This window comes from Tachyglossus aculeatus, chromosome 21, assembly GCF_015852505.1.
Source record: "Tachyglossus aculeatus isolate mTacAcu1 chromosome 21, mTacAcu1.pri, whole genome shotgun sequence".
Taxonomy (NCBI): Eukaryota; Metazoa; Chordata; class Mammalia; order Monotremata; family Tachyglossidae; genus Tachyglossus; species Tachyglossus aculeatus.
Genome location: NC_052086.1, coordinates 44,886,240 through 45,008,135, shown reverse-complemented (window position 1 = coordinate 45,008,135; position 121,896 = coordinate 44,886,240). Strand labels below are relative to the sequence as shown.

Sequence of the window (121,896 nt, the reverse complement as noted above, 5' to 3'; positions counted from 1 at the left end):
CCTGATCACCTTGTAACCTCCCTAGTGCTTAGAACAGTGCTCGGCACATAGTAAGCGCTTAATAAATGCCATTGTTATTATTATTATTACAATGTAGCAACAAACAGACATTCCTGCCCACAACAAACTCACAGTCTAGAGGGGGAAACAGACGGTAAAATAAATAAATGAATAGATAAATAAATTACGGATATGTTCATATGTGCTGTGGGGATGGAAGGGAAGATGAATGAAGGAGCAAGTAAGAGCGGCACAAAAGGTAGTGGGAGGAGAGGAGAGGAGGGCTTCGTCAGGGAAGACTTCTTGGAGATGTGAGCCTGTTGTTGGGTAGGGACCGTCTCTATATGTTGCCGACTTGTACTTCCCAAGCGCTTAGTACAGTGCTCTGCACACAGTAAGCGCTCAATAAATACGATTGAAGGAATGAATGTGCTTTCAGTAAGGCACAGCGAGTAGGCATCCAATCCCTATTAGACGAGAGCAGCAGCGTGCTTAGTGGAAAGAGCCCGGGCTTGGGAGTCAGAGGTCGTGGGTTCGAATCTCAGCTCCACCACGTGTCCCTTGTGTGACTTTGGGCATGCCACTTAGCTTCTCTGTGCCTCAGTTACCTCATCTGTCAAATGGGGATTCAGGCTGTGGGCCTCACGTGGGATAACCTGATAGCTTTGCATTTACCCCAGCGCTTAGAACGGCGCTCGGCACATCGTAAGCGCTTAGCAAATACCATCATTATTATATAGAGGAGGAAAGCTGAGGCCTGGAGAAGTTGAGTGATTGAGGCCGGAAATTGGCAAATATGTTGCCAATTTGTACTTCCCAAGCGCTTAGTACAGTGCTCTGCACATAGTAAGCGCTCAATAAATACGATTGATGATTGATGAGGATGAAGGGAGAGTCCGTGGTCACTGCGGCCCTTCAACCCGTGATTGCCGCCTGCTGCCTTCACGTGATCCGGCCTTGGGAGGGAGGAAGGAGGGCAGATTTGTGGGGCCGAGGGTAAGGCTAGGATGGGGTGGGCGGGACTTGGCTGGACGGCCCTGGAGGAGACTGGACTGGGCAGAGGTGGGCTTAGTACAGTGCCTGGCACACAGTAAGTGCTTAACAAATACCACAATTAATAATAATAATAATTATTATTATTATTATTATTTTGGTATTTGTTAAGCACTTACTATGTGCAAAGCACTGTTCTAAGCGCTGGGGAGGATACAAGGTGATCAGGTTGTCCCATGTGGGGCTCTTATCTTACTCCCCATTTTACAGATGAGGTCACTGAGGCCCAGAGAAGTTAAGTGACTTGCCCAAAGTCACACAGCTGATAAGTGGCGGAGCTGGGATTTGAACCCATGACCTCTGACTCCAAAGCCCAGGCTCTTCCCACCGAGCCACGCTGCTTCCCCCAATATAATATTATAATATTATTATATAATATTATAATGATTATATAATATATTATATTACATATAATATAATATACAATATACCATATATTATATCATTATATAAATTATATAATATATAGTATTATATAATATTATAATCTAATATTATATATTAGATTATATATTATTATATATATACTATATATTATAATATAGTATTATAATCTAGTCTTTTAGACTGTGAGCCCACTGTTGGGTAGGGACTGTCTCTATATGTTGCCAATTTGTACTTCCCAAACGCTTAGTACAGTGCTCTGCACATAGTAAGCTCTCAATACATACGACTGATGATATATTATATCATTATATAATATTATATAATGTATAATATTATATAATATTATAATATTACATTAGGTATAATATTATAATAATTATGTATACTATATTGTATATTATATATTATATTATATTATTATATAATATTATATAATGTATAATATTATTATTATACAACTTCACGTTGGACACAGTCCCTGTCCCACAAGGGATTCACACTCTTAGTCCCCATTTTACCGATGACCTGAGGCGAAGAGAAATTAAGCGACTTACCCGAGGTCACACAGCAGACAAGTGGCAGAGTCAGAATTAGAACCCAGGTCCTCGGGACTCCCAAGCCTGGGCTCTATCCACTAAGCCACACTGCTTCTCAGTGTGAAGTCACTTGGGTTTTTAGGGGCGTTTTGAAGGAGGAAGGGTGAAGCTGAGCCGGACGGACCTCCAGGCGAGGCAAAGTTGGAGCATAGGGTGGAGGCACGAGAGGTGGAAGCGAGGAATAATAATAATAATAATAATAATAATAATAATAATAATAATAATAATGGCATTTATTAAGCGCTTACTATGTGCAAAGCACTGTTCTAAGCACTGGGGAGGTTACAAGGTGATCAGGTTGTCCCACGGGGGGTTTACAGTCTTAATCCCCATTTTACAGATGAGGTAACTGAGGCCCAGAGAAGTTGTGACTGGCCCAAAGTCACCCAGCTGACAAGTGGCGGAGCCGGGATTTGAACCCATGACCTCTGACTCCAAAACCCGGGCTCTTTCTACTGAGCCACGCTGCTTTGGCAAAGTTGGAATCAGCATACCTAAACCCAATCCTTCCTTAGGCTTTTCCCTTTGGGACACTAAAAAGAAGAACTTTTCTGTCCTTTGAAGAGGCAGTTCCAGCCTAGGGAGATAATAATAGTCATAATAATGATGGTATTTGGGGTTTTTTTTGGCATTTATTAAGCGCTTACTATGTGCAAAGCACTGTTCTAAGCGCCGGGGAGGTTACAAGGTGATCAGATTGTCCCACGTAGGGCTCACAGTCTTCATCCCCATTTTACAGATGAGGTAACTGAGGCACAGAGAAGTGAAGTGACTTGCCCAAAGTCACACAGCTGACAATTGGCAGAGCCGGGATTTGAACCCATGACCTCTGACTCCAAAGCCCGCGCTCTTTCCACTGAGCCACGCTACTTCTTATTATGTGCCAAGAACTGTTCTAAGCACTGGGGTTGTCCCACAGTCTTAATCCCCATTTTACAGGTGAGGTAACTGAGGCCCAGAGAATGATAATAATAATAATAATGGCATTTGTTAAGCGCTTACTATGTGCAAAGCACTGTTCTAAGCGCTGGGGTGGATACAAGGTGACCAGGTTGTCCCACGTGGGGCTCACAGTCTTCATCCCCATTTTACAGATGAGGTATCGGAGGCACAGAGAAGTTAAGTGACTTTCCCAAAGTCACACAGCTGACAAGTGGCAGAGAGGGGATTAGAACCCATGAGGTGACTTGCCCAAAGTCACACAGCTGATAAGTGGCGGAGCTGCGATTAGAACCCACGACTTCTGATTCCCAAGACCGGGCTCTTTCTTGTAAACCGCACTGCTTCTCGAATGATAATATAATAACGGCATTTGTTAAGCGCTTACTATGTGCCAGGAACTGTTCTAAGCGCCGGGGTAGATACAAGGTAATCGGGTTGGACACAGTCCACGTCCCACGTGGGGCTCAAGGTCTTAAGCCACATTTTAACAGACGAGGGAACTGAGGCCCAGAGAAGTGAAATAACTTGCCCAGAGTCACACAGCCGACGAGTGACGGAGGTAGGATTCGAACCCACAGCCTCTGACTCCCAAGCATGTCTCTTGCCATTAGGCCATGCTGCTTCCCATGGGGCATCACATGAGATGAGGCGTACCATGCTGCTTCACATGAGATGAGGTATCATATCAGACTGTGGGAGAGGAAGGAGAGGGAGGGGGAAACTGAGGTAGCATTCATTTTGAATCCCAGACTAAGCCCCTCCTTTTCCTCTGCTCCCCCTCTACTTCCCATCTCTCTGACTCTCTCCCTTTGCTCTATCCCCCACCCCGCCCCACAGCACTTCATCATCATCATCAATCGTATTTATTGAGCGCTTACTATGTGCAGAGCACTGTACTAAGCGCTTGGGAAGTACAAATTGGCAACATATAGAGACAGTCCCTACACTTGCGTATATATGTACGTATTTATAATTCTATGTATTTATATTACTGATATGTACATATCTAAAATTCTATTTATTTATATTGATGCCTTTAGAGAAGCAGCGTGGCTCAGTGGAAAGAGCCGGGCTTTGGAGTTAGAAGTCGTGGGTTCGAATCCTGGCTCCACCACGTCTGCTATGTGACCTTAGGCAAGTCACTTAACTTCTTGGAGCCTCAGTTACCTCATCTGTACAATGGGGATGATGACTGTGAGCCCCACGCGGGACAACCTGATCACCTTGTATCCCCCCCAGCGTTTAGAACAGTGCTTTGCACATAGTAAGCGCTTAACAAATGTTATTATTATTATTATTATTATTATTATTATTATTATTATTATTATTATTGGGAGTGGGTTCTAATCCTGGCTCTGCCACTTGTCAGCTGTGTGACTTTGGGCAAGTCACTTTACTTCTCTGGGCCTCTGTTCTCTCATCTGTAAAATGGGGATGAAGACAGTGACCCCCAAGTGGGACAACCTGATTACCTTGCATCCCCCCAGCGCTTAGAACAGTGCTTGGAACATAGTAAGCGCTTAACAGATGTCATTATTATTATTATTATTATTGTTATGCCTGTTACTTGTTTTGATGCCTGCCCCCTCTCCCCCCCGCCCCACTTCTAGACTGTGAGCCCGTTGTGGACAGGGATTGTTTCTGTTGCTGAATTGTACTTTCCAAGCGCTTAGTACAGTACTCTGCACACAGTAAACGCTCAAAAAATTCGATTGAATGAATAATGAATGAATCAATGAATCACTGAGGAGCATTAATGGAGCCTGGCCCTTTAAATCGGTCCGCCCCGCCCGCTCCATGCCCTGTCTCCCTCTTCGCCCTGCCCACTACATACACCGCCTCATTCATTCATTCATTCATTCATTCATTCACTCATTCACTCACTCATCCATCCATCCATCCATCCATCCATTCATCCATCCATCCATCCATCCATCCATCCATCCATTAATTCATTCAATCGTATTTATTGAGCGCTTACTGTGTGCAGAGCACTGTACCAAGCGCTTGGAAAGTACAATTCAACAACCAAGACAATCCCTACCCAACAATGGGCTCACAGACTAGAATGGGGAGGCAGACAGCAAAACAAAACAAGTAGACAGGTGTCAAAATTGTCAGAACAAATAGAATTAAAGCTATATGAATATATATATTCATTCATTCATTCAATCGTATTTATTGAGCACTTACTGTGTGTAGAGCACTGTACTAAGCACTTGGGAAGTACAAGTTAGCAACATATAGAGACGGTCCCTACCCAACAACGGGCTCACAGTCTAGAAGGGGAGACAGACAACAAAACAAACCATGTGGACAGGTGTCAAGTTGTCAGAACAAACAGAATTAAAGCTATATGAATATATATATATTATATATATATATTCATTCATTCATTCATTCATTCAATCGTATTGAGCACTTACTGTGCGCAGAGCACTGTACTAAGCACTTGGGAAGTACAAGTCGGCAACATATAGAGACGGTCCCTACCCAACAACGGGTTCACAGTCTAGAAGGGGGAGACAGACAACAAAACAAAACATGTGGACAGGTGTCAAGTCGTCAGAACAAATAGAATTAAAGCTAAATGCACATCATTAACAAAATAAATAGAATAGTAAATAGGTACAAGTAAAATAAATAGAGTAATAAATCTGTACAAACATATATACAGGTGCTGTGGGGAGGGGAAGGAGGTAGGGTGGGGGGGAAGGGGAGGGGGAGAGGAAGGAGGGGGCTCAGTCTGGGAAGGCCTCTTGGAGGAGGTGAGCTCTCAGTAGGGCTTTGAAGGGAGGAAGAGAGCGAGCTTGGCGGATGTGTGGAGGGAGGGCATTCCGGGCCAGGGGGAGGACGTGGGCCGGGGGTCGACAGCGGGACAGGCGAGAACGAGGCCCAGTGAGGAGGTGAGCGGTGGCAGAGGAGCGGAGGGTGCGGGCTGGGATGGAGAAGGAGAGAAGGGAGGTGAGGTAGGAGGGGGTGAGGTGATGGACAGCCTTGAAGCCCAGGGTGAGGAGTTTTTGCTTGATGCGTAGGTTGACAGGCAGCCACTGGAGATTTTTGAGGGGGGGAGTAACATGCCCAGAGCGTTTCTGCACAAAGATGATCCGGGCAGCAGCGTGAAGTATAGACTGAAGTGGGGAGAGACAGGAGGATGGGAGATCGGAGAGGAGGCTGATGCAGTAATCCAGTTGGGATAGGATGAGAGAATGAACCAGCAAGGTGGAGGTTTGGATGGAGAGGAAAGGGCAGATCTTGGCGATGTTGTGGAGGTGAGACCGGCAGGTTTTGGTGATGGATTGGATGTGAGGGGTGAACAAGAGAGTGGGGTCGAGGATGACACCAAGGTTGCGGGCTTGTGAAATGGAAAGGTTGGTAGTGCCATCTACAGTGACGGGAAAGTCAGGGAGAGGGCAGGGTTTGGGAGGGTTCAGTCTTGGACGTATTGAGTTTTAGATGGCGGGCAGACATCCAGATGGAGATGTCCTGGAGGCAGGAGGAGACACAAGCCTGGAGGGAGGAAGAGAGAGCAGGGGTAGAGATGTAGATTTGGGTGTATATTGGGAGGCATTAGCGTAGAGGTGATAGTTGAAGCCATTGAAGCAAATGAGTTCACCAAGGGAGTTAACAAAATAAATAGAGTAATAAATCTGTACAAATATACATAAGTGCTGTGGAGAGGGGAAGGGGGTAGAGCAGAGGGAGGGGGTGGAGCGCTTAGTACAGTGCTCTGCCCACAGTAAGTGCTCAATAAATATGAATGAATCAATCAATCAAAAACAGATAAATTGAATTATAGCTATGTACACATCATTAACAAAATAGAGTAATAAATATGTACAAATATACACAAGTGCTGTGGGGAGGGGAAAAGGGTAAGGCAGAGGGAGGGGGAGGAGTGCTTAGTACAGTGCTCTGCACAAAGTAAGTGCTCAATAAATATGAATGAATGAATGAATCAATCAATCAAAAACAGATAAATTCAATCATTCAATCATATTTATTGAGGGCTTACTGCGTGCAGAGCATTGTACTAAGCACTTGGGAAGTACAAATTGGCAACATATAGAGACGGTCCCCACCCAACAATGGGCTCACAGTCTAGAAGGGGGAGACAGACAACAAAACATAACGTGTAGAAAGGTGTCAATGCCATCAGAATAAATAGAATTATAGCTATATACACATCATTAATAAAATATAGTACAAATAAAATAAATAGAGTAATAAAAATGTACAGGTATACACAAGTTTTGTGGGGAGGGGAAGGTGGATGGGCAGAGGGAGGGAGGGGAGGAGAAGGAGAGAAAAAAGAGAGGGCTCAGTCTGGGAAGGCCACCTGGGAGAGGTGAGCTCTCAGTAGGGCTTTGAAGGGGGGAAGAGAGCAGCTTGGTGGATGTGCGGAGGGAGGGCATTTCAGGCCAGGGGGAGGACGAGGGCCGGGGGTCGACGGCGGGACAGGCGAGAACGAGGCCTAACGGTGAGGAGATTAGTGGCAGAGGAGCAGAGGGTGCGGGCTGGGCTGGAGAAGGAGAGAAGGGAGGTGAGATAGGAGGGGGCAAAGTGATGGAGAGCTCTGAAGCCAATAGTGAGGAGTTTTTGCTTCATGCGAAGGTTGATAGGCAACCACTGGAGATTTTTGAGGAGCGGGGTGACATGCCCAGAGCGTTTCTGGGCAGCAGAGTGAAGTATAGACTGAAACAGGGAGACACAGGAGGATGGGAGATCAGAGAGGAGCCCTTTGCAGTAATCCAGTCGGGATAGGATGAGAGATTGAACCAGCAAGGTGGCGGTTTGGGTGGAGACGAAAGGGCGGATCTTGGCGATGTTGCGGAGGTGAGACCGGCAGGTTTTGGTGACTGACTGGATGTGTGGGGTGAACAAGAGAGCAGAGTAGAGGATGACACCAAGGTTGTGGGCTTGTGAGACGGGAAGGATGGTAGTGCCGTCTACAGTGACGGGAAAGTCAGGGAGAGGACAGGGTTTGGGAGGGAAGATAAAGAGCTCAGTCTTGGACATGTTGAGTTTTAGATGGCGGGCAGACATCCAGATGGAGATGTCCTGAAGGCAGGAGGAGATACGAGCCTGGACCGACTAAGCCCTCATTTCCTCTTCTCCCTCTCCCTTCTGCATCATTCTTGCGTTTGGATTTCATCAATCGTATTTATTGAGCGCTTACTATGTGCAGAGCACTGTACTAAGCGCTTGGGAAGTACAAATTGGCAACATATAGAGACAGTCCCTACCCAACAGTGGGCTCACAGTCTAAAAGGGGAGATAGAGAACAAAACCAAACATACGAACAATTTGCTCCCTTTATTCACCCCAACAGCCTTTATGTACTAAAAACATAAAACTATGTTTTCTAGAAACTGAAACTAAACAAATAAAACTATGGCTAGGTTTATTTACATTAATGTCTGACTCCCCCCTCTAGACTGTGAGCTCATTTTTTTTCTTTTAAAGGTATTTCTTAAGCACTTACTATGTTTGGAACACTGTTCTAAGCGCTGTAGTAGGGAAGAGTTAATTAGGTGGGACACCGTGCCCATCCCATGTGGGGTTTAGAGTGTAAATAGGTGGGAGAACAGGTCCCCAACCTGTTCATCCCTGTTTTACTGTCGAGGAAACGGACACGGAGGAAGTGAGGTGACTTGCCCAAGGTCGCACGGAAAGCGATGGGCAGAGCCAGGATCAATCAATCAATCAATCATATTTATTGAGCGCTTACTGTGTGCAGAGCACTGTACTAAGCACTTGGGAAGTACAAGTCGGCAACACATAGAGACAGTCCCTACCCAACAGCGGGCTCACGGTCTAGAAGGGGGAGACAGAGAACAAAACCAAACATACTAACAAAATAAAATAAATAGATAAGAACTGAAGTCCTTTGACTCACCAAGCTCACGCCCTTTCCACTAGGCCAGAGAAGCATTATATATATATAATTATATATATTATATATAATAGCTGTGTACACATCATTAATAAAATAAATAGAGTGATAAATATGTACAAATTTACACAAGTGCTGTGGGGCAGGGAAGGGGGTAGGGCAGAGTGATGGGGGGGTGATGGGGGGAGGAGGAGAGGTAAAGGGGGGATCAGTCTGGGAAGGCCTCCTGGAGGAGGTGGGCACTCAGCAGGGCTTTTCAGGGGGGAAGAGAGATAGTTAAGAAGAGGGGAAGAGAAGCCTCCTTCTTCATCCCGCCCACTAGTATGTATGGTTTTGTTCTCTGTCTCCCCCTTTTAGACCGTGAGCCCACTGTTGGGTAGGGACTGTCTCTATACATTGCCAATTTGTACTTCCCAAGCGCTTAGTACAGTGCTCTGCACTGCACGTAAGCGCTCAATAAATACGATTGATGATGATGATGATACACGCCCCGGTTTCTTCATGGCCATGCCCACTACACATCCCGCCCCTCCTAGCCCCTCATGGCCCCGCCCAGACCGAGGAGCCCCCCTTTTCCTCTCCTCCTCCCCATAATAACGATGGCATTTGTTAAGCGCTTACTATGTGCAGAGCACTGTTCTAAGCGTCCCCCCACGCCCTACCTCCTTCCCCTCCCCACAGCACCTGTATATATGTTTGTACAGATTTATTACTCTATTTATTTTACTTGTCCATATTTACTATTTATTTATTTATTGATGGCATTTATTAAGCGCTTACTACGATGTGCATCTAGCTTTATTTCTATTTATTCTGACGATTTGACACCCGTCCACATGTTTTGTTTTGTTGTCTGTCTCCCCCTTCTAGACTGTGAGCCCGTTGTTGGGTAGGGACCGCCTCTATACGTTGCCGATTTGTACTCCCCAAGCGCTTAGTAGGGAAGCAGCATGGCTTTAGTGGCCAGAGTACGGGCTTGGGAGTCAGAGGTCGTGGGTTCAAATTCCGGCTCCGCCGCTTGTCAGCTGTGTGACTTTGGGCAAGTCACTTCACTTCTCCGGGCCTCAATTCCCTCATCTGGAAAATGGGGATGGAGACTGGGAGCCCCACGTGGGAAAACCTAATCACCTTGTGTCCCCCTCAGCGCTTAGAACAGTGCTTTGCACATAGTAAGCACTTAACAAATGTCATCATTATTATTAGTAGTACAGTGCTCTGCACACAGTAAGCGCTCAGTAAATACGATTGAATGAATTAATAGCCCCGGCATCCTCTTGGCCTCACCCACTCCATACCCCGCCTTCATCTTCGCCCCGTCCATCACATCCTCCCCCCCTACCTACAGCCAGCGTGGCTCAGTGGAAAGAGCCCGGGCTTTAGAGTCAAAGGTCATGGGTTCAAATCCCGGAATCTAAGCAGGGAGTCATTCCAAAATTCACATAGAAAGAGTAGGAGGAAGAACAAGGATAGAGCAGGAAGTAATAGAGCTACAAGAAGATGAAGCAGATCTATCACACTCTTCTAGACTGTGAGCCCGTGGTTGGGTAGGGGCCGTCTCTATATGTTGCCAACTTGGACTTCCCAAGCGCTTAGTACAGTGCTGTGCACACAGTAAGCACGATTGAATAAATGAATGAATGACTCCACCAATTGTCAGCTGTGTGACCTTGGGCAAGTCACCCAACTTCTCTGAGCCTCAGTTCCCCCATCTGTAAAATGGGGATGAAGACTGTGAACCCCCTGTGGGAGACAACCCGGTCACCTTGTAACCGCCCCAGCGCTTAGAACAGTGCTTTGCTCATAGTGAGCGCCTAATAAATGCCATCATTATTATTATTATTACAGCCCCGCCTCCCTCTTGGCCCCAGCCACTCCATGACCCGCCTCCACCTTTTTTTTTAATGGCATTTATTAAGCGCTTACTGTGTGCCAAGCACTGTTCTAAGCGCTGGGGAGGTGACAAGGTGATCAGGTTGTCCCACGGGGGGCTCACAGTCTTCATCCCCATTTTCCAGATGAGGTCACTGAGGCGCAGAGAAGTGAAGTGACTTGCCCAAAGTCACACAGCTGACAATTGGCGGAGCGGAATTTGAACCCATGACCTCTGACTCCAAAGCCCGGGCTCTTTTCCACTGGGCCACGCTGCTTCTCCACCTTCGCCCCGACCACTCCGTGTCCCACTTTCCTCTTGGCCCCGCCCACTCCATGACCCGCCCCCACCTTTTTTAATGGCATTTATTAATCAATCAATCAATCAATCGTATTTATTGAGCGCTTACTGTGTGCAGAGCACTGTACTAAGCGCTTGAGAAGTACAAGTTGGCAACATATAGAGACAGTCCCTACCCAACAGTGGGCTCACAGTCTAGAAAGCGATTACTATGTGCAAAGCTCTGGTCTAAGCGCTGGGGAGATGACAAGGGGTACTCAGGTTGTTCATTCATTCATCCATTCAATCGTATTTATTGAGCGCTTACTGCGTGCAGAGCTTAATAAATGCTATTATTATACGAGCAGATCAGGTTTTCATTCATTCATTCATTCATTCATTCCATCGTATTTATTGAGCGCTTACTGTGTGCAGAGCACTGGACTAAGTGGTGGGGAAGTACAAGTCGGCAACATATAGAGACGGTCCCTACCTAACATTCATTCATTCATTCATTCAACCGTATTTATTGATCGTTTACTGTGTGCAATCAATCAATCAATCGTATTTATTGAGCGCTTACTGTGTGCAGAGCACTGGACTAAGCGCTTGGGAAGTACTAGTTGGCAACATAGAGAGACGGTCCCTACCCAACAGTGGGCTCACAGTCTAGAAGGGGGAGACAGAAAACAAAACCAAACATACTAACAAAATAAAATAAATAGAATACATATGTACAAGTAAAATAAATATATAGAGTAATAAATATGTACAAACATATATGCATATATACAGGTGGTCCCACGGGGGGGCTCACAGTCTTAATCCCCATTTTACAGATAAGGTAACTGAGGCACAGAGAAGTTAAAGCTCCTCCCACTCCACGCCCCGCCTCCATCTTGACCCCGCCCACCTCCTGGCTCCGCCCACCACATACGTCACCCCTAATAGCCCCGCCCATTGCCCGCCTCACCGTCGTAGCCACGCCCACTCCGTGTCCCGCCCACCACGCGCACCACCCCTAAAAGCCCCGCCCACCACCCTCCTCGCCCTTCGCAGCCCCGCCCACTCCTCGCCCCGCTTCCCTGTTGGCCCCGCCCACCACACACGCAACCCCACAGCCCCGCCCACTCCCCCCTCGCCCGTATGTAGCCCCGCCCACTCCCTGCCCCACTTTCCTATTGGCCCCGCCCACTCCATGCCTCACCTCCCTCCTGGCTCCGCCCACTGCACCCACCGCCCCTAACAGCCCCGCCCACTGCCCCCTCGCCCTTCGTAGCCCCGCCCACTCCATGTCCGCCCACTCCATGACCACCCACTCCATGACCCGCCTCCCTATTGATCCCGCCCACCATACGGCACCCCAATAGCCCCGCCCACTGCCCGCCCCGTCCTTCGTAGCCCCGCCCACTCCACGCCTCGCTTTCCCATTGGCCCCGCCCACCCACGCCCCGCCTCCCGCTAGGCCCCGCCCACTCAACATCTAGCTTTGCTGTTGGCCCCGCCCACCCACGCCCGCCCTTCGTAGCCCCGCCCACTCCACGCCTCTCTTTCCTATTGGCCCCGCCCACCCACACCCCGCCTCCCGGGCGGCCCCGCCCACCCCACGCGTCACCCTAGCAGCCCCGCCCACCCCAGGCCTCACTTTCCTATCCACCCCGCCCACCCCACGCCCCGCCCCCACCTCGGCCCCTCCCACCCACGCATCACCCCTTGTAGCCCCGCCCACCCCACGCTTCGCCCTTCATAGTCCCGCCCACTCCACGCCCGCTTTCCTATTGGCCCCGCCCACTACACGCCCCGCCTCCCGCTCGGCCCCGCCCACCCCACACGTCGCCCTAGCAGCCCCGCCCACTGCCCTCTTCGCCCTTCGTAGCCCCGCCCACTCCACGCCTCACCTTCCTATTGGCCCCGCCCATCCAAGCCCCGTCTCCCGCTCGGCCCCGCCCACTCCTTGTAGCCCCGCCCACTCTACGCCTCGACTTCCTGTTGGCCCCGCCCACTGCACGCCCCGCCCACCACCCACGCCACCCCTAACAGCCCCGCCCACTGCACGCCCCCGCCTTCCTATTGGTCCCGCTCCCCTATTGGCCCCGCCCCCTCTCCGCCCCGCCCCGCCCCCCCCGGGTCGGGCGCCGTGAGGGGGCGTCGAGCGGTGGCGGCGAGGAGGGAAGATGGCGGCCCGGGCCGTGGTCCTGAGGCGGCCGCCGTGCTGCCGGGCCGGACCCTGGGCGGGCCTGGCGGCCCTGCTGTGGGCCGGGACCCTGCTCGCCGGGACCCCCCCCCCGGGGGCCCCCCCAAAGGGAGCCCCCCCAAAGGGAGCCCCCCCAAAGCCGCTCGGTGCTGCTGGACCCCGCCTCCGGGCGGCTGAGCGTACTGGACGGTTGGCACCCCGACGCCGTCGCCTGGGCCAACTTCACCGACGCCATCGCCCGGACCGGGTGAGGAGGGCCCCGAGGGCGGGAGACCATCCTTACAATAATAATGATAATAATAATAACCGCATTTATTATATTGAGCGCTTACTAGGTGCAAAGCACTGTTCTGATAATAATAATGATGATGGTATTTGTTAAGCGCTTACTATGTGCAAAGCACTGTCCTAATAATAATGATGGCATTTGTTAAGCGCTTACTATGTGCAAAGCACTGGTCTAATAATAATGATGATGGTATTTGTTAAGCGCTTACTAGGTGCAAAGCACTGTTCTAATAATAATAATGATGATGGTATTTGTTAAGCGCTTACTATGTGCAAAGCACTGTTCTAATGATAATGATGGCGTTTGTTAAGCGCTTACTAGGTGCAAAGCACTGTTCTAATAATAATAATGATGATGGTATTTGTGAAGCGCTTACTAGGTGCAAAGCACTGTTCTAATAATAATAATGATGATGGTATTTGTGAAGCGCTTACTAGGTGCAAAGCACTGTTCTAATAATAATAATGATGATGGTATTTGTTAAGCGCTTACTAGGTGCAAAGCACTGTTCTAATAATAATAATGATGATGGTATTTGTTAAGCGCTTACTAGGTGCAAAGCACTGTTCTAATAATAATAATGATGATGGTATTTGTTAAGCGCTTACTATGTGTAAAGCACTGTTCTAATGATAATGATGGCATTTGTTAAGCGCTTACTAGGTGCAAAGCACTGTTCTAATAATAATAATGATGATGGTATTTGTTAAGCGCTTACTATGTGCAAAGCACTGTCCTAATAATAATGACTGTCCTAATAATAGTGACGGCATTTGTTAAGCGCTTACTATGTGTAAAGCACTGTTCTAATGATAATGATGGCATTTGTTAAGCGCTTACTAGGTGCAAAGCACTGTTCTAATGATAATGATGGCATTTGTTAAGCGCTTACTAGGTGCAAAGCACTGTTCTAATAATAATGATGATGACGGCGTTTGTTAAGCGCTTACTATGTGCAAAGCACTGTTCTAATAATAATAATGATGGCATTTGTTAAGCGCTTACTATGTGCAAAGCAGTGGTCTAATAATAATAATGATGGTATTTGTTAAGCGCTTACTATGTGCAAAGCACTGTTCTAATAATAATAATGATGATGGTATTTGTTAAGCGCTTACTATGTGTAAAGCACTGTTCTAATGATAATGATGGCATTTGTTAAGCGCTTACTAGGTGCAAAGCACTGTTCTAATAATAATAATGATGGTATTTGTTAAGCGCTTACTATGTGCAAAGCACTGTTCTAATAATAATAATGATGATGGTATTTGTTAAGCGCTTACTAGGTGCAAAGCACTGTCCTAATAATAATGACTGTCCTAATAATAGTGACGGCATTTGTTAATCAATCAATCGTATTTATTGAGCGCTTACTATGTGCAGAGCACTGTACTAAGCGCTTGGGAAGTACAAATTGGCATCACATAGAGACAGTCCCTACCCAACAGTGGGCTCACAGTCTAAAAGGGGGAGACAGAGAACTGAACCAAACATACCAACAAAATAAAATAAGTAGGATAGAAATGTTAAGCGCTTATTATGTGCAAAGCACTGTTCTAATAATAATAATAATGATGGCATTTGTTAAGCGCTTACTATGTGCAAAGCACTGTTCTAATGATAATGATGGCATTTGTTAAGCGCTTACTATGTGCAAAGCACTGTTCTGATCATAATAATGATGATGGTATTTGTTAAGGGCTTACTATGTGCAAAGCACTGTTCTAATAATAATAATGATGGTATTTGTTAAGCGCTTACTAGGTGCAAAGCACTGTTCTAATAATAATAATGATGATGGTATTTGTTAAGCGCTTACTATGTGCAAAGCACTGTCCTAATGATAATGATGGCATTTGTTAAGCGCTTACTATGTGCAAAGCACTGTTCTAATAATAATAATGATGATGGTATTTGTTAAGCGCTTACTATGTGCAAAGCACTGTCCTAATAATAATGACGGCATTTGTTAAGCGCTTGCTATGTGCAAAGCACTGTTCTAATAATAATAATAATGATGGTATTTGTTAAGCGCTTATTGTGTGCAAAGCACTGTCCTAATAATAATGATGGTATTTGTTAAGCGCTTATTGTGTGCAAAGCACTGTCCTAATAATAATGATGGCATTTGTTAAGCGCTTACTAGGTGAAAATCACTGTCCTAATAATAATGACGGCATTTGTTAAGCGCTCACTATGTGCAAAGCACTGTTCTAATAATAATAATGATGATGGCATTTGTTAAGCGCTTACTATGTGCAAAGCACTGTCCTAATAATAATGACGGCGTTTGTTAAGCGCTTACTATGTGCAAAGCACTGTTCTAATAATAATGATGGCGTTTGTTAAGCGCTTACTATGTGCAAAGCACTGTCCTAATAATAATGATGGCATTTGTTAAGCGCTTACTAGGTGCAAAGCACTGTTCTAATAATAATAATGATGGTATTTGTTAAGCGCTTACTATGTGCAAAGCACTGTCCTAATAATAATGATGGCGTTTGTTAAGTGCTTACTATGTGCAAAGCACTGTTCTAATAATAATAATAATAATGATGGCATTTGTTAAGCACTTACTATGTGCAAAGCACTGTTTTAATGATAATGATGGCATTTGTTAAGTGCTTACTATGTGCAAAGCACTGTTCTAATAATAATGATGATGGTATTTGTTAATCGCTTACTATGTGCAAAGCACACTATTCGAAGCGCCGGGGCGGGTACAAGGTGATCAGTTTGTCCCACGTGGGGCTCACAGTCTTCATCCCCATTTTACAGATGAGGGAACCGAGTCTCGGAGAAGTGAAGGGACTCGCCCAAGGTCACACAGCAGACATTTGGTGGAGTCGGGATTCGAACCCATGGCCTCCGACTCCAAAGCCCGGGCTTTTTCCACTGAGCCACGCTGCTTCTCCTTAGCGCCAGGGGGGTTACAAGGAGATCAGGTTGTCCCGGTGGGGGGCCTCACAGTCTTCATCCCCATTTTATAGATGAGAGAATTGAGGCCCAGTGAAGTGACTTGCCCAAAGTCACACAGCTGACAATTGGCAGAGTCGGGATTCGAACCCATGACCCCCGACTCCAAAGCCCGTGCTCTTTCCACTGAGCCACGCTGCTGGCTTTATTTCTATTTATCCTGATGACACCTGTCCACATGTTTTGTTTTGTTGTCTGCCTCCCCCTTCTAGACTGTGAGCCCGTTAATAATAATAATAATGATGATGGCATTTGTTAAGCGCTTGCTATGTGCAAAGCACTGTTCTAAGCGCTGGGGTGGTTACAAGGAGATCAGGTTGTCCCAGGGGGGGCCTCACAGTCTTCATCCCCATTTTATAGATGAGGGAATTGAGGCCCAGAGAAGTGAAGTGACTTGCCCAAAGTCACACAGCTGACAGTTGGCAGAGTCGGGATTCGAACCCATGACCCCTGACTCCAAAGCCCGTGCTCTTTCCACTGAGCCACGCTGCTGGCTTTATTTCTATTTATCCTGATGACACCTGTCCACATGTTTTGTTTTGTTGTCTGCCTCCCCCTTCTAGGCTGTGAGCCCGTTAATAATAATAATAATAATAATGATGGCATTTGCTAAGCGCTTACTATGTGCAAAGCACTGTTCTAAGCCCTGGGGGGGATCCAAGGTGATCAGGTTGTCCCACATGGGGCTCACAGTCTTCTTCCCCATTTTACAGACGAGGTAACAGGCTCAGAGAAGTTAAGTGACTTGCCAAGGGTCACACAGCAGACGTGGCGGTGGCAGGATTCGAACCCATGACCTCCGACTCCAAAGCCCTTGCTCTTTCCACTGAGCCATGCTGCTTCCCGTTGTTGGGTATATGTTGCCAACTTGCACTTCCCAAGCGCTTAGTACAGTGCTCTGCACACAGTAAGTGCTCAATAAATTTGACTGACTGAATGAATAATAATAATAATTATTATTATTATCAGGCTTGGGAGTCAGAGGTCATGGGTTCCAATGCCAGCTCTGCCACTTGTCAACTGTGTGAGTTTGGGCAAGTCATTTCACTTCTCTGGGCCTCAGTTACCTTATCTGTAAAATGGGGATTGACTGTGAGCCCCCCATGGGACAATCTGATCACTTTGTAGCCTCTCCAGTGCTTAGAACAGTGCATTGCACATAGTAAGCGCTTAACAAATGCCATTATTATTATTAATAATTATCATATTAAGGGCTTACTACGTGCTGGGCACTGTACTAAGCGCTGGAATCATTCATTCATTGTCGTATTTATTGAGCGCTTACTGTGTGCAAAGCACCGGACTAAGCGCTTGGGAAGTACAAGTCGGCAGCACATAGAGACAGTCCCTAACCAACGGGCTCACAGTCTAGGAGGTAATAGCATAGATAATAATAATGTTGGTATTTGTTAAGTGCTTACTTTGTGCCGAGCACTGTTCCAAGCGCTGGGGAAGATACAGGGTAAACAGGTTGTCCCACATAATAATAATAATGATAGCATTTATTATATTAATATATTAATGGCATTTTATTTTGTTAATATGTTTGGTTTTGTGCTCTGTCTCCCCCTTCTAGACTGTGAGCCCACTGTTGGGTAGGGACCGTCTCTATCTGTTGCCAACTTGTACTTCCCAAGCGCTTAGTACAGTGCTGTGCACACAGTAAGCGCTCAATAAATACGATTGATTGATTGGTTAATTAATGCCACTGTTCTAAGCGCTGGAGAGGATACAAGGCAATCAGCTTGTCCCACTGGGGTCTCTCAGTCTTCATCCCCATTTTACAGATGAGGGAACTGAGGGCACAGAGAAGTTGTGATTTGCCTAAAGTCCCACAGCTGACAAGTGGCGGGATTAGAACCCACGACTTGTGACACCTAAACCCAGGCTCTATCTACTAAGCTACGCTGCTTTTCTACATGGAAGCAAGATGGATTCAAGAAGGCCTCCGAGCCTTTTCCCCCTCACCACCTCCGCCCCGGGGCAGGGAGGGGAGAAGCTTCCTGGGTCCCGCCCCAGCCTGAGCCTTATCATCATCATTACTGGTATTTATTGCCTGCCTATTATAATATTATTTGTTAAGCACTCACTATGTGTCAAGCGCTGGTGTAGATACAACCTAATGACACTGTCTCGGCCCACTATGGGGCTCACAGTCTTAATTTCCCTCATCTTAAATTCCCTCATCTGTAAAATGGGGGTTAAGACTGTAAGCCCCACATGGGACAACCTCATCTCCTTGTATTCCCCCCAGCGCTTAGAACAGTGCTTTGCATGTAGTAAGCGCTTAACAAATACCAACATTATTATTATTATTATTAATTGCTCACTGGGCTAAGTGCTTGGGAGAGTACAGTGCCACAGAGTTAGCAGACACGATCCCAGCTATCTATAGAGAAGCAGTGTGACGTAGTGGAAATAACCCGGCCTTGGGAGTCAGAGGTTGTGGGTTCTAATCCTGGTTCCGCCACAATCCTTGTTGTGTGACTTTGGGCATTTCACTTAACTTCTCTGTGCCTGTTACCTCATCTGTAAAATAGGGATCAAGACTGTGAGCCCCATGGGGGATAACTTGATTACTTTGTATCTACCACAGTGCTTAGCACATAGTAAGCACTTAACAAGTGCCATCATCATCATCTCCCTCTGGCCCCCTAGGAGAGCCCCTCACCTTCCTGTGCCCATTCCCTTCTCTGGTGTGATGCTTATCCCCGCTTTTGCCCCCTCTCCTCCTCCCCTAGCCCCCTTGGTTGCGAGGGTAAGTGATGGCCAACCTTCTTAATAATTATGATTTTTAGTCAGTGCTTGTGCCGTGCCTAGAAGCAGCGTTGCCTAGCGGGTAGAGCACGGGTTTGGGAGTCAGAAGGACCTGGGTTCTAATTCCGACTCCGCCACTTGTCTGCTGTGTGACCTTGTGCAATTCACTTCTCTGGGCCTCAGTTACCTTATCTGTAAAACGGGTATGGAGATTGTGAGCCTTCCCAGACTGAGCCCCTTCCTTCCTCTCCCCCTCGTCCCCCTCTCCATCCCCCCCATCTTACCTCCTTCCCTTCCCCACAGCACCTGTATATATGTATATATGTTTGTACATATTTATTACTCTATTTATTTATTTTACTTGTACATATCTATTCTATTTATTTTATTTTGTTAGTATGTTTGGTTTTGTTCTCTGTCTCCCCCTTTTAGACTGTGAGCCCACTGTTGGGTAGGGACTGTCTCTGTATGTTGCCAATTTGTACTTCCCAAGCGCTTAGTCCAGTGCTCTGCACATAGTAAGCGCTCAATAAATACGATTGATGATGATGATGATGATGATGATGATGATTACCTTGAATCTACCCCGTCGGTTAGAATAGTGCCCGCCACATAGTAAGCACTTAACAGATACTGTCTTTTTTTTTAAAAAAAAAAAAGGCACTGTGCTAAGCCCCGGCATGGCTTAATGAAGGCACAAACCTGGGAGTCAGAGGACCTGGGTTCTAATCCTGGCCCTGCCACTGAGGCCTAGAGAAGTTAAGTGACTTGTCCAAGGTCATGCCACTGATGGATTGGTTGACCAGGAGGTGGATGGTTGTGTAAGTTTGTGTTGTCACGGGGACAGGCAGGAGCTTGGAGTCAGGATACCCTGGTTGCCACTCCGGAAAGAACTCAGGCCCCCACCAGATCACCTCTGGGGGGGTCTGTCTGCAAGAAGGAGCGAGGGGGGGGGTCCTCATTATTCGAGTGAAAGGTGGTTGGTGTCTGTCTGCAAGAAGGAGCGAGAGAGGCTCCTCATTATTTATTTATGAGGATGTATATATATATATATATATATATATATACATGTATATATGTACATATTTATTGCTCTATTTATTTATTTATTTGTTTTGCTTGTACATATCTATCCTATTTATTTTCTTTTGTTAGTATGTTTGGTTTTGTTCTCTGTCTCCCCCTTTTAGACTGAGCCCACTGTGGGGTAGGGACTGTCTCTATACGTTGCCAATTTGTACTTCCCAAGCGCTTAGTCCAGTGCTCTGCACATAGTAAGCGCTCAATAAATACGGTTGATGATGATGATGATTATTTGAGTGAAAGGGGGGTTGGCCCTGTTGCCTTCAGGAAGAATCCAGGCGCTTTCACAGGTCAATCGGTTGTATTTATTGAGCACTTACTACAAGTGGAGCATTGTAGTAAGCACTTAGGAGAGTACAACATAATAATAATGATAGCATTTATTAAGCGCTTACTATGTGCAAAGCCGTGTTCTAAGCGCTGGGGAGGTTACGAGGTGATCAGGTTGTCCCACGAGGGGCCCACAGTCTTCATCCCCATTTTACACATGAGGGAACTGAGGCCCAGAGAAGTGAAGTGACTGCCCAAAGTCACACAGCTGACAAGTGGCGGAGGCAGGATTTGAACCCACGGCCTCTGACTCCAAAGCCTGGGCTCTTTCCACTGAGCCATGCTGCTTCTCTAACAGCACGCTTCTCATAACAGAGTTATTTTATATTTTATTTTATTTTATTTATTTTATTTTGTTGGTATGTTTGGTTTTGTTCTCTGTCTCCCCCCTTTTAGACTGTGAGCCCACTGTTGGGTAGGGACCGTCTCTGTATGTTGCCAATTTGTACTTCCCAAGCGCTTAGTACAGTGCTCTGCACATAGTAAGCGCTCAATAAATACGATTGATGATGATGATGATGAGTTAAACCGGTCACTGCCTGACTCTGAGCCAGTGCCCTGTCTGGGACTCCGACAGAGAAAGGGTATGGCCCCGTGGATATAGGGGATTAAGACCGTGAGCCCCACGTGGGACAACCTGATCACCTTGTATCCCCCAAGCGCTTAGAACAGTGCTTTGCGCATAGTAAGCATTTAACAAATATTTTCTCCCCCTTCTAGACTGTGAGCCCACTGTTGGGTAGGGACCGTCTCTCTATGTTGCCAACTTGTACTTCCCAAGCGCTTAGTACAGTGCTCTGCACACAGTAAGCGCTCAATAAATATGATTGAATGAATGAATCGTAGTTAGAAGGTCATAGATTCTAATTCCGGCTCCACCCCTTGTCTGCCGCGTGTCCTTGGGCAAGTCACTTCACTTCTCTGCGCCTCAGTTGCCTCATCTGTAAACTGGGGATTAAGACTGTGAGCCCCATGCGGGACGGGACTGTTTCCACCCTGATTTGCTTGTCCCCACTCTAGCGTTTAGTACAGTGCCTGGCACGTAGTAAGAGCTTAACAAATACCACAGTCATCATCAGTCATCATCAGTCGTATTTATTGAGCGCTTACTGTGTGCAGAGCACTGTGCTAAGCGCTTGGGAAGTACAAGTTGGCAACATATGGAGACAGTCCCTACCCAACAGTGGGCTCACAGTCTAGAAGGGGGAGACAGAGAACAAAACCAAGCATACTAACAGAATAAAATAAATAGGATAGATATGTACAAGTAAAATAAATAAATAGAGTAACAAATATGTACAAACATATATACAGGTACAATTACTATTATTAGTAGTACTAGTAGAAGCTCCAGGATGCTTCGAGGAAGTTGGTGTTGGTCACCGTCCTGGACCCCCTGCCCTCATGACTCTCCAGCCCCTGACTCTCCCCTTTCCATCCCTGGCTTTCCATGACCTAATCAATCAATCAATCAATCAATCGATCGTATTTATTGAGCGCTTACTATGTGCAGAGCACTGTACTAAGCGCTTGGGAAGTACAAATTGGCAACACATAGAGACAGTCCCTACCCAACAGTGGGCTTACAGTCTAAAAGGGGGAGACAGAGAACAGAACCAAACATACCAACAAAATAAAATAAATAGGATAGAAATGTACAAGTAAAATAAATAAATAAATAAATAAATAGAGTAATAAATATGTACAACCATATATACATATATACAGGTGCTGTGGGGAAGGGAAGGAGGTAAGATGGGGGGATGGAGAGGGGGACGAGGGGGAGAGGAAGGAAGGGGCTCAGTCTGGGAAGGCCTCCTGGAGGAGGTGAGCTCTCAGCAGGGCCTTGTGGAACTTGTACTTCAACTTGTACAACTCTCCAACTTGTACTTCCCAAGCACTTAGTACAGTGCTCTGCACACAGTAAACGCTCAATAAATACGACTGAATGAATGAATGAATGAAAGAGCAGGGGGCTGGGAGTCAGAAGACATGAGTTCTAGTCGTGGCTGTGCCCCGGCCTGCTCAGTTGCCCTGGGCAAATCACTTAATCTCTTGGTGCCCCAGTTTCTTCCTATGTAAAATGGGGATTGGATCCCAGCCAGCCTTCCCTCCCTCTTAGCCTGTCATCAGAAAGAGCACCAGACTGGTAGTCGTGAGATCTGGGTTCTAATCCTGGATCTTCCACTTGTTTTGATGTGACTTTGGGCAAGTCAGCCATTTTCTCTGGGCCTCAGTTTCCTCATTTGTAAAATGGGGATGAAATACCTGTTCTCCCTCCCCTTTAGACTGTGAGTCCCATGTGGGACAGGATATGTGTCTCACTTGATTATCTTGTATCCACCTCAGTGCTTAGTACAGTGCTTTTGCACGCAGTGCTTAACAAATATAGTTATTCATAGTATAATTATTATCTGTGGGACAGGGACTTTGTCCGATCTGATTATCCCATATCTACCTCAGCATGTGGCATGTCGGAAGCGCTTCATAAATACCCTGGTTATTATTGCAGCTATTTCCCTCAGGAGGCCCAATGTGTCCCCGGATCTGTCCCGCACAACTCCTGACATCTGCCCAACGTCCGGTGCTCGGGACCCCGAGGGCCGATCCCGGGGGGGGAGGAGGTGACCATGTTGGTCCCGAGCCGGTCTCCGGCTCCAGAAAAGGGACGGCCTCTGTCCACCTTGGGGTTCCAGGCAGGAGGCAGGGTGAGGGCGGTGCCTGGGGGGGCTGAAGTCGTCTCTCCGGAGTCTGTCTCTGGCCGGTCCGGCCTGGGTTGTCGTGGCTGTGAAATCCTTCCGAGGTCCTGACCACGCTCCCTCTCTCACCTCCGCGCGGGACCCAGGTGGGCCTTCCTGGAGCTGGGCACCAGCGACCAGTACAACGACAGCCTCCAGGCCTACGCTGCGGGTGTAGCGGAGGCCGCGGTGACGCAGGAGGTAAGGGTGGCCGACGGGGAGTGACTGGCAGGGAGGCGGGGGCTGGGCCGCAGTGGCAGCAGGGCAGGGGCACCCGGTCTCCCTTCTGAATGACGATCCCTCCTCCCCCGCTTTCCTCCCCTTCCCAGCTCATCTACATGCACTGGATGAACACCGCGGTGGATTACTGTGGTCCCTTCAAGTACGAGACCGAATACTGCGAGAAACTCAAGGGCTACGTGGAGGCCAACCTGGCCTGGATGCAGGAACAGATGGAGTCGGGCGAAGATCCCGAATACTGGCACCAGGTGAGCAGGCTCCTGCTGGCCGCCGGCCGGTCCGACTTGAACCCGGGGGCGTGGGCCTGCCTAGCCTGGCCACGGGGCACATTGAGGCGACTCGTCCTTCCTCCATTCATTCTTTCTATTATATTTATTAAGCTCTTATGGTGGCAGACCACTGTACTAAGTGTTTGGGAGAGTACAATATAGCAATAAACAGATACATTCCCCGCCCACAACGAGCTTATAATCCCTTGCTGCGAATGTCCCCGTGCCAAGCTCCTCCCCAGAGCCAACCGCAGGCCCGAGGGAGGAAGGAAGGGTGGATACAAGCAACGTGATTTGCCTGTATCCACCCCAGGGCTTAGTATAGTGCCTGGCACATAGTAAGCACTTAACAAATACCATTACTATTATTATTATTGTATTAATGAGGACTGGGTGGTGGGGAGGTAGCCCCTCCTTTGGATCATCTGGTTGTGGTAATGGGTTAGGGGTGGTCTCCTGACCAGCGTGGGGATGGAGTTGGGTGTGTCCATCGTGGAGGGCGAGGGGGCGGGAATAGTCTCCCGACCAGCCGAGGGTCAGCCCTTCCTGACTCCCCCAGGTCCACCTCACCCTGCTGCAGCTGAAGGGATTGGAGGACAGCTACGAGGGACGAGTATCTTTTCCCACCGGGAGATTGGCCATCAACCCCTTCGGGTTCCTGTAAGTCAGCGACCTCCCCGTGGCCTGGCCCTGCCTAGGAGAGAGCCTTGGCTGGGGGGCGGTCACGTGGGAGGGGGGCCGGCTCTCTCCCCGCAGGCTCCAACCAGCGGGATGGGCTTGGGAGTTGTGACCCGAGGAGGACAGCCCACACCGTTGGGGTTCAGGGCGGAGGGTAGCCCATCTTGCCCATGTTGGGGCCTCAGGGTCGTGTGCCGGCCAGAGACATTGGTGTGGCCAGAGGGGAGTCGAGAGCCTCCCGCCTTCCTCCCCAGGCCCAGCGCAGGAGAGAGCCTGTGTCCTGCCGGTTCAGTCAGGACAGTGGGTCAGGGAGGGTAACGGTGCCCGATCCTCCGCCCTCTCCAGTCTGCCGTTGGCTTACGTTTTCTCCCTCATGTCCGGCTGCTCGGCGGCCGAGGGGGGTCCGGAGGAGCGAGGTGGTGGACGCGGCCCAAGGCAGGGTTTTTCCCCTGTCTCCTCCCTGGCGGTGGCCACGTCACCAAGGGGGGGATCCCAGATCCCTTTCCATCTGATCCCCTCTCTCCTCGCCCCACCAAAGCCTGTTCCAGCTGTCAGGAGACCTGGAAGACCTGGAGCCAGCGCTGAACCGGAGCACGGGCAGCCGGAAGCGGGACCTGGGCACGGGCTCCTGCTCGGCGCTGGTCAAACTGCTGCCCGGCAACCAGGAGCTGCTGGTGGCCCACGACACGTGGAGCTCCTACCAGAACATGCTGCGTATCCTCAAGAAGTATTCGCTGCGCTTCCGGACCGGGCCCCGAGGTGGGACCCGCCAGAGGGAGGGGATGGGGATGGGCCCGGGAGAGCGGAGGAAGTGGGAGGTGAGCATGAGGGGATGGGGGGTGGGGAAGGGGTATTCCTGGTCTGGAAGGAAGCTTCCAGGTTGGAAGGAGACAGCTATGTGAGTGTGTCCACTCCCCCGATGGTGGGCAGGTTCGGCGGGGTGGGAGGCATGGTTGACCCGGTCTGTCTGCCCTCCCTAGAGGGGTCCCCGCTGGTCCCTGGCCACGAGCAGGCCTTCTCCTCTTACCCTGGAACCATCTTTTCCTCCGATGACTTCTACATCCTGAGCAGTGGCTTGGTGAGTCTAGATTCGCCCCTCTCTCGGCTCCTCGCTTGACGTCATCGTTTTCTCCTCCTGTCATTCTGTTCACTTACATTAATGCCTGTTTACTTGCTTTGATGTGTGTGTATATATATATATATATATATATATATATATATATATGGGTAGGGACCGCCTCTATATGTCACCAACTTGTACTTCCCAAGGGCTTAGTACAGTGCCCTGCACACAGTAAGCGCTCAATAAATACGATTGAATGAACAAATCCTTTTCTCCTCTCCCTCAACTCCCAGCCCTGGGGAGACCCAACGGTTTGGGCCCAAGTCCTGGGACCATTTTAGCTAAAATTCCCCTCAGCCTATGGACGCTGAGTTGAGGCAAAGCTGCCACCACCTGCAGTGGGAGAGCAGCAGAAGTAGTGCTTACTGAGTGCCCTCTGCGGACAGTACACTGTACTAAATGCTCTGGAAATACAAAATAAGCAAGCGACAGATTCTCTGTCCACAAAGAGCTTCCACTTAAACGGGGAGCCAGGCTTAAAAATATTTCCCAACAGGGGCAGTAAGCTAAATAATCGATCTTCTATAGAATAAACATAGCTGACTTCCGGGCTTTGGAGTCAGAGGTTGTGGGTTCTAATCCCGGCTCTGCCACTTGTCAGCTGTGTGACTTTGGGCAAGTCACGTCACTTCTCTGGGCCTCAATTACCTCATCTGTAAAATGGGGATTAAAACTGTGAGCCCCACGAGGGACAACCTGATTACCTTGTATCTACCCCAGTGCTTGGCACATAGTAAGTGCTTAACAAATACCATTATTATTATTATACCTCCAAGTACTGAGAGTGAGTAGATACATAAGAGCTGGAGTCGGTTGTGGGGATGATCGGGTTTAGGATCAACTGATCAATTTTATATATTGAGCAAATAATAATAATATTAGGTGCAGAGCACTGACCTAAACGCATGGGAGAGTACAATATAACAGAGTTGGTAGACACGTTCCCTGTCCACTAGGATACTAGGAGATGCATTGAGGAAGGCTGTAGAGTCTAAGCTCTTTGTGGGCAGGGGAATTGCTAACCAACTCGGTTGTAATGTACTCTCCCAAGCACTTAGTCCAGTGCTTTGCACAGAGCTAATAATGATGGTATTTGTTAAGCACTTACTGTGTGCCAAGCACTGCTCTAAGTGCTGGGGTAGAAACAGGTAATCAGGTTGTCCCACGTGGGGCTCACAGTCTCAATCCCCATTTTACAGATGGGGTAACTGAGACACGGAGAAGCTGAGTGACTTGTCCAAAGTCACGCAGCTGATATGTGGCGGAACTGGGATTAGAACCCACAGCCTCTGACTACGAAGCCCAAACTCCACTGAACCACGCTAAATGCCATTGAGAGTTTGGAGACTGATGGGATGAGGTGGGCTTTCGGGAGGGATTTGGTGGTAGGGAGAGTTGGGGGTCTCTCTAATGGGAAAGGAGGGAGTTCCAGGCTAAAAATAGAGTGTTAGCGAGATGACAGAGGTAGGAGAAGGGAGATGAAGGGACGGCTGGAAAGTCAGCTTGGGAGGATCGAAGACTGGGTTGGATAGAGCGGGAGAAGAGAGCAGGTGGGGCCAGATGGTGGAGAACCTGGGACATGATGGGGAGGCGTTTTAGTTTGATCTTGAGGGGCCCAGGGAGCTGACGGAGTGTCTTGAGGAGAAAGAAGAGAAGCATTCATTCAATCGTATTTATTGAGCACTTACTGTGTGCAGAGCACTGTACTAAGCGCTTGGGAAGTACAAGTCGGGAACATAGAGAGACGGTCCCTAAGCAGTGTGGCCTGGTAGAGAGAGAGCATCAGCCTGGGAGTCAGAAGTACCTGGGCTGTAATTCCCGCTCTGCCACTTGTCTTCTCTGACCATGGGGATGTCACTTCTCTGGGCCTCAGTTACCTCATCTGTAAAATGTGAGTTCTTAATAATAATAATGATAATGGCACTTGTCAAGCACTTACTGTGTGCCAGACACTGTACTAAGCACTGGGGTGGACACAAGCAGATCGGGTTGGACACAGTCCCTGTCCCATTTGGGGCCCAGAGTCTCAATCCCCATTTTAAAGAGGGACGTGCATGCAACTGCAATTTTACAGGATAGTCATCATCATCATCAATCGTATTTATTGAGCGCTTACTATATGCAGAGCACTGTACTAGGCGCTTGGGAAGTACAAATTGGCAACATAGAGAGACAGTCCCTACCCCTGATTATTCCAGATGGGAATGGTTCTGGACTGGAGTCTCCACCGGGTCTGCACCCATGTACAAATTAGGGCAGCATTTTGGGAAAATTCTTCTGCTCCTGAATTCTAAGCTGCTTTCTTAACACGAGACTTGAGGCTTAGTGGGTAGAACACGGGCTTGGGAGTCAGAAGGACTTGGGTTCTAATCCTGGCTCCGCTGCTGCTTCTTCCTCTCCCCCTCGTCCCCCTCTCCACCCCCCCGTTTTACGTCCTTCCCTTCCCCACAGCACCTGTATATATGTATATATGTTTGTACATATTTATTACTCTATTTATTTATTTTACTTGTACATATCTATTCTATTTATTTTATTTTGTTAATATGTTTGGATTTGGTCTCTGTCTCCCCCTTCTAGACTGTGAGCCCACTGTTGGGTAGGGACTGTCTCTGGATGTTGCCAACTTGTACTTCCCAAGCGCTTAGTCCAGTGCTCTGCACACAGTAAGCGCTCAATAAATACGATTGATTGATTGGTTTTACAGATGAGGCAGCTGAGGCCCAGAGAAGTGAAGTGACTTGCCAAAGGTCACAAGGCAGACACACAGCCGGTTAGGACTGTGACCCCCATGTGGGACAGGGACTGTGTCCAACCTGATTAGCTTGTATCTACCCCAGTGCTTAGTACAGTGTCTGGCGCATAGTAAGCGCTTAACAAATGCCATATGAAAAAAAAGAGGGAGGGGGAAGCGGGGGAACTGAGCTAGTCTTCAGGGAGATGATCATTGTCAATCGTATTTATTGAGCGCTTACTGTGTGCAGAGCACTGTACTAAGCGCTTGGGAAGTACAAATTGGCAACATATAGAGACAGTCCCTACCCAACAGTGGGCTCACAGTCTAAAAGAGATGATCCAGGCAGCAGCAGGAACCGGGGGGAACGGTGGGGAGATTGGAGTGGGGAGAGGCCGGAGGCCGACTCAACAGCCTCCGACCGCGGTCGGAGCGGAGCCCGTGGCGGGGCAGTAGCAGCTGTGGGGGAGAAGAAAGGGTGGACCCGGGGCACAGGATGGACGGGCAAGGATCGGCTGTGGAGCGAGTGAGAGCCGAGCCATGGCAGCCTGGGCCCTCCCCGAGTCGGTTGTGGCCGCAACGTGTCCTCCGGCCTCCTCTTCTCCACTCCCGTAGGACGGCCGCTTTGGTGCCCCCAGCTCACCTGCTGGGCAACCGGTGGCCTAGTGGCGAGAGCGTGGACTTGGGAGCCAGAGGTCGTGCCTTCCAATCCCGGCGCTACCGCCTGTCTGCCGTATGACCTTGGGCAAGTCATTTTTACTTCTCCGTGCCTTAGTTACCTCATCTGTAAAATGGGGATTGAGACTGTGAGCCCCACGTGGGACAGGGATTATGTCCATCTCAATTAACTTGTATCCATCTTGATACTTACTACAGTGCCGGGTACATAGTAAGCACTTAACAAATGCCATTATTATTATTATTATTATTATTATTATCAGCCCAGGCCGAACTCCAGCCCCTGGGCTTGGGGGCCATTTGGCATTCCAGTGTGCCAGGGACGTGGTCCCTGACCCCGCCGGGGCTCCTGGGATCTCTTCCAGAGCCACAACCGTCACCCCAGGCTCATTGCACAACCCTGTCCCCACCCCCCGTCCTCCTTGGGTGTCCCACACCCTTTCCTGTGGCTCTGGGGCCTCTGGCCCTGCTCAGATCTTTGTCCCACTGCCAGTGTGGTTTTGTCAGGGGGCCGGAGAATTTACAGAAGAGCTGGGGACCAATGGGCTACCTCGCCGTGTCCCTGCCGGCCCCGTCAGAAGATGGTGAGCCACGCTGTTTCCCAACAGCTCAGGACCGTGCCGGGCGCCCATTCATTCAGTCATTCATTCATTCAATCGTATTTATTGAGTATGCAGAGCACTGTACTAAGCGCTTGGGAAGTACAAGTCGGCAACATATAGAGACGGTCCCTACCCAACAACCGGCTCACAGTCTAGAAGGGGGAGACAGACAACAAAACATGTAGACAGGTGCCAAAATCTTCAGAACAAATAGAATTAAAGCCATTTGCTCATCGTTAACAAAATTAATAGAATAGTAAATATGTACAAGTAAAATAAATAGAGTAATAAATCTGTACAAATATGCATACAGGGGCTGTGGGGAGGGGAAGGAGGTAGGGCTGGGGGGATGGGAGGAGGAGAGGAAACGGGGTTCAGTCTGGGAAGGCCTCCTGGAGGAGGTGAGCTCTCAGAAGGGCTTTGAAGGGAGAAAGAGAGCTAGCTTGGCAGATGTGTGAAGGGAGGGCATTCCAGGCCAGGGCGAGGACGTGGGCCGGGGGTCGACGGCGGGACAGGCGAGAACGAGGCACAGTGAGGAGGTTAGTGGCGGCAGAGGAGCGGAGGGTGCGGGCTGGGCTGGAGGAGGAGAGAAGGGAGGTGAGGTAGGAGGGGGCGAGGGGATGGACAGCCTTGATGCCGAGAGTGAGGAGTTTTTGCTTGATGCCTAAGTTGGGCGCTTACTGTGTGCGGAGCACTGTACTAAGCACTTGGGAGAGTACAGTACTACAATGAACAGGCACGTTCCCTGACCACAACCAGCTTACAGTCCAGAGGAGGGGAGACAGACATTAATATAAATGAATAAATTATATTTACACTCAGTAGAAAACTCCCTTCCCTCCATCCCTGACTCAGCCTTCAGTAATCCAGCACAGACCATCCCATCCCATAGCTCGGCCTCCACCACACTCTCCATCCCTGTGATCTTCCCCCAGTGACTCAGCACAGACCATCCCATCCAACACCCCTGACTCTCCCCTCTCAATCCCTGACTCCTCTCAGCGTGTATACTTTCTTTATATTAGCGTCTGTGTCCCCCTCTAGACTGAAATCTCATTGCAGGCAGGGAATGTGTCTGTTCATTGTTGTATTTTCCCAAGGGCTTAGTACAGTGCTCTGCACGCAGTAAGGGCTCAATACAGTCGAATGAATGGACCATCCCACATCCCTGATTCTCCCCTCTCCACCCCTGACTCTCTCCCAGTGAGCCAGCACAGACTGTCCAACACTCCTGGCTCTCCCCCAAGGACCAGCCTGGATGTTTGTCCGTTAGCTGGTCGTGTTTCCAGCTGATAATATGTGTGTGTGTGTCAGTCAGTCGTGTTACTTGTGCGTGCGTTTGTCCATCCCTCACTGCGTCCATGCAGGTGGCCCAGGAGACCACAATCGGGAACAACAATGCTGCCCTGTGGAAATACGTGCATCCCCAGGGCAGCGTCCTGGAGTGGCTGCGGAACATCGTGGCCAACAGGCTGGCCACTGATGGGGCCACGTGGGCCAGCGTGTTCAAGAGGTTCAACAGCGGCACGTGAGCACCCCTTCCCCGCCTTCCCCTGCCCTTCTGCCTGCCAGTTGCCTCCCTCAACCTGTCAAAGCCCCGGGCCAGCACCCCTTCCCCGAATTCCCTCAGCCGTCCCCGTGCCACCCGGCCCCCTCCGGGGCGGCGAGTAGCAAATTGCCCACCCGGGCCCGGGCCCTCGAGACTCCCCGTCTCAGGCCCCCGTGGTGGGGGGTTTGTGCGGGGTCCGTGCAGATACAACAACCAGTGGATGATCGTGGACTACCACGCCTTCTCTCCGGGAGCCGCCGTGCCCCCGGCCGGGGTGCTGACCATCCTGGAGCAGATCCCGTGAGTCCTGGTGGTTTGGGAGGGGGAGATGGGCGGTGGGCTGGTCAGGGGGCTGACCGTCCTGGAGCAGGTCCTGTGAATCTGGTGGGGGGGAAGTGGGGGTGGCCGCACCCATGGCGGGGTTGTTAACCATGCCGGAGCAGGTCCTGTGAGTCCTGGGGGCCTGGGCGGAGCACCCATGTCCACTTCTTGAGTTCGGACTATCTCTACCCCTGCCCCATGGAGGGGGAATGGGAGGCACAGGGATGGGGATGGGAAAAAAGGGAGCTTGTGACTGACAGCCCCCCTCCTCCCTGCAGGGGCTTGGTGGTGATGGCTGACAAGACCGTTGAGCTGTACCAGAGAGGCTACTGGGCCAGTTACAACCTACCGTGAGGATAGCATCTCCCCCTCCCCTCCTTCCCCAGCCACCATCCTCTGCTCCTTGAGGTCTCTCCCTGCCCTCGCCCCGGGAGCCGATGCGGAAGACGGGGCGGCGGGGGACGTTCGGGCGGGCGGACGGGGTGGGGGCATCCTGCATCTGTGCCCCCTGCCGCCCCGCCCCAGGTCCTTCGAGGCAGTGTTCAACGCCAGCGGGTTGCCGGCCCTGGTGGAGCGCTACGGGGACTGGTTCTCCTACAGCCGGACCCCCCGTGCCCTCATCTTCCAGCGGAACCAGTCCCTGGTGCGGGACCTGGAGTCCATGGTCCGGCTCATGAGGTAATAACAATTGTAGTATCCCTCAAGTGCTCACTGTGTGCGAGGCACTGTATTGGGTGGGGACAGTCTCTATATGTTGCCAATTTGTACTTCCCAAGCGCTTAGTACAGTGCTCTGCACATAGTAAGCGCTCAATAAATACGATTGATGATGATGATGATGATTAAGGGCTGGGGTAGATGCAAGCTAATCAAGTCAGAAACGGTCCCTGTCCCACAGAGTCTTAATCCCCATTTTACAGATGAAGTAACCGAGGCATAGAGAATAATATTACTATTACTCTATTACTTTATTCATTACTCTGTTTTACTTGTACATATTTATTCTATTGATTTTATTTTGTTAATATGTTTTGTTGTCTGTCTCCCCCTTCTAGACTGTGAGCCCGCTGTTGGGTAGGGACCGTCCCTATATGTTGCCAACTTGTACCTCCCAAGCGCTTAGTACAGTGCTCTGCACCCAGTAAGCTCTCAATAAATGCGATTGAATGAATAATAATAATAATGAAGGCATTTGTTAAGCGCTTACCGTGTTCAAAGCACTGTTCTAAGCGCTGGGGGAGGATACAAGGTGATCAGGTTGTCCCAAGTGGGGCTCACAGTCTTCATCCCCATTTGACAGATGAGGGAACTGAGGCCCAGAGAAGTGAAGTGACTTGCCCAAAGTCACACAGCTGACAGGCGGCAGTCCTCTGACTCCCAAGCCTGTGCTTTTTCCACTAGGGCATGCTGCTTCTCCTGAGGTGGGGGTGGGTCCAGGGCAGGCCCCGGAGCCCAGGTCTGGTTCATGAGGTGCAGGCAGGGGCGAGGCAGGGCTGGGGGATGGCGGCGGGGAGGCACCTCCCTTAGATTCTGGCTAATCTAACCGCAGGGAAGCCCACTTCCCTAGGTTTCCAGCTGTGGGGGTGAAGGCATCGTTCCCTCGCAAGCCTTATTTCCCCCCGGGTCCCCAGCCAGTCCCCAAAACAACCGAGCGAATTGAAGAAACCCCCCCACACCCTGAGTTTTTCTGCTGTGTTGGCTCTCTGCAGCTGTGACCTGTTCCCCTTACCCTGCCCCATTCACCCATCTACTCCCCACCACCTGCTCATGAGAAAATGGGCTCCCGAGAGGAGGGGGGAATTGAGGAACGGAGAGAACAGGCCGACCCGGCGTTCTGCTTCTTGTCTGGGCTCTGACCCAGGTGTTCTGGCTCCCAGCCCCCTCTGGCCGGGGTTCCGGCCAGAGGAAGCCCCTCAACCATCTCTGAATCTGTCCACCTGAGCGGAGCCCTCCCCTGCCAACCCCCGTCCCTGGCTTGAGCCCTCCCTCCATCCCTCTGCCCATCCAGCTCCTGACCCTGACCTTCGGTCCCTCCGTTTGTCGCCCCGTCCCCCCCGCAGGTTCAACAACTTTGAGCAGGACCCGCTGTCACGGTGCCAGGCCTGCGATCCCCCTCAGAATGCAGAGAACGCCATCTCAGCCCGCTCAGACCTGAACCCCACTAACGGGACCTACCCTTTTGGGGCACTGCGGCAGCGGGTCCACGGTGGCATCGACACGAAGGTGAGTCTCTGACCGACCCCAGTTTTGGGCTGGGGCGGCTGGGCGGGCCGACCCTGAGGGCAGGTGGAAGTTGGGGTCACAGCCGGTGCTGGGGTCCGGGCGGTTCTGGGGTTCCAGGTGGGGCAAGGCCAGGGGTCAGGACCCTCCCCCTCCACCCTTCCAGGTGACGTCGTCCCAGCTCGCCAAGGACTTTCGCTTCGTCGCCACCAGTGGCCCCACTTGGGACCAGGTTCCGGCCTTCCGGTGGAGTTCGTCCCCCTTCAAAGGGCTTGTCCACATGGGCCAACCCGACCTGTGGCGCTTCTCCCCCGTCCACGTCCGCTGGGACTGAGGGGCCGCCTGCACCTCCTGGCCCCTGGCCCGCGTGCTGAGACTGAGATTTCCTTCCCACTGCGTTGGGACCGAGCTCTCCTTCCCACCCCATCTGCTGGGACTTGAAGTCTCCTTCCCACACCATCTGCTGGGACTTGAAGTCTCCTTCCCTCCCCTTCCACCGGGTCTGAGCTCTCCTTCCCTCCCCTTTCTTTGGATCCGAGCTCTCCTTCCCTCCCCAACTGCCGGGACGGAGCTCTCCTTCCCTCCTCATCAACTGGGACTGAGCCTTCCTCCCTGTCCTCAGGGCCTGAGCTCTTTTTCCCTCCTCATCCACCGGGCCTGAGCTTTCCTCTCCATCTGCTTTGCCCAAGCTCTCCTTCCCTCCCCATCATCCGGGTCTGAGCTCTCCTTCCCTCCTTGTCTACTGGGTCCGAGCTCTCCTTCCCTCCTCCAGGCCTGAGCTCCCCGGCCCATCGGCTGGGACTAGGGGACCTGCCCTGCACTGAATCCTTCCCCATCCCCACGAGGACCTCGGGGAATTGTCTCCCCCCCCCCACCCCCTGTTCCACCCCTCGGGACACTCTGCAATCACTATGTCTGCCTTCTGGGCCCCAGAAGTGCCCGGCTGGAGGGCCGTAGCTGTTCTGGCCACTTAATTGCTTTTCCAAAGAAGCTTAGCCTCATTGATCACCTGCCTCACCCAATGGGTACTGACCACAGCCCGGCTGTCTTCCCCCCCGGCCCCGTGGAGCTGTTGAAGCCGTCAGCTGCCCCACACCCAGCCCCGTTCTCCTGTTTCTCCCCTCCCCTGCTCCAGAATTCAAGCTGCCCCCCTTTCCCATAAGCCTTTCGGCCCCAGGGCAGCTGGGCCGGTGCTCCTGGCAAAGTGAGACCCTCCACCCCAACCCCTGTGGCCGGACTGGACTCATGGGCCAGGGTGGGTGTGGTGTTCTCTGGCTTGGCCAGGCTGGGAGACCCGGCTTCCAGCCCTCCTCCACGCTTCCCTGCACCCCTTGGTCCGTCCCGGCCCCGTTTGGTATAGGGGGTCTTCACCTGGGCCAGCTCTAGGATTGTCCCGGGCCCCCCACTGTGGGGCAAAGCTGGCTTGCAGTGTCAGAGGGCCACAGGTTCCTGGAGTCTGGGCGTGGGCACCCTCAAGCCACCCCCGGGGTGACTGCCCCATCAGAGCGCTGCGCTGGACCAGATGTGGTGGATTAAAAGGCTTCACACCAGCTCTGCTTCGTTCTGCTCGGGGGCCTCACCGAGTCCTGCCTCTCTGGGTCCAGCCGAGCAGGCCCTGGTCACTTGCCAAAGTGCCTGTGGGCGCTGGTATTTGGCTGGTACGTGGGAGGGCAGTTATGTTGCTGCCCTCCCTCCCCGGAGCAACACGGTCTGGTGGGCTGAGACTTGGACGGGGACAGGATGGAGAAGATGGAAAAGAGGAAGAAGAAACAGAAAGAGGTGGGGAGGGAGAAGAAGGTATCACGGTAGTGGTGGTGTGTACAGAGCACCCACTGCGGGCAGGGTACTGGACCCAACTTTTGGGAAGTGCAGAACAAGGAAGTGACAAGTACTGTGCCCAGAGGGAGTTTCCACTCTATCAATCAATCAGTCGTATTTATTGAGCGCTTACTGTGTGCAGAGCACTGTACCAAGCGCTTGGGAAGTACAAATTGGCAACACTCTAATGGGGGAAGCATCCACTTCTTCACCTGTAAACTCTCTGAGTAACAAATCAGTGCTGGATTAGTAACCAAAGAATGATACTTATTGAATGCTTGCTGTGTGCCCGACACTACGATGGGAGCTTGGGAGAGGACAGTAGACGTGATCCCTGCCCTTAAGGAGCCTATGATCGATCAGGGGAGTCAGCTTTTTAAATAAATTATATTTAGAGGAAGCAATGTAGTGTCAGTGTTTTTACAGAAATGCCGTTGTGGGTGGACTGAGTCCCTAGGGTTTTAGGGAATATGGACTCAAGTGCTTAGGTGACTCAGTCAGGGGGAAAGTGGAGTGGGGAGAAGGAAGGTGGGGAAGGCTTCTTGGAGGAGAAGCCTAGATAATAATAATAATAATACTAATAGTATTAAGCGCTTACTATGTGCAAAGCACTGTTCTAAGTGCTGGGGGGATACAAGGTAATCAGGTTGTCCCACAGGGGGCTCACAGTCTTAATCCCCATTTTACAGATGAGGTAACTGAGGCCCAGAGAAGTGAAGTGACTTGCCCAAAGTCACACAGCTGACAATTGGCAGAGCCGGGATTTGAACCCCTGACCTCTGACTCCAAAGCCCGGGCTCTTTCCACTGAGCCACGCTGCACGATAAGAGCAGTGGTCTGTCAGATGACCTAATTCCCAGGCCATGCTCTACTACGCAACGCTTCCCATACCATGAGAAGCCAGCATGGCGTAGTGGATAGACAGCGGGCCTAGAAGTCTTGGGTTCCAATTCAGGCACTGCCACTTGTCTGCTGGGTGACCTTGGGCAAGTCACTTCAATTCTCTGACCTCAGTTACCTCATCTGTATAATGGGGATTAAGACTGTGAGCCCCCTGCGGGGCAGGGACTGTGTCCAACCTGATTAGCTTGCATCTACCCCAGTGCTTAGAACAGTGCCTGACACATAGTAAGCGCTTAACAGTACCATTATTTATTGCAATACGCCAGACTGATTTTATAATGTGCCTTCTGCTGCCACCTAGGTACCCCTGTGCAGTTTGGGGTGTGTGCCTCAGTTTCCTCATTCATTCATTCAATCGTATTTATTGAGCACTTACCGTGTGCGGAGCACTGTACTAAGCACTTGGGAGGTACAAATCGGCAACCTATAGAGACGGTTCCTACCCAACAACGGGCTCATAGTCTAGAAGGGGGATTCATTCATTCATTCATTCATTCATTCAATCGTGTTTATTGAGCACTTACTGTGTGCAGAGCACTGTACTAAGCGCTTGGGAAGTCCAAGTTGGCAACATGTAGAGACGGTCCCTACCCAACAGTGGGCTCACAGTCTAGAAGGGGGAGACAGAGAACAAACCAAAACATATTAAAGTAAAATGAATAAATATGTACAAATAAATAGAGTAATAAATACTTACAAACATATATACAGGTGCTGTGGGGAGGGGAAGGAGGTAAGGGTGGGTGGGGAGGGAGAGACACAACAAAACAAGTAGGTGTCAAAACCGTCAGAATAAATAGAATTATAGCTATATTCACATCATTAATGAAATACATAGGTTAATAAATACGTACAAATATATACAAGTGCTGTGGGGAGGGGAAGGGGGTAGGGCAGAGGGGGTGGTGATGGGGAGGGGAGGATGCTGCCATCGTCTCCTATGCTTGTCTTCAGCCCTGGATGAACTCCAGGAGTAGGTGGGGGCTGGCTGGGCATGGGCCTATGCATGGGAATATATATATATATATATTTTTGTGTGTGTGTGTGTGTGTGTGTGTGTGTGTACGTGCAGAATTGAAGTGACTTGCCCAAGGTCACACTGCAACAAGTGTCAGAGGTGAAATTATTATTATTATTATGGTATTTGTTAAGCACTTACTATGTGCCCAGCAGTGCTGAGGTAGATACAAGATAGGTTGTCCCACGTGGGGCTCACAGTTTTAATCCCCATTTTACGGATGAGGTAACTGAGACACAGAGAAGTTAAGCAACTGGCCTAAGGTCACACAGCAGACCAGTGGCAGAGGAGGGATTAGAACCCAGATCCTTCTAGAGAAGCAGTGTGGCTCCGTGGAAAGAGCCCGGGCTTTGGAGTCAGAGGTCATGGGTTCATTCATTCATTCAATCGTATTTATTGAGCGCTTACTGTGTGCAGAGCACTGTACTAAACGCTTGAGAAGTACAAGTTGGCAACATATAGAGACGGTCCCTGCCCAACAGTGGGCTCACAGTCTAGAAGGGGGAGACAGAGAACAAAACAAAACATATTAACAGAATAAAATAAATAGAATAAATATGTACAAGTACAATAAATAAATAGAGTAATAAATATATACAAACATATATACATATATACAGGTGCTGTGGGGAAGGGAAGGAGGTAACACATCCCAGCTCTGCCAACTGTCAGCTGTGTGACTTTAGCCAAGTCACTTAACCTCTCTGTTCCTCAGTTACCTCATCTGTAAAATGGGGATTAAGACTGTAAGCCCCCCGTGGGACAACCTGATCACCTTGAAACCTCCCCAGCGTTTAGAACAGTGCTTTGCATGTAGTAAGTGCTTAATAAATGCCATTATTATTATTATTATTATTATTATTCTGATTCCCAGGCCAATGCTATATCCACTATGCCATGCTGCTTTTCTGTCCCAAACAGGGCTCACACTCAATCCTCATTTTACTGATGAGGTAACAGAGGCCCAGAGAAGTAAAGTGACTTGCTTAAGGTCACACAGCAGACATGCGGGTGGAGTCGGGATTAGAACCCATGGCCTGACTCCTAGGCACCTGCCCTATCCACTAAGCAGTGTAGAGAAGCAGCATGGCTCAGTGGAAAGAGGCCGGGCTTTGGAGTCAGAGGTCATGGGTTTGAATCCCGGCTCCGCCACGTGCCTGCTGTGTGACCTTGGGCAAGTCACTTCACTTCTCTGCGCCTCGGTTACCTCATCTGTAAAATGGGGATGAAGATTGTGAGCCGCACGTAGGACAACCTGATCACCTTGTATCCCCCCAGCGCTTAGAACAGTGCTTTGCACATAGTAAGCGCTTAACAAACGCCAGCATTATTATTATTATAGAGGGGAAGGGGCTGGACTTGCTGACAGGAGGTTGCTGGGGGCGAGGGGCGACTATATCATCATCATCATCATCAATCGTATTTATTGAGCGCTTACTGTGTGCAGAGCACTGTACTAAGCGCTTGGGAAGTACAAGTTGGCAACATCTAGAGACAGTCCCTACCCAACAGTGGGCTCACAGTCTAAAAGGGGGAGACAGAGAACAAAACCAAACATACTAACAAAATAAAATAAATAGAATAGATATGTACAAGTAAAATAAATAAATAAATAGAGTAACAAATATGTACAAACATATATACATATATACAGGTCCTATATAATAGGACCTCTGGCCCAAGAAGCAGCATAGCTTAGTAGAGCCTGGGTTTAGGAGTCGCAAGTCGTGGGTTCGAATCCCGCCTCCGCCACTTGTCAGCTGTGTGACTTTGGGCAAGTCGCAACTTCTCTGTGCCTCAGTGACCTCATCTGTAAAATGGGGATGAAGACCGTGAGCCCCCCGTGGGACAAGCTGATTGCCTTCTCCCCCGTTTAGACTGTGAGCCCACTGTTGGGTAGGGACTGTCTCTCTATGTTGCCAACTTGGACTTCCCAAGCGCTTAGTCCAGTGCTCTGCACACAGTAAGCACTCAATAAATATGATTGATGATGATGATGATGGAGGCTTCCTTTGATAGCCGTCTGGTGGATTCTGAGTCTCGGGAAAACAAACCAGGGACCCCTCCTCTGGCCCAAGGTGAGTAGTTTCCGGGCCCAGCCTGATCAAGCTTCTCCCGCACCTTGTCCCCCTGCCTTCTTTTCCGGCAAGATTTTCTCTGGAATCTTGCCCAGCTCACGTTATCGGGTCCAATCATCATCATCATCAATCGTATTTATTGAGCGCTTACTATGTGCAGAGCACTGTACTAAGCGCTTGGGAAGTACAAATTGGCAACATATAGGGACAGTCCCTACCCAACAGTGGGCTCACAGTCTAAAAGGGGGAGACAGAGAACAAGACTCAACATACTAACAAAATAAAATAAATAGAATAGATATGTACAAGTATTGGGGCCCTCTGGAGCTGGGGAGAGGGCCAACTGAGCCAATCCATCATCAGTTTGGACTTCACCAATCAATCAATCAATCGTATTTATTGAGCGCTTGCTGTGTGCAGAGCACTGGACTAAGCGCTTGGGAAGTACAAGCTGGCAACATATAGAGACGGTCCCTACCCAACAGTGGGCTCACGGTCACCAACCCTTGGGCAGGCCCTGAACCATCTCAGAGATGCAGGGGGCCGGGAGCAGGGGGAGAATCCAGGTCATCAATCTTGGAAAATCCCCCTTTGTGGCTCCAGGTTTCTCGGAGAGGTGAGTGAAGAAGGGGCAGGAGACCTGACCGGGAATTGTGACTCGCGGGTTCACCGGCAGCCCCCCGAGGCCCCCAGCCCCATCTTCCCTCACTGTCCACCACATTCAGCGAGCCTCATATTCATTCATTCAATCGTATTTATTGAGCGCTTACTGTGTGCAGAGCACTGTACTAAGCGCTTGGGAAGTACAAGTTGGAGAGTTGTACAAGGTGAAGTACAAGTTCCATTAGGTCATGGAAAGCCAGGGATGGACAGGGGAGAGTCAGGGGCTGGAGAGTCATATGGGACGGGCTGTGTCCGATAAGCAGCGTGGCTCAGTGGAAAAAGCCCGGGCTTTGGAGTCCGAGGTCATGGGTTCGAATCCCTGGTCCGCCACTTGTCAGCCGTGTGACTTTGGCCAAGTCACTTCACTTCCCTGGGCCTCAGTTCCCTCGTCTGTAAAATGGGGATGAAGACTGTGAGCCCCCTGTGGGACAACGTAATCACCTTGTAACCTCCCCAGTGCTTAGAACAGTGCTCTGCACATAGCAAGAGCTTAATAAATGCCATTATTATTATTATTATTATTATCTACCTTTGTACCTCGGGAGGATGGACCGTGCGGATCTGCGGCCATAGGGCAAGGATTTGGATTCATTCATTCATTCATTCAATCGTATTTAGTGAGCGCTTACTGTGTGCAGAGCACTGTACTAAGCGCTTGGGAAGTACAAGTTGGCAACATATAGGGACGGTCCCTACCCAGCAGTGGGCTCACAGTCTAGAAGGGGGAGACAGAGAACGAAACAAAACATACTAACAAAATAAAATAGAATAAATATGTACAAATAAAATAAATAAATAAATAGAGTAGTAAATGTGTAAAAACATATATACATATATACAGGTGATCAGGGGTTTGCATCTGGGGTGGAGGAGAATAGGTAGTCCTTGGAGTTTACCAAATGTCCTGATTACATTTCTTTCATTCACTTTAGAAGCATTTTATTTCTCAGCGCTTAGAACAGTGCTCTGCACATAGTAGGCGCTTAATAAATGCCATCGTTATTATTTAGAAGCCCTGATTCTGAAAACTTTTGTCTCCTGGTTTTCTTTATAAATTCCAAATCTTTTCAAGGCAGGAGTTCTCATCTGTGAAGCTCAGGACTGAGCTCAGTTCTAGAAACAGATCTGGCACATGGTAAGCGCTTCATAAATGCCATTATCATTATTATTTTGTGCATATCCCTCTCCCCTATCTGTAATTTATTTGAAAGTGTGTCTCCCCCATTGACTTGTGGGCTTGTGCTCCTTAAGGGCTGGGCTCACGTTTACTAACCCCATTATACTGTACTCTCCCTAGAGCCTAGTACAGTGCTTAGCCCACAGTAAGTTGCTCGATAAATCCTCATCAATCGTATTTATTGAGCGCTTACTGTGTGCAGAGCACTGCACCAAGCGCTTGGGAAGTACAAATTGGCAACATATAGAGACAGTCCCTACCCAACAGCGGGCTCAGTCCTTCTTTGGATGGTCAGTCCTTCCCGCCTGTGAGGGCCTGACCCCTCTGCAGGGGCATCAGGCCGCCGAGGTGAGATTGGAGGCCGGGGGTGGCCCTGGGCTGCCTGCCTTGGAGGTCGGTGGTGGCGGGAGTGAGAGAGACGTCACCCCGTCCCTCTCTCTGTAAAGCTGAGAGGGCAGTCCAGGAGGGAGTTGCCGGCTTTGGCGGCTGGAATCACCAGAACGGACACCGCCTTGGCCTGGGTTCCATTTAGGCATGTGCCGAATTAAAAATAAATAAATAATCAATCAATCAATCGTATTTATTGAGCGCTTACCGTGTGCAGAGCACTGTACTAAGCGCTTGGGAAGTACAAGTTGGCAACATACAGAGACAATGGCGTTTCTTAAGCGGTCACTATGTGCAAAGCACCGTTCTAAGCTCTGGGGGGGATACAAGGTGATCAGGTTGTCCCACGTGGGGCTCACAGTCTTCATCCCCATTTTACAGATGAGGTCACGGAGGCTCAGAGAAGTTAAGTGACTTGACCAAGGTCACAAAGTAGACATGTGGGGGAGCCGAGATTAGAACCCGTGACCTCTGAGTCCCAAGCCCGGGCGCTCTTCTCTAAAGCTGAAGAAGAGGGGATGGCTGGAACTCCAGAAATCAACCTCCTGTGCCTGAGGGGGCCCTGGGGCTCCCAGTCTTTTAGACTGTGAGCCCACTGTTGGGTAGGGACTGTCTCTATATGTTGCCAATTTGTACTTCCCAAGCGCTTAGTCCAGTGCTCTGCACACAGTAAGCGCTCAATAAATACGATTGATGATGAGCCAGATGGGGGTATAGGCCTTGCCCCCCAACCTGAGGGGCCTGGGACCCCTGCAGTGTGAGGATGTGAGGGTCCCTTGTGCCGGAGAGGGCTGGGGCTCTCAGTGTGTGGGTAATCAATCAATCAATCAATAGTATTTATTGAGCGCTTACTGTGTGCAGAGCACTGTACTAAGCTAAGGGTACTAAGGGTAGATGGGGATGCAGGCTCTGGTCACCCCCATGCCAGGGGCTGAGGGTGGCAGGAGGGTGTAGGGACAGGAAGAGGCCATATGAGCCAACAGACTCATCAGGTTTAGAGAAGCAGTGTCACCCAGTGCCCACTGTTGGGTAGGGACTGTCTCTATATGTTGCCAATTTGTACTTCCCAAGCGCTTAGTACAGTGCTCTGCACACAGTAAGCGCTCAATAAATACGATTGATGATGATAGAGCAGGGGCCTGGGAGCCAGGAGGGCCTGGGTTCTAATCCTGGCTCTGCTACTTGTCTGCTGTGACCTTGGCAAGTCGCTTCATCTGTAATAATAATAATAATAATGGCATTTATTAAGCGCTTACTATATGCAAAGCACTGTTCTAAGCACTGGGGCGGTACAAGGTAATCAGGTTGTCCCACATGGGGCTCACAGTCTTAATCGCAGACTGAGCCCCTTCCTTCCTCTCCCACTCCTCTTCCTCTCCATCCCCCCCTTACCTCCTTCCCCTCCCCCAGCACCTGTATGTATGTATATATGTTTGTACATATTTATTGCTCTATTTTATTTGTACATGTTTATTCTATTTATTTTATTTTGTTAATATGTTTTGTTTTGTTCTCTGTCTTCCCCTTCTAGACTGTGAGCCCACTGTTGTGTAGGGACTGTCTCTATATGTTGCCGACTTGTACTTCCCAAGCGCTTAGTACAGTGCTCTGCGCACAGTAAGCGCTCAATAAATACGACTGAATGAATGAATGAATCCCCATTTTACAGATGAGGTAACTGAGGCCCAGAGAAGTGAAGTGACTTGCCCAAAGTCACACAGCTGACAATTGGCAGAGCCGGGATTTGAACCCCTGGCATCTGACTCCAGAGCCTGTGTTCTTTCCACTGAGCCACGCTGCTTCTCTTTATTCTGTGCCTCAGTTACCTCATCTGTAAAATGGGGGTTAAGATTGTGAGTCCCATGTAGGACATTGTGTCCAACGTGGTCATCTTGTAACTACCCAAGAGCTCAGAGCAATGTCTGGCACATAGTAGGTGCTTTTTTTTAAAAAAAAAAAAAAAGAAGGGGATGGGGCCGAAGGTGTTGGGAGAGATGGGGGTGTAGATTCTGACCCCTGTGTGCCCGAGGGGCCCCAGGGCACCCGGTATTTGGGGAGATGGGGGTGAAAACTGTGACCACCCTGTGCTTGAGGGGGCCTGGGATCCTCCATTGTACAGGAAGATGGGGGTTAGGATCTGGTCCCCCTGGCCTCCCTGGGCACCCTGGGTCTGAGGGGACCGGGGTCCCTGGTGTGTGTAATAATAATAATAATAATGATGGCATTTATTAAGCGCTTACTATGTGCACTATAGCTCTCTTCCTCCCTTCAAGGCCCTACTGAGAGCTCACCTACTCCAGGAGGCCTTCCCAGACTGAGCCCCTTCCTTCCTCTCCCCCTCGTCCCCCTCTCCATCCCCCCATCTTACCTCCTTCCCTTCCCCACAGCACCTCTATATATGTATATATCTTTGTACGTATTTGTTACTCCATTTATTTGTTTTACTTGTACATATCTATTCTATTTATTTTATTTTGTTAGTATGGTTTTGTTCTCTGTCTCCCCCTTTTAGACTGTGAGCCCACTGTTGGGTAGGGACTGTCTCTATATGTTGCCAACTTGTACTTCCCAAGCGCTTAGTACAGTGCTCTGCACACAGTAAGTGCTCAATAAATACGATTGATGATGATGATGCAAAGCACTGTTCTAAGCGTTTGGGGAGGTTACAAAGTCATCCGGTTGTCCCACCGGGGGCTCACAGTCTTAATCCCCATTTTACAGATGAGGGAACTGAGGCCCAGAGAAGTGAAGCGACTTGCCCAATGTCATACAGCTGACAATCGGCAGAGCTGGGATTTGAACCCGTGACCTCTGACTCCAAAGCCCGCGCCCTTTCCATTGAGCCATGCTGCTTCCCCTGAGATGAAGTAGAGATGGAGGTGCAAACCCCGTCCTCTCTGGGCCTGAGGGGCCCCGGGACTCCTGATGTGTGGGGATTTGGGGGGTGTGTGCCCTCACCATCAGTAGATCTGGACCCAGAGATCCCCCCGGCTGACGGTGTGGAGGGCGCAGCGGGCACGGAGATGGGCCATGTTTTTCCCAGAATGGGAGCGGGGAGGCCGCAAAGGAAGCAGTGTGGAGTAGTGGAGAGAGCACACGTCTGGCTGTCAGAAGTTTGTGGGTTCTAATTCCCCACTCCTTCACTTGTCTGCCGTGTGACCGTGGGCAAGTCCTCTCACTTCTCTGGGCCCCAGTTCCCTTATCTGCACATAGTAAGCACTTAACAAATACCACAATTATTATTAATAATATTATTAAGGGGGCAGGGTATTGAGGATGGGTAGGGGGTGGCCGTCTCCAGGCCAGACTCAGGCCTCTCAGAGCCCTGACACCAGCGACTCCAGCTCACTGAGCCACGGGAAGGATCGCTGCCCTCATCCCCGCAGCGCGGGCACAGATCGGAGCTTGTACTGGCGTGGGACCCCTGGCCCCTGGGCGAGCATGAGGGCTGGCGACGGTTAACCTGGCAGATGGGCTAGGTTAGCGGGTGACCCATCTACAGGCAGTGGGGTAGTCTGGAAGGCCTCTCCCTGCCCTGTATCCTTGGAGAATAATGCAAATCCCATTGCTCCATGCCCTTCTCCACCCTGGTGGATGCCCACATTGGACCCCAGTTCTGACTGGGCCTTCCCAGACGTAGCCCCCTTTTTCCTCTCCTCCTCCCCATCCCCTCCGCCCTACCTCCTTCCCCTCCCCACAGCACCTGTATATAAGTTTTTACAGATTTATTACTCTATTTATTTTACTTGCACATATTTACTATTCTATTTATTTTGTTAATGATGTGCATTTAGCTTTAATTCTATTTGTTCTGACGACTTGACACCTGTCCACATGTTTTGTTCTGTTGTCTGTCTCCCCCTTCTAGACTGTGAGCCCGTCGTTGGGTAGGGACCATTTCTATATGTTGCCGACTTGTACTTCTCAAGCGCTTAGTACAGTGCTCTGCACACAGTAAGCGCTCAATTAATATGGTTGAATGAATGAATGAATCTAGCTTTATTTCTATTTATTCTGATGACTTGACACCTGTCCACTTGTTTTGTTGTCTGTCTCCCCCTTCTAGACTGTGAGCCCGTTAGGTAGGGACTGTCTCTATATTTTGCCAACTTGTACTTGCCAAGTGCTTAGTACAGTGCTCTGCACACAGTAAGCACTCATTAAATACGATTGAATGAATGAATGAATGACTGTTCTGGCTGCAATGCCCCACCCCATGTCTGACCCTCAGCTTCCCCTTCCCAGAAAATGCTTTGAGATCTCCTCAGGTAGAGGAGGGAGATAGGGATGGAAACCCTGGCCCCCTTGTTCTTGCAGGGGCTGGGGCCCCTAGTGTGAGGGGAGATGGGATTGCAGGCCCCGGTTGCCCCCATGCCAGAGCGGGCTGGGGCTGAAGGTGTTGGAGGAGATGGTTGTGTTGCTTAGTACAGTGCTCTGCACACAGTAAGCGCTCAATAAATATGATTGAATGAATGGTGGTGCAGGCTCTAACCCCCTTATGCCTGAAGGAACCTGGGGCACCCCGTGTTTGGGGAGATGGGGGTGAAAACTCTGACCACCCTGGGCTTGAGGGGGCCTGGGTTGCTTGTATCCACCCCTGCACTTAGTACAGTGCCTGGCACATAGTAAGCGCTTAACAGATGCCGTCATTATTATTAGAGCCGGGAAGGGGTGGGGTCGCCGCAAAGAAGGGGAGAGGTAATTTCATAAATAGTCATTTTTTCTTAAATGAAAACAAAAAAAAAAGCTTTGACATTAGAAAAACAACCCTTGGCTCCCCTAGCTGCCCTCCCCTCTCCCTCCCAGCTCCCCCAGGTCCAGTAGTGAGTCGAGGCGGATGGAGGTCACAAATGTGAGCCCCACGTAGGACGGGGACTGTGTCCAACACGATTGGCTTATATCCACCCCAGCGCTTAGTTCAGTGCCTGGCACGTAGTAAGCGCTTGACAAATACCGCAATAATAATAAGGGGCTGCCCGTCACCCCGAAGAGTGTCTGAGGGGCCAGACCCCAGTTCCTCAGCTCCCCCACCATCTCGGGCAGGACTGAGATGGGACTTGGGGGACACTTGGGTCTCAATGGCTCTGCTTGCCCCTCACCCACCGCCCAGGCCAGGGCCCCCTCTATGCAGGATGGGGAGAGGTGGGCACAGAAAGAGCCGGGGAGAAGCTGGAGGTGGTCCATGGTGGCCACCCCCCTTCCCCTGACCCTTCCCCCGAGTAGGAGACCCCAGCCCCTCTCCCCCCACCGGGACCATCCGCCTCGGCCAGTGGGATGAATAGGGGGTCTGTGGTCCCGTGTTGGGTTGGCACCTGTCCCCAAGGGTGGAGGGTGGGCAGGAGGCCGGGCTCAGGCCTCATGGCCGGCTCGATTTAGGCCGAGCTGCTGCCGCAGGCTCCTCAGCTGGGCCAGGCTGATGTTGCATCCTCCGCAGACGATGAGCACGACGGATGGCAGCGGTGCCCGGAGCTTGCCCTGCGCCTGCAGCTTCTGCAGCACCCGGCTGTACACCGCTGCCAGAGCGGCCCCGCAGGCCGGCTCCACCAGGATCTTCTCGTCATCTGCCGGGGGGGCATCCCACCGTCACAGATGGGCAGGGCGCACCCCGGGCGACAGGCACCGAGTGGGCTTCTATGACCTGTCCACATGTCTTGTTCTGTTGTCTGTGGGCCCCATAATAATAATAATAATAACAATAATAATAATAATGGTATTTGTTAAATGCTTACTATGTGCCAAGCACTGTTCTGAGTGTTGGGGTGGATGCAAGGCAAACAGCTTGTCTGAGAAGCAGTGTAAAGAGCCCGGGCTTTGGAGGCAGAGGTCATGGGTTCAAATCCCTGCTCCGCCACTTGTCAGTTGAGTGACTTTGGGCAAGTCACTTCACTTCTCTGGGCCTCAGTTCCCTTATCTGTAAAATGGGGATTAAGACTGTGAGCCCCCAGTGGGACAACCTCATCACCTTGTAACCTCCCCAGCACTTACAACAGTGCTTTGCACAGAGTAAGCTCTTAATAAATGCTATCATTATTATTATTATTGTCTATTGTCCATCTCTACTGTATTCTTCCAAGCGCTTAGTACAGTGCCCTGCACAGTAGAATGTCAGTTTCTTGAGGGCAGGGAGCATGTCTCCTAACTCTACTGTACTCTTTCCTAATTACTCAGTACAGTGCCCTGCCCACAGAAGACTGTAAACTCCTTGAGCACAGGCATTAATAATAATAATAATAATAATAATAAATAATAATAATATGGTTTTGTTAAGTGCTTCCTACGTGCCAGACATGTTCTAAGCACTGGGGTAGGTACAAGCAACTCGGGTTGGACACAGTCCCTGTCCCACTTGGGTCTCACAGTCTCAGTCCCCATTTTACAGGTGAGGTAACTGAGGCCCAGAGAAGTGAAGCGACTTGCCTAAGTTCACACAGCAGACTCGTGGCGGAGCTGGGATTAGAACCCATGATCTTTTGACTCCTATGCCTGTGCTCTATCCACTAGGCCAAGCTGCTTTTCATTATCTACTAACTCTATTTTACTCCCCCCACCCCCACCCCACCCAAGCGTTCAATACAACGCTCTGCCCACAGTAGACTGTCAGGTCCTCGAGAGCAGGGATCATGTCTACCCCCTCTACTGTTCAGCCACTCGATCGTATTTATTGAGCGCTTACTCTGTGCAGAGCACTGTACTAAGCGCTTGGGAAGTCCAAGTTGGCAACTTATAGAGACGGTCCCTACCCAACAGTGGGCTCACAGTCTAGAAGGTGATCAGGTTCCTTCATTCGTTCATTCAATCATATTTATTGAGCGCTTGCTCGGCACTAAGCGCTTGGGATGTACAAGTTCATTCATTCATTCATTCCATCGTACTGTTCTCTCTCAAGTGCTCAGCACAAGGTAGGTGCTCAGTTGATATGGCTGAAGGATTGATTGTTGGAGGGGAGGACTCCGAGGGGCTCCCAGGTGTAGATTTATGGGGACCTCTCCCCCGCCCATGGTCTTAGCTCCCAGCTGACCCCCGGGGAGGGATGGGGGCACCCCCCCCTACTTCCAGGGACCCTCACCCACGAACTGCTCAAGGGCGAGGACGGCTTCTTGGTCTGTGACGACTTCGGAGATGACCGGATGTTCCAACGCCAGCTTCAGGGCCTGGGCTCCCACAGTGTTCACCCCCAGGGCCTTGGCCACGCTGCCCGGGGTGGGGTGAGGGGGAGCCAGGGAGGAAGGGTCAGTACCCCATCATCATCATCATCATCATCAATCATATTTATTGAGCGCTTACTATGTGCAGAGCACTGTACTAAGCGCTTGGGAAGTACAAATTGGCAACATATAGAGACAGTCCCTACCCAACAGTGGGCTCACAGTCTAAAAGGGGGGGGCTAGCGCAGAGACCACCCTCAACCCACTCCATAGGGGGATGGACAGGAAACACCAACTGGCCAGGTCACTGACAAAACTGCCTGGATTTGGGTAGGGGTAGTCTTTTAGACCGTGAGCCCACTGTTGGGTAGAGACCGTCTCTATATGTTGCCAACTTGTACATCCCAAGCGCTTAGTGCAGTGCTCTGCACACAGTAAGCGCTCAATAAATACGATTGATGATGATGGGCGCTCTGGGCCTGGGGGGAGGGGTCTGTGTGAGGCCTAGTAATAATAATAATAATTATACTATTTGTTAATCACTTACTATGTTCCAGGCGCTGTTCTAAACACTGGGATGGAGTCAAGGTAATCAGGTTGTCCCACATGGGGCTCACGGTCTTAATCCCCATTTTCCAGATGAGGTAACAGAGGCACAGGGAAGGGAAGTGACTTGCCCAAGGTCATACAGCAGACCAGTGTCAGAGCCGGGATTAGAACCCAGGTTCTTCTGACGTCCAAGCCCGTTCTCTATCCACTAGGCCACACTGCTTCTCTTCCGCATGTGGGGAGGGGGAGATGGGAAGCAGCATGACCTAGTGGCAAGAGCACGGGCTTGGGAATCAGAGCACATGGGTTCTAATCCTGGCTCCGACATCTGTCTGCTGTGTGACCTTGGGCGAGTCACTTCACTTCTCTGTGCCTCAGTTACCTCACCTGGAAAATGGGGATTAAGACTCTGAGCCCCACGTGGGACAACCTGATTACCTTGTATCTACCCCAGCGCTTAGAAAAGTCCTTGGCACATAGTGAGTGCTTAACAAATACTATAGTTATAATTATTATTGTTATTCTTAACATGAGTCCATCCTGGAACAGTCTGGATGGGCTAATCCCACCCTCATCTCTGGCCCGTCTCCTCTCTTCCCCCCATTTCCCTTTCCTCTCCCTCTCGCTCCCTCCTTTTTCATCTCTTCCCTCCCCATCTCCCCTCCCTCCTTTCCCCCTTCCTCTCTCCCTCACCTGGTGATCTGCGGCAGAGTGACCAGCTTGCCGGCGGCCAGGGCTGCGTGGAGGCTGTGTGCCCCGTGCGTCTCCATGGCGACGATGGGCACATCGCCCCAGCCCACCTGGCACAGCCCCTGCACCACGCCACACAGCAGGCCCCCGCCGCCCACCGACAGCACGATGGCGCCGGGCTTGGCGCTCATACTCTCCTTCAGCTCCTGCACGATGGACGTGTGGCCTTCCCTGCGGACACCGGCGGACCGGACGGACCAGACCGACCAGACAAGGGGTTGGCAGGGGGGAAGGAGTGGGAGGGGCCGGCCCCCCAGGAGAAAGAGACCAAAGCTGGGATTGTTAAACGGAGCGGTTGACCCCACAAGTTAAAATGGGGTGGGTCTGAAAAGGGGCACCCTCCCCCACCCCAAAGAAATGGGCTGGTTTTTCCATGGGTCTTTCTAGACGGATGCCCACTCGACTCTGCTTGGGGTGGGGAGGAGCTGTTATTTCTTATCTAGCAGAGACAGAGCGGGGTGGTTGGCGTGCCACCATCCACGTTCTGGACTGTGGTTCATGGCTCTTTGGCCGGAGGAGGCAGCCAGCGGGAGAAGGAATGACTTTTCAGAGCTCGGCGGCCACGAGGGCTCTCCCCCCAACTCCTTAGGGGCAGGGGGCAGGGGTGAGGGTGGATGGAGGCAGGGGCCAAAGCAAGGGTGACCTCCCCCAAACTCAGAGCCTAGGCTAAAAGCGGAGCTGTGGGCCTCAGCCTCCCACCCACCGTCCCCCAGGGAGCAGGTGTGGGGGGCCCTCTTGCTCATTCACCCATTCATTCATTTGATTGTGTTTATTGAGCACTTACTGCATGCCGAGCACTGTACTAAGCGCTTGGGATCGGACTGGCCCCATGAACGGGAACATCGGCCGGGGGTTAGGGCGGCCTACCTACCAGATGAGCGGGTCGTCGAAGGGCGGAATGTAGACCCAGCCCGGATTGTTGTTCGCCAACGCTTTGGCCTGGTCAATGGCCTCGTCCAGCATCTGGGGAGCAGAGGGAGCTGGGCTGGATAGGGCCGGGAGGGGCTCGGACCAGACCCCTCATCCCCCCAACATGGCCAGATTCTCACCTCTCCCACTACCTGGACCACTGCCCCTTCATCCTTCAGGCGCTGGATGGTCAGGGAGGGTGTGGTGTTGGGCACGACGATGGTGGCCGGCACGCCCAGCTTCCGGGCTGCGTAGGCGGTGGCCAGACCCGCGTTGCCCGCTGTGGGAGGGGGCAGAGATGGGGTGACCGGAGGGAGACCCCCTGGGAGCCCAACCCCAAAAATCCGGTCACATTTCGGGGGCCTGTCCTGCCGTCGGGGACTGGGGTTCTCCAGGCTCAGCCCCCCGGACATTAGCCACCCGGGCCAGGGGCCTCATCCCACCACCAAAGGCCCAACACAGGCTGAGATGCCCCCTCCCCTCCAACTTTATTATTATTATTATTATTATGGTATCTGTTAAGCGCTTACTATGAGTCAAACACTGTTCTAAGAGCTGGAGTAGATACAAGGTAATCAGGTTGTCCCAGGTGGGGCTCAGTCTTAATCCCCATTTTCCAGATAAGGTAACTGAGGTTCAGAGAGGTTAAAGGGCTTGCCCAAGGTCACAGAGCGGACGTGTGTCAGACCCGGGTTTAAAACTCACGTCCTCTGACTCCCAAGCCTGTGCTCTTTCCACTAAGCCATGCTTCTTCTCATAATTATGGTATTTGTTAAGCGCTTACTATGTGCCAAGCACTGTTCTAAGCGCTGGGGTAGATACAAGGTTATCGGGTTGTCCCAGGTGGGGGGTCACAGTCTTAATCCCCATTTTACAGATGAGGTAACCGAGGCACGGAGAAGTGGAGTGGCTTGCCCAAGGTCACACAGCTGACAAGTGGCGGAGTCATAGTAGAACTCACATCCTCTGACTCCCAATCCCGGGCTCTTTCCACTAAGCCATGCTGCTTCCTTTTTCCCCCCCAACCCACACCGCCTTCCCCCGTCCCCGAGGATGGATGGGAGACTCACCCGAGGAGCAGACGAAGTGCTTGCAGCCCCGCTCGGCCCACTGTAGATACATCGGGGGGTCAGGGGCCGGCCAGCGGAGGGACGGGCCAGGGGAGAAAACAGGTCCAACCTCTAGCTTAGTTTAATTCTCTCTCGGGGAGCTTGCGGTCCGGCTCTGAGGTGAGCCCTGGCTCCCCGAGGCCACTCTTCAATTCCCCCAAGATCCGCCTTACGTTAGCTCCCCAAGACTGCCCCCCTCCAGCTCCCCCAGGTCCTTTTGTCCCAGCTGTCCCAGACCTCCCTGCCCAGTTTATCCAAGCCGCCCTGCTCCAGCTCCCTCAGTCCTTCCCTGTCCCAACTGCCCTTGCTCCCTCAGATTTCCCTGTCCCAGCTCCCCCAGTCGCCTCTTACCCCAGCTCCCCAGGTCTCCTTAAGGAAACCCTGCTCCCTAAAGACTTCTTGCCCTAGTCCTTCTCCCCCTCCTTACCAGCTCAGCTCCCCCAGGCCCCTCTACTCCAGGCCGCCAAGCCATCCCAACCCCAGCTCCCTCAGGATCCCAGTACCGCCTCTCCAGCTCTTCCCCTCCCCAGCTTTATCAGGCTCCCCCAGCCCCCCAAAGCCGCCCCTCCACCCCCATCCCAGCTGTCCCAGAACCCCTTCCCAGGTCCCCCTCAGCCTGGGCGACAACTCCCCAAGACCTCCCCATGGGTATCGGGCCTAGGTCCCTACCGTCTTGCACAAGTGTCCGATACCGCGGATCTTGAAGGAGCCGGAGGGCTGCGAGTTGTCCATCTTTAGGTACACGCTGGTCCCCGCCAGCTTGGACAAGGTCATGCTGTCCCGGAGGGGCGTCTTCACATGCAGGGGCCCTGTCGGCTTCATGGCTGCAAGGAGCAGGGATGATTCGGCCCCAGGAACTTCCCCTTTTTCGGGTCTTGCCACTTTTTCGATGCCCACCCTGTGACCCCATCTGGACGCTGATTGGCTTTAAGCTGCCCACCCTCCCTGCCCATGTTGGCCAGGCCTGGACAGTTAATAATAATAATTGTGGTATTTTTAGGTGCTTACTGTGTGCCAGGCATTGTACTAAGCACTGGGGTGGATACAAGCAAATCGGGCTCACGGTCTTCATCCCCATTTTACAGCGGAGGTAGCTGAGGCACAGAGAAATGAAGTGACTTGCTCAAGGTCACACAGCAGACAAGTGGCAGAGCCAGGATTAGAACTCAAGTCCTTCTGGCTTTCAGGCCCATGAGTCATGCACTAGGCTACACTGCTTCTCTTTGGGTTCAGACCCCTTTTCACCCCCACCCCTCCCTTGGGGGGAAGTAAGCAGGGGGCTCCTGGACCCCAGTTCCTCTGCCTCTGTCCGACTTGCTGACTTGTACTTCCTAAGTGCTTAGTACAGTGTTCTGCACACAGTAAGCGCTCAATAAATATGACTGACTGAATGAATGAATGAATGAATGCCCTCTCATCTATAAAATGGGTACTTGGGATGAGCGAGAAGAAGTGGAGAGTGGGAAAGGTCCGGATTAGGGATACGGGACATCGTGTCTATATGGGGTGGTCCTGATGGCAAGTTTCCATCAGGATAGTCACTAGATAGTAGACAGTCACGGGCCAGTGGACAATCACTGGGGAATTGGCAGTCACTGGGCATCATCATCATCATCATCAATCGTATTTATTGAGCGCTTACTGTGTGCAGAGCACTGTACTAAGCGCTTGGGAAGTACAAATTGGCAACATATAGAGACAGTCCCTACCCAACAGTGGGCTCACAGTCTAAAAGGGGGAGACAGAGAACAAAACCAAACATACTAACAAAATAAAATAAATAGACCATGGACAATTGTCTATTGTCATGGTGGGCAATGGACAGCCACCAGACATGGGACAGTCACCAGGCTGACAGGAGTCATCTGGTGGTGGACTGTCACCGGGAAGGGAAAGTCACTCCATAGCAGACAATCACAGGGCACTGGACAGTCACCGAGCAGTCAGAAGTCACTGGTCAGTGGACAATCACCGGACACTGGACACCAGTCACTGAGTAGTTGGCAATCACTGGGCAGTGGACAGACAGCAGACAGAAGACAGTCACCGAACAATGGGCAGTCACCAGGCAGTGGTCAGTCATAGACAGCAGACAGTCACTGGACAGTGGACAGAAAGCGGCCAGTCCCCGGACAGCAGGCTGACACTAGGCAGCGGGCAGTAACCAGACAGCAGACAGTCACTGGGCCGTGGATAGACATCACATATTGGACAATCATCAGGTAGTGGGCTGTCACTGGGCATCAGGAAGTCACTGGACTGCAGATAGTCACCGGACAGCAGTCCCCGGGCAGTGGGCAGTGGTCAATGGGCAGTGGACAATCACAGGGCAGAGACACTCACCAGGAACAGCGGGACAGTCCCAATCGGAGGGAGTGGGGGTCTCCTTCCTGGAAGGTCAGCAGAGGAGGTCGGAGCAAACTCCGGTCCAAGAGTCTCTCGTCCTGCTGCCTCATTGTCCGGTGCTGCTGCACTCCTCGACTTTATATGTCCTGGCTCCTTCCCCAGGACCAATGGACGTTTAGAGCCAGACACACTCCCCTCCTTCCCCCTCCCCTTCTCCCAGGCTGACCCTCCCCTCGGATGTCCAGCTAGAGGAAAACTGCCAGAGGCCGGACTCCACAGGGACCTAATGGCCTTCCCAGACTGAGTCCCTTCCTCCCCCTCCCCATCCCCCCCCCCCCGCCTTACATCCTTCTCCTCCCCACAGCACCTGTATATATGTATATACGTTTGTACGTATTTATTACTCTGTTTTATTTGTACATATTTATTTTATTTATTTTATTTTGTTAATATGTTTTGTTTTGTTGTCTGTCTCCCCCTTCTAGACTGTGAGCCCACTGTTGGGTAGGGACCGTCTCTACATGTGGCCAACTTGTACTTCCCAAGCGCTTAGTACAGTGCTCTGCACGCGGTAAGCGCTCAATAAATACGATTGAATGAATGAATGAATAAATAATGGCCAGGTCCAGGAGGGCAGATAGGGGCAGGAGAGGCAGCGAGATGGACAAAGGAGGGCCCTCCCCCACCTTGTCCTCCCCATCCCGGCAAGAGGAACTTGGTTTGGGAAAAGTTTTCCCACTCCACCCACCTAGTTTCTCACTGGCCCTGTGTCTCTGGGGCTCTCTTCTTGCCTTGCTTTCCCTGTCTCTGTCTCTGTCTTTAATTCCTTTTTCCCAACTTCCCGGATTCCCCATGCCTGCTATCACCTCTCCCGACTTCTGGGAAAGTTTCAGGGACTGATGGGCGGATAATAATAATAATAGTATTTATTAAGCACTTACTATGTGCCAGGTACTGCTCTGGTAATTGGATTACTGTGTACAAAGCACTGTGCTAAGTGCTGAAAGGGTCCAATAGAGCAACAGACACATTCCTACTCACAACGAGCTCACAGTCTAGAGGGGGAGACAGCTATTAATATAAATAAATAGATAAATCAATGAAATTGTAACGGTATTTGTTAAGCAAGCTGAGTGGCAGGATCCTGCCAGCGTTCATCTCAGCTTCTGGCTCAGACCTTAATGGCGGTGGACCTCTGGTGACCCCAAGGAGCCAGCGATGTCGGCAGAGACCTCCTCTCGGGGTCTCTGAGCCTTGGGGGTTCACTCTGTCTCTCCCATGTGCCTTCCATATGTCTCTGTATGTCTCTTTGTCTCTGCCTCAGCTCTGCCTGAGCCTGATTCTGCTGCTCCTTTTCTCTTCTCTGCCACTCTGTGCCTCTCCCTCTCTGTCTCTGACACTCTCTCTAGCCCTGTCTCTCTCTGACTACTCTTCCTTGTGGGCCACAACATGTCTGTTTGTTGTTACAGTGTACTCTCCCAAGCGCTCAGTACAGTGCTTTGCACTCAGTAAGCACTTAATAATTATGATTGAATGAATGATTACTCTTTCTGTCTCCCTCCGTCTCTGTCTCCCTTCTTGCCTGACCCAACTTTGTTTATTCCTGCTCGGCTCCTTTGCCTGTTTGTGTGTCTCTCTTTATCTTCCTCTTTTCTGCCTCTTTCTCATTCTGTTCCTCTCTTTGGTCTGTCTCTATCTCTGCTATCTCCCTGTCGGCTTCAGTCTCTGCTCTCCGTGTTCTTTGTCTCTGCCCCCTGTCCCTGTGTCTCTGTTTCTCTGTCACTGCCCCCGCACCGCCACACACACACACACAGACACACACACACCATTTCTCTCCATCAACGGCTACAGACAAAGCCTCCTTGAGTCAGCCGGTTCAGATCTGGCTGAAACCAGGCTGGAGGAGAGTCGGGCCTGGAATGATGATGAGGGTCAGGAAGCAGAGAGAATCCAAGCTCTTCCCTTCCAGGGGACAACACGTTCCCGACTGCTTTCCCCCTCTCTGGCTCTGCAAAGCCACAGATAAATACCCCGGGCCCTAGAGACTGTGAACCGACCAGGGAATACCAGGGTCAAAAGCCCCCCACTTCCCAGTGCTGTCCCTCCTCCAGTCCCCTCTCTCCTGCTCCCTGCCTCCTCTTCCCGGGCTGCTTGTCCCCCACTTGTCCCTTAGTGGCCTGCTTTGAACGCTTTTGGATCTCTCAAAGGGCAGGGCCAAAGCAGCCTTCACCCCTGCCCGTAGGAGAGCCAAGTCCAGAGGGTTCTGGGTTCTGGCAAGGAATGAGTAGATAGAGACATAGTGGCTGTGCTGGACAGGTGTGCAGATGCATCTTCCTCTGGGGTTGAACCCCTGACCCTCTCCATTGTCCTTCCCAGCTCCCTCTCTGTTGGAGGGCCAACCCTTTTGAGGGGTTGAGTCTTGAAAATCTGCCATCTATCCAGGGATTCCTCTTCCCATCCAACCAATCTATGCCGGGAGCTGGAAGCCAGTGTGCCTGCCTGGAGGAGCACTCACAGGCTGCCCCACTCAGGCTGGGGATGGGCTGGAGCTGGGGCTGAGCTGGTCTGGGCTGGGGCTGGAACCCATGACCTCTGACTCCAAAACCCAGGCTCTTTCCACTGAGCCACGCTGCTTCTCTGTGCTTCAGCTACCTCATCTGGAAAATGAGGATTAAGGCTGTAAGCCCACCTGGGACAACCTGATTATCTTGCATCTATACTAGCGCTTGGAACGGTCCTTGGCAATCAATCAATCAATCAATCAATCAATCAATCGTATTTATTGAGCGCTTACTGTGTGCAGAGCACTGGACTAAGTGCTTGGGAAGTACAAGTTGGCAACATATAGAGACAGTCCCTACCCAAGGCGCTGGGGGGGCCGGGGGAGATGTCTTAAGCGGAAATCGGCGGTGAATAATCATCATCATCATCATCAATCATATTTATTGAGCACTTACTGTGTGCAGAGCACTGGACTAAGCGCTTGGGAAGTACAAGTTGGCAACATATAGAGACAGTCCCTACCCAACAGTGGGCTCACAGTCTAAAAGGGGGAGACAGAGAACAAAACCAAACATACTAACAAAATAAAATAAATAGAATAGATATGTACAAGTAAAATAAATAAATAAATAAATAGAATAATAAATATGTACAAACATATATACAGGTGCTGTGGGGAAAGGAAGGAGGTAAGATGGGGGGATGGAGAGGGGGACGAGGGGAATATAGTAAGCACTTAACAAATACCATCATTTTTTTTATTTATTATGGGGATCGTCAGCATTCATTGATAATTTCCTCTGTGTCTTGAGGTCACAGTTAAACAAAGTCTCAGACAATGCTGTATCCCAGCTAAAAACTAGGAGACGGTTAGTGAGGACAGACCAGCATGGCCCACTGCCGCCCAGAAGGAAGTGACTCTCTTGTAACAAAAGCTTCAGAAGGAAGAGAGACAAGGAGGCAAAAGAGAAAACGGCAGCAGGCACTGCATACATTAAGTACTGCAACACATCAAGGGGCGACCTTTTTATGACTCCAATATGGCTGGGACCATTGATCTTATATTGGGATTTCAGCCACACATGCACTTAGAGCGGCGTGGCTCAGTGGGAAGAGCACGGGCTTTGGAGTCAGAGGTCACGGGTTCGAATCCCAGCTCTGCCAATTGTCTGCCGTGTGACTTTGGGTAAGTCACTTCACTTCTCTGGGCCTCAGTTACCTCATCTGTAAAATGGGGATTAAGACTGTGAGCCCCACGTGGGACAACCTGATCCCCTTGTATCCCCCCCAGCGCTTAGAACAGTGCTTTGCACATAGTAAGCGCTCAATAAATATGAATGAATGAACTTAGAGGCTCCCAGACTGAATGCCCCCCTTATCCTCTCCTCCTCCTCCCCTTCCCATTGCCCCCACTCCCTCCCTCTGCCCTCCTCCCTCCTCCTCCTCACAGCACTTATATATATTTGTACATATTTATTAATCTATTTATTTGATTAATGATGTATATATAGCTATAATTCTATTTATTTTGATGGTATTGACACCTGGCTACTTGTTCTGTTTTGCTTTCTGTCTCCCCCTTCTAGTCTGTGAGCCCATTGTTGGGTAGAAACTGTGGCTATATATTGCCCAATTGTGCTTTCCAAGCGCTTAGTACAGTACTCTGCACACAGTAAGTGCTCAATAAATTTGATTGATTGAATGAATGAATGAATGAATGAATGAATGAATGAATGAATGAATGAACTTAGCCATCAGTGGAATCGTCTTTGAACGGGGGACAACTTACATGTACTTTGTGCAGAGCTTTCCCTTGGGTTTAGAGAAGAGGTATTTGAGAGCCTATAATAAGAACAGAAGGTGTCGTCTTCACCCTTTATAAAAAACATACTCCCGTTCAATTTATTCTAGGTAGCCAAACTAGTGGAAAATAATAATAGTGATCGTGGTATTTGTTAAGTACCTGCTATGTGCCAGGCACTGTACTAAGTGTTGAGAAGCAGCATGGCTCAGTGGAAAGAGTATGGGCTTTGGAGTCAGAGGTCATGGGTTCAAATCCCAACTCCTCCACTTGTCAGCTGTGTGACTTTGGACAAGTCACTTCATTTCTCTGGGCCTCAGTTACCTCATCTGTAAAATGTGGATTAAGACTGTGAGCCCCACGTGGGACAACCTGATCACCTTGTAACCCCCCAGCACTTAGAACAGTGCTTTGCATATAGTAAGCACTTAATAAATGCTATTATTATTATTATTATACGAGCAGATTGGGTTTTTGTTCATTCGTTAATTCATTCAATTGTATTTATTGAGCGCTTACTGTGTGCAGAGTACTGTACTAAGCACTTGGGCAGTACAAGTCAGCAACATATAGAGACGGTCCCTACCCAACAACGGGTTCACAGTCTAGAAGGGGGAGACAGAAAACAAAACAAAACATGTAGAACAGGTGTCATAATCGTCAGAATAAATAGAATTATAGCTACATACACATCATTAACAAAATAAATAGAATAGTAAATATGTACAAGTAAAAGAAAGTCAGCTGTGTGACTGGGCAAGTCACTTAAATTCTCCATGCCTCAGTTATCTCATCTGTAAAATGGGTATTAAGACTGTGAGCCCCACCATGGGACAACCTGATCACCTTGTAACCTCCCCAGCGCCTAGAACAGTGCTTTGCACATAGTAAGTGCTTAATAAATGCCATCATTATTATTATTATTATTCATCCCCATTTTACAGATGAGGTAACTGAGGCCCAGAGAAGTTAAGCGACTTGCCCAAAGTCACACAGCTGACAGCTGGCGGAGCCAGGATTTGAACCCACGACTTCTGACTCCAAAGCCGGAGCTCTTTCCACTGAGCCACGCTGTCCTTTCCCCACCCCAGGATGACCTCTCCTTCCAGAGGGGTGGTGACAGGGGGCAGGGCTGGGGTAGGATTGTTTAAATGACCCTTGTTAAAGGGAGCAATTTCCACCTGCGAGGGGGCAGGGTGTGTGCATTCATTCATTCATTCAATCGTATTTATTGAGCGCTTACTGTGTGCAGAGCACTGTACTAAGCACTTGGGAGGAGGGTTGCTCGCGGCCCTGAAGTGAGAGGTGCCTGGCGGAGGCCGATCACACCAGTGAACCCACTCCTGGGGGTGGGAACGGGTCACCGACCTGTGAGTTCAAGCCAGGGCCCCTCGGAGGAGCCGACTGGGGCGAGGAATAATAATAATAATGGCATTTGTTAAGCGGTTACTATGTGCAAAGCACTGTTCTAAGCACTGATAATAATGATGGCATTTATTAAGCACTTACTATGTGCAAAGCACTGTTCTAAGAGCAGGGGAATTACAAGGCAATCAGGTTGTCCCTCGAGGGGCTCACAGTCTTAATCCCCATTTTACAGATGAGGTAACTGAGGCCCAGAGAAGTTAAGTGACTTGCCCAAAGTCACCCAGCTGACAATTGGCAGAGCCGGGATTTGAACCCATGACCTCGGACACCAAAGCCCGGGCTCTTTTCCACTGAGCCACGCTGCTTCTCTAGCAGCAGTGGTGGGAAGCGACAGGACCCAGAGGAAAGAGCCCCGGTCCTGGAAGTCGGAGGACTTGGGTTCTAATCCTGGCTCTGCCCCTTGTCTGCTGCGTGACCTTGGGCAAGTCACTTCATTTCTCTGTATCTCAGTTCCCTCATTTTCAAAACGGTGCTTCATTCATTCAATCGTATTTATTGAGTGTTTACTGTGTGCAGAGCACTGTACTAAGCACTTGGGAGAGTACGATAGAACAATAAACAGTCACATTCCCTGCCCACAACAAGCTTACAGTCTAGAGCAGCTCCGGACACTGCAAGCAGCAGACATGGCAACGCAACAAGGACAATCTTTTTGTGTGCACTGTGTGGCCAAGATTGCGTTGCCGTATCATCGTCCTCAGTCACATACACACTCCTCGGTGATGTCTTTTTCGAGTTGTGAAGAACAATTCTATATATTGATGTCTGTCTACTTGTTTTGTTTTTTTTTTGTCTCCCCCTTCTTGCCTGTGAGCCCATTGTTGGGCCGGGATTGTCACTGTCTGTCTAGAGGATTCAGAACCTGATCTTCTTCCTATATGGACTGTGAGCCCCATGTGGGACTTGATTGTCTTGTATTTACCCCAGTGCTTAGTACGGTGCTTGGCGTACAGTAAGCGCTTAACAAATACCATTATTATTATTATTAATATTGATTGATAAAAAATCTATTTTTTATCTATTTGTCTATTTGGAGACAGCAACGTGGCTCAGTGGAAAGAGCACGGGCTTTGGAGTCAGAGGTCGTGGGTTCAAATCCCGGCTCTGCCAATTGTCAGCTGGGTGACTTTGGGCAAGTCACTTCACTTCTCTGGGCCTCAGTTACCTCATCTGTAAAATGAGGATTAAGACTGTGAGCCCCCCGTGGGACAACCGGATCACCTTGTAACCTCCCCAGCGCTTAGAACAGTACTTTGCACATAGTAAGCGCTTAACAAATGCCATCATTATCATTATTATTTGCAGTAAACTCTCTGCCGCACCCGCAGCACCTCAGGGAATACCAGGACTCAAACAGTAGGGAAATCTGAGCCTGTGTTGTTCCAGACACATCATGGACCAGGAAGAGAGAACAGTAACACTTCACGCCTTTCACTGCTGAAGACAAATCCCTTCAAGATGTAGAACACCAGAGGAAGTGTTTTAAGAACTTGGTAACACAAACCTCAAAGCATGCTCCGTCTGAGCTGAAAACTGGGAGTCAGTTGCTGAAGGTAGACCATCATCATCACCAATCGTATTTATTGAGTGCTTACTGTGTGCAGAGCACTGTACTAAGCGCTTGGAAAGTACAAGTTGTCAACATATAGAGACAGTCCCTACCCAACAGTGGGCTCACAGTCTAAAAGGGGGAGACAGAGAACAAAACCAAACATACTAACAAAATAAAATAAATAGAATAGATATGTACAAGTAAAATAAATAAATAAATAGAGTAACAAATACTTGACTCCTCTAATGCTAATCTACTCACTGTCAGTGTCGCTACCGACCCCTCACCCTCGCATTGCCTCTCCCCCTTCATGTTAACAGTGGATCAATCTCCCTACCTTGAAAACCTTATTAAAATCACATCTCCTTCAAGAGGCCTGCCCCGACTAAGCCTTATTTCCCCTACTCCCTCTCCCTTTTGCATAATAATAATAATAATAATAATGGCATTTATTAAGAGCTTACTATGTGCAAAGCACTGTTCTAAGCGCCGGGGAGGTTACAACGTCATCAGGTTGTCCCACATGGGGCTCACGGTCTTCATCCCCATTTTACAGATGAGGGAACTGAGGCCCAGAGAAGTGAAGTGACTTGCCCAAAGTCACACAGCTGACAAGTGGCGGAGCTGTTTGCATTGCTCTTGCACTTGGATTTATACCCTTAAGGACTTGATAGTCATCCTACCCTCAGCCCAACAGCACTATCTACATATCTGTAGTTAATTTATTTATATTAATGTCTGTCTCCTCCTCTAGACTATAAGCTCCTTGTGGGCAGAGAAGCAGCGGGCTTTGGAGTCAGAGGTCATGGGTTCAAATCCCGCTCCACCAGTTGTCAGCTGTGTAACTTTGGGCAAGTCACTTAACTTCTCTGTGCCTCAGTTCCTTCATCTGTAAAATGGGGATGAAGACTGTGATCCCCCCGTGGGACAACCTGATCACCTTGTAACCTCCCCAGCACTTAGAACAGTGCTTTGCACATAGTAAGCACTTAATAAATGTCATCATTATTATTATTATTATTATCCTCCAGATCGGTTGTATTTTCCCAAGGGCTTAGTATAGAGTTCTTTACACAGTAAATGCTCAGTAAATACCATTGATTGATAGATGATCATGGCATGGTGGATAAAGTACAAGCCTGGGATTCAGAAGGTCATGGGTTCTAAGCCTGGCTCCACCACTTGTCTGCTGTGTGACCTTGGGTAAGTCAATTCACTTCTCTGTGCTTCAGTTACCTCATCCGTAAAAGGGGGATCGAGTCTGTGAGACCCACATGGGACAGGGACTGTGTCCAACTTGTTATGCTTGTATCCCCCCCATGTGTTTAGTACGGTGCCTGACACATAGTAATCACTTAAAAATACCATTACTATTATTATTGTTATTATCAGGACTTTTTGCTTTATGTAGAGATGGATGAGAGACTCCCTCAGGGTCAGAGGAGGGAGAAGAGGAGAAGGTGGTGGAGGAGAAGGAGGAGGAGGAGAGGAAGGGAAGAAAGAGGAGGGAATAGTGGGAAAGGAGGAGGAAAGGGATGAGGAGGGGAGGTTAAGCACAGCGTGGCTCAGTGGAAAGAGCCCGGGCTTTGGAGTCAGAGGTCCTGGGTTCAAATCCCAGCTCTGCCAATTGTCAGCTGTGTGACTTTGGGCAAATCCCTTAACTTCTCTGTGCCGCAGTTACCTCATCTGTAAAATGGGGATTAAGACTGTGAGCCCCCCATGGGACAACCTGATCACCTTGTAACCTCCCCAGCGCTTAGAACAGTGCTTTATACATAGAAAGTGCTTAATAAATGTCATTATTATTATATTACTTAGTACAGTGCTCTGTACATAGTAAGTGCTCAATAAATATGATTGAATAATAATAATAATAATGGCATTTATTAAGCGCTTACTATGTGCACTGTTCTAAGCGCTGGATAGAGTAATAAATATGTACAAACATATATACATATAAACAGGTGCTGTGGGGAAGGGAAGGAGGTGCCAAACACTGTTCAAAGGGCTGTCGGGGGGGGGGGGGGGGAATGCAAGGTGATCAGGTTGTCCCACTTGGGGCTCACAGTTTTAATCCCCATTTTACAGATGAGGTAACTGAGGCTCAGATAAGTTAAGTGACGTGTCCAAGGTCACACAGCAGAGATGTGGCGGAGCCGGGATTCGAACCCATGACCTCTGACTCCAAAGCCCGTGCTCTTTCCACTGAGCCACGCGGCTTCTCAATGAATGAATGAATGAATGAATGAATGAATGAATGAATGAATGAATTCGTTAATTCAACTGTATTTACCGAGTGCTTACCGTGTGCAGAACACTGCACTAAGCTCTTGAATGAGGATCATCATCAATCGTATTTATTGAGCGCTTACTGTGTGCAGAGCACTGTACTAAGCGCTTGGGAAGTACAAATTGGCAACATATGGAGAGAGTCCCTACCCAGCGGTGGGCTCACAGTCTAAAAGGGGGAGACACAAAATAAAATAAATAGGATGAGGGAGGAGGATGGAGAAGGAGAGGAAGAGGAGGGGGAAGGAGGGGGAGGAGTAGGAGGGAGGAGGATGGAGGAAGAGGGAGGAAGGAGGAGGAGTCGCCGTTGCTAGGAGAAGGGCAAAGGGAGGGAGGCAGAGTTCAGTCGGGGAGCGTCTGTCGGCCAGTGGGGTGAGTGGGGCTGGACGTGGCCTGGGCCGCTGACCCTCGGGCCTGGGGGCGTCGGGGCCCAGGGATGGGGGGTCCCTAGCTAAGAAGCTCGTCGGTGGGGCAGCCAACAGCAGGCCCGGCTCCCCCAGACGTGAAGTTGGGGGAGGGAGACCCGGGAGGAATTTCAGGGCGCTCTCAAAGGCCTGCAATTCCCCCCACTGCAGCCCTCCCCAGCCCCCCTACGACCCCTGAGGGGGGTGGAGGGGCTGTCATCTCCCCTTCCCCTGGACCTGGCCCGGCTTGGGCTGGGGAAAAGGAAAAGTTGCTAACCTTGGGAAACACGTTATTCAGAAATAGAACATCACTTAAACTTCTCTTGCGCCTCGGTGTCCTCATCTATGAAATGGGGGTTCAATCCCTAGTCTCCTCCCACGTTAGACTGTGTGTTCCCCGTTCAACTGGGACTACAACAAATCTGATTATATTTGCACAGTAAGCACTCAGCAAATGCCAGTATCTCTTACTATGTATATATGTTTGTATGTATTTATTACTCTATTTATTTATTAATTTTATTTGTACATGTTTATTCTATTTATTTTATTTTGTTAATACGTTTTGTTTTGTTCTCTGTCTCCCCCCCTTCTAGACTGTGAGCCCACTGTTGGGTAGGGGCCGTCTCTCTATGTTGCCAACTTGTGCTTCCCAAGCGCTTAGTACAGTGCTCTGCACACAGTAAGCGCTCAATAAGTACGATTGAATGAATGAATGAATGAAGCCTCCTCCCTCCCACTGGACGAGGTCGATTCTTGCTCGCGAGCCGGGCCCGGACCTCCCCCAAACCCCCTTCCCTCCCTCCCTCCTTTTAGCGCCCTGAGAAGCAGCGTGGCTCAGTGGAAAGAGCACCAGCTTGGGAGTCAGAGGTCATGGGTTCTAATCCCAGCCCCGCCACTTGTCAGCTGTGGGACTTTGGGGCAAGTCACTTCACTTCTCTGGGCCTCAGTTCCCTCATCTATAAAATGGGGATCAAGACTGTGAGCCCCACTTGGGACAACCTGATCAATCAATCGTATTTATTGAGCGCTTACTGTGTGCAGAGCACTGTACTAAGTGCTTGGGAAGTACAAGTTGTCAACATATAGACAGTCCCTACCCAACAGTGGGCTCATAGTCTAAAAGGGGGAGACAGAGAACAAAACCTGTATTTTCCCCCCCCTTTCCCCCTTCTAGGCTGTGAGCCCACTGTTGGGTAGGGACTGTCTCTATATGTTGCCGACTTGTACTTCCCACCAAGGGCTTAGTACAGTGCTCTGCACACAGTAAGTGCTCAATAAATAATAATAATAATGGCATTTATTAAGCACTTACTATGTGCAAAGCACTGTTCTAAGCGCTGGGGAGGATACAAAGTGATTAGGGTGTCCCACATGGGGCTCACAGACTTAATCCCCATTTTACAGATGAGGGAACTGAGGCACAGAGAAGTGAAGTACCTTGCCCAAAGTCACACAGCTGACAAGTGGCGGAGCCGGGATTTGAACCCATGACCTCTGACTCCAAAGCCCGGGCTCTTTCCACTGAGCCACGCTGCTTCTCATAATACGATTATGAGAATCCAATACGATTGAATGAATGAATGCTTGGCACGTAGTAAGCGCTTAACAAACGCCATTATCATCTTCTAGACTGATGTGTATATAGCTATAATTCTAGGTATTCCGATGTTATTGACACCTGTCTACTTGTTTTGTTTTGTTGTCTGCCTCGTTGTCTGCCATGTTTATATGTATTTATTACTCTATTTATTTATTAATTTTATTTGTACATATTTATTCTATTTATTTTATTTTGTTAATATGTTTTGTTTCGTTCTCTGTCTCCCCCCCTTCTAGACTGTGAGCCCACTGTTGGGTAGGGACTGTCTCTATATGTTGCCAGCTTGTGCTTCCCAAGCGCTTAGTCCAGTGCTCTGCACACAGTAAGCGCTCAATAAATACGATTGAATGGATGAATGCGGCTGTCGGGTGGCGCTCCCGAATCGGTCCCGGGCCTGCAGGGCGTCCAGCTCATAGGGGTCATAAACAAGGTCAAAATCCCGGGATGGGAGGAGTGGGAGACTCCCCTTCGTCCCGCCCCCGGCCCTCCCCCGGCTCTAGTCCTCCGTCACCGCCCCCTCCTCCTTGTTTGGCCAATTTTCCTTATTTTTTTATTTTGTATTATTTATATTTTACATTATATTCTATTTATAATTTATTTAGTATATTTCTATTCAATCTGTTTTATTAATGATGTGCATAGAAGGGACAGAGACGCAGCGTGGCTCAGTGGAAAGAGCACGGGCTTGGGAGTCAGAGGTCATGGGTTCAAATCCCGTCTCCGCCACTTGTCAACTGTGTGACTTTGGGCAAGTCACTTCACTTCTCTGGGTCTCAGTGACCTCATTTGTAAAATGGGGATTAAGACTGTGAGCCCTACGTAGAACAACCTGATCATCTTGTATCCTCCCCTCCCCCGGCTCTAGTCCTCCGTCCCCGCCCCCTCCTCCTTGTTTGGCCAAGTTTCCTTATTTTTTTTATTTTGTGTGATTTATATTTTACACTATATTCTATTTATAATTTATTTAGTATATTTCTATTCAATTTGTTGTATTAATGATGGGCATAGAGTGGACAGAGACGCAGCGTGGCTCGGTGGAAAGAGCACGGGCTTGGGAGTCAGAGGTCATGGGTTCAAATCCCGTCTCCGCCACTTGTCAGCTGTGTGACTTTGGGCAAGTCACTTCACTTCTCTGGGTCTCAGTGACCTCATCTGTAAAATGGGGATTAAGACTGTGAGCCCTACGTGGGACAACCTGATCATCTTGTATCCTCCCCAGCGCTTAGAACAGTGCTTTGCACGTAGTAAGCGCTTAACAAATGCCATTATTATTATTATTATTATAACGAGAAGCAACGTGGCTTAGTGGAAAGAGCCCGGGCTTGGGAGTCAGAGGTCCTGGGTTCGAATCCCGTCTCTGCCACTCGTCTGCTGTGTGACTTTGGGCAAGTCACTTCACTTCCCTGGGCCTCAGTGACCTCCTTTGTAAAATGGGGGTTAAGACCGTGAGCCCCACGGGATTATGACCTTGCATCTCCCCCAGCGCTTAGAACAGTGTTTGCCACATAGTAAGCGCCTGCTTCCACCCCCACCCACTTAAGCGACCTTCCTTATAGTGCCCCCCAACCCCCCTTCCCGGTCCGGTCCTGACTGACTCCCCTCCCCACCCCGGGAAAAAGGCCCTTATTATCACCAAGTAACATTAACGACAACCTCATTCGCACCTACTCAGCCTTCCTATCCCGCCATCGACCCCCGGCCCACGTCCTCCCCGGGCCTGGAATGCCCCCAATCCCTCTGCCCATCCGCCGAGCTAGATCTCTTCCTCCCTTCAAGGCCCTACTGAGAGCTCACCTACTCCAGGAGGCCTTCCTAGACTGAGCCCTTCCTTCCTCTCCCCCTCATCCCCCTGTCCATCCCCCGCATCTTACCTCCTTCCCTTCCCCACAGCACCTGTATATATGTATATATGTTTGTACGTATTTATTATCCTATTTATTTATTTATTTTACTTGTACCTATCTATTCTGTTTATTTTATTTTGTTAGTATGTTTGGTTTTGTTCTCTGTCTCCCCCTTTTAGACTGTGAGCCCACTGTTGGGTAGGGACTGTCTCTCTATGTTGCCAACTTGTACTTCCCAAGCGCTTAGTACAGTGCTCTGCACACAGTAAGCGCTCAATAAATACAATTGATGATGATGATGATGATGATTCATTCAATCGTATTTATTGAGCGCTTACTGTGTGCAGAGCACTGTACTAAGCACTTGGGATGTACATTTCTATCCTACTTATTTTATTTTGTTGGTATGTTTGGTTCTGTTCTCTGTCTCCCCCTTTTAGACTGTGAGCCCACTATCGGGTAGGGACTGTCTCTATGTGATGCCAATTTGTACTTCCCAAGCGCTTAGTACAGTGCTCTGCACATAGTAAGCGCTCAATAAATACGATTGATTGATTGATTGGGAAGTACAAGTCGGCAACATATGGAGACGGTCAGTCCCTACCCAACAACGGGCTCACAGTCTAGAAGGGGGAGATGTGATTGGCACATAGTAAGCACATAATAATAATAATAATAATAGTATTTGTTAAGTGTTTATTATGTGCCAAGCACTGTTCTAAGCACTGGGGGAGATACAAGGTGATCAGGTTGTCCCACGTGGGGCTCACAGTCTTAATCCTCATTTTACAGAGGAGGTTACTGAGGCACAGAGAAGTTAGATTACTCATCTAAGGTCACACAGCAGACAAGAGTTGGAACTGGGATGAGAACTCAGGTCCTCTCACTTCCAGGCCTGTTGGTCTTCCCACTGGGCAGCACTGCTTCTCGTGTGGTAGTATAAGTAGTGATAGCTGTACTAATAGCTGTAGTAATACTGGTGGTAGTAGTAGAGAAGCAGGGTGGCTCAGTGGAAAGAGCGTGGGCTTGGGAGTCAGAGGACGTGGGTTCTAATCCCAGCTCCACCACTTATCAGCTGTGTGACTTAGGGCAAGTCACTTAACTTCTCTGTGCCTCAGTTACCTCATCTGGGAAATAGGGATTAAGACTGTTAGCCGGATGTGGGACAACCTGATTACCTTGTATTTCCCTCAGCTCTTAGAACAGTGCTTGGCAAATACCAAAATTATTAATTATTATTAGTAGTAGCAGCAGCAATAGTAATAGTATTCATTCATTCATTCAATCATATTTACTGAGCGCTTACTCTGTGCGGAGCACTGTACTAAGCACTTGGGAAGTACAAGTTGGCAACATATGGAGACGGTTGGTCCCTACCCAACAACGGGCTCACAGTCTAGAAGGTGGAGACAGACAACAAAACAAAACAAGTAGACAGGTGTCAATACAATCAGAATAAATAGAATTATAGCTATGCATGCATCATTAATAAAATAAATAGAGTAATAAATATGTACAAATATACACAAGTGCTGTGGGGAGGGGGGGTGATGGGGAGAGGAGGAGGAGGAGAGGAAAAGGGGTAGTAGTAGTAGCAGCAGTTGTAGGAGTAGTAGTAGTAGCAATAGTTGTAGAATAATAATAATGATGGCATTTATTAAGTGCTTACTATGTGCAAGGCACTGTTCTAAGCACTGGGGAGGTTACAAGGTGATCAGGTAGAAGCAGTCATAGTGGTGGTAGTAGTTGTAGCAGCAGCAGTAGTAAAGTAGCAGTAGTAATAGTAGCACCAAGAGTAGTAGTACTAGTAGAGGCCGTAATAATAATAGCAGTAGTACTAGTAGTAGTGGTTGTAGTAGTAGTAGTAGTAGTAGTAGTAGTAATAGTAGTAATAATTATGGTATTTGTTAAGTGCTTACTATGTGCCAAACACAGTTCTAAGTGTTGGGGTAGATACAAGATAATCAGGGGGTCCCACGTGGGGCTCACAGTCTCAATCCCCATTTTACATACGAGGGAACTGAGGCATAGAGAAGTTAAGTGACTTGCCCAAGGTCACACAGCAGACAAGTGGCAAAGTTGGGATTAGAACCCACATCCTCGGATTTCTGAACCCGGGCTCTTATGATAATAATAATAATGACATTTATTAAGCACTTACTATGTGCAAAGTACTGTTCTAAGTGCTGGGGAGGTTCCAAGGTGATCAGGTTGGCCCACGGGGGGCTCACAGTCTTCATCCCCGTTTTACAGATGAGGTAACTGAGGCCCAGAGAAGTTAAGTGACTTGCCCAAAGCCACACAGCTGACAAGTGGTGGAGTTGGGATTTGAACCCACGACCTCTAGACTCCAAAGCCCGGGCTCTTTCCACTGAGCCACGCTGCTTCCTTAGTGGTAGTGGTAGATAGGATTTATTGACCACCCAATTGATGCAGTGCACTGCACTAGACACTTGGGACGAACAGGATAACAAAGGGACACATTTCCTGCCTACAAGGAGCTTCCACAGATGGGGAAAGTGAGGCCCAGAAAGGAGAAGGGGTCACTCTGCCCATTGCACATATGAGGAGAGTGAGGCCCAGAGAGGTGAGATGCCCATGGCCCCTCAGTGGGCTGGAAGCCATATAGGGCTGGGACCCAGGTGTGACCCTGAGCCCAGCACCGTTTTTCCCTGCTCTCCTGCTCCTTCCCCACGGGGCTGCCGCTCCAGAAGGGGATTGGGCTGAGCTCCCGATGATCCTGGACAACAACAGAGGCCCTGAGAGTGGGGCAGCTGGGGACGGGGGGCTGAGAGATGGCTAATGCCAGGGACAAGGTATCTTTGCTCCATCCTGGACCGCTAGGCCCAGAAGTCACCTGTGTCTAGGCATCTTCTGGTGAGCCAGTCTTAATAATAATAATAATAATAATAATAATAATAATAATAATAATAATAATAGTAATGGCATTTGTTAAGTGCTTACTATGTGCAGAGCACTGTTCTAAGCGCTGGGGGGGATACAAGGTGATCAAGTTGCCCCACGTGGGGCTCACAGTCAATCCCCATTTTACAGATGAGGTAACTGAGGCTCAGAGAAGTTTTGCCACCCAGCTGCCCAGAGATGGAAATGGGCAGTGCTGGGGGAGAGGATTTGGGTGGGCTTGGGGGAAACTGAGGCTCAGAGTGGCCACGACCAAGAGTCGGTAAAGGAGGGATTCAAACTCCTGATATCCTGCGACTCGCCAGGGGCTAACCCTACAGGCCAGCCTTACCCCCGCTGCTTCCCCCCACCCAACCCCCGGCTCCACTACTGACCTGTGTCCTTGGAACAGCATGACCTAGTGGGAAGTGCACCGGACCTGCGAGTCAGGAGACCTGGGTTCTAATCCTGGCTCCACCCCTCACCTGCTACGTGACCTTGGGAAAGTCATTTACCTTCTCTGGGCCTCAGTTTTCCTAACCGTAAAATGGAGACTAAATGCCTGTTCTCCCTTCGCTTTGACCCATGAGTCCTGAAGAGGACGGGGATTGTGCCTGATCTGATTCTGAATCTCTTGGTACGTAGTCAGCACTTAACATAAACCACAATTATTTATTACCAATTTGGGTTGCTGGATTGATACGTATTCAATCCATCACTAAATCCTGGTAGATTCAACCTTCACAACATCCCTAAAATCCTCCCTTTCCTCTCCATCCAAACTGCTACCACGTTAATCCAAGCACTTATCCTATCGCACCTTGATTTATTCTATCAGCCTCCTTGCTGACCTCTCTGCCTCCTGTCTCTCTCCACTCCAGTCCATTCTTCACTCTGCTGCCCTGATTTCTACAAAAATGCTCGGACCGCGTTTCCCCACATCTCAGGAACCTCCAGTGGTTGCCCATCCTCCTCCACATCAAAAAGAAACTCCTTACCATCCGCTTCAAAGCTCTCAATCACCTTGCCACCTCCTACCTCCCTTCTGAAACTCCAACCCAGCCCGCACACTTCACTCCTCTGATGCTAACCTTCTCGCTGTACCTCGATCTCATCTACCTCGCTGCCACCATCCTGACTCTGGTCTGGAACGCCCTTCCTCTTCATATCCGACAGACAATTATTCTCCTCACCTTCAAAGGCTTATTGGAGGCCCATCTCCTCCAAAAGGCCTTCCCTGATTAAGCCCTCATTTCCTTTCCTTTCACTCCCTTCTGCGTCACCCTGACTTGTTCCCTTTATTCATCCCCCCTCCAAGCCCCATAATACTTATGTACACATCTGTAATTTACTTATATTAATTTCTGCCACCCCCTCTAGACCGTGAGCTCATTGTGGCCAGAGAATGTGTCTGTTTTGTGGTTATATTGTACTCTCCCAAGCACTTAGTACAGTGCTCTGCATAGGGTAAGAGCTCAGTAAATACGACTGATTGACTGGATGCCTGCATTTCCTCGAGGCAGTGGTCCAGGGAGTGTCCAGTGGAGTGGATCCAGGAAATCATGGCCATCCGGAAGGAGGATGCCGAGGCAAGATCATTCCATGTGGTCACCCCGCTGCTGGAGAGCACGGCTCTGACCCAGGCGGCCGGAGCCCGGGTCCTCCTCAAGTTGGAGAATGTCCAGCCCTCGGGCTCCTTCAAGATCCGGGGCATTGGCTACTTCTGCCAGGAGGTAAGTGGGCCATGGTGGAAGGGAGGGGTTGGGGAAGGGACCCTAATGTCTCCTTCCTCCAGGATTGGGGAGGAGAATTGGGGAGGGGCTGGGATAGTCCAGGGGACTGGGGGGAATGCAAGCAACCCGGGAGAGAATTGATCTACACACATTTGGGGAAGACCTTATTCCCTGGGGTTCCTTAGGGGCCTGGGGTGAGGGGGCTGCAGAGATTATACAAAGGCTCACTCTCTGTCTTTCCTTCATTCCAGTCTCTCCTTGGGGCTACAGTTGGGAGAGGCACACAAACACACACAGAAACACACACACAGAAACACACACATATTCACGTACACAGACACGTAGCTGTCTTTTGGATTCAAGGTAGTAGTAGTACTTTTAGACTGTGAGCCCACTGTTGGGTAGGGACTGTCTCTATATGTTGCCAATTTGTACTTCCCAAGCGCTTAGTACAGTGCTCTGCACATAGTAAGCGCTCAATAAATACGACTGATGTTGATGTAGTAGTAATAGTAGTAGTAGTAATACTGGCTCTGCCACATGTCTGCTGTGTGACCTTGGGCAAGTCACTTAATCAGTCAACCAATTGTACTTATTGAGCGCTTACTGTGTGCAGAGCACTGTACTAAGCCTTGGGAAGTACAAATCGGTAACATATAGAGATGGTGCCTACCCATCAATGGGCTCAAAGTCTAGAAGGGGGAGACTTAACTTCTCTGTGCCTCAGTTACCTCATTTGTTAAATGAGGATAAGAGTGTGAGCCCCATGTGGGACAGGGACAGTTTCCAACCTGATTAACATGTCCCTACCCCAGCGCTGAGAACGGTGCTTGGCATATAGTAAGTGCTTAGCAAGTAAGTACCATAATCATAATAATGATTATGAGTAATAGTAGTGGCAGTAGTAGTAGTTTTTGTAGCAGTATTCATTCACTCAGTTATATTTATTGAGGGCCTACTCTGTGCAAAGCACTGTATATAGAACAATAAACCTACATTCCCTGCCCACAACTAGATCACAGTTTAGAGGAAACAGATATTAATATACATAAATAAATAAAAGGGGGGGACACAGACATTAATATACATAAATAAATAAAAAATTTCCAGTTATATACATAAGTGTCTTGGGGCTGGTAGAGAGGAACAGTAGTAGTAGTTGTAATAATAGTAGCAGTAGAATTTACTGAATTCCCACTTGGTATGGTGCACTGTGCTAAAATACTTGGGAAAAGCAGATTAACACAGTTACTTGTTCCCAGCCAGGAGCTTCTACTCAGGCAGAAAGATATTACCCTTGGCGAGTGGAATTTTGTCCAGATCATCCCTGGCTAAAAATGCTGATGTATCAATTGAGCAACAATGTTTAACTTATTTGTTTATTTAATGGTATTTGTTAAGTGCTTACTATGTGCCTGGCATTGTACTAACGGCTAGGATAGATTAGAAATAATCAGTTGGATACTGTCCCTGTCACACAGAGGGCTCACAGTCTTAATCCCCATTTTACAGATGAGATAAATGAAGCACACAGAAGTGAAGTGACTTACCCAAGGTCACACAGCAGACAAGAGGCAGGCTGAGATTAGAACCCAGGTCAATCAATCAATCAATCACATTTTTTGAATGTTTACCATTTGCAGAAGACTGCATGAAGTACTTGGGAGAGTACAACATTATAGAGTTTTCAATCAATCATTGGTATTTATTGAGTGCATCTTATGTTCAGAGGCCTGTACTAAGCGCTTGGGAAAGTCCAGTACAACAGAATTAGCAGACACGTTTCCTGCCCATAATGAGCTTACAGTCTAGAGGGGGAGGCAGACATTAATATGAATAAATAAGTAATTTATAATATATAATTTACAATCATTGGTATTTATTGAGTGCTTCTTATGTTCAGAGGCCTGTACTAAGCACTTGGGAAAGTCCAGTACAACAGAATTAGCAGACATGTTTCCTGCCCATAACGAGCTTACAGTCTAGAGGGGGAGGCAGACATTAATATGAATAAATAAGTAATTTATAATATATAATTTAAAGATATGTACATAAGCTCTGTGGAGTTAGTGGTGGGGCAAATATCGAATGTCCAAAGGTCACAAATCAAAGGGCATAGATGATGCAGAAGGGAGAGCGAGCCAGGAAAACAAGACTTAAATCGGGGAAGTCCTGATTAAGAGTTGGAAGACACATTCCCTGCTCACAGCGAACTAACAGTCTAGAGGGGGATAGAGACATTAATGTAAATAAATAAAATACAAATATGTACATAAAAATGCTGTGGAGCTGAGGGAGGGGTGAATAAAGAATGCAAATCCAAATGCAATGGTGACAGAAGGGAGTGGGAGGAGAGAAAATGAGGCCTCAGTTGGGGAAGGCCTTTGTTGGAGTCCCTCGGTGTTCAATTTTTGGTCCCCTTCTATTCTCCATCTACACCCACTCCCTTGGAGAACTCACTTACTCCCATGGCTTCAACTACCACCTCTATTCAGATAATTGCCAAACCTACATCTTCAGCCCTGCTCTCTCTCCCTCTCTGCTGTCTCACAGCCAACTCAAACTTAATAAGTCCAAAACAAAGCTCCCTGTCTTCCCATCCAAACCCTGTCCTCCCCCCAATTTTCCCATCACTGTAGACAGCACCACCATCCTTCCTGTCTCAAGCCCACAACCTTGGTGTTACCCTCTACTCATTTCTTTCATTCAGTCCACATAGAGAAGCAGCGTGGCTCAGTGGAAAGAGCACGGGCTTTGGAGTCAGGGGTCATGGGTTCAAATCCTGGCTCTGCCACTTGTCAGCTGTGTGACTTTGGGCAAGGCACTTAACTTCTCTGTGTCTCAGTTACCTCATCTGTAAAATGGGGACTAAGACTGTGACCCCCCCGTGGGGCAACCTCATCACCTTGTAATCTCCCCAGTGCTTAGAACAGTACTTTGCACATAGTAAGTGCTGAATAAATGCCATTATTATTATTATAATATTCAATCTGTCAGTAAATCCTGTCAGTTCAACCTTCACAACATTGCTAAAATCCGCCTTTTCTTCTCCATCCAAACTGCTAACACGTTAATCCAAACTCTTATCCTATCCTGCCTTGATTACTGTATCAGCCTCCTCGCTGACTTCTCTGCTTACTGTCCCTCCCGCTCCAGACCATACTTCACTTTGTTGTCAGGATCCTTTCTCTACAAAAACATTCAGTCCACGTTTCCTCATTCCTCAAGAACCTCCAGCGGGTTGCCCATCTATCAATCAATCAATCAATCAATCAATCATATGGAGGGAAGGCCTCCAGGAGGCCTTCCCAGACTGAGCCCCTTCTTTCCTCTCCCCCTCGTCCCCCTCTCCATCCCCCCGTCTTACCTCCTTCCCTTCCCCACAGCACCTGTATATATGTATATATGGTTGTACATATTTATTACTCAATTTATTTATTTATTTATTTATTTATTTTACTTGTACATTTCTATCCTACTTATTTTATTTTGTTGGTATGTTTGGTTCTGTTCTCTGTCTCCCCCTTTTAGACTGTGAGCCCACTGTTGGGTAGGGACTGTCTCTATGTGATGCCAATTTGTACTTCCCAAGCGCTTAGTACAGTGCTCTGCACATAGTAAGCGCTCAATAAATACGATTGATTGATTGATTGATTGATATTTATTGAGCGCTTACTGTGTGCAGAGCACTGTACTAAGCGCTTGGGAAGTACAAGTTGGTAGACAGTCCCTACCCAACAGTGGGCTCACAGTCTAAAAGGGACTCCCTCCGCATCAAACAGAAACAGAAACTCCTTACCCTCTCCCAATCAATCAATCAGTCCCGACTGCCACCCACCAGACCAATCTGTCCCCTGAGGCTGCCGTCTGCCAGCAGTTCAGGTTGTCCTGAGTTCTGCTGAGCGTCCTTCAGATGACCGTTCTGCCCTCTCGGCCTGCAGGGCCTCCTCAGATCTCCAGGAGCTGCTGCCCGGTCTCCTGGTTCTCAACATGGAGGCTGAGTTGTCTCTGTGTTGTGAAGCAGCAACGACACAAATACATCAACCCGGAGTTAATAATAATAATAATAATGGCATTTATTAAGCGCTTACTATGTGCAAAGCACTGTTCTAAGCGCTGGGGGGATACAAGGTGATGAGGTTGTCCCACGTGGGGCTCACAGTCTTCATCCCCATTTTACAGATGAGGGAACTGAGGCACGGAGAAGTTAAGTGACTTGCCCAAAGTCACACAGCTGACAAGTGGCGGAGCCGGGATTTGAACCCATGACCTCTGACTCCAAAGCCCGTGCTCTTTCCCACTGAGCCACGCTGCTTCTGGAGTTGCCACCATGATTGATTTCTGCAGTGACTGCTGGCACAGTCCAGACACCAAGCTCAGGAAATCTCCTGGCTTCAGCGCTGTCTTCTCCACATGCTGCCCAGCAGAGCCACGTGGCACTGGGCATGGCTTCCGTGCCGGAGACCCAACTCCGCTCTGGGATCCCCATGGTCGAATACCCGGTCCTGCTGCTCGATGGGGCTCCTGGGACTGCTGCTGCTGTTGCTGCTGGGACTTTCCCAGTGTTTGACGGGGCTCCTGGGACTATGGCTCCTACTTCAGGGACTTTCTTGCCATTTGACAGGGCTCCCGGGGCTGTTGCTCCTGGGGATTTCCTGCCTTTCACTGCTGAGCACAGCTCGCAGTGATCCTGCTCGGGGGATAAGACGTTGGGGGTTGGGGGGGCATACTTTCCCACCTGGGCAGAGAGGTGGGCGACACCTCCGCTCTGAGGACCGGTTGTCTGGACTGGAACAGGATGTACCCTTTTGTCAGCCCGTGCTGCATCTGCCTCCACAAAGAACCTAGAGCAAAGTCAAGAAAACTGGCCAATAGCACACAAATGTGCACACACATGGATACCCCTCTCCCCAGCCCCCCCACCTCCCTAAACTGGTACACCCAGTCACACCCCACCAAAAACACACACACTCACACCCCTACACACATATATTGACGCCTAGCCCACATTCCTTCCTGCAGGGCTGGGGTCTTGGGACTCTCAGGGGAGGTGCAGGGGCTCTACAGGTGGGGTCCCAAGCCACCCCTGGATCTCATTTTTGTCTTGTTGCAGATGGCCCAGAAAGGATGCAAACACTTGGTCTGCTCCTCAGGTGACCTAAGCCCTGCTCTCTCTCCCACTCGCACCCCCTGCTCCTTCCCATCAACCCTCCTGCCCCCCACCCGCTCCCTATTCCCTCCAACTCTCCCTCCCTCCCACCCATGCCCCTCTCCCCTCTTCTTTCTCTCCCACACCCCAACTCCCTTCCACCTGCCCCCTGCTCCTGACCACTTGCCCCAGACTGGGGCTGTGAGTCATGGTCCCAGTTACCAATCCATCAATCAATCGTATTTATTGAGCATTAACTGTGTGCAGAGCACTGTACTAAGTGATTGGGAGAGTACAGAGTAATGGTACAACAGAGTTGGTAGACACAGTCCCTGTCCACAGTGAATTTACAGCCTAGGTGGGTTGGAGCAGACACTGACAGAGGCAGAAGAGGGATGAGGGGTCCTATGCGGGGGGCTTGCAGGGGGATTTTCCCCTCTTGCCCCGACCCTCCCCACCAGTTGTAGGAGGAGCAAAGCCCCCAACCAGAAAGTCCTTGGAACGGTGATCCTTGGGAGATGATCTGGAAAGTGCCCTGCCTCCGTGCAGGCCTGACCCCATCATCTTATTTGTGTCTCCTTCTTCCCAGTGATGGGTGTGGGCTGAGGAAGAAGCATGGGGTAGAAGAGTCCACAGGAAGCCAAATCCTGCTCTTCAGCATCAGAAGGGAGGCAGATAATGTCTCTGCTTGGGAGCTGCAGGCCGTCAGTCAGTCAATCAGTTGTATTTACTGGGCACTTACTGTGTGCAGAGCACTGTACTAAGCACTAGAGTACAATATATAACAATAAACAGACACATTCCCTGCCCACAGCAAGCTACAGTCTAGAGGAAGAGCTAGGCATTAATAGAAATAAATAAATGACAGATAGGGAATGAGTGCTGTGGGGCTGGGAAGGGGGGATGAATAAAAGGAGCAAGGCAGGGTGACGTAGAAGGGAGTGGGAGAAGAGGAGGGCTTAGTTAGCTGCAGGAATTTGGGTGCAAAGTGGGAAGGCTACTAAGGTCCCTGAAAGAACCTCCTCCCGCTCCTCCCACCACCCTGGAGCGACCCTAGAGTCCCCCAACCCCCTTCTCTGGGTCCCTAATCCTCACTCGCCTTCCACAGGGGGGAATGCAGGATTGGCTGCAGCCTACGCAGCCAAGAGGCTGGGTCTCCCAGCTACCATCGTGCTGCCCAAGACGTCCTCACCTCAAGTGGTGGAGCGCCTCAGAGTTGAGGGAGCCCACGTGGAGCTGATTGGGAAGGTGATGATTTCAGACTCTGGGGGTCATGGGAGATTGCGCTCTCCTCCCAGGCCCAGTCATTCCTCCTTCCCCCTGAACCCGGCCCCCGGTCCCCCCCCACGGGGAGTGTGTTTCGTCTACTTCATGATTGGTTGGGAGCCTGATTGACAGCTGCCCCTGAAGGTGCAGGGGACCACCTGGTCATCTCTCCCCAGACTCTCCTCCACCTCCCCAGACCCGGGACCCAGGGCAGCCCCCCGACCCAATGTTCTGCCTTTGCTGTCCTGCTAGGTTTGGGATGACGCCAGCCTGAAGGCCCAGGAGCTGGCCAAGAGGGAGGGCTGGGTCAATGTTCATCCATTTGACCACCCTCTGATCTGGTGAGAAAGGGGGTGGGGCGGGGGGGGGGGGAGGTAGCACCAGGCTTGCTCATCCCTGCATTCACGTTCCCTGCCTCATCCTTGGGAGCCAGGAGGGGAAATGGGAAATGGGGGCCCAGAGAGGGAAAGGGGCTGGACTATGGACACACAGCAGCAGACTGTCCCAGAATCCAGAATGGCCCTCTGTCCATTCTATTATGGTGAAGTATATGTGTAGGGGGGTAGGGGAATTGAGAAGGGGCTCCGGAGTGGGCAGGAGTCTGACTCAAAGCCTCATCCCTTCGTGTCCCCTCCATTCTCTCTTTTTCCCTTCCCATTCCGGATCTCCCTGGGGTGGAGAGGGATCCTATACCCCTTCATTAGATGGCGTGCTCCTTGAAGGCAGGGAACATGTGTTTTGCTTCTTGTACACTACTAATACTATTACTTCTACTACTATTACTACTACTAAGAATAATAACCACGGTAATAATAATAATGATGATGATGATGGCATTTGCTAAGTGCTTACTCTGTGTCAAGCAGTGTGCTAAGCACTGGGGTAGATACCAGAGCTTAGTTCAATGTTTTGCACTTAGTAGGCTCGTCAGTTACTACTACTGGGTGATTGATTGGCTAATTGATTCAGTTGCCCCATGGAGATGTGGGAGTGGCATGCCTGCAAGGAGGCCTGCATGGAGGAGGGGGGGGTGGAGGGGAAGATATTGGGTTGGACTCAAGCAAGGAAGAATCTGAGGTTGGGAGTTGCCTCTAGCGGCAATCCCCTATGGCCACACTAAACCATCAGCTCCTTGAGGCCAGGGATCATGTCTTCAATCAGTCAATCGATCATATTTATTGAGTGTTTACTGTTTGCAGAGCAGTCAGTCGACCGGTCAAATTGTATTTATTGAGTGTTTGTGCGCAGAGCACTGTACTAAGCATTTGGAGAGTACAACATAACAAAATAACAGACACATTCCTTGTCCCCAATGAGTCTACACTCTAGAGGGGGATAGAGACATTAATGTAAATAAATAAAATTACATATATGTACATAATTGTTATGGGGCTCGGAAGGGAATGAATAAAGGGAGCAAGTCAGGGTGACACAGGAGTGGAAGAAAAGAAAAAGGGGGCTTAGTCAGGGAAGTACTCCGGGAGGAGATGTGTCTTCAGTAAGGCTTCGAAGGGAGTAATTGCCTCTCGGATATGAAGAGGCAGGGCAAGCAGCAAGAGTCAGAATGCGGGCAAGGGGATGGCCGCAAGATAGATGAGATCGAAGTACAGTGAGAAGGTTGGCATTAGAGAGAAGTGGGCAGGCTGGGTTGTAGTAGGAGAATAGCGAGGTGAGGTAGGAGGAGACAAGATGATTGAGTGATTTAAAGGAGTTTCTGTTTGATGCGTGGGTGGATGGGCAACCACTGGAGTTTTTTGAGGAGTGGGAAAGCGCTTGGGAGAGTACACTATAACAGAGTTGGTAGACGTGTTCCCGTCCCACGGTGAACTTACAGTCTATAGGATAAGGTGCTAATTCTACTGTCTTCTCCCAAGCTGTCAGTCCAGTGCTGCTCTGCACACAGTACACTATCAGCTCCTTGACTGCAGGGATCATATCTACTACCTCTACTGTATTCTACCAAGCACTTAGTACAGTGCCCTGTGCACAATAAGCACTCAGTAAATACCACTGATTGATTGCTTGATTTGTCGCCTAGGCAAGGCCACGCCAGCATCGTTCGGGAGCTGAAGGCCGCCCTGGACCCCCACAAGCCAGGGAGCATCGTCCTGTCAGTCGGGGGAGGGGGCCTCTTGGCTGGCGTGGTGGCGGGGATGAAGGAGGTGGACTGGCTGGATGTGCCCATCCTCGCCATGGAGACCAAGGGGGCACACTGCTTCAACGCCGCCCTCCTAGCCGGGAAACCGATCCCACTTCCAGATATCACCAGGTGGGTCATCGGGGTAGGTCGGGGAGGAGCAGGACGGGGGACGTGCTGGGGGGGTGGGGAACGGCAGGCTTCTGCCTCCACTGAAGAGGGAGGGGACTGGGACTGCAATGGGAGGGATGCAGGATAAACTCAAGGAAGAGCCGGGTAGCAACTGCGGGGAGAAGAATCTCTCTGCTTGGGCACCGTTTAAGGAGGTCAGAGGGTGGGCTATCTGGGGCTGTCACGGACTGTGCTATTACTTCCTGGAGGAGCGGGGCACAGAAAACACCCTGACAGCAGCTCATTCCTGTCCAATTTTGTCCACTCTCTCCCAGGAATTGCCAGCACCTGTCTGCAGGTCTAGGTGTTGAGGCCCTGTTAATAGTAATGGTAATAATTATGGTATGTTTAGCACTTACTATGTGGCAAGCACTGTTCTAAGCGCTGGGGCAGATACAAGTTAATCAGGTTGGCTACAGTCCCTGTCCCACACTGGGGCTCACTCTCTTAATCCCCATTTTACAGATGAGGTAACTGAGGCACAAAGAAGTTAAGGGACTTGCCCAGGGTCACACAGCAGACAAGTGGCCGAGCCAGGTCCTTCTAACTCCCAGGTCCGTGCTCTATAATAATAATGATGGCATTTATTAAGCGCTTACTATGTGCAAAGCACTGTTCTAAGTGCTGGGGAGGTTATCATCAATCGCATTTATTGAGCGCTTACTATGTGCAGAGCACTGTACTAAGCGCTTGGGAAGTACAAATTGGCAACATATAGAGACAGTCGCCACCCAACAGTGGGCTCACAGTCTAGAAGGGGGAGACAGAGAACAAAACCAAACATACTAACAAGATAAAATAAATAGAATAGAGATGTACAAATAAAATAAATAAATAAATAAATAGAGTAAAAAAAATATGTACCAACATATATGCATATATACAGGTGCTGTGGGGAAGGGAAGGAGGTAAGATGGAGGGGATGGAGAGGGGGACGAGGGGGAGAGGAAGGAAGGGGCTCAGTCTGGGAAGGCCTCCTGGAGGAGGTGAGCTCTTGGCAGGGCTTTGAAGGGAGGAAGAGAGCTAGCTTGGCGGATGGGCAGAGGGAGGGCATTCCAGGCCCGGGGGATGACGTGGGCCGGGGGTCGATGGCGGGACAGGCGAGAACGAGGTACGGTGAGGAGATCAGGTTATAAGGTGATCAGGTTGTCCCACGGGGGGCTCACAGTCTTAATCCCCATTTTACAGATGAGGGAACTGAGACTCAGAGACGATAAGTGATTTGCTCAAAGTCACACAGCTGACAGTTGGCGGAGCCAGGATTTGAACCCTTGACCTCTGACTCCAAAGCCGTGCTCTTTCCGCTGAGCCACAGTGCTTCTCCTCAATCCACTATGATTTTTATAGCTTTGTTCATTGACATAATCCCTCCCTCATCCTGGATCAACCCTTCCAAGGCCTTCCATTGGTTGCTGGGCCATCAGTCTGTTTCAGCCATCAGAATCCACTCCTGGTTGGTCACGCTGGGACCAACGTGGCCCTGAACGCTTGGTTCAGGGCCACCAAGCAGTAGGGTTTGGGGTCAAAGTGACAGCCAGAAGGTCTAGGATTGGACCCTCACTGGATTCCAGAGGCAGGGGGTAGAAGCTGGGTTCCTCCTGCCATGGGGCTGAACTCAGGGGAATCGGAGGGGAAGGAGGCATCAGGGAGAGGCATGCCAAGCTCTGCCCGCTCCTCAACCGGGCAGTCAGTCGTGTTTATTGAGTGCTTACTGTGTGCAGAGCACTGCACTGAGTGCTTGGAAGAGTACGGTAGAACAATAGACAGACACATTCCCTGCTCACAATGAGCTTACAGTCTAGAGGGAGAGACAGACATTAATATAAATAAATAAATTATAGATATAGTAATAATAATGTAGGTATTTGTTAAGCGCTTACTATGTGCCAAGCACTGTTCTAAGCGCTGGGGGGGATACAAGGTAATCAAGGTTGTCCCATGTGGGACTCACAGTCTTCATCCCCATTTTCCAGATGAGGGAATGAGGCACAGAGAAGTTAAGTGACTTGCCCAAAGTCACACAGCCGACAAGTGGCAGAGCTGGGATTAGAACCCACGACCTCGGACTCCCAAGCCCGGGCTCCTTCCACTGACCAACGCTGCCTCTCATAAGTGCATAAGTACAGTCGAGCTGGGAGTGGGGATGAATGAAGGGAGCAAGGCAGGGTGACGCAGAAGGGAGTGGGAGAAGGAGAAAGGAGGGCTTAGTCAGGGAAGGCCTCATGGAGGAGATGGGCCTTCAATAAGACTTTGAAGTGGGGAAGAGTAATTGCCTGCTGGGTATGAGGAGGGAGAGCACTCCAGGCCAGAGGCAGGATGTGGTTGTGAGATAGACGAGATCGGAGTACAGTGAGAAGGTCAGCATTAGAGGAGCTAAGTGTGTGGGCCGGGCTGCAGTACAGAAGAGAAGCAGCATGGCTCAGTGGAAAGAGCACGGGCTTTGGAGTCAGAGGTCCTGGGTTCAAATCCCCGCTCTGCCAATTGACAGCTGTGTGACTTTGGGCAAGTCACTTCACTTCTCTGGGCCTCAGTTCCCTCATCTGTAAAATGGGGATGAAGACTGTGAGCCCCCCGTGGGACAACCTGATCACCTTGTAATCTCCCCAGTGCTTAGAACAGTGCTTTGCACTTAGTAAATGCCATTATTATTATTTATTTATTATTAGTAGGAGAGTAGTAAGGTGAGGTAGAAGGGGGCAAAGCGATTGAGTGCTTTAAAGCCAATGGCGAGGAGTTTCTCTTTGATGTGGAGGTGGATGGGCAACCACTGCAGTTTCTTGAGAAGTGGGGAAATATTGCCTGAAAGGTTTTCTAGAAAAATTATCCATGCTGCAGAATGAACAATGGACTGGACTGGTGGGGAGAGACAGGAGTCTGGGAGGTCAGCAAGGAGGCTGATACAGTAGTCAAGGTGGAGAGTATGGGGTGGAGAAGAAGACGGGGTGAAGAGGGGCTGGAACCAGGAGACCGACCTCCGAGGAAGTCCTCAAAAATCTCCAGTGGCTACCAGTCAACGTATGCATCAAACAAAAACTTCTCACTCTCTGCTTCAAGGCTCTCCATCACCTCGACCCCTCCTACCACACCTCCCTTCTCTCCTTCATTCATTCATTCAATCATATTTATTGAGCGCTTTAGCTTGGGAAGTACAAGTTGGCAACATATAGAGACAGTCCCTACCCAACATTGGGCTCACAGTCTAAACATTGGGCTCCTTCTACAGCCCAGCCCACATCCTCTGCTCCTCTTTCACTAACCGCCTCACTGTGCCTCGTGCTCGCCTGTCACGCCATCGGCCCCCGGCCAACGTCCTCCCTCTGTCCTGGAACGCCCTCCCTCCGCACAACTGCCAAGCTAGCTCTCTTCCTCCCTTCAAAGCCCTACTGAGAGCTCACCTCCTCCAGGAGGCCTTCCCAGACTGGCCTCCCCTTTATCCTCTCCTCCTCCCCATCCCCCCGCCCTACCTCCTTCCCTCCCCACAGCAGCTGTATATATGTTCGTACAGATTTATTACTCTATTTATTTTACTTGTACATATTTACTATTCTATTTATTTTGTTAATGATGTGCATCTAGCTTAATTTCTATTTATTTCTATTCTATTTCTATTTATTCTGATGACACCCATCCAAACGTTTTGTTTTGTTGTCTGTCTCCCCCTTCTAGACTGTGAGCCCGTTGTTGGGTAGGGACCGTCTTTATATGTTGCCAACTTGTACTGCCCAAATGCTTAGAACACTGCTCTGCACACAGTAAGCGCTCAATAAATACGATTGAATGAATGAATGAGGAGCGGGGCAGAGGACACCAGCCCAAGTTCTCCATGTGGTTTGCGCACCAACCCTTGTCCTAGCGCCAGAGCCTCTGTCCCTGCTGCCACTCCCGCCCACCCACATCCTAGACCTTGCAGAAAGTCCTGCTGTTGCTCTCCCGCTGCCGGTGACACCTGCATCCCAGGAAACCTGAAACTCCCCGCTCCTCCACCTCCCCTTGGACACCACTGGCTCTGCCTCACCCAAAACCAGCCCAGCTCAGGCAGATGCCACTACCACCCTCAATATTGGGTAGGGGGTCACTTGGGCACAAATTACCTGCCTGAGGAACAAGACTGAAGTGCCCTCCTGTAGCGCTGAAGGAGGTGATGTCCGGATCAACGTGAAGCAGAGCTGGGACCCTGAGGGAGGGGATGTTGGTAGTCTTTGCCCCTGATTGGGTCCAAGAGGACCCTCCACCCTTCCTCCAGCTGAAGGGGCCTCACGGATCCATTTTTCCCACTCCTCACAGTGTGGCAAAGTGCCTGGGGGCTAAGACGGTGGCAGCCCGGGCCTTGGAGTGTACCCGGGAGTGCCGCATCATCTCAGAGGTGGTGGATGATCGGGATGCTGTGGAAGCTGTGGAACGCTTCTTGGGTGAGTGGACAGACCCCACCCAAAGGGACCCTGGTCCACCCAACCCCCAGCTGTGCCTCCTCTAGGGAAGGTGTTCCCTTTCCGTTACCTGGACTGGGCATCTCCAGGGTCCTGTTCTCAGAGAAAGTGGGGAGAGTGCTCAATGTAGGTTCATCCTGGAGTGGGATCAGGGATGGGCTGTGCCCCAAATCACAGCTGGCACCTGGGGAGAAGGTGCCCTCGGTCAAGAAGGAGGGGAGGTATTTGGGCTGGAATCCTCCCAAATTTAGCAGGATTGAACTAACAGACAATCAACCTAGGGACTAAGCACCAGCTAATCCACTAGTAGTAATACTAGTAGTAGGAGGGGCAGTAGTAGTAGTAGTAGTAGTGGAAGTAGTAACATTTATAAAGTGCCTGATGCCTGTATTATTACACATCCTGGTCCCTAGTGGCCCACCTTGGCCTAGTGGAAACAGCCCATTCCTGGGAATCAGGGAACCTGAGTTTTAATCTCAAGTCCACCATCTTGTGCCGTGTTCCCTGGGCAAGTCATTTAACTTCTCCGTGTTTCAATTTCCTCACCTGCAAAATGGGGACACAGTACCTGTTCTTTCTCCTGCTTAGACTGTGACCCTCAAGTGGGACAGGGGCTGTCTGATTTAATAATACTACTAATAATAACGATGGAATTTATTAAGCACTTACTATGTACAAAGCACTGTTCTAAGTGCTGGGGAGGTTACCAGGTGATCAGGTTGGCTCACAGGGGGCTCACAGTCTTAATCCCCATTTTACAGATGAGGTAACTGAAGCACAGAGAATAATAATAATAATGATGGTATTTGTTAAACTCTTACTATGTGCAAAGCACTGTTCTAAGCGCTTGGGAGGTTACAAGCTGATCAGGTTGGCCCACACGGGGTTCACAGTCTTCATCCCCATTTTACAGATGAGGTAACTGAGGCACAGAGAAGTTAAGTGACTTGCCCAAAGCGACACAGCTGACAAGTGGCGGAACGGGATTTGAACCCATGACTTCTGACTCCAAAGCCCATGCTCTTTCCACTGAGCCACGCTGCTTCTCTGATATGATTGTCTCTGCTGATTTGATTGTCTTGTATCTACCCAGTGCTTAATACAGTGCTCAGCACACACTGAATGCTGAACATATAGCACAATAATTAATAGTATTATTTCCAGGGCAGGTGGCTGAGGTCAGCTGCTGGGGGGCTTCCTGCAGGGCAGCCCAATTGCTGGGAGTCACAACCCCTAGGAACAACAACCCAGAAGTCATAGGTTCTAATCCCAGCTCAGCTGCTTGTCTGCCTTGTGACCTTGGGCAAGAGTCATTTTACTTCTCTGTGCCTCAGTTACCTCATCTGTAAAATCATCATCATCATCATCAATCGTATTTATTGAGCGCTTACTATGTGCAGAGCACTGTACTAAGCGCTTGGGAAGTACAAATTGGCAACATATAGAGACAGTCCCTTGAGACTGTGAGTCCCAGGTGGGCCAGGGAGCGTGTCCAACTCGATTTGTTTGTATCCACCCCAGGGCTTGGTACAGTGCCTGGCACATAGTAAAGCAGTTAACAAATATTTCCACCCCAGGGTTTAGTACAGTGCCTGGCACATAGCCCACTGTTGGGTAGGGACTGTCTCTATGTGTTGCCAATTTGTACTTCCCAAGCGCTTAGTACAGTGCTCTGCACATAGTAAGCGCTCAATAAATACGATTGATTGATTGATTGATTAACAAATATTATTATTATTTTTATTATCAAGCAATAATGCTCTCTCTCTTTCTCTCTCTTTTTCTCACTCCCCACTCTTTCCCCGGGTTCCCGGCTCCCACGCCCCGGCCCTCTTCTTCTCCCCGCTCTCACCACCGGGACCCTTCAGAGGACGAGAGGATGCTGGTGGAGCCGGCCTGTGGGGCCGCACTGGCCGCCATCTACTCGGGCTTGGTCCGGAGGCTTCAGGAGGAAGGACGCCTCGGTTCTACCCCGGGCGTTGTGGTGGTCATTGTTTGTGGGGGAAGCAGCATCAACATGGCCCATCTCCAGGCCATGAAAGCCCAGCTGGGCATGGGCTGAGCACCCCCGTGGCCAGGTGGGCCTGTCAGGGGCTGGCCAGGGGCTGGTGGGTCTTGGGAGGCCGGGGGCATCTGCGGCTGAGTCTCCCGACCCCAACCTTGGGAAATAAAGGTGAGTCCATGCAGCCAGGCTCAGCCTGGTCCAAAACGGCGCATGGGTGTTGGCTCACTCCACTTCAGAATCTCCAGTTGCATTTTTTGAGCTCTTACTGTGTGCAGAGCACTCACTCACTCAGTTGTATTTATTGAGTGCTTACTGTGTGCAAAGCATCATCATCAATCGTATTTATTGAGCGCTTACTATGTGCAGAGCACTGTACTAAGAGCTTGGGAAGTACAAATTGGCAACATATAGAGACAGTCCCTACCCAACATTGGGCTCACAGTCTAAAAGGGGGAGACAGAGAACAAAACCAAACATACTAACAAAATAAAATAGATAGAATAGATATGTACAAGTAAAATAAATACATAAATAAATAGAGTAATAAATATGTACAAACATATATACAGGTGCTGTGGGGAAGGGAAGGAGGTAAGATGGGGCGGATGGAGAGGGGGACGAGGGGGAGAGGAAGGAAGGGGCTCAGTCTGAAGGCCTCCTAAGCACTGTACTAAGCTCTTAGAAAGTACAATTCAGCAACAGATAGAGATAATCCCTACCCAACAATGGGCTCACAGTCTAGAAGGGGGGAGACAGACAACAAAACAAGTAGACAGGCATCAATAGCAACAATAGAAATAAATAGAATTATAGGCTAAGTCCTCATTTCCTCTTCTCCCACTCCTTTCTGTGTCCTCCATGCACTTGGATCTGTTCACCCCTCAGCCCCACAGTCCTTATGTCTGTATAATAATAATACTAGTAATAATAGTAATGATAATTATTATTATTATGGTATTTGTTCAGTGCTTACTATGTGCCGGGCACTGTTCCAAGCGCTGGGGTAGACCCAAGGTAATCAGACTGTCCCATGGGGGGCCCACAGTTTCAATCCCCATCTTACAGATGAGGTAACTGAGGCACAGAGAAGTAAAGTGGCTTGCCCAAGGTCACACAGCAGACGAGTGGCAGAGGGGGGATTAGAACACACGACCTCCGAGTCCCAAGCCCGGGCTCTTCCCACTAAGCCACTGAACTAAGTGCTTGGGAGAGGACGATAGAACAATAAGCAGACACATTCACTGCCCACATTGGCGTCCGCTGAGGGGTTGGGGGTGCGCAGAGGAAGGATGGGACCGAAGTTTACAATCCACACAGCACTAGGGTGTGGGGACCCCGCTGTGACTGGGAGGAGGGAGAGTCAGTAGAACAGAGCGCTTTGTACAGTGCTCTGCACACAGTAAGCACTCAATAAATACGATTGATTGATTGATTGAACAGAGGGAAGCCCTCCTCTTCCTGATGCCAAGTGAGCAGGAAGCACTGTAGTTTCCAGAGGGGATCAGAGAGGTAATGGAGCATTAGAGGAAATGTTTGGGGAACACAACAGTGTTAGAGAGAGCTTGAGAAGTTTGTTTTTTAATGGCATTAAGCATTTACAATGTGCCAGACACTGAACTAAGCACTGGGGTAAATACAAGCTAAAAGGGATGGAAACATGTCCATGTGTCACATGAGCTCTGTCTTCACCCCCATTTTACAGGTGAAGTAACTGAGGCACAGAGACGTTAAGTGACTTGTCCAGGGTCATACAGCAGAGCCGGGATTAGAACCCATGACCTTTTGAGTCCCAGGCCGGTGCTTTAACCACTAGACCATGTTGCTTCTGGTTCAGGCTGGTTGCCCGGTGGAGTTTTAAGGAGTCGACTGGCAGCTGATGGCCAAAGGAGGGATTCTGGGGTAGGGCCTCCCCCAACCTTGTATGCTGGCTAAGCAGTTGGTGTGGTGTGGCAGCTGTGTGGCCTAGTGAGCCTGGGACTCAGGAGTCCTGGGTTCTAATCCCTGCTCCACCTCTTTTTTTTCTTTTTTTCCCAGTGGTATTTGCTAAGCAATTACTATAGGTCAAGCAGTGTTTTTTTCTATTTTTTTTTCAAAAGCGCTTACTATGTGCAAAGCTCTGTTCTAAGCAGTGGGGAGGTTATGAGGTGATCAGGTTGTGGCACGGGGGCTCACAGTCTTAATCCCCATTTTACAAATGAGGTAACTGAGGCCCAGAGAAGTGAAGTGACTTGCCCAAAGTCACACAGCTGACAATTGGCAGAGCTGGGATTTGAACCCCTGACCTCTGACTCCAAAGCCCGTGCTCTTTCCACTGAGCCAAGCTGCTTCTCATGTTCTAAATGCTGAGGTAGATACAAGTTAATCAGACCAATAATAATAATGGTATTTGTTAAGTGCTTACTATGTGTTAAGCACTGTTCTAAGCGCTGAGGGACGTACAACCTACATGGGGCTCACAGTCTTAATCCCCATTTTACAGATGAGGTAACTGAGGCACAGAGAAGTTAAGTGACTTGCCCGAAGTCACACAGCTGACAAGTGGTGGAGCCGGGATTAGAACCCAGGACCTCTGACTCCCAAGCTGTGCTCCTTCCACTAAGCCACACTGCTTCTCTAAATACAGTTCTGGTCCCATATGGGGCTCACAGCCTAAATTGGAGGGAGAACAGGTGTTGAATCCCCATCTTGCAGTTAAGGAAACTGAGGCACAGGGAGGTGAAGTGACTTGCCGAAGGTCACACAGCAGGCAAGTGGTAGAGCCGGAATTAGAAGTCAGGTCTTCTGGCTCCTAGGCCTGTGCTTTATCCTCTAACCCTGTCTTCTCAGTGACCTTGGGCAAGTCACTGAACTTCTCCGGGCCTCAGTTTCCTCATCTGTAAAACTGGGGTTTAATCCCTGTTCTCCCTCCCCCTTAGACAGTAAGCCCCATGTGGAACATGGACTGTGTTCCATCGGAATATACTGCATCTGTCCTAACACCATAACAAGCTCTGAACAAATACATAACCAGCTCTGAACAAATCCCAGCTCCGCCGCTTGTCAGCTGTGTGACTTTGGGCAAGTCACTTAACTCCTCTGTGCCTCAGTTACCTCATCTGTAAAATGGGGATGAAGACTGTGAGCCCCACGTGGGACAACCTGATCACCTTGTATCCCCCCAGTGCTTAGAACAAGTGCCTTGCACATTTTAAGCGCTTAATAAATGTCATTATTAAATACCACAGTTGTTCTGGCTTTTTTAATGGTATTTGTTAAGCGCTTACTATGAGTCCAACACTGTTCTAAACTCTGGAGAAGATACAAGTTAATTAGTTGGACACTGCCCCGTCCCAGCTGGGATTCACAATCTAAGTAGGACAGAGAACAGGAGGACTGAGGTACAGAGAAGTTAAGTGACTTGCCAAAGGTCACACAGCAAGCATTTGGCAGAGCTGGAATTAGAATGCAGGTGGCTGGTTCCCAGGCCCGGGCTCTTCCCTCGAGGCCAACACTGAGACTTGTACTTCCCAGGCGAAGCGCTCAATAAATATGATTGAATGAATGAATGAGAAGTCTTTTGATCCTTTCAAGGATGTAGGAGAGCAGATGGACTCTCTTTACACTGAATAACCAGAGAAGCAGCGTGGCTCAGTGGAAAGAGCCCGGGCTTTGGAGTCAGAGGTCAGGGGTTCAAATCCCAGCTCTGCCAATTGTCAGCTGTGTGACTTTGGTCAAGTCACTTAACTTCTCTGCGTCTCAGTTACCTCATCTGTAAAATGGGGATTAAGACTGTGAGCACCCCGCGGGGCAACCTGATTACCCTGTAGCCTCCCCAGCGCTTAGAACAGTGCTTTGAACATAGCAAGCGCTTAATAAATGCCATCATTATTATTCTTATTATTCTCTGTGCCTCTGTCCCCTCATCTGGAAAATGGGGATTGAGTGTGAGCCCCATGTGGGACAACCTTGATTACCTTGTATCCCCCCAGCGCTTAGAACAGTGTTTGGCACATAGTAAGCGCTTAACAAATGCATGGCTCAGTGGAATCAGTGGAAAGAGCCCGGGCTTTGGAGTCAGAGGTCATGGGTTCGAATCCCGGCTCCGCCACATGTCTGCTGTGTGATCTTGGGCAAGTCACTTAACTTCTCTGGGCCTCAGTTACCTCGTCTGTGAAATGGGGATTAAGACTGTGAGCCCCACGTGGGACAACCTGATCACCCTGTATCCTCCCCAGCGCTTAGAACAGTGCTTTGCACATAGTAAGCGCTTAACAAATGCCGATTATTATTATTATTATTAACAAATACCAACGTTATTACTAGTATTATAACCTCACAAGCAAGAGAAATCCTCAGGTCCACAAGGGGGCAGCAAAGACCACTTAACGCCAGCGGCCCGAGGAGCAGCCGCCGGTGAAGTTCTCCACCGGGCCGGCTGCGGAGGATCAATTAATCAATCAATCAATCAATCGTATTTATTGAACGCTTACTGTGTGCAGAGCACTGTACTAAGCGCTTGGGAAGTACAAGTTGGCAACATATAGAGACGGTCCCTACCCAACAGTGGGCTCACAGTCTAGAAGAGGAGAGCTGCACCTAGGCGCTTTGGGGTTACCCAGTAGAAATAGGAGACGCGGTCCCTGCCCTCGAGGAGTTTCCACTCTAGTACAGAGAAGCAGCATGGCCCAGGGGAAAGAACCAGGGCCTGGGAGCCAGAGGACCTGAATTCTAATCCCGCCTCTGCCAGTTGCCTGCAGGAGGCCTTCCCAGACTGAGCCCCCTCCTTCCTCTCCCCCTTTTCCCCCTCCATCCCCCCCACCTCACCTTCTTCCCTTCCCCACAGCACCTGTATATATGTATATATGTTTGTACGTATTTATTACTCTATTTATTTTACTTGTACATATCTATTCTATTTATTTTATTTTGTTAACATGTTTTGTTTTGTTGTCTGTCTCCCCCTTCTAGACTGTGAGCCCGTTGTTGGGTAGGGACCGTCTCTATATGTTGCCAACTTGTACTTCCCAAGCGCTTAGTACAGTGCTCTGCACACAGTAAGCGTTCAATAAATACGATTGATTGATTGATTGTGACCTTAGACAAGTCACTTCCCTTCTCGTTGTCTCCTTTTCCTCACCTGTAAAATGGGGATTCAATAACCGTTCTCCCTTCTACTTAGACTGTGAGCCCCATGTGGGACTGGGACTGTGTCTAATCTGATTATCTTTTCATTCATTCATTCAGTCGTATTTATTGAGTGCTTACTGTGTGCAGAGCATTGTACTAAGCGCTTGGGAAGTACAAGTCGGCAACATATAGAGACGGTCCCAACCCAACAATGGGCTCACAGTCTAGAAGGGGGAGACAGACAACAAAACAAAACATGTACACAGGTGTCAAGTCATCAGAACAAATAGAATTAAAGCTAAATGCACATCATTAACAAGATAAATAGAATAGTAAATATGTACAAGTAAAATAAATAGAGTGATAAATCTGTACAAACATATATACAGGTGCTGTGGGGAGGGGAAGGAGGTAGGGCGGGGGGGGATGGGGAAGGGGAGAGGAAGGAGGGGACTCAGTCTGGGAAGGCCTGTTGGAGGAGGTGAGCTCTCAGTAGGGCTTTGAAGGGAGGAAGAGAGCTAGCTTGGCAGATGTATCGAGGGAGGGCATTCCAGGCCAGGGGAAGGACGTGGGCTGGGGGTCGACGGCGGGACAGGCGAGAACGAGGTACGGTGAGGAGATTAGTGGCAGAGGAGCGGCGGGTGCGGGCTGGGCTGGAGAAGGAGAGAAGGGAGGTGAGGTAAGAGGGGGTGAAGTGATGGACAGCCTTGAAGCTGAGAGTGAGGAGTTTTTGCTTATCTTGTATCTAACACAGTGATTTGTAATAATTATTATAGTATTTGCTAGGCACTTACCATGTGCCAGGCACTGTACTAAGCACTGCACAGTGCTTAGCACAAAGTAAGGGTTTAACAATTATTATTATTATTATTATTATTATTATTATTATTATTATTTTTGTTGTTGTTGGTCAGCCCTGCTGGAGCTGTAGGGTGACATGTGAGACACCAGTGCCACCAGCATTGTGGGGGCGATGAGGCCTTGTGCCCCCTGCCCAGCCTGGGATTTTCTGCTATTAGGGTTTCCTATGTGTCCCCACAGCTGCCCAGACTGGACCTCCAGCCTCATCCACTCACCCCTTGTCTCTGGCCTAGATTTGAGAGATTCTGAGTAGGCCTGGAGAGACCTCAATGCCCCCCACCTCTCTCAGGTTCTCGGGAGGGAGAGACTGAGGCCTGTGCTCAGTGAGGGACAAGCGGAACTTTAGGCACGGAAACGGGGAGAGCCTGTGGCTGACTGCCAGACGCAGGAGTCTGGACTCCCAGCCCCTTCTCTAGCTGGTGTGTTCTAGACCGGGAACCCTGGAGGAATTTCAGTGGCAGGACCTTGGGCTGGCCCTGGAGGTGAGAGGGGAGTTGGGTGTGGAGGGAAGGGACCCAAGCGTGCTGGGAATGTGTCCCAATATTGGGGAACGCTTGCTGGGGAAAATCTTCATTCAGTCATAATGAGCACAGCAGTCTCCCTGCTTTCCTCCTTCTGCCTCCCTCCCCTTTCCCCAGCTCCCCAGGCAAGGATCAACCCAGCCCCCCAGCCTCCAGCCGTACCTCCTCCTCATCCCCGGCCCCCAGCCCCCCCAGTCCAGGATTCACACCGTTTCTCTTCCCCCCGACCCCAGCCTGGGAGTCCAGACTCCCGGGTCTGGCAGTCAGCCACAGGCTCTCCCCCGTTCCGTGTCCAAATTTCCACTTGTCCCTCGCTGAGCACAGGCCTCAGTCTCTCCCTCCTGAGAACCTGAGAGAGGTGGGGGGCTTTGAGGTCTCTCCAGGACCACTCGGAATCTCTCAAGTCTAGGCCGGAGACAAGGGGTGTGTGGATGAGGCTGGAAGTCCAGTCCGGGCAGCTGTGGGGACATACAAGAAACCCTCATAGCAGAAAATCCCAGGCTGAGCAGGGGGCCCGAGCCCTCATCACCCCCACAATGCTGGTGACACTGGTGTCTCACACATCACCCTACAGCTCCAGCAGGGCTGGCAAATAATAATAATAATTGTTAAGCCCTTATTTTGTGCTAACCACTATGCAGTGCTTAGTACAGTGCCTCTTAGTCCTGCAGCCTCCATAATAATAATAATAATTATAATTATATTTGTTAGGCACTTACTATGTGCCAAGCACTGGGGTTGATACAAGGTAATCAGGTTGTACACAGTCCCTGTCCCACATGGGGCTCTTAATCCCCATTTTACAGATGAGGTCACTGAGAGACAGAGAAGTTAAGTAATTTGTCCAAGGTCACACAGCAGACAAGTGATGGAACCAGGCTCCCGCCGACCCCACCAAAGTCCTCCAGCCTCCATCTGTCCAGCTCCCAGATCCCACAGCCCCCTTTGATCGCCAGGTCTTTTCACTGTAACCTGATGAGTTTTGGGGGGATCCATGCAGGCAAATAGCAGGTCAACCCTGGCCCCGTGGGCAGGACCCAGAAGTCATCAATGAGGATAATAATAATAATAATAATAATGGCATTTGTTAAGCCCTTATTATGTGTGAAGCACTGTTCTAAGTGCTGGGGGGAAGACGAAGTGATCAGGTTGTCCCACTTGGGGCTCACAGTCTTAATCCCCATTTTACAGATGAGGTAACTGAGGCACAGAGAAGTTAAGTGACTTGCCCAAGGTCACACAGCAGACATGTGGCGTAGCCGGGATTAGAACCCATCACCGCTGACTCCCAAGCCTGGGCTCTTTCCTCTGAGCCACGCTACTTCTCTGGAAGGTCCAGAGCCCAGGGACTCAGTTCTAGATGGAGCCCCGGTGCCTGGGGGAGGCCAGTTTACAAACAGGGGAAGCCTCTAATAATAATAATAATAATAATAATAATAATAATAATGGTAATAATAATAATTGTGGTATCTGTTAAGCACTTACTATGTGCCAGGCACTGTGCTAAGTGCTGGGGTGGATATACACAAATCAGGTTGGACCCAGTCCCTGTCCCTCATGGGGCTCACAGTCTCACCCCCACTTTACAGATGAGGTAGCTGAGGCCCAGAGAGGTGAAGTGACTTGCCCAAGGTCACACAGCAGACAAGTGGCAGAGCCAGGATTAGGACCCATGACCTTCTGACTCCCAGGCGCTTGGTCTATCCACTAGGCCACAAATCCCAGCCCTTCTTAGTCACGCCTGGTGGCTCAATGGAGGTGGTCCGTTCCAAACCCTCCTCTGTCCCTTGGGCTCTGTGTGGCCCTGGTTGTTATTTTTATAATTATTATATAATATGATAATATAATATTCATTCAATCATATTTATTGAGCATTTGCTGGGTGCAGAGCACTGTACTGAGCTCTTGGGAGAGTACAATGCAATAATAAACAGACACAGTCTCTGCCCACATAGAGCTTACAGTCTATAATAATCGTGGTATTTATCAAACGCTAACTATGTCTAACTAACCAGCGCTTAGAACAGTGCTTTGCACATAGTAAGCGCTTAACAAATGCCAACATTATTATTATTATTATTATGTGCCAAGAACTGTGTTCAGTGCCGGGGCAGATGCAATACAATCAGATCAGACTCAGCCCCCCTTCCCATACAGGGTCCACAGTTTAAAGTCAAGGGATAACAAGTATTGAATCCCTATTTATCGGATGAGAAAACAGAGGCACACAGATGTTAAGTGATTCCCTCTGTCTCTGGTAGGGGTACCAACATTCTCCCAGATTCTGGGGAGAAGACCACCCCGTCTCCGCCGGTTCTGGTGAGGACACCAAGCCCTCCCAAGGGCTCAGGTAGGGACCCCACCCCCTTCCACTTTGGCCTTCATCCTCTGCTAGCATGGGAGTCTAGGCAGCTGGTTCTGGTTCCCGGTTCTCCTTGAGAAACAGTGGGTTTGCTTTCCGTCACATTAGCCCTGGGGCAGGGATAGGGCCTATAGAAATGGCTTGTTTGTCAGGAACCTGGCTCAGATAACATTCCTCAGTTGGTTCCGTTAAACCCGGTCCTGTTGCTGCCCAAGAAACAGGGAGGGTGATAAGCATATGGAAGCCGTTCCCACAGGAAGCTGGGGCAGCTGGGATTATCAGCAGGTCCCGGCTGGGTCACTGGGGAAGAATCAGGGCTGTTGGATGCTTCATGCTGGAAAACTAAGGGAGAATCAGGGATGGAGAGGGGAGAGTCGGGGTGATGGATGGTCTGCGCTGGAGGAGGGAGCATCAAGGGGAACAAATGGTCCTTGCTGGGTCACTGGGAGAGAGTCAAAGATGGAGAAGGGAGAATCAGGCGTTTGGAGTGGTCCACTTCATTCATTCATTCATTCAATCGTATTTATTGAGTGCTATTGAGAGCTTACTGTGTGCAGAGCACTGTACTAAGCGCTTGGGAAGTACAAGTCGGCAACATATAGAGACGGTCCCTACCCAACAGCGGGCTCACAGTCTAGAAGGGGGAGACAGACAACAAGACAAAACATATTAACAAAATAAAATAAATAGAATAAATATGTACAAATAAAATAAATAGAGTAATAAATACATACAAACATATACATATGTACAGGTGGTGTGGGGAGGGGAAGGAGGTAAGGCGAAGGGGATGAGGAGGAGGAAGAGGGGGAGGGGAAGGAGGGGGCTCAGTCTGGGAAGGTCTCCTGGAGGAGGTGAGCTCTCAGTAGGGCTTTGAAGGGAGGAAGAGAGCTAACTTGGCAGATGTGCGGAGGGAGGGCATTCCAGGCCAGGGGGATGACGTGGGCCGGGGGCCGACGGAGGGACAGGTGAGAACGAGGCATGGCGAGGAGATTAGTTGCAGAGGAGCGGAAGGTGCATGCCGGGCTGTAGAAGGAGAGAAGGGAGGTGAGGTAGGAGGGGGCGAGGTGATGGACAGCCTTGAAGCCGAGGGTGAGGAGTTTTTGCCTGATGCGTAGGTTGATTGGTGACTTGAGTCACTGGGGAAGAGTCAAGAATGGAGAGAGGAGAGTCAGGGGTGTGGGGTGGCCCATACGCAGCTAAGAGGATGGATTTCCAGAAGGGCAACCAACCCAGTTCCTCCAAATGTCCTGGTACCCCTTTCTGAGATGGACAGTCATTCCTGTGGGGCAGTGGTTCTTAAATCTCTGCTTGTACTTAGCCTGCTCCTTGGGCCCTCTCATTTCTCCTGTGCCCCTCACCAAACCTGGAACCCCAAGAACTGGGAGGGGGCCCTAGGCCCAGAGCACGATGGGGCAAATCCACTCGGCACTAGCCCAGTATTCAGCAGAGGGAGTTGGGCTCGCCATTAGGAGCTGTAGAGGGACAGACAAGCTGGAGAATGCGTCCTAAATTCCCACCAGCCAGTTCTCCCCGAGCCCTGACCACCGGAGAGGAAGGAACCAATGTTACCAGGTTTGACTGGAATCACGGAGCGGCATCTGATTTCTATTAGATCCCCCCAGTTTCTTGAAGGCTTGATTTGCCGGAGGATGGGGAACTTGGAGGAAATGTGCCAGGGCTGTGGTGCTGCCCCTTGCCAGGGCTGGGTGGTTGGCACAGGCTGCGCCGCTGCTGGGAAGGCCCTGTTCAACCAGCGGTCAGTCAGTCAGTTGTATTTATTGAGTGCTTACTGTGTGCAAAGCACCGTACAAAATGCTGGGGAGAGTACAAAAGAACAATAGACACATTCCCTGCCCACAACCAGTTTACAGTCTAGAGGGGAGCTGGTCCTGGGTGGTAGCTCCTGTGAACTGAAGGCTGGGGGGGTGGGCATGAATCAAGGGAGCAAATCAGGGTGATGCAGAAGGGCGTGGGAGGAGAGGAAAGAAGGGTTTAATCAGGGAAGGCCCTTTGGAGGAGATGTACCTTTGATAAGGCTTTGAAGTTGGGGAGAGTCACTGTCTGTTGGATTTGAGAAGCAGCGTGGCTCAGTGGAAAGAGCCTGGGCTTTGGAGTCAGAGGTCAAGGGTTCAAATCCCGGCTCCGCCACTTGTCAGCTGGGTGACTATGGGCAAGTCACTTCACTTCTCTGGGCCTCAGTTCCCTCATCTGTCAAATGGGGATGAAGAATGTGAGCCCCCCATGGGACAAAACCTCCTCAAAAACCTCCAATGACTACCAATCAATCTGCGCATCAGGCAGAAACTCCTCACCCTGGGCTTCAAGGCTGTCCATCCCCTCGCCCCCTCCTACCTCACCTCCCTTCTGTCCTTGTCCAGCCCAGCCCGCACCCTCCGCTCCTCCACCACTAATCTCCTCACTGTACCTCGTTCTCGCCTCTCCCGCCGTCGACCCCCGGCCCACGTCATCCCCCGGGCCTGGAATGCCCTCCCTCTGCCCATCTGCCAAGCTAGCTCTCTTCCTCCCTTCAAGGCCCTACTGAGAGCTCACCTCCTCCAGGAGGCCTTCCCAAACTGAGCCCCTTCCTTCCTCTCCCCCTCGTCCCCCTCTCCATCCCCCCATCTTACCTCCTTCCCTTCCCCACAGCACCTGTATATATGTATATATGGTTGTACATATTTATTACTCTATTTATTTATTTTACTTGTACATATCTATCCTATTTATTTTATTTTGTTGGTATGTTTGGCTTTGTTCTCTGTCTCCCCCTTTTAGACTGTGAGCCCACTGTTGGGTAGGGACTGTCTCTATGTGTTGCCAATTTGTACTTCCCAAGCGCTTAGTACAGTGCTTTGCACATAGTAAGCACTCAATAAATACGATTGATGATGATGATGATGATGACAACCTGATCACCTTGTATCCTCCCCAGCGCTTAGAACAGTGCTTTGCACATGGTAAGTGCATAATAAATGCCATTATTATTATTATTATTTGAGGAGGGAGAGCATTCCAGGCCAGAGGCAGGACGTGGACCAGGGGTCGGCGGCGAGACAGGAGAGATGGAGGCACAGTGAGAAGGTTAATTTTAGAATGTCACCTGACTCGGAACTCACATGGGAGGGCAACCGGCAGACACCAGCCCTAGGGCTGAGAAAAAGAGAGGAGATAGACGCATATGCATACACACATATGTACATGCATGTTAGCACATGCACTCATGACTCATAAACCCATACATATGTCTACCCAAACCTTGCCTGTTCCTGCTTATGCATGCCCAACACGTGTGCACATGTATGTTCCTGTATGCACAGATAGGTACAACATTCCCACCCAAACCCCTGCATTTATGCAGCACACCCGGGCATATTTACATTCCTGCATGACAAGCATGCACTGAATATGCACATACATGCACACGTACACACAAGACTCCTCTTTTCCTTTTCTCCTGCATCTCCCTGATTTGCTCTTTTTGACACTTGTCCACATGTTTTGTTTTGTTGTCTGTCTCTCCCTTCTAGACTGTGAGCCCATTGTTGGGTAAGTACTGTCTCTATATGTTGCCAACTTGTACTTCCCAAGTGCTTAGTACAGTGTTCTGCACACACTAAGCGCTCAATAAATATGATTGAATGAATGAATGGATTCATTCCCCCTCCGCCCCCGCAACCTCACAGCACTATACCTGTATCCGTCATTTATTTATTTTTATTACTGTCTGTCTCCCCCTCTAGACTTTAAGTTCGTTGTGGGCAGGAAATGTGTGTGTTTATTGTTCTATTGTTCTCTCCAAAGCACTTAGTACAGTGCTCTGCACAAGTAAGTGCTCATAAATGCAGTGAATGAATGAATGAATGAATGAATGAATGAATTTTCTCAAAAGAGGCATGGGCTCCCTGCAGCTGCAGCTGGTGGTGGCTGAGAATTTGCCCACCACTCTTCCCTGGGAATTACATCAGCGACATCGCTACTGGTTGGCGATGCCATCTGTTAACTGTTAAGAGCCCTCTCCCCGCCCCACAGCAGTTATGTGCATATCTGCAATTTTATTTATTTATATTGACATCTGTTTATTTGTACTGATGTCTGTCTCCCGGCCTCTAGACTGTAAGCTCGTTGTGGACAGGGATTGTCACTCTTTATTGCTGTATTGTACTTTCCCGAGTGCCTAGTTCAGTGCTCTGCACACAGTAAGCGCTTAATAAATATGATTGAATGAATTAATGAATGAAAGGCCAGCCTTCCACCCCCACACCACCTTCCCTAGCAGTGACCCTCTTCTCTTTCCTGGGCAAACGTGGTGCCCCTCTCCCTCCTTTTCCCACTCCCTTGGTGCATCGCCCTGACTTGCTCCCTTTATTCATCCCCCCTCCCAGCCCCACAGCACTTACGTACATATCTGTATTTTTCTTTATTTCTATTGAGGTCTGTCTCCCCCTCTAGACTATAAAGTTGTTGTGGGCAGGGAATGTGTCTGTTCTATTGTTGTATTGTACTCTTCCAAGTGCTTAGTACAGTGCTTTGAACACAGTAAGTGCTCAATAAGTATGATTTAATAATAATAATAATAATAATGGCATTTATTAAGTGTTTATTATGTGCAAAGCACTGTTCTAAGTGCTGGGGAGGTTACAAGGTGATCAGGTTGTCCCACAGGGGGCTCACAGTCTTAATCCCCATTTTACAGATGAGGTAACTGAGGCCCAGAGAAGTCACACAGCTGACAAATGGAGGAGCCGGGATTTGAACCCATGACCCCTGACTCCAAAGCCTGGGCTCTTTCCACTGAGCCACACTGAAGTCAGGGTGACCACTGCTCCTTCTTACTGGACTCTCTGGACTACTGGATCCTCCCTCCATCCCCTAGCAGTGCTCCTGACCCTCTCTGAGCCTTTGGGGCCCCAGGGGAGAAGGGGTGGGCTCTGGAGGTGGGGACTCCTGGGCATTCATTCATTCATTCATTCAATCGTATTTATGGAGCACTTACTGTATGCAGATCACTGTACCAAGTGCTTGAGAAAGTACAACAATAAGCAGATTCCCTGCCCACAGTGAGTTTACAGTCTAGAGGGGAGGACAGACATTAATATAATCCCCTTCTCTCGCCTCCATTAAATGGGGAAAGATAATAATAATAATATTTCTGGTATTTGTTAAGCACTTACTATGTGCCAGGCACTGTACTAAGCGCTGGGGTGGATACAAGCAAAAACTCCTCAAGCAAAAATCAAGCAAGAACTCCTCACTCTCGGCTTCAAGGCTGTCCATCACCTCGCCCCCTCCTACCTCACCTCCCTTCTCTCCTTCTCCAGCCCAGCCCGCACCCTCCGCTCCTCTGCCGCCGCTAACCTCCTCACTGTGCCTCATTCTCGCCTGTCCCGCCGTCGACCCCCGGCCCACGTCCTCCCCCTGGCCTGGAATGCCCTCCCTCCGCACATCCACCAAGCTAGCTCTCTTCCTCCCTTCAAAGCCCTACTGAGAGCTCACCTCCTCCAGGAGGCCTTCCCAGACTGAGCCCCCTTTTTCCTCTCCTTCTCCCCATCCTCCCAGCCCTACCTCCTTCTCCTCCCCACAGCACCTGTATATATGTATGTACAGATTTATTACTCTATTTATTTTACTTGTACGTATTTACCATTCTATTTATTTTGTTAATGATGTGCATCTAGTTTTAATTCTATTTGTTCTGACGACTTGACACCCATCCACACAGAACATGGAACATGGAACATGGAACTGTGGATCCACAGATGAGGTAACTGAGGCACAGAGAAGTGAAGTGACTTGTCGAAGGTCACATTGCAGACAAGTAGCAGAGCTGGGATTAGAATCCACGACCTTCTGACTCTCAGGTCTGTGCTCTATTCACTACACCATGCTGAGATTCTCTCTTTCCAACCCAGACCAGGCAGAGGGGTCCTAAACCTTATGACTAAAAAAAGTCCCTCCTTGTTGGAGCTTGAAGCCGCTGCAGATTCTTGCCTCCTACCTGCGCCTACTCAGTGGCTCTGGACCGTGACCATCAGATGGGGGCCTTCTGTCCCTTCCTTGCCCTGTCCTCACTCCTGGGGTCACGGGGAGGGGACCCAGGTGTGCTCAGAGCCTGTCCAAACGAATCTGAGGCATGGGGACAGCGGGCTCCACTCTAGTTCCTACATTCTGCCCCTGGCCTGGATCGCCCTCCCTTCTCAAATCTGATAGACAATGACTTTCCCTCGCTTCAAAGCTTTACTGAAGGCCCATCTCCTCCAAGAGACCTTCCCTGACTAAGCCCTCCTTTCCTCTTATCCCAATCCCTTTTGCGTCACCCCAACTGACTCCTTTTATTCATACCCCGTGCCAGCCCCACAGCACTTATGTCCATAACTGCCATTCATTTATATTAGTGCCCATCTCTCCCTCTAGACTGTAAGCTCATTGTGGGCAGGGAAGATGTCTGCTTATTGTTATAGCAGACAATTCCTCCTTCCTCTCCCCCTCCTCCCTGTCTCTGCCCCCCCCGCCTTACCTCCTTCCCCTCCCCACAGCACCTGTATATATGTACATATGTTTGTACGTATTTATTACTCTATTTTATTTATTTTATTTGTAGATAGTTATTCTCATCAATCATATTTATTGAGCGCTTACTGTGTGCAGAGCACTGTACTAAGCGCTTGGGAAGTACAAGTTGGCAACATATAGAGACAGTCCCTACCCAACAGTGGGCTCACAGTCTGTTCTATTCATTTTATTTTGTTAATATGCTTTGTTTTGTTCTCTGTCTCCCCCTTCTAGACTGTGAGCCCACTGTTGGGTAGGGACCATCTCTATATGTTGCCAACTTGTACTTCCCAAGCTCTTAGTGCAGTGCTCTGCACACAGTAAGCACTCAATAAATACAATTGAATGAATGAATGAATGAATAGCGTACTCTCCCAAGCCCTTAGTACAGTGCTGTGTACACAGGAAGTGCTCAATAAATGAATGAGTGAAGGAGATGGTCCAGTGGTGTCATTGGATGCCACGAGTATTCCTCAAAGCCCACCCCTCATCCCCTATGAGACCATGCCCCTCCCCTCCAGGGGCCTGAGGATGTCAGGAGGAAAATCCTGAGCTGTAAATGTCTACAGGGACAAGGACCAGGACCACCACTGCCCTCCAAGCATCCTGGTGCTGCTGTCAGAGTCAGATTATCGAGTTTGGCTGGACCTCGGGGCTGCAGTGGGAGTGACCCCAGAGGGATCCAGGAGCGACCCAGGAGTTTGGGGCCTTTGGATCATCAATCCGACCCCAGCTGTGGCCAGGAACTGCATCCAGAACTCTGGCACAGAACCTGGGTCCTTGTTTGGGGACCCCTGGGAGGGGGGTCCCTAGCTCTGAGGATCCTCTAACCGTCACGGACTGTATTTAACTCAACGCCATCCCTCTCCGCTGCAATCTCGGCTGACAGCTGCTATATAATCAACTCTTCCTCCCAGCTGAGAGCCACAGACCCTCCTTCTGTCTAGGCCGCCACAGCAGCCCGGAGCCCAGCGAGGAGTCTGTCCAGCAGGGACAACAGGGAGGGAGGGATGAAAGGGGGAGGGGGAGGAGGAAGGGAGATTCCTCCAGGCAGGGCTACAGGGAAAGGACCACGATGAACCACATTTAACCTCTGACCCCTCCTTTTTGCTCTTGGATGGAGAACTATGTGGCCTTTTATTATTAATGGTATTTGTTTTTGTTTTTGAGTGGTATTTGTCAAGCGCTTGCTATGTGCCAGGCACTGTTCTAAGTTCTGGGATAGATAATAATTATAATAATTATGGTATCTGTTTAGCACTTACTTTGTGCTGGGCACTGTTCTAAGTGCTGGGGTAGGCACAACCTATGAGTTTCGATCTAGCCCATGTTCCAGATGGGGCTCCCAGTCTGAGCCCCACGTGGGACAACCTGATCACTTTGTATCCCCCCAAGCGCTTAGAACAGTGCTTTGCACATAGTAAGCTCTTAACAAATGCCAACATTATTATTATTATTATTATTTATTATTAATCCCCATTTTACAGATGAAGTAACTGAGGCACAGAGAAGTGAAGTAACTTGCCCAAGGTCACACAGCTGGCACGTGGTGGACTCAGGATTATAACCTGGGCCGTTCTGACTCCCAGAAATAAGCTCTATTTGTTAAGCGCTTACTACGTGCCAGGCTCTGTACTAAACACTGGGGTAGATTCAAAGTTGTCAGGTTGGACACAGTCCCTGTCCCACATGGGCTTCACAGTCTTAATTCCCATTTTACAGATGAGGGAGTTGAGGGAACCAGAGAAGCAAAGTGATTTGCCCAAGATCTCACAGCAGGGAAGTGATGATGATGATGGCATTTATTAAGCTCTTACTATGTGCAAAGCACTGTTCTAAGCACTGGTGTGGTGGAGGATTGGTGGAGGCAGGATTAGAACCCAGGTTCTTTTGACTCCCAGGCTCTTACTCTATCCATTAGGCCATGCTGCTTTTCTTAGGGGAAAGAAATTGGGTCTGGGAGCCAGAGGACCTGGGTTCTTATCCCAGCTCTGCCATCGGCCTGCTGTATGACCTTAAGTAAGTCACTTCACTTCTCTTTTCCTCAGTTTGTTCTACTGCAAAGTGGGGATTAAATACCTGTTTTTCCTCCCCCATAGTCCGTGAACCCCATATGGGTCAGAGACTTTGTCCGATCTGTTTATATTGTATCTACTCCAGTGCTTTGTGTAGTAAGCACTTAATCGTCATCAATCGTATTTATAAAATACGATTTTATAATCGTATTTTATAATAAAACTAGTTCTTATTACTATTATTATTGTCATTTTAATTTTTATCTGTTTACCTATTTTCTCTCCCACTTAGACTATGAACACCACATAGGACAGGGACTGTGTCCAACCTGATTATCTTGACTCTATTTCAGTGCATAGTCCAGTGCTTGGCACGTAGTAAGTGCTTAACAAATATTATCATTATTATGGCAGTTGGAGTTGGGGAGAAGGCTTGTGGGTCTGACCTAAGGTAAGAGAAGTCAGGGTGGAATCAGGTACATAATCCTGAAAGAAAGCAGGGCTGAGTCCTGAATCACGGATGACAGAATCGAAAGCGTGGAAACAAAGGGGCAGCCACCGGAGCTTGAAGGTTACGGGCAATGGACAAACAGGAGGATACACAAGCACTTCATTCCCACTGGGAGCTGAGACTATCAGCGGGTCCAGAGGGATCGGGAGAAATCCAGGGACGAGGAGTCCCCAGTGGGTCACTAGGGGTTCCAGTTGGTGTCTGTCCCCAGCTGGCAGGACAACCCGATTCCTCCCAAGTGTCTGGGGGCCACGGTCGGAGACCAAGCCCCGGGCTGACCCAACAGTAGCCTTTCTCAGGCCCTGAGGGTCTTCGTGTGTGCAGGAGGTCATTTCGGCTTTGAGCGGGAAGTGTCCCGGACTGGACTGGAATATGGGTCCTTTTGGTAGGAGCCTGGGGACTCTAATCAGGCTTGGAACCTCTAAGCCTGGGTCGACACCAAGGGGAACCCCAACTTGGAGGGCTGGGTCCTCCCCCCCAGTAATAATTATGATGGTGTTTGTTAAGCGCTTACTCTGTGCCAGGCACTGTACTAAGTGCTGGGGTAGATACAAGCAAATCGGGTTGGACACAGGCCCTGTCCCACATGGGGCTCACAGTCTCAATCCCGAGTTTACAGACAACGTAACTGAGGCACAGAGAAGTCAAGTGATTTGCCCAAGGTCACACAGCAGACAAGTGGCGGAGCCGGAATTAGGACCTTCTGTCTCCCAGGCCCTTGCTCTATCCATTACTTCATGCTGCTTCTCCGCGGACAGTCTGGAGCTGGAGGTAGAGATGATAATAATAGTAATAATAATTCTAGTATTTATTAAGTGCTTACCATGTACCAAGAACTGGGTTAGATAATCAGATCTGGGACAGCCCCACATGGGGCTCAAAGTTGAAGTGGGACGGAGGACGGGAATTGAATCTCTATTTTATAGATAAGGAAAATGAAGCATGGAAAAGTGAAGGTCACACAGGAGGCAAGTGGTGGAGCCAGGATTAGAACCCAGGTCCCCTGACTCCCAGCCCCTGGTTCTTTCCATTAGTCCATTCTCCAATAAGTACACTACTCCAGTGGCCCAGAAAAGACGGAATGACTTTGCTCTGATACCCCACTGTGAATTGGTGGAAATGTGGATTTGGGGGAGGAAAAGAGCCCTTATGCTAGGGCAACCCAGACCCAGTGGGGCTCCTCTCCCCTATCCCTCATTGACCTTTCACCCCCATCCCTTGGGCCCGATTCTAAATCCACCCCCAGAGTGGACAGCCTGTTTCCCAAGGAACATCTCTGTGGGGTGCTTTCTCTCCTGCCATCTAGGCCAGCTGCAGGTGTGGGCAGTTGGGCAGCTGTTCTGGTCGTAACTTGAGGGTGACAAGTGGCTGAGGAGGGGGCAGCATCCCTTCCTCCCGCAGCTCTGCCCTTGCTGGCATCCTCTGTCCCCTCTCTGGGGAGTCTTGTCTCTCAGCAATGATCCTTCTGCCCGTCCATGGCATGGCATAATGGATAGAGCAAGGGCTTGGGAGTCAGAAGGTCATGGGTCCTAATCCCGGCTCCGCCACTCGTCTGCTGTGTGACCTTGGGTAAGTCATTTCACTTCTCTGGGCCTCAGTGACCTCATCTGTAAAGTGGGGATTGAGACTGTGAGCCCCATGTGGGACAGGGGACTGTGTCCAGCCGGATTTGCTTGTACTGCTCCCCCGCCCCGGCTCTTCATACAGTGCCTGGCACATAGTAAGTGCTTAACAAAAATTACTATTATTATTGTTATTATTAACAGCAAAGTTGACCTCCAAGTGCCTATGTGACTGAAAAGGCCAATGGGGGATCTGTAGCCCTGGCGCTTAGTACAGTGCCTGGAACATAGTAAGCACTTAACAAATGCCATTATCGTTATTATTAATATTATTATTATTTCATCCTCACAATAGCCTTCAGTAGTAGGGAGAGCAGGGATGGTCATCCCCATTTTACAGAAGAGGAAATCGAGGCCAGAGAGGAAGGTCACCCAGCAGCCCTGGGCAGAAGTGGAACTAGAACCTTGGTCCTGGGCTCCCAGGCTTTTTTGCACCAAGTCCACCCTGGCATTCATCAGTATGTCATCTCCCTTGAATCTCCTTCCTGACACTTTAGTGGTTTGCAAACCCCACCGAAAGGCCAAAGCAAGGATCTTTCTTTAAAAAAAAGCACAACAACAAAAAACTCCCTGATAAATTTTTCTGGCCTGGCAACCCCGGGAGATGTTTTCTGGAGCAAGAAACCCCATAAATCAAACCTCTGCCACTCCATCGTGGGCAATATCTTATGTAAAAAGGTGTTTCTAGGGAGAGCCAAGGGCTCGAGAATCCTATTACAAACTGCCCCATTAATTATAGGAAGTCAAGTCGACCCTTTCCTGCTATTTTTTATCTTAAGTCCGAAAACTGATTACCTCCCCCAAGTCTTTCCCTTTCCAACTCCCCCCTAAAGAATAAAATAAATGTTTGAAGAACAAATAGCAAAGTTTCTTCCTTGGAGAGAGGGAGTGAGTAATAAGAGGCAGAGTGAGCAAGAAAGGGAGAAGGAGGAAGAGGGAGAGGGGAGAGGGGACCTTGTGTCCACTCGGTGGGGAAGTTATTGTTATTATTGCTATTATTATTATCACTGTATTTGTTAAGCACTTACTATGTGTCAGACACTGTTCTAAGGGCTGCGGTGATTACAGGTTAGCCAGGTTGGACACAGTCCCTGTCCCACGTAGGGCTACCAGTCTAAATAGGAAGGAGAAGGATTTAAGCAGCGTGGCTCAATGGGAAGAGCAGGGGCTTGGGAGTCAGAGGTCATGGGTTCTAATCCCGGCTCTGCCACTTGTCTGCTGTGTGACTTTGGGCAAGTCACTTCACTTCTCTGTGCCTCCGTTAGCTCATCTGTAAAATGGGGACTAAGACTGTGAGCCCCACGTGGAACAACCTGATCACCTTGTATGCCCCCAGTGCTTAGAACAGTGCTTCGTACATTGTAAGCGCTTAACAAATACCATTGTTATTATTATTATTCAATCCCCATTTGGTAGTTCAGGAAAGTGAGGCACAGAGAAGTTAAGTGACTTGCCCAAGATCACCCAGCAAACACTTGGCAGAGCAGGAATTAGAACCCAGGTCCTCTGACTCCCAACCCCAAGCTCTTTCCACTAGGCCATGATGCTTCTTAAACAGTTATAACTCAATTAAATATACAGACTGAATAGCAAATGCACAGTTGATTTAATAACCTCAGGGATTGCTCCCAGAAAATGGAGGTAGTTTGGATGCAATGAGATGCTGCGGTACTCATTGATTCATTCAATCAATCGTATTTATTGAGCATTTACTGCGTGCAAAGCACTGTACGAAATGCTTTGGAGACTATAACAGACACATTCCCTGCCCACAACAAGCTTACACTCTAGAAGGGGAGACAGACAATATAAGAGAGATGGGCTTATGAGGGAAGACTTCCTGGAGGAGGTGGCTTCTGAGTTTCATTCTAAAGTGTTGGGAGGGATGGTAAGATGTGGGAAGCACACAGCCCAGGTTGTTCTCTGGGCATGAATGGAAAAACTCACGTAACAGACTGGAGGAGATGTGAGGTCTCTGGCCCAAAAATTCCCGAAGAGTATTTTTGTCACTGCCTTTCTGACAAAGAAAGGCATTCATCTATATGAAAGAACCAGGCTACATTTGTTCATATGAAAGAATCTGAAATCCACCAAGGAAGACGTGTCAAATGCACTCCTGTGAATGGACTGCATATTCAGTTACATATTCCCCAGGGCTTAAAACAGTGCTTGGCACATAGTAAGCACTTAATAAATACTATTATTATTATTACTATGTTCGCACATGGGTCGCACTTTTTTAAAGTTGCAAATTATGAAACAATTCTTTGAAAAATGAATAGCAACCTATCATTAGTTTAAGAAGACTTCCCTGGCAAAAATAAGTATTGTTATTATTTTCCTGTACGGGCAATGTTAATGGGTGGAGCTTCTAAGGGAGCAGGAATAGGAGAGGTGGAGAAAAATCAACAGAAGTTTTTTAAAATTGTATTTGTTAAGCATGTACTCTGTGCCAGGCCCTGTACTAGACAGTGGAGTACATGCAAGACAATTGGGCTGGACACGGTACCCTACAGACATAGAACTCACAGTCTTAATCCCCATTTAACAGATGAGGTTATGGAGGCTTTGAGAAGTTAAGTGACCTGCCCAAGGTCACACAGCAGATGAGTGGCAAAGCCAGGATTAGAACCCAGGTTCTTTTGATTCCCATGCCTGTGTTCTACCCACTAGGCCACACTGCTTCTCATCAACAGTGGACAGTGTTAAACGCTTACTATGAAGCAGCGTGGCTCAGTAGGAAATAGCACGGGCTTTGGAGTCAGAGGTCATGGGTTCAAATTCCAGCTCCGCCAATTGTCAGCTGTGTGACTTTGGGCAAGTCACTTAACTTCTCTGGGCCTCAGTTACCTCATCTGAAAAATGGGGATTAAATCTGTGAGCCCCATGAGGGACAACCTGATCACCTTGTAACCTCCCCAGCGCTTAGAACAGTGCTTTGCACATAGTAAGTGCTTAATAAATGCCATCATTATTATTATGTGGCAGGCACTGTACTAAGTGCTGGGATAATAATAATAGTAAAAATAATGATGGTATTTGTTAAATGCTTACTATGTGCCAGGCACTGTTCTAAGTGCTGGGGTAGATACAAGATAATCAGATTGTCCCACATGGGGCTCACAGTCTTCAGCCCCACTTTCCAGATGAGGGAACTGAGGCACAGAGAAGTGAAGTGGCTTGCCCAAGGTCACACAGCAGACAAAATGGTGGAGCGGGATTAGAACCCACATTCTCAGACTTTCGAGCCCGGACTTTTTCCACTAAGCCATACTGAAATTCACCTATATGTATGTGGCTACTGAACAGGTCAAGGCAAGACCCACAGCCCCAACTGCATTACAAGCACACACATACACCCACGCATACACACTGTCTGTTGTTGTGTTAGTGTTTTTGATGTTTGCAGTTACTGTCTCTTTGGTCTCCTGGTTGCTAGAGATTTCTGCTTATAAAGGGCAGCTCCTTTCTGGACTACAGGATTAGAGCACAGTTTGCTATGTGGATGGTCCCTGCTGGGTCATTGTGGAAGAGGTAGGGATGGAGAGGGGAAAGTCAGGGGTGTTGGATAGTCCGTGTTGGGTCATTGGGAAAGAGTCAGGGATGGAGAGAGGTGAGTCAGGGGTGTTGGATGGTTTGTGCTGGGTCACTGCGGGAGAGTGAGGGATGGGGATGGGAGAGACAGGGGTGAAGAAGAAACGTTCATTCTGGCTTTTGATGACTTATCGCCTAACGGGGAGACCTGAAAATAAAAACTGATGAATGGACAATAATTCAGAGTGTAAAAAATACATATCCATAATAGACACACATGGATAAGGGAATCAATGGTGAATGAATTAGACAGACAAATCCATAAGGGCTGAGGTGGCTGATGGATCTGACCTCATCAGATTGGAGTAGGGATTAATCTGGCAAGGCCTCCTGGAGGAAGCAGCATTTGAGGAGAGGAGGTGCATGATTGGGTAAAGCTAATCTCCTCACTGTACCTCGTTCTCGCCTGTCCCGCCGTCGACCCCCGGCCCACGTCATCCCCCGGGCCTGGAATGCCCTCCCTCTGCCCATCCGCCAAGCTAGCTCTCTTCCTCCCTTCAAGGCCCTGCTGAGAGCTCACCTCCTCCAGGAGGCCTTCCCAGACTGAGCCCCTTCCTTCCTCTCCCCCTCGTCCCCCTCTCCATCCCCCCATCTTACCTCCTTCCCTTCCCCATAGCACCTGTATATATGTATATATGGTTGTACATATTTATTACTCTATTTGCTTTGCACATAGTAAGCGCTTAACAAATGCCATTATTATTATTATTATTATTTATTTATTTATTTATTTATTTATTTTACTTGTACATTTCTATCCTATTTTATTTTGTTGGTATGTTTGGTTCTGTTCTCTGTCTCCCCCTTTTAGACTGTGAGCCCACTGTTGGGTAGGGACTGTCTCTATGTGTTGCCAATTTGTACTTCCCAAGCGCTTAGTACAGTGCTCTGCACATAGCAAGCGCTCAATAAATATGATTGATTGATTGATTGATTAAAGCGGAGGAGAACAGGGCTTCTGGCTGGGGTAAGCACTGGGGCACAGACTGGCCGAGTCCAGTGAGGGGGAGACAGGAATTCCACCCCACCAGACACACCTACCACCTTCCTTCCATGACTCAAAACCCTCTACAGAACTACAATCTCCAAGCAAGTTGTCAAGGGCAGCCAATTCCAAAAAGTCTTGGATGAATTTATTGAGCCAAATAAATACGATTTTAAAGAATCATATTTATTGAGCACTTTCTATGTGCAGAGCTCTGTACTAAGCGCTTGGGAGACTACAATGTAGCAGAGCTGGTAGACATGTTCCCCGCCCGTAAGTAGCTTATCGTCTAGACTGTGAGGCCGTTGTTGGGTAGGGACCGTCTCTATATGTTGCCAACTTGTACTTCCCAAGCGCTTAGTAAAGAGCTCTGCACACAGTAAGCGCTCAATAAATACTATTGAATGAATGAATGAATATAACAAGTATCAGCTGAAAGAAAATAATAGAGTGTAAAAATATGGACATAATGCTGGCTCCACCACTTGTCTACTGTGTGACCTTGGGCAAGTCACTTCACTTCTCTGGGCCTCAGTTACCTCATCTGTAAAATGGGGATTGAGATTGTGAGCCCCACATGGGACGGGGACTGTACCCAACCCTATTTGCTTGTATTCACCTCAAGGAACAGTGTCTGGTACATAGTAAGCACTTAACAAATACAATAATAATAATAATAAATAATAATAATAATAATAAAGTGTAAGTGCCCAAATGCTGTAGTGGCATAACAAATGCTGAATTAACAATAGGCAGGGGGTGGAGTAGAGAAATTATCTATCCTGGATGTATATGTGGGCACATCTGTGGGCATATGGGTGCATTTGTCTATATGTAGTTACATATATGGACATGTATGTATATATGACTATCTGTATATCTGTGGGTTAATGTTTGTGTGGTGGTGAGAGGTAGGGTTAGGTTTAGGGGGAAGGTGTTTGTATGTTTGGGCATGGGTATTTGTAAGTCTGTGTATGAATGTGTGTATGTGTCTATGTTTATGTGTGTGAGAATGTGTAAGTGTATCTTTAACTTCCATCAGTCAATCAATATTATGTATTGATTGCTTACTGTGGGCAGAGCACTGTACACTTTACAGAGTACAATACAACAAAGTTGGTAGCTACGTTCCCTGCCCAACTTCCCCCTTGCTTCCCTGCATAGGCTCAGCACTGTAATTTCTAGGAGCAAAGATAGTATTTATCGGTGATCATATTTATTAGCAAGGGTATTTTATTAGTAATGGTATGTATTAGTAGTAGCCTTTATTAGCTATGTTATTTGTCAGTAATGAAATTCAACTGTCTACTGTGCACAAAGTCCTGAAGCTGGAAGAAGAGGCCCAGTCGTTTCAGGCTTGGCTCTCAGTAGTCCCTCTTATTCATTCAGTTGTATTTATTGAGCACTTACTGCATGCAAAGCACTGTACTAAGTGCTTAGGAGAGTAATAATAATAATAATAATGGTACTTGTTAAGCGCTTACTATATGCCAGGCACTGTATTAAGCTCTTGGGTTGGATACAAGCAAACAGGGTTGGACACAGTCTCTGTCCCATGTGGGGCTCACGGTCTCAATCCCCATTTTACGGATGAAGTAACTGAGGCACAGAGAAGTAAAGTGCCTAGCCCAAGGTAATAGCAGACAAATGGTAGAGCTGGAATTAGAACTCATTCATTCATTCATTCAATCGTATTTATTGAGTGCTTACTGTGTGTAGAGCACTATACTAAGCACTTGGGAAGTACAAGTCAGCAACATATAGAGAAGGTCCCTACCCAACAACGGGCTCACAGTCTAGAAGGGGGAGACAGACCACAAAACAAAACATGTGGACAGGTGTCAAGTCATCAGAATAAATAGAAATAAAGCTAGATGCACATCATTAACAAAATAAATAGAATAGTAAATATGGACAAGTAAAATAAATAGAGTAATCAATCTGTACAAATATATATACAGGTGCTGTGGGGAGGGGAAGGAGATAGGGCACAGGGGATGGGGAGGAGGAGAGGAAAAAGGGGGCTTAGTCTGGGAAGGCCTCCTGGAGGAGGTGAGCTCTCAGAGATCCGGTGAAGGTAAATCACAAAAAAACAATGCATTCTGAAACTGTAATCTTTAGATGATCTAGGTAATACTAATCTGCAGATTCTCCAAACAAGTTGTTTATCAGCGACGCGAACTCAAGATGGTGTCAATGAACCCAAGTTAATGTTGTGAAATTTCTCTGGAATGTCTCCCTCCGATGCCAATTCAGTCATGGCCTTCTGACTCCCATGCCCAGGCTCTAACTACTATACCAATCAATCAGTCAATCAATCGCATTTATTGAGCGCTTACTGTGTGCAGAGCACTGTACTAAGCGCTTGGGAAGTACAAGTTGGCAACATATAGAGACAGTCCCTACCCAACAGTGGGCTCACAGTCTAGAAGGGGGAGACAGAGAACAAAACAAAACATATTAACAAAATAAAATAAATAGAATAGATATGTACAAGTAAAATAAATAAATAAATAGAGTAATAAATATGTACAAACATATATACATATATACAGGTGCTGTGGGGAAGAGAAGGAGGTAAGATGGGGGGGATGGAGAGGGAGAGTAAGGAAAGGGGCAATAAACCAGCAATAAACAGACAGATTCCCTGCCTGTAAGGAGTTTACAGTCTAGAGGGGGAAACAGTAGGCTCGTCATCCCCGTCCACTGGGAATGGGGAGCCACAGTTCATCTATCAGGGCTCCATGTGTCCAGAAATGTGTGGCTAAACTTGGGGCTGGGGGTTCCCAGCAGGGGCATGGAGGAAGCAGCCGGGGTGGCCAGGGAGGGGGCAGACACCACGGAAGAGGGCGGGTGGGGAGTGTCCCCATACCGGTCTTCAGGTCTATCACCTCTGTTATACTGTACTCTCCCAAGCACTTCATCATAGTAATAATAATAATAATAATAGTAGGCACATAGTAAGTACCTACTATGTGCCGGGCACCGTACTAAGTGACGGGTTGGATACAAGCAAATCGAGTTGGACAGAGTCCCTGTCCCACGTGGGGTTCACAGTCTCCATCCTTATTTTACAGACGAGGTAAGTGAGGCCCAGAGAAGTGAAGTGACGTGCCCAAGGTCACACAGCAGATAAGTGGCAGAGCCGGAGTTAGAATCCAGGTCTTTCGGGTTCCCGGGCCCGGGTTTTATCCGCTACGCCATGCTGCTCCTTCACAGTACTTCATGCTGTTTTGCACAGTGCTCTGAACACAGTAAATGCTCAATAAATACGATTGATTGACTGACTGATTGACTGATTGATTGAAGCTTTGGCCCTGGGCAGGAGGGCCGGGTTTAGAGCGGCTGGCTGGCGGGGAACATATGCGGAGAAGCAGCCCGGTTTCCATAAATCACTGGGGTGTGGAGGTTCCGGGGAGCTCAGATTTAAAATTCAGGTCAGGAGACGGGTAGTCTCATCAGCTGAGCCAGAGAGGTAATTTATTCTGTTTCTATCTTTCCACTGCAAGATGAGTGGGGGGCGGGGGGAAGCCCTCTGCGGTGACTTTGCATTTTAAATATTGGTTCCGAGATGGGGGTGGGAATGGGGGGGGCCTTCACCCTCATTTCAAAGCCCTCCCCGCCACCCTCATTTTTAAGTGAGAGCAGAGGGGACAAGAATAATGACAGATCGACAGATGGACGGAAATTGGTAGATGGAAATGGGAGGGAGGGAGGCAGAGACAGAGACAGACAGACAGAGTCAGATATACAGAGAAACAGAAGGAGGTAGGGGAGAGAGAGTAGGATAGAGAGAGAGAAAGAGAGAGAAAGACACACAGAGAGAGAAAATGAGAATGAAAGGGAAATTGGAAGGAATAGAGAAAACCTGGACCACGAAGCCTCCTTTGGGTCATTTCTCTCTTCACATTTGCTGTCCGTTTCTCTGGGTCAGCTGCAAGTTGGGATGGGAAGGCAGACTTGAAACAAAGCACTTAGTACAGTGCTTTGCACATGGTAAGAGCTCAATAAATATGATTGGATATGAATGAATGAATGAAACCAGGGCAGTAGTGTTTGCAGACACAGAGAGGAATAGAAGCGCTGATGGCTTCCACTGATAAGCTTCTTCCCCAGGGCTTTTGGGGGCCAGAGTTGCCTCTCCTCCAACTGGGAGAGAGAGGAGGGGGAGAATGGAACAATTTTGACCCCTCCCCAGTTTAAAATGGAGACCGAGAAAGGGAAGGTGAATGGGATCAAGACTCCCAAAGGGTCTGCCAGGGACCACTCACCAGCTGAATCCCCCTTAATAATAATAATGATGGTATTTGTTAAGCACTTACTATGTGTCAACCACTGTTCTAAGCGCCAGGTTAGATACAAGCTAATCAGGTTGGACACAGTCTCTGTCCCAAATGGAATTTATAGTCTAAATCCCTATTTCACAGATGAAGTAACTGATGCACAGAGAAGTTAAGTGACTTGCTCAAGATCACATAGCAGACATGTGGCAGAGCCTGGATTAGAACTCAGGTCCTTCTAACTCCCAGGCCCATGCTTTAGCTTCTAGGCCATGCTATTTCTCTTTCCTAGGGGCCACTCGGTCCCTGGGGTGTTTCAGGGGTTCAGGGAGCATAAGGGAGAGGGAGAAGCTGGCGGTTTTTGCAAGAGGAGTCCCTGAGAAATGAGGACAGAGTCTCCTTTGTCTGTTATATTGTACTCTCTCCAAGCTTAATACAGTGCTCTGCACACAGTACGCGCTCAATATATACGACTGATGGACTTTGTCCTGGGGGCTTAGAGAGGGGAGGGCTGAATGGGAGTTGGAGAGGAGGAGAGAAAACTAGGGTATCAATTATCCCTCTGTGTGGAGCAAGAGACCTGGATCCGGGCTCGACATTTAATCAATCAATCAATCAGTAGCAGTGCCTGAGTTCCTAATGCCTGCAGAGCACTATATGGAGCACTTGGGAGAGTTCGATAGAGTTTGTAGGCACAATTTCTGCCCTCAACGAGCTTACATTCTACCATATGCAGAGCACTGTACTGAACACTTGGGAAAGTACCACAGATTTTGCAGACATAATTCCTCCCCTCTATTTATTATGTGCAAAGCACTTTACTGAGCACTTGGGAGAGTTCGAGTCAGTAGACACGATTCTTACCCTTGAGGAGCTTACAGTCCCCTGAGTGCAAAGCACTGTAGTGAATACTTGGGAGCATACAATAGAGTTAGTAGACATTCATTCAATCATATTTACTGAGTGCTTACTGTGTGCAGAACACTGTACTAAATGTGTAGAAGAGTACAATACAATAATAAACAGACACATTCCCTGCCCACAATGAGCTTACGGTCTAGGCATGATTCCTGCCTTCCGTCTACTAGATGCAGAGCACTGTATTGAGCATTTGAGAAAGTAGAATTAATAAACATAAATAATCCCAACCCTTAAGTAGTTTATAATCTAGAGGGTTCTTTCTGGATTTTTTCTTTCCTTTTCAGCCTTTTTATATTTTAATTTAATTCTGAGAAAAGCCAGCCTTTTGTGTCCACGCATGCCCCACAAGTGAGCCTTAGCCATGTCCGAACATGTTTCACAGATGAGCCTGGACTGTGTCCACACATGCTCAGTGCCTCTGGGACTACTCTGCTCTTGCTGCCACTGCTGCTGCTAACATTCAGTCAAATCAAGTCCTCAGAGAGCTACCTAAACTCTAAGGTCATGAGTTCTAATCCAGCCTTCACCACTTATCTGCTGTGTGACCTTGGGTGAGTCACTTCACTTCTTTGTGCCTCAGTTACCTCATCTGTAAAATAGGGATTGTGACTGTGAAGCCCCATGTGGGACAGGGACTGTGTCCAACCCAATTTACTTGTATTCACCTCAAAGTTTAGAACAACATCTGGAGCAACAAAGTAAGAGCTTAACAAATACCATTATTATTATTATTAAGCAGGAAAGATAGAAGGGAGAGAGAGGAGACCAAGCCCACCAGCACCCCACTTCCTCTCATCACAGGTTCATAAGCCACTCTTCCACTCATGAGTTTGAATTAGACATATCTATCTGCACAGAGTGTATAGAATGTCCTCCAGGCATGTCCCAGAGACTAGCCTGGGCCTGAAAAGTCAGAAGAACCTGGATTCTAATCCCAGCTTTGACTCTTGTCTTTTGTGTGACCTTGGGCAAGTCACTTCACTTCTCTGGGCCTCGGTTTCCTCATCTGTAGAATGGGGATTGAAACTGTGAGCCCCATGTGGGACAGGGACTGTGTCCAACCTGATTAGCTTGTATCCGTCCCAGTGCTTAATTCAGTGCCTGGTACATAATAATAATAATGTTGGTATTTGTTAAGCACTTACTATCAGCCAAGCACTGTTCTAAGCGCTGGGGTAGATACAAGGTCATCAGTTTGTCCCACATGGGGCTCACAGCCTTAATCCCCATTTTACAGATGAGGTAACTGAGGCCCAGAAAACTTAAGTGACTTGTCCAAAGTCACACAGCGGACAAGTGGCAGAGGCGGGATTAGAACCCATGACCTCTGACTCCCAAGCCCATGCTATTTCCACTAAGCCATGCTGCTTCTCTGTAAGCACTTAAACAAATACCACTATTGGTACTGTTATTACTGACAGCAAAGTTGACCTCTGAGTTCATATGTGACTGAAAAGACCAATGAGCAATCCATAGCCCTGGCCATATTGGGCACAAGAAAAAGTTGTCCTTTGCACTGTCAGACTTAATCATTTGCAGCATGATTTTCTCTTTTGCCTCCCTGTCTCTCTTTCCTTTCAAAGCTTTTGCTCAGTGAGGACTTCTCTCTTCTGGACAGCAAGACACTGTACTGGTCGGCCCTCAGCAGCTGACTTCCAGTGTTTGGGATGCAGCACTGTCAGGCTTGGTTTTACCTTCCAGACTCCACTTCTTGTCTGCCGTGTGACCTTGGGTAAGTCACTAAATTTCATCCTCCCTCCCAGCCCTACAGCACTTTTGTATATATATCTTTTATTCTGTATTTATTTATGTATATTAATGTCTGTCTCCCCCTCTAGACTGTGAGCTCGTTGTAAGCAGGGAATGTGTGTTGTTATATTGTACTCTCCCAGTGCTTTGCACACAGTAAGCGCTCAATAAATACTACTGAATGAATAAATAAAAAATGGATGAATGAACAGGTGTTTAGTTAAGTCAAGCAGAGCTTCGATGCTGGGAGACTGCGACGCTGGTTTTAGACCTTTATTGTTTGTGAGCTCATCTTTCCATGTGAGATGGAGCGTGACCTGTAAGTGACACCAGTGGAACTGCTGGAGGAGCCCAGCATGGTGCCTGGGTGGGATCCAGGTCTGGAGTCCAGTCTCCCCGCTGTAGAGAAGATTGGAAGGACACAACTTTGGAGACCTTTAATTTGATCTTTGTTTTGGAGTGTGAAAAGAGGAGTTCAAAGGATCAGCGAGTTCAGGGCCAGAATTTTCCCCTCTCCCCAATAACTGACTAAGAGTCCAAGCAAAGGAGCTTACTGCTGCTGTTGCTACCGCTGCAGCCACCTGGCCTGGACAGAGTGTGGGAGTGATGAGCAGGAGAAGCAATAATAATGATAACAATTTTTATTTATTTATAAATAAATAAATGTATGATTTCTATTTATTTATTTTACTTGTACCTATCTATTCTATTTATTTTATTTTGTTAGTATGTTTGGTTTTGTTCTCTGTCTCCCCCTTCTAGACTGTGAGCCCACTGTTGGGTAGGGACTGTCTCTATATGTTGCCAGTTTGTACTTCCCAAGCGCTTAGTACAGTGCTCTGCACACAGTAAGTGCTCAATAAATACGATTGATTGATTGATTGATTAATTTTGGTATTTGTTAAGTGCTTACTATATGTCAAGCACTGTTCTAAGCACGGTGGGGGGGGGCATACAAGGTAACCAGGTTGTCCCACATGGGGCTCACAATCTTAATCCCCATTTTACAGATGAGGGAACTGAGGTACAGAGAAGTTAAGTGACTTGCCCAAAGTCGCACGGCTGACAAGTGGTGGAGTCAGGATGTGGCCTAGTGGATAAAGCATAGGCCTGGAAGCCAGAGGACCTAGGTTCTAATCATGGCTCTGCTACTTTACCTGCTGTGTGACCTCGGGGAAATCACTTCACTGCTCTGGGCCTCAATTTCCTCAACTGCAAAATGGGGATTTCATTCCCGTTCTGCTCACCTACTTGACTGAGAGCCCCATGTGGGACAAGGTCTATATCCAACCTGATTCTCAGTTAGATTTATTAAGCACTTATTGTGTGAGGAGCACTGTACTAAGCACTTGGGAGAGTACAATAATGTAATAGTTCCCTGCCCACACGAGCTTCCAGCCTAAGAGGTTTCTCCTCCAGGGACCAGTGAGGACTGGTTCCCTGTGCCTTCAGCCACAACAGCGACCCTTGGAAGCTTTCCCTGACTAGCCTCTCATCTTCCCACCCTTTTCCCCGGAGATTACATCTCCTCCAGGAGGCCTTCCAGGATTAATCTCTCCAGCACTCCTCCCTATTTTGCCTTTATTGTCATTTCAGCACTTCCTCTCCACCTGAGTACTTGGAGACTCACACCCTTTCACAGCATTTATATGATATCAAGCACTTAGTACAGTGCTTTGCACACAGTAAGTGCTCACTAAATACCAGTGAATGAATATCTCTATCCTCTATTCATTCACTCTTTCGATCATATTTATTAAGTGCTTAATGTGTGCAGAGCACTTTACCAAGCGCCTGGGAAAGTACAGTACAACAGTAAACAGTGACATTCCCTGCCCACAACAAGCTCACAGTCTAGAATGGGGGAGACAGACATCAATACAAATAAATGAACTGACAGATATGTACATAAGTGCTTTGGGGCTCGGAGGGGGGAAGAGCAAAGGAATAAATAAAATGATAGTTATGTACATAAGTGCTTTGGGGCTGGGAAGGAGAAAGAGCAAAGAGAGCAAGTCAGGGCAAGGCAGAAGGGAGTGGGAGATGAAGAAAAGTGACATCACCAGGATAAGGGGATTCCCTTATATCTTCTAGATATACAGTCTATAGATCTTCTAGGGATTGATACAAGGATGAGCAGTCCGTGCTTGGTTAGTAGGAGGAAAGTTAGACACCAGGAAAAGAGAGTGAGGGGTGTTGGATGAGAAGCAGCGTGGCTCGGTGGTAAGACGGTGGGCTTTGGAGTCAGAGGTCATAGGTTCAAATCCCGGCTCTGCCGATTGTCAGCTGTGTGACTTTGGGCAAGTCACTTAACTTCTCTGAGCCTCAGTTCCCTCATCTGTAAAATGGGATGAAGACTGTGAGCACCCTGTGGGACAACCTGATCACCTTGTAACCTCCCCAGTGCTTAGAACAGTGCTTTGCACATAGTAAGCACTTAATAAATGCCATTATTATTATAAATACTTCATTCATTCAGTGAATTTATTGAGCACTTACTCTGTGCAAGGCACTGTACTAAGCACTTGGGAGATTCAATATAACAATACTTAGCCAAGAGGACTGGTGTTCAGGAGAGTGACCAGCACACAGTTCCTCCAGTGTCCCAAAGCTGCTGTGGTGGACAGATCTCCGGGCTGAATGGACCATGGGGTTGTTCCCGCTACAGCCCGACCTGGGGCCTGAGGCTCTTGGGAAAATGGTCTTCTTCTCATTGTGCCCATTCCTGAGGGCTGAGACGGGAGGAGGCGGGCACAGCATTTTCCACACAAAATCCTTCTCCATCGCCACTGGAATTTTAATGCACAGTGCATTCAAGGGGCAGGCCTGGAGCCCAAGCTTACAGGGAGGAACATTGGAGAAATTGGAGAAAAACTGGAGAAGAGGAGAAGTCCCTGCAGACCTGTCATATCAACAGAACCCCCCAACCTATTTCCCTCATCTTTCGGAT

General features: G+C 49.3%; 3 protein-coding genes across 5 annotated transcripts; 2 read left to right on the top strand and 1 right to left on the bottom strand.

Moving 5' to 3' along the window:
• The first annotated feature begins 883 nt into the window (after positions 1-883).
• On the top strand, positions 884-34,355 carry PLBD2 (phospholipase B domain containing 2). Its single transcript, XM_038762759.1, has 16 exons — positions 884-996; positions 12,005-12,167; positions 12,489-12,547; positions 12,774-12,979; positions 13,224-13,464; positions 23,498-23,591; positions 23,720-23,878; positions 24,459-24,559; positions 25,116-25,336; positions 25,558-25,655; positions 31,082-31,242; positions 31,468-31,563; positions 31,863-31,934; positions 32,110-32,262; positions 33,644-33,806; positions 33,970-34,355. The coding sequence occupies exons 1-16, from the start codon at positions 884-886 to the stop codon at positions 34,135-34,137; spliced, it is 2,268 nt and encodes a 755-aa protein (XP_038618687.1). The 3' UTR covers positions 34,138-34,355.
• A 12,730-nt stretch (positions 34,356-47,085) lies between these two features.
• On the bottom strand, positions 47,086-54,737 carry SDS (serine dehydratase). 2 transcript variants are annotated; one of them, XM_038763620.1, is made up of 8 exons: positions 54,653-54,737; positions 52,979-53,133; positions 52,271-52,310; positions 51,341-51,480; positions 51,163-51,254; positions 50,235-50,462; positions 48,914-49,038; positions 47,086-47,408 (listed from the first exon to the last, which is right to left on the bottom strand). In XM_038763620.1, the coding sequence occupies exons 2-8, from the start codon at positions 53,129-53,131 to the stop codon at positions 47,197-47,199; spliced, it is 990 nt and encodes a 329-aa protein (XP_038619548.1). In that variant the 5' UTR covers positions 53,132-53,133; positions 54,653-54,737; the 3' UTR covers positions 47,086-47,196. The 2 variants fall into 2 exon arrangements, with proteins under 2 accessions (XP_038619548.1, XP_038619549.1); XM_038763621.1 differs by lacking the exon at positions 47,086-47,408 and adding an exon at positions 47,429-47,510.
• Positions 50,379-88,121, top strand: SDSL (serine dehydratase like). 2 transcript variants are annotated; one of them, XM_038763618.1, is made up of 8 exons: positions 50,379-50,508; positions 72,499-72,712; positions 77,826-77,865; positions 78,970-79,109; positions 79,380-79,468; positions 81,166-81,396; positions 85,720-85,844; positions 87,731-88,121. In XM_038763618.1, exons 2-8 carry the CDS (start codon positions 72,542-72,544, stop codon positions 87,922-87,924), a joined length of 990 nt encoding a protein of 329 aa, XP_038619546.1. In that variant the 5' UTR covers positions 50,379-50,508; positions 72,499-72,541; the 3' UTR covers positions 87,925-88,121. The 2 variants fall into 2 exon arrangements, with proteins under 2 accessions (XP_038619546.1, XP_038619547.1); XM_038763619.1 differs by lacking the exon at positions 50,379-50,508 and adding an exon at positions 64,585-64,599 and having other exon boundaries at positions 72,503-72,712.
• The last annotated feature ends 33,775 nt before the right edge of the window (positions 88,122-121,896 follow it).

Excerpts from the sequence above, each read along its gene's own strand:
- PLBD2 (XM_038762759.1), top strand. The coding sequence starts at position 884 with ATGAAGGGAGAGTCCGTGGTCACTGCGGCCCTTCAACCCGTGATTGCC. Across the intron at positions 12,168-12,488 it reads CGCCCACTCCCCCCTCGCCC|GCCCCGCCCACTCAACATCT; the intron begins GTATGTAGCCCC and ends GCCTCCCGCTAG. Across the intron at positions 23,592-23,719 it reads AGGCCGCGGTGACGCAGGAG|CTCATCTACATGCACTGGAT; the intron begins GTAAGGGTGGCC and ends TCCCCTTCCCAG.
- SDS (XM_038763620.1), bottom strand. The coding sequence starts at position 53,131 with ATGAAGCCGACAGGGCCCCTGCATGTGAAGACGCCCCTCCGGGACAGC. Across the intron at positions 52,311-52,978 it reads TCGGACACTTGTGCAAGACG|TGGGCCGAGCGGGGCTGCAA; the intron begins GTAGGGACCTAG and ends ATGTATCTACAG. Across the intron at positions 50,463-51,162 it reads TTCGACGACCCGCTCATCTG|GGAAGGCCACACGTCCATCG; the intron begins GTAGGTAGGCCG and ends CGGTGTCCGCAG.
- SDSL (XM_038763618.1), top strand. The coding sequence starts at position 72,542 with ATGGCCATCCGGAAGGAGGATGCCGAGGCAAGATCATTCCATGTGGTC. Across the intron at positions 72,713-77,825 it reads TTGGCTACTTCTGCCAGGAG|ATGGCCCAGAAAGGATGCAA; the intron begins GTAAGTGGGCCA and ends GTCTTGTTGCAG. Across the intron at positions 79,110-79,379 it reads ACGTGGAGCTGATTGGGAAG|GTTTGGGATGACGCCAGCCT; the intron begins GTGATGATTTCA and ends CTGTCCTGCTAG.